The following is a 116,413-nucleotide window of genomic DNA, read 5'->3' as shown; positions in this document are numbered from 1 at the left end:
GTGCTACAGTAGGTGCTAAAATGAAACTGCCTCTTAGTTTTTACTGGAAATATTTGCAAAAAAAAGCTGAATAAGTCCTTTTCCAAGGTGTTACATAATTTTGATGGTTTGGAATTCATATATGTGAGAATATCAGTAACTGTTCTCATTATTGAAAGTTTTCTAAAAAGCTTCCAGCAGACTTCTGAGGCTTTGACATATATCTGCAGAGCAATTACATGTATAACGAAAAACAAAAAAATCAAGAGAAACCTAAACCCTAAGTTAAAGATGGTTTCTTCGATATGATTTTCTAAGCTCAAATTTTGTTGCTTACACAAAGCACATTTTCATCTCTAGAGAGTGCAGAAAGCCTTTTAGTAACATCTTAGATTTGTAGAATATGAAATTATTTGGGTTGAAAGGGACCACTGAAGAAAAAAGTGGAAATAAAGATTTGAGGACTGAACAGAACTTTGAGGGCTGTCCTGCTGCCCCAAGGTCAGCTTCATACCTTGATGGGATAATTTTTATATGTTGTGAGATGCAATAAATAGTTTGTGTCTTTCCATGCAGTAGATTCAGATAGATCTGTGCTCCGATACACAGACTCGTAGGATCATTTGGGTTGGAAAAGTCCTCTAAGGTCATCAAGTCCAACCACTAACCTAGCACAGCTGGGTCTATCACTAAATCATGTCCCAAAGTGCCACATCTACATGTCTTGAAGTACTTCCAGGGACCAACAGTGTGCGCATGGCATTGCCAGGTTTGTTTTGGGTTAGAACAAGATCTTGTTGGTGGAAAGGTCTTTTTTAAAAACATATTTTTATTCAAAAAGGAGTGTTAGTCTTGCTGGGAGTGCTAGGGGGGTGGCCTCTTGCAGAGCTGGGGAGCACCATAGGTGCTGCCAGCCCTCCTCTTATTGGGGCACTGGAGTCCCCCAGAGCAGCACAGGAGGATCACCTCTGACAGGCTGCTGGTCACACTTATTTTGATGCAGCTGGCTTTCTGGGCTGCAAGTGCACATTGCCATCTTGATTTTCTAATCCCATGTCTGGGTGACTTTAATAAACTTGATGGGTAAATTTTATCAAACTTGGAAGAACTGAGAGCACACAGGGGGACAAGTTGCCAGTCAGAGAACTCTCAGGTTTGGAGGAATAGGCTGTCAGGAACTTCACGAAATTCAACAAAGAAAAATGCAATGTAATGCTGTTCATCCACTAGGGATGGAGTAACTCAGTTCAACAGTGGAACAGTTTTTCACACAGAGGGTGTTGAAGAACTGGAACAGGCTGCCCAAGGAGGTTGTGGCTGCTCTGTCCCTAGATGCATTCAATGCCAGGCTGGATGTGGCTCTGGACAGCCTGGTCTAGTGGTTGGCAACCCTGCACATAGCAGGGGAGTTGAAACCACATGATCATTGTGGTCCAGTTTCTCAAGGTCAGCCAGTTCCTTACTTTCCAGATCTCCAGCCTGTCCATTTCTGGCTGGAGACCTGTACAGCCCCCAGGGGTGTCTGCCAGTCTTGTCAACTTCGTATCTTCATCAAACTTGATGAGGGTAGTGACCATCCCCTCAGCAAGTTTGCTGATGAAGAAGTTGGGCAGGATTGGAGCCAGCAGTGTGCCCTCGTGGCCACCAATGGTTACTGGGGTGCAGCCACAAGATGGTGAAGGGCATGGAGCATTTCTCCTGTGAAGAAAGGCTCAGTGAACTGGGTCTGTTTAGCCTTGAGAAAAGACGACTGAGAGGGGACCTGATCCAAGTTTATAAATATCTGAGGTGTGGCGGCCATAGTGGTGAGGCCAGTCTCTTTTCAGTGGTACGTGGAGACAGGACGAGGGGAAACGGACATAAGCTGCAGCATAGGAAGTTTCGCACGAATGTGCGTAAGAACTTCTTCACGGTGAGGGTGACGGAGCACTGGAACAGGCTGCCCAGGGAGGTTGTGGAGTCTCCTTCTCTGGAGATATTCAAGTCTCGCCTGGACGCCTGCCTGTGCGACCTGGTGTAGGGAACCTGCTTTGGCAGGGGGGTTGGTCTCGATGATCTCTAGAGGTCCCTTCCAACCCCTACAATTCTGTGATTCTGTGATTCTGTGATCTTTGTGGCCCTCCACTGGTCTCTTTCCAAGAGATCCCTGTCTTTTTTGAACTGGGGAGCCCAGAACTGGACACAGTACTCCAGATGAGGCCTTACCAGGGCAGAGTAGAGGGGGAGGATCACCTCCCTCGACCTGCTGGACACGCTCTTCTTAATGCACCCCAGAATGCCATTGGCCTTTTTGGCCACGAGGGCACACTGCTGGCTCATGGCCAACCTGTCGTCCACCAGGACGCCCAGGTCCCTCCCTTTCAACCCAGACCAGTCTATGATTCTGACAGGAGGCCAACTGACTAGGAACAATTTTATAGAAAAAGACCTAAGGTCTGAAGGAGAGAAAAGCAGACCAAACACGAGTCAGTAAAGATGTCCAATGTGGTAAGGAGTATCTACTTGCTTTTATCACACGTCTAATAAAAATTTATAGAGAAAATAAAACCAGTCTCTTCTCAGAAGTACACAGACAAGTGAATGCACAACAAATTACAGTAAGAGAAATTCTGACCAGATATAATTAAAAAAAAAAAATTGCAACTATAGCCAAAAGTGCTGAAAAATAAATGTGATCTTGACTTCATCTGCAGTTAGAGAACTGACTAAATTAACCCAATATGAGGTGGAAAATAAGGAAGCAGAGATGAAACTTGTTATGCAACTGTTTTTACACTTTTGAAAACACATTCGGTGCAGGAGACCAGAGGTTGATAGAAACCCCTGGGACAATCAGTAATTGCCTTAGATATGCAGAAAGTCAAAGAGATTGGCCTGGGGCTGTATGATTAGCAAGGTCATTAGCAGCTTGTGTTGACAATCTAATTTAGGAAGCAATGAACAGTTAAGGCAATAGCCCCTAGCATCTAGGAAGAGAGGGAAACACCAGGAATTGATGTCCAGACATGTAAAAGGCAGAGCTTCAGACAGAATGGTTGTGAGCAAATGCCAAGGAAAGTCAGAATTTCATGGACTGAGGGGTCACAGTGAGTGTCCTGTTCCCTCAGGCTTATGGTGCAGATCTGTACTGACTGGCCAAGAGCTGATTTGCAAGTGTGTGATGTGAATGCTTGTAGAAAGTTTGTGCTTTTTTGGAACAGAATTCATTGGATATGAATTCCTGGGGTCCAGGAAAGCTAATTGCTCCTCAAGAAGGAAGTCTTAAAGGCAGAGGACCAGGCTGTTCCCTGTGTCATAAGATGACAAAGATGGCAAAAGTCCAGCTTGAAATCGGCTTGGTAATTATTTTACTCCACTAGGCTAAAAGAGGGAAAGTTTACCCACTAGGGTAAAAGAGTTCAAAATACTTTTTTACAAATAGATTAACAGTAAGAGGAGAGCTAAAGGCAATCTCTATCCTCTACTGGATGGAGCAGGGAATGTGACCACTAAAGATACAGAAAAGACTGAGGTTCTCAATGCCTTCTTCACATCTATCTTTAAATGTCAGAACAATTATCTTTGGAGTATACTCTCCCCTCAGCTGGAGGTATGGGAGAAGGAGCAGAATAAACCCCCCAGGATTCAAGTGGAAACAGTTAGAGACCTATTACTCCACCTGAATTTTCACAAGTCCATGAAGCTAAATGGGATCCACTTGAGGGTACTGAGGGAATTGGTGGAGATGATTACTAACCTACTTTTCATCATCTATCAGCATTCCTGGTCAATTGGACAGCTTCCAGAGGATTGGAGGCTTGCCAAAGTGACTCCCATCTAAAAGAAGAGTCATAAGGAGGATTTGGGGAACTACAGGCTTGTCAACATGACCTCCTTGCCAGGAAAGGTTATGGAGGGAGATCACACAGCATGTGTGGGACAACCAGGGTATCAGACCCAACCAGGATGGGTCCTGTTTATGAAAGGTCCTGTTGACCACCTTACCTCCTTCTATGATTGAGTGACCCACCTGGTGGATGAGGGAAAGACTGTTGATGTAGTCTACCTAGATTTCAACAAAATCTTTCGACGCTATCTCCCACAGTATTCTCTTGGAGAAGTTGGCAGCCCAACTGTCTGAAGGTCTGTGCCCAGAGTGGAGGTGAATGGAGTTAAATCTAGCTGGCAACAGTCACAAGCGGTGTTCTCCAGGGATCGATATGGGGCCTATCCTGTTCAATATATTTATTGATGACCTGGATGAAGGGATTGAGTTCATCCTCGGTAAGTCTGCAGATGACACCAAGTTGGCTGGAAGGCTGCTCTGCCTAGGAAGCAGAGCAATCTGGGCAGGCTGGATTACTGGGCTGAGGCCAATGGGATAAAGTCCAGCAAGACCAAATGCCAGGTCCTGCTCTTTTGCCACAACAACCCTAGGTAATGCTACATTTCACGTTTGTCAGGCTTAGTGCTTATATACAACTGACTCATGTTCAATGAATCCAGCAAAATCTGGACATGAGATGGGGAGTAGAAACAGGTATATGAATAGCTATTCTTGTAGGATTTCTGGTGATGCTGAGGCACCAAATGCTGTAGTTTGAAGAATCTGGCTATTTCCAACAGTAGAAATCCTCTTCTTTTCTGTTCAGACAAAATTTCCAGATGGAAATGCAGAATTTTGACAAGGACCTTGGATGAAGACTTGTACATCTGTAACAAAATATTTGAAGTTCATTATTTAGGACCACAAAAATGATTCAAGGGATGGAATGCCTCTCCTACAAAGACAGGCTGAGAGAACTAGGGCTGTTCAGCTTGGAGAAGAGAAGGCTGGGAGGTGACTGAATAGTGGCATTTCAATATCCTAAAGGCACAACAAGAAGGAAAGGCACAGACTCTTTAGCAAAGTCTGTGGTGATAGGACAAGGGCAAATGGTTTCAAACTAAAAGAAGGTAGATAAATACTGGACAGAAGGAAAAGGTCTTTTACTTGAGGGTAGTGAGGCACTAAAATAGATTGCCTGGAGAATGATGGAAGGCCTGTACTTGGAGACATACAAGGCCAGGCTGGGCCAGGCTCTGAGCAACCTAATCTAGCTGTAGGTGTCTCTGTTCGTTATAGGAAAGCTAGACTATATGAACTTTAAAGGCTCCTTCCAGCTCTAAGGATTCTATGATTCTATGACTGCAGACAAATCTGATCAGTATTAGACACATTTTTACTCTGTCATCTACAGTGACTTCCCCAGAAGAAGGAGCTCTAAAGCAATGATATAATTTTAACAGTGATGTAGTTAATTTTTGTGATTTTTTTTTCACCTAAACTGGCTACCATGCTTCACACCTTATTTTAGAACATAACACATAACTCTCTTTATTTTACCTACATTTAATAATGATTGATTGACAATAAGCATCTGGCAAGAAGGGACCTAGGAAAGGAAAAATAGGTAATTTCTGTTCTGTCTTGGTTATAGCTGATCAGAAAATAAGGGAAGAAATGAAAACTAGAAAATAGGAGCAATATGGATGATATTCTTTTCTTGTTAGATCAATCCCTCTGCATTTGAGGAGATCAAAAAACTCTTTAGGAGGTGATGTCTAGGATATTTCATGAATGATAATGAAAGGATGTGGAAGATTATCTGTTCAGGACAGAGTTGAACTCAACAGTAACCTTACATTCTTTCAGTGTTATAGTTTCCTTGGTCCCATGAAGCTATGAGTGACGGTTTGCCACATTGCATATCTTGAAATGACATTAACATACAGAAAAAAAAGTCATATAACAATATGTGCCATAAAAACATTTCTGAGTAGCCTGTAAATTTCTAACCTTATTATAAATTCTTACACAGCTGTATTCTAATTGACTTAGAGCTCAGAACATCTGTCACCTTTAATCTGCTCTTTCTATGTCCTGGGCAAATCACTTTGTGCTTTGAAGTATTCACTAACAGAAGTGAAGAAAGCTTGTGTGACTGAAATATCTTGATGAAGAAAGTGAGTTTAAGGAAAATTTAAGGTGATTTATATCTAATGAGTTTTGATATGAATGAAGTTTTTATGAAAGAAGCTAGAGACCTGGGATGATAAAACATCACAACTGGTAAAAGAAATGTAAAGATTTCATAGAAAAACAGTTTGTATTTGTGGGGTAGATTGTACAGCAGGCATGCATTTTAGAGGGAAATGCTGACAGTGCATTTGAAGTTTCTTAATTTCAAATATTAATTCTAACTTGCACTTTCCTATCATTTAATGTATTCTGCTTCTTTTCTTTCTTTCACATTCCTATGGGCTTTTTATATCTGTCAGTTAATTCATTACAAATGTTATCCTCCCCTACAGTTTAGGTTAAGATGGAGTTTATTTTGCATTAAAGATGCCATTAGGTGTCTATGTTTTCCAAAATCCTAGAAGATAAATTTGCTTCCTCTATCGGTGATTTACAAGGACAGGAACAGCTACAGCTCTGGAATTCAAAAGGGAAGTGGCTGGACTAGAAAACAAGAATTACCTTAAACTCTATGCACATTAATATTCAGCAAAGCAAAATGCCATACGTGGAAGTTTCCAAATAAGTAATCTGAATCTAATATTAAAGATTTTAACTGCAGTCTATTTTAAAAAGTCTCTATTGTTCAGTCAGTTGCTTTACAGAAAAATCACCAATTGCTAGTCCTAATTAAGTCCAAGTACTGAAACACTGCTGCCTGTGAGATAAAAGTGTCTTGTTATTAGAAAATCTACCCACTGTGAATGATTTGATTTTATGCTCCTGAAACCATCTTAAATTATGTTGTTCATATGAAAGTGACAGCAGACAGAGGGTTATTATTTGGACAAGCCTCTATGAATGAAAATTCAATGGCCAGACTCATTTGTCTGCCTAAAGATGCCGTTATATTTTAGGTTCACTTGATTTTTGGAAAGTTTGATGATTATGCAGGAAGACAGCCTGAGCTGCTGTTTGCCTGGTGTATGGAGATCCGGCTTCCATCTCTCTCAGCTAGTGAGTGCCTAACAGAAAAAAAATGCTAAATACTGCTGAACAATGGCAATTCAAGGCTTCCTTGTAGAGAAACCTTAAGTCAGTCTTCACAAAATTTTAATGGAAATGTCTTATGCCTGACTGGTATTCAACTGCTACTCAGGCTGCTGGCATGGACCTGATTTTGATTCCTGCATCTTCCTTTCCTACTGTGGCAAGGAAACCCTTCAAAAAGACTTAGGGGAAGTGTTTCTAAAAAGAGTTAGGTAGGTTGTACGTGGAGAATCAAACACCACTGATTATGAAAAACACGGCCCTGAAAATTCATTGGATTGAGAAAACACAGCTGTGCAGACACCAGTTCCTCAGGCTGCACTGGAGATTATCAAGAAACATTCTAATGGCAAACAGCCATGTGAAGCACTCATCGTGGAATATGAAGTTTTGAGCAGTTGTTACAGATAGAAACTGATAATTGGAGACTAGTTTTCTCCAGATCAATAGTATGTGTTGACTGAGATATGCTGGCCGTGTTGGGATGCCATTTGTCTTTTGAGTGAAAAGAAAAAAAATACGCATGCTCCTTAAATTTTAGATATGATTTATTAGAGAACATTAAGAAATCGAGAAATTACAACTTCTTTCTATGTCTTCTACAAAAAAGATAATTTGGAGCACTTGGATGAAAGTAATAATTATGATTTAAACATTATGTGGCAGTGCATAGTTCAGCATGAGTAATATGATGTAAAAATAATGAGTAATATGTGTAGAAAAGCAATAACATTTGGTTTTCTGAGATGCACTGAATCAGTTAAACCTCTAGAGATGGTTATAACTAACAATTCAGCCTGGACAACTCTAAACAGTGGATGACTTCTTCTGGCCTGCTAGATTGCCTCAAAAGGGCAGATTGCTGCCAGAACCAGAACAGTGGGAAATGGGTACTAGCAGTGCTAGGTTGCTGCTGAAAGCAGAAGTAGTTGATGACACTGACAATTCGCCATCAGCTTGGCTTTGTCTTAAAACACCATGAGTGAGAGTGCAGTAATATTTCGCAAATATGAAATAAGAATATTTCACTGAAGAATCAATGTTCTTCCTGACTAATTCTGTTAGCAGATTTATGTTGTCTGACGTTATGCTACTGCATATTAAAAATTGCATTGTTATGGTTTTTCAGTATCTGGGATAGTCAAAGTAAACCTAACATTATAATTCCTATATTCCATATATTCCATATATTCTCTTTCAACAAGAACACTGAGCATTCTGGTCTTCTGTATTTCTGTGTATTAAATATTACATCATCATTTGTCTTCTTTTTTCTTCCCAGAACAGAAGCCTACAAACCAATCATAAGTAGTTTTAAACAGAAAAGAAGACCATTTATTCTTGATGTGGCCTAATTTAAGAAATTTCATCAAAATTCCTTCATTCACCTCTCCTGGCTCTTCAAAGCAAATCCTAATTGGAATGTACGTGACATTCATCACACAGTGATGCAGATGCAGTATCTGGGTCTCTGGAACATGTGACTCCTGTGAACATGGTACGGGTCAGTTGCCATTTAATTTCTGTTCCACTAATAATCATAAAGAATGCCATAGGGGCTTTTAACAGGCAGTAACAAAACAGTGGCTTTCGAAACACCACTCTCAAGTCTGAATGAAAGTGTCAGATAATTGTATTTAGCTATGTCAAATCTTGGCTTGGGTTTCCTGTGTTTTCATAGTGGCATTCCTCCATGCTTCCAGCAACATGGCAATTTCTATAGAGAGTGTTTGTGTGTGTAGGCAGGCAGCTCCCTGACAACACTTCTCTTTTGTCCCTGCAGTACAAAGCAGGATATATTACTCTGTCGAATACAAAGGACTAATTCTACTAAATCAGCTTCTGTGCTCATTAGTGGGCAGCAGTTTGCAAAACTTAATTAGCAAAGATTCACAATCACATTGCTAAATTTTAAGACTTATTAGTTTTCTTTATTGCATAAGCCATTTTACATAATCAGAATAATTGCTACAGATGGCTGTATATATAGAGCATGTTTTTCATTGCGATGACTTTCTTGTGCAGGACATGATGTTGGTAGAACATGCTAGTAATTTTTCAAAATCATTTCCTTGCATGTAAATTCACAAGAGTTGAATTCACCATTCACTGAGATTTTTTTTACAAGCACATTGCAAACATAGACACAGAAATGTTACTTACACATTTTAATCCGTTATCCTTATATAAGATTATGAATAGCTAATATTAAGTAGCTCATTACAAATGTGTGAAAGAAAACGTGATAATGAAATACTTCTGGTATCTCTAGTGCAGCTAGTGCATTGATAAACTATTTCAGATCCATGATATACCAACCCTAGTTACTGCCTGGTATTTCCAAATACTGGTGTACACACTGAATCCTAAAAAAGTGATATCAGAAGTGAGATAAATGCTACTAAGCATGCTGCTATGCAGCATACCGGAGGTCCTAGCTCTGTACAAAATAAAGTGCTTTAAATATTTTGAATATTTGAAAAAAACCTGTTTGCAAGTGCTTAGAAACTGCACAAGAGCTTGGAATAGGCAAGACACAGCATCAGTTTGAGGTAGAGAAATTTTAAACATCGACATACTTGCAATATATCTAGAGTTTTTTTTTAATGTACAAAAACTACAGAGTTTTCAAAGTGTGCTCACACTTTGCACATCCAATTTTGGAAACACCTGGGCTACTTGAATCAGAAATGGAGCTCCTAAATAGATTTCTGACTAGAAGCTCAGATGCACTGCAGAGTAGGAGCTCCTCAACAAAACTTTTGCACTATTTTCCTGCCTATAGCATTGTTTTCTCTCAATGTCTGGCTCTGCAAAGTGAGATCTATGGATATTTTTAATGAACCTTTTTCTTATTTATGTTGTCTAGAGTAAACACTTCTGAAACTGTGCTGACCAAGGATAAAATTTGTGAATGACTTTCAATTTTTGAATTATATTGAATATATCCTGTTAGATCTGTTAGCCTTTTTTATTTATCATTTAATCCTCTATATTAATTCTTATCTTTTAAAATGCTTTTCTATTAGGGTAACTACATGCTTGCCTGATTATGAAGTTCAAAGCACAAACAGCATTTTCATTTGAATAAGGCCTCACAAAAACGTGCAGAAGCACACTGAAGTCTGCACCTGGATATCATCAATACCCAAATGTACATGGAAGCCGAGATCCAGATTGTTTTCTGGAGGGTGGCAGAGAGTAAAAATAATTTTATCAAAATTCTTTTATCTCCTACATTATAATTGCATAAGTATGATAAATGTTCTTCATCACAGAGTAGGCTTTAGGGCATATTCTTGCTACCGCTGCCAAACAGTTTGGCATAGTCCCAGCTCCAGTTTCTTGATAACGATATTTCTGCTCTGAACATTGCCGGTTATTTTTTTTTCCTTTATGGAAGCACTACCAGAACATAAAAGTTTTCCTCAGCAAACATTCTCTGTTAATAATTTCATATTAAATATAAGGCATTGTCAATGTCAATTTGTTAATAGGAAGTGCATATTTTTTGCTGCTACAAAAAGAGCTGTTTTAGTTGGTTTTGTGTGTGTGTGTATGTGTGGATTTCTTTGGTTTTGTTTTTAGGGTTTTGCTGGGATTTATTTTTATTTTTTGTTTTGCTTGTTTGTTTTCTCTAAGGGTTATTCTTTGTTTTCCTAATATATTTTTACATTTTCAATATTATTATATTAAAATTGTATTTCATATTAAGAGATTACATGTGCATATATATTCCGTTTACTTCTTTCTCAAGTCAAGGACAACAATTAAACAAGAATTAGAAATGGAATAAAATAAAGTCACTACTGAAAATACTTAAAATACTTAAAAACCCCAGCTCTTCCTCTGCTATGAGGACAGACTGAGAGAGTTGGGGCTCTTCAGCCTGGAGAAGAGAAGGCTGTGGGGTGACCTTATAGCAGCCTTCCAGTATCTGAAGGGGGCCTACAGGAAAGCTGGGGAGGGACTTTTATAAGGGCAGGTAGTGACAGGATGAGGGGTAATGGTTTTAAACTGGAAGAGTGTAGATTTAGACTAGATATTAGGAAGAAATTCTTTACTGAGAGGGTGGTGAGACACTGGCACAGGTTGCCCAGCTAGGCTGTGGATGCCCCTTCCCTGGAAGCATTCAAGGCTGGGCTGGATGGGGCTGTGAGCAACCTGGTCTAGAGAGAGGTGTTCTTGCCTGTAGCAAAGGGTTGGACCTAAGTGATCCTAGTTAAATGTCCCTTCCGACCCAAACCACTCTATGATTCTATGAGTCTATGACTATGATTTAATAATTTTCTTTCAAATTTGGGTTATAAGAGCAACTGACAGTGTGAGAGAGGTGTCAAAGGACAGTATTTTTTAAGCATAAACTCTTTCTCATTTCGTCTGTTCAGATCCAAACTAACTATATAAGTCATTTTGTACAAGTGAGGTTTGTCCGCATTTGATATTAGTAAATAGGGATTCCTTTTCTCTGCCTGCCTCTTAGCCGCCTTAGAAACTTAGCTTATAGCTCTTGATGCTGTGAAAAGAACAGCAGGATGGTCTCGGGGAGTACTTTTATAAAAAAAAAATCATTTTCTGTGTTAAAAATACAAAATACGTGGGGAGGGAAGACAAAGATTAAGAACTTGCAAGTCTGAACCTCCTCTCCTAGAGAAGTACAGCCAAGTGTTCATAGTGTGAAATCACTGTATACAGTACCTCATCTCTTTTTTTGCAATTGGAAGTGTCACACAGGTTGAAATGCATTGCATTTAACCTTATTAACATATATATTACAAATAAGTTAGTTCTGACTCCATCTTCTTAGGCAAAAAAGAACATTGAAAGGACCCAGTAAATCAGAAAGATGGAAGAATGTCAGCTTATCCTTTCATTGTTGTTTTTGTGTTTTTAAATGGTGATTTGTTAGCAAGTAATTAAAAATCTAGCATACTGCACTAATATTTTCACAGAACCGTAGAATGGTTGGGGTTAGAAAGGACCTTTCAGATCATCTAGTTCCCAACACCTGTTTATAGGCAGGGATAGCTCCCAGCCAGATCAGGTTGCTCAAAGCCCCATCCAGCCTGGTCTTGAATGCTTCCAGGGAGGTAATTTCCATTAATTATAAAATGTTCAGTAATATCACACATTAAGCATGTATTCTTGTGAAATATCTTTTACATACTTTTTACATACATGGTATGAAAAGAATATGGTGAACAAAGTTTGTTGACAATCAGGAAATGTTTATTTGCATAATACTGATTTTTTGATATGCTATATCACGGACTATTCTTTCAGCCATGAAGTTTATTGAAAAGTACTACCCAAGCTATCATGGAGAAAAATTCATGAAAAAAAATTGTATTCCCTCAGTGCCAAGTCTTCCTGAGCCAAGAAGAAAGCCTGCAGAGGAAAACACAAAATAGGGGTAAACACCCACAAATCCTCCTCCACAGGTGGCTTGCTGAAAAGGCAGCCAGTCTGTGCTCCTGTTTGTAAGAAGTTGTACAGACAGCACTGTTGGGAGTAGTAGAAAGTTGCTCGTGCCTGGAAGGGATTGAAACCAACTCTCATGAGCATGACTCACTGCTTCTCATTGCTCACACTCAAGTAAAATGCTCTTGCTTTACATGGGTATTGTTTTGCATCCACCCACTCCACTTGAAGTACAAATGACTGTATAAAAGGTTATTCCTATAAGTTTGTGTATAGACTATTTCACAAGCTGTGTGCTTGTGAAAAAGTCTTGAAACATAATTAAAAATATGTCATTATATTTATATAATGATATTTATATTTATATTATATTTTCATATATACTATATTTATATTATATTTATATAATTTATATAATATAATAATTTTTATATATATATATAATATATATTATATAATAACTCTATATCCAGGGTTTTTTCTTGTTGTTCAAAAGAAATAATTCATCTATGCCAAAGTTTTAATTCTGACCACTGTCTTTGACTAGCAGTACACCATTTCACTGTGAGTGAGAGTTATTATTATAATGATATTAAGATGAAATAATAAAAAGCTTGGAGAAAAATATGTGAGCATCAGTCATGATGGCAGTAGGTGGGATGAGATAAACTGCAGAACATGCAGGATGCGAAGAAGTTCTGTCTGTGCTTCTTCTGTGTAACAACTGCAGTGGTGGCATTGGTGGCAAAACTGTTTTGTTAGTTTTGTGATTTTTATACTGCTCTTCTTTCTCTGGCAATGGGAAAAGACATCAACCCTGTTGCATGCTATTCCAGTACTATATTCATGCCGCACCAATGGAACAGTGTGTTGTATGTACCTTGTTGTTTCTACTTGGGTGCAAGATCATGAACAAATACAGGGAAACACTGGACTTCAGTACAAGGTGATCAAATACTTGAATTCTGCCTCTGATAGAAACAGTGGCTGCTCAGGTCAGTCACAGTAACCCTCTTGTGCAGTAAAATTCTCTCGTACTGTATTTGGATTTTAAATCAATAACTGCCCTGTAGCCAAGGTTACAATGACGCATCACCAAAGCTGGGGGAGAAACAACAGCAGAGCTGAAGTTGGTTAGAAAGTGGATAGATTTGCGACTCATTGGCTACCATAAGATATAATCAAGAACATGATTATTTTCTTGGATATGTGTCTATAAAATAAATAGGGATGAAAATATGATACTGTAGATGCAGATATATATAGGAACGGATAGGACTGTTTTTTACTTTCAGAATTTTTTATTTCTTTCTCCTTACATTTGCTTCCTGCAGTGCTCATCTTCTGTTTTATGTCCCTTCTTCCTTGCCAATTCACAAGACTACCTTAGATTTTACTGCTTTCAGTGTTTCATAGTTGAACCTCTCAAGACTGCATTCTCTGATGCTTTTTGGCAACAGAAACAAGAGCTGCTGTTCAGATTACCCTCTAGCTCTTGGTAGTACCACAACCATTTTTGTTGCCAGAGTTCCAGAGTGGACCCCTAAGTATTTCTGATTCTCTCCCACTCTTGCATTTAAGCGAGCCAGTGGTGGCATTCTTGTTCAAACAGTTTATCAGCCTTAAATGCTTGAAAATCTTCTTGCATTTCTTCCTCCTCGGGAGAAAGAGATGGAGATTTTTCTGTGTCCACTGAGATATTCTTTTCACAGACTTCATTTCATACAGAATTGAGAAAAACTGTGCTGGTTTTCAGATTGGGATATTTAAAACAGCTCTCAGTAACTTTTCAATGTGACATTTCTGTTCAGTACTTATATTTTTTGGAAAGCAGAAGCAGATTTCTCTGGGGGTAGTGTGTTATGTGTTAGAAGAGTTTGGAAGAGGTTTTTTTTTCTAAAAAAGAGGAACATGTGGTGCAAAACTATTCAACAGATTTTAGAAATATGATGAAGATAGTTTTGCTTCTTCTTTTCCTTCAGAGTTATTGGAAGAACATCTTATTTTCTATGAAACAACTTCTACATGCTACCTGGACCTAATTTACAGTATTTCCTATATTGTTGTGTTGTCTTAAAGATACACTTAGAACATGTTTTTCACCTGATTCTTGGAGAGTGCGGGGGGAAGGATAATGCAAAAAGACCAGTGCATCGGATGCCTCCATATTGCATGAGGTAGAAAGAGGTAATACATGTCTTTGGGCTTGACTGAATAGAGGCTGTCACCCAAAAGAACTGCTTCAGTGCCAAATGTAGACAGTAGAAATAACCAGCCTTCAATTATATCTGAATTTGAGATCTATCTTCAGCTGTAGTAATTTCTACCTGAATTCTTTCAGCAGATGTCAATAGATGATACTAACAATGATTATCTGTTGTTTTTTTTTTTTTTTTAATTTAATTCTCATTTTCTATAGCTGTTGAAAAGTAGAGAGACCCTGTACCCAAGATACTGTAAAAGCAGCAGGGGTTTTTTTTGGGAGGGAGGGTTTGTTCTCTTTTTTTTAGTTTATTTTCTTCATTTTACCAAAGACACACAAAAAGAATATGTCTGTATCCAAACCAAAAAGAGCTCTTCATTATTTCCATAATCCTGAAAGGCTGCAGGATTCGAATAATCTGTAAAGGCTTTATGATACCAGGAGAAAAAACCTGGTAAAAGGCAGAATGCATCTGACTGTAGCAATGTGGCTGATGTTGCTTCAGTTTATTTCCAGAGGATGTTTTTTAGAAATTCTGATTTACAGTTGCCCCAATTTTTCAAAGCCATCACTATCATGGGGTATGTTGTCCGTATCTGTTAGTAGGTAACATGTGAAGGTGCATTTTGGAGCAGACCAATGTGAATGAATTTCTCTCTGTTATTTCCCCCTTTGAACAGAAGGGAATATTTAGCTTTTCATAGATTAGTTTTAATTTTATACAAGAGTGTCATTCAGACAGGTAGATATTAAGTATACTATTCTACAAGATAAAGCAACAAATTTATTTGTTTTGTCTGCTGTGACACAGATGTTCCCAGACCTGGAATTGTGTGACTCCAAAACAAGCCATGCAGCGGTGTGGAAAGCACAATGACTATTCCTTCCCCAACCACTGAGGAAGGGCAAAAAAAAAAAAAAAAAAAGTGAATTCAGCTTTTCCTTGATATTTCTAAGGGCTTCTTTGCAAATCTCTCCCAGACACCAAGACAGTAATGACCTATTTCCTATTCCCATCAGCAAATTAGGAAATTTTATTCAGAGACCTATGGAGATAAGTAATTTGGCTTAACAGGTAACGCTTCATCGATGGTGTTGTTCATATCATGAATTCAGTGACATTTAATTTTTATCAATTAAAATCTTTTTTTTTCTTTTGTCACAAAAAAACACACAAATCAGTCAGCTGAGCTGATTCAAATTTCAATTCCTTGATCCAAGTTAAAATATCTCCAACTTTAAGATTGAATTGTATACGTAAAAATTTAAGGGCTTTTTATCTGTATTTTTTTTTGTGATTTTTTTTCTCATGTTATAAATCTGAATTGCATTCAATATCTTTTTCAAGTTAGGCTATTGAGAGAAATGCTGAGTACATATATAAAAATGTATGAGGAAACAAGGTAGTGGTGATGACAGTTCTTCTTGTCAAGAGGTCATACACTGAATTTTGTATGCAATATGTTCTCTGAAAGTAATGATTTCTATGCTATTATGTTGGCCCACAATGTCAGAGGCAGATGTTGGTGGTATTGCAGCAGAGCAAATTCCCACCAATATTCTGTTACATTTCGTTGCCATGTGACAGATGGCAACAGAAGGGGCACTCTGACAATGAGGGTCTGCTGTGAAAGCGCAGACGAAGCAAAGATGTGTCACTGAATTCCTCCATGCAGAAAACATGGCACCCAGTGACATTCATCAACACTTACTGAATGTTTATGAAGACCGAACAGTGGATGTGAGCACACTGAGAGGTTTCGACTGTGGTGACAGCAATGTGGAAGACAAGCCATGTTCTGGATGGCCATGAACAGCTGTCAACCACAAAATGAAGAAAGTCAATGAAGAATTATCAAATCTCATCTGTGCAAATCAGCTAAGGATGGTGAATGTGTTGAAAAATAGCATCTTGTAGCTGAGAATTTGCTCTATCAAATAGTGCTATTCTGCTCTGTATATGTTGTTGTTTCCATGGAAATAAATAGGAGGCATTACTTTTAGAGAGACCTGAATATATAATAAGACACTCAGAAATAGGTATCAGAGAAAAGAAAGATGCTGTACCTCTGTAGTTCAAATGTAGCCATCACCTAACCTTTGAAAGTTTTCTCTCATAGGAGTTATCTATCTGTGCTGTTCCATTCAGTTATAAGTGTAATTATTTTAAACTAGACGAATTATTTTCTGTACTGTTGTCTTCTCAGATGGAAGTTCAGTGAGTAAATACTGAAATTCAACTACAAAGCAGAAAATGACTGAGCACCCCCTTCTGTTGCAAAACAGTTCATATCAGGTTCACTTTAACTACTGTGGGAGCAGGAAACTCAGCTGGCCGACAGAGATGTCTCAAGTCCCCTTGTTATGACAAGAAGCATTTGTCACATCATATACAGTATATGCAGCTTTATCTTTTACAGGATGTGAACTCCAAATTAAATTCAGTTGGGATGAACAAAACCGTCACATCTAATATGGAGAACATCATTATTTTAGTTTTGATTTGGCATATTTTCAAGAAAGCATGTGAAGTATATAAAATGCATAAAAGTGAAGTACATAAATAGCATATGGTGGGATACAGGAAAAAAAAAAAAAGGTTTATTTTTTTTGGAACCACATAACCCACATATTCAAATCTGTAGATTTTTATTATGTGGGCCATTCCATGCTCTTGTAAAGTATACATACGCACTTGAAAGAAAAAGAAAAGTAATTCAATACTTTTGAACATCACCAAATTTTGGTGCAAGATTGATAATTCTCTTCATATATGAGCCAAAATTTCTCTTTGAGTTATTCTATACAGTCAGCCCTCTTCAGACACCCATGATAAATATGTTCATGTTAGCAATTGCTTGTCAGCCATATCTCTGTAAATTCAGACTTAATATACATGTAATAAACCACTGACAAAACACAAGTAGATTTGGTAGATGAAAGTCTGATTCAAGACCTTCATATTTAACTCGGAATCTTCAGGCTCCTTCATTAGCTCTTCAGTGATGCTGTTCCGAGAAACCTTTCTTCTGTTTATTATTTTGCATTCCCCTGCTCTCATTATTATCCTCAGGAACTAGAAAGTCTTCCAGCTTTCAAGGAGCTAGGAAACACAGTTATAACTGAAGTGGTTCAGTGTGCTGCCACCCCCATTTCACAAAACCTGCTTGCAATAAATCTATTTTAGGAGATACCAGTTCCTAATGGAATAAGAAGGATTCTCCTCTCCTCTCCTCTCCTCTCCTCTCCTCTCCTCTCCCCTCCTCTCCTCTCCTCTCCTCTCCTCTCCTCTCCTCTCCTCTCCTCTCCTCTCCTCTCCTCTCCTCTCCTCTCCTCTCCTCTCCTCTCCTCTCCTCTCCTCTCCTCTCCTCTCCTCTCCTCTCCTCTCTCCCTCCTCTCCTCTTTTTCCTTTTCTCCTGACTTAGGATGACACAACACTAACAGGAATGGAAGAAAAAAACAACTACATCTACATTACAATGTGAGTGAACCGGGATGGCCATATCAGGAATAACTCAGCTGAAGGAGAAGGGAATACAAGCCAGGGCTTTTCTGTCTCATATAAAATATTGTGTAGAAATGGAGTTCAAGAACAAAAAGAACAAAGAAATAGATATAGAAACCAGTTTTACAGCAATAATTTTAGTGTCATCGACCACTAACTGGTCAATATTCAATATTCAACTGTGCTGCTAGGAAGTGCACGTAGAATTATTTACAGAGTGCCAAGTCCAAAAAAGTAACATGATGGGTGATATGTTGATACACACACACACATATGTATACAGCAATATGTAAGTATGTACGTAGATAAAAAACAGAGCTAACTGTATGCACAAGTAACTGTTAAAACCATAAACATGATCTGCTTAGTGATGCATTCTATGAAAGATCAGTGCTTTTGAAGTGACTTTCTATAACTGGAAATTTCCTTGCGGCTACAAATGAAAACCCATGAATCTGATACAGCTCAAAAAATTAAGGTGCTGTTTTCTCCTATCCACTTCCTAATCTTTCCTGATGTAGCCTGAAAAGGACTGTACCAGAACCGCTTTTGCTTTTAAGACTGCATAATGGTGCCATCATCCAGCTTGAGATACTCACTGCAAAGCCACTAGATGGCAATTTTCAGCCACTTTACTTGGCTACTTCTCCGTGCAGAAATGGTGTACGAAAGATATGTTGATTAGTGAAAAGAGGTGCTAACATATCAATGAAAATATTTTAAAAAGTTTTTTTTTTTTTTTTTTTATCTTTTGCACTTAACGTTCTAATTGGACCCATCATGGAATGCTGAGGTCTGAAAACAGGATTTTTTATCCTCACATGAAAAATTTCCTTCAGTTTCTACACAAATGGAAATGCAAAAAGCCTCCTAAAGTGCATATAAATATCTAAATATCGTTTTCTTTCCACTTTGTTAAACAGATTGCATCATCATTTATACCTTACCAGTGTTCTTCTATTTGGTGTATGACAGTTTTTCCATACAAGAAATCTGCTGATGATTTACAACCAACGCTCTCAGCTGGAAAAATCACTTTGAAGTACAGAATAGCAAAGCAATTATTTCTGCACTGTAAACAATTATAGTGACATGTTCTTATGTATTTGAAAATAGTTTAATGCAACGTATTTTCAGAGGCAAAGGTACATTTTGTTCCTAGTTCTAATTAGAACTGTGTGCATGAGATGTTGAATCTATAACAATCTCCTCTGTGGAAAAGTGTTGGGGGTTGTTAAATGTCAATTTTTATTTTTAGAAAGTCAGGAATACTATGTTTTCACATTGATTCAAATGTTCAAAGTTGGAGTCCTGTAACAAAATAGATTCTCTTTTATGTTGTTTGTTAAAAAAAAAAAAAAAGAGCTTATTAAAATATAATCCTAGTGAAGCTAATATTAAGAAGCACTGGTTTCTAAATCCTTGTCGTTATACTTGCATAAATATTCTCTATTACATGCAAATTACTTAGATAATTTCCAAATAATATGCTGCCAAGTACTGATTGTTTCTATGTAGCCCACTAGAAGCATTCTCTAAACTGCAATATTTTGTAAAGGTTAAACCCAAGATGAAGTTAAACAGACTCAGTGTTCACCCCATTTCTTCCAAGTTCATCCTGCTTCCACAGGATATCTTCACTACAGGATATCCGGCACTGTGTTGGAAAACTAATTTTATATTTAAGAATGATGATTTTTCATCTTAGAGAGTTGGGATTTCCTGAATGAAAGCACCAAAACTATTGAGAAAGGTACCACTCCATCCTTCCTACAGAGTAAAATTGGTATTGTAATATCATGACTTTCCTATGATTCAAGAACCAATAGCTAAATATGACTCCCATCCTTTTATCATACTGCTTGACGGGAAGTAATGTGACCCCTCAAGCAGGGACCACGTACCAGATGTTGGAAGTATTGACTTCTCAGTGCTATCACTCTCCTGCAGGGTTAATAGGACTTCACAGGATATTTTCGGAAATCGGGTTCTATATTAAAATTGCTTCAAGAAGGAAAAAACACAAATCTACAATAGGCTAGGAAATGCTTCATAGGTCTTACTGGAAAGTATGAGTGAGTTAAGTATGGTGACTTCAGCTTGATACCGCAGTACCTATGCTAGATTCTAATCAGCAGTGCTGGGTACCTGTATGAGTTCTGCAGCAGTAGTTATACCCGTTAGTGAGTTCCATGTAAACTTGTCACTGAGATATTATGAGGTAACCTCCCAGTTGGAATACAGAAAATAATTTGCATTAGCATCTGAACCCGCAAAGTCACTCAGTTTCAGTTTGCCTTTGTTATTTCACTCACTTCAGTATATTTTAACAAATAGAACATTTATCACTGAATTTTCTTTCATTTTAATTTCATTTCATCAAATTCTTATTCAGTAGGTAAAATTGAGATCTTGGAATGAATCATAGAATCATAGAATGGTTTGGGTCAGAAGGGAACTTTAAGATCATCTATTTCCAAGCCCTGCTATAGGAAGGGACACCTCCCTCCAGACCAGGTTGTTCAAAGCCCCTCCCAGCCTTGTCTTGAATACTTACAGGGATAGGGCATCCACAACATCACTGGGCAACCTGTTCCAGTGTCAAGATAACTGAACTTTTATAAATAGTATGATTTAAAATCTTAAAGAATAAGCATTCTTCACAGAAGGAACATAGCACCTCTGAGCTGCTTCTCGTTCTGAGGGAAGACATGAAGCACCTTCAGGGGATGAATCTAGAAATAAAAAGTTTTAATTCTGATGGGCTTTAAAATCAGGGAGCAGAGTTATTGTATTATTGTAACTCTTAGTCTTACCACCTTCATCTGCCAACAAACTCCTCGAGGTTCTGTTGTTCTTTATTTTTTCTCTCCCTGACTCATCCAGGCCTTCCCTTCTTAAACTCTCCTGTTCTCTACAGATATCAATATCTTTTAGAATGTCTACATCACTAATATAATCCAGAATTAAACTCACTGCTATTTTTTTTCAATCTGTGCTACATGTAAGTTTATAGCATCATACAAATATTCTGCATTTACCATCATCTTTCCCTGTTTTTCAGGTTTTCTGTCATACCTGAGAAAGTATCTCATGTCCATTCTTTGTTTGTCAGATAAGAGAAACTTGTCTTAACCCTCTTGGACATCTTTCATTTCACTCCTCAGAGCATTTGCAGAGAGGGAGAAGGGCAAAGACAAATACGTAAACGTGTAAGTACGACTTGGCACAAGAAGTGTGTTGTAAATGCCACCCTTTGCCGAAGTTCATAGTTGTGAAACAGGGTGTGTAAACTTTTATGGGAGCTATGTCTTTTCTGCTCTTAACGCACCACTCTCCCACATCTTTAGTACACATGGGCCTAAAGCATGGATTTTACAGCAAGAACTGAGACTCTCTCATTGCACTCATCTTCTGTGAGCAATGAGCTCAAATATTTGCAGACTTCTACGAATAAAATATGCATATGCCAAAAGAGTTTCTCTTTTTTTTTTTTTTCCATTACTAAAATCAGTCAGCAGTCAGCTAATGGATACATTTGAACCAACTGTATCATGCTTGATGTGAGGATATTTTTTAATAAAATTTTCTTTTGTGGAAATATTTTTAATCCTCCTTAATGATTTGCCAACAGGAAGGCTAAACTCAGAAATTATTCTATTCTGATCTACTGTGCGCTCCTTCCTTCCTTTCTCCCTCTGATTCTTTTGACTATCTTTATTTTTAACAGCAGGAACCCGATATTGAGCTGTACTACCTTCTGATTTTTCATAAGTACAACAAAAATTGTCAGTGGGCTTTAAGCTCTGTATGTACAGCAGGTTTTCAGCATGATTCATACCTGTCTGCCAACTAAATGTATAAAAGATATCTAAAATGTGGTAAGATACTGCTTAATATCTTCTAGACTGCAGTTTTCAAGACTATCTCTTCTACAATAGAGGTGAAGCATGGAAGACAATCTCAATTTTAATCTTCCAAGGCTACTGTGAGTATTAATGTTCTCAATGACAAAATTAATTTTTACTGAACACAAACTACCGAAACAGTTGACAATTTCTTCAAAGACTTCATGTCTTAGACTGATATCCACTTCTCCCAGTGAAACTACACGTGCATCAATTGAACTGCTTTAAACTGAACTGTAACGACTCTCTTGCAATATTGCAATCCTCCAGGCAGTTAATTTCATGGGATGCTTGAGAATGATGTAGGCTAGGTATTGTTCAAAGGATTTAGTGTTAAAAATTAGTGTTTACAGCGCTCTGCTCTATGACGAGGGGTCACTGTAGGCATATTGTGTCCAGAAGGCAAGAACATACTATTTAACTGGTATCTGTATCTAATAACCCCGGAGATTAGAGCATAATTATATTAAATAAGAAAAAAAAAAGTAATCATTTCTATGAGATCGTCTGGTATGCTCTCATTAGGCTGAAAGAAGAAAGAAAAAAAAGAGGGTGCAGGGAATCTCTTTGCATGTATTTATTCTCTGGCACTATCAGGTTGACTGGGCACTGCTGCCTGCTTTCAGGAGAAGGCACACCAGGGAACCAGGAAGCAAGCACAATCTTGTCCAGCTCTGCTGCTAGGGCAGCACACAAGTAATAAGGTTCTTGAACTATGAATTAAGGAAACAAAGCCAGTGTTTCAAGTGTCTTTCAGGCTGCACCTGCAGGAGTGCACATGGTTAATAGTAAGCATGTATTGCCTGTTAATATTTTCTTTAAAATCTTGTTGTCTGGTTACAGCCACCATTAAGAAGATCTGTGTGAGTTTGTTGCTGTAATCCCTAGGCCTAAAGCAAGCCTTTCTGAGAGTTATCTTACATGTTTGCTGTTTAAATGATGACAGTTTTTACTAATTACAACAAAATGAGATTAATATTCCATTAGGGAGAAAACTACACAACTTAGACAAGTGATAGGAAGGTTAGAAGGTGACCCACTCTTGCAGTAATGTAGTCAAACTAGCTATGTTTGTTTTCCCTAAGTTATCATTTGTATTTGGGCTTGTGTTTTAACCCAAACCCTTGTTCTGACTGGCTTTTCACTCCTTATCATGTACTCTCAAGTCTCCTCCCTTTCCCTGGCTGACACTGATTGGTTCAGTTCTCTCTAAGGCTGGAGTGTTTACACTTGAAATTACTTTGTTTACTAATCATATCCAAAGTGCATGCAATTTAGTGCGAAGAGTGATAGAGCAAGGAATTAGTAAGTTAATTCAGACAATTGCATTGTCCAGTCTGGAGAAAAGGAGCCTAAGTGACCTCATTGCTCTCTGCAGCCTTATGAGGAGGAGAAGCATAGAGGATGGTGCCAGGCTCTGCTTCTGGGAAATGACGGTAGGAGATGTGGGAACAGTACAGAAGTATACCAGGGGAGGTTCAGACTGGACGTTGGGTAAAATTTTCAGTATGGATAGTCAAACCTTGGAATAGGCTTCCTAGACAAGTGGTTGATGCCCCAAGGTTAAGTGTTCAAGCCACTTGGACAATGCCCTGGTTAATATGCTTTTACTTCTGTTAACCCTGAAGGGGTCAGGCAATTGGAGTAGATGATCTTTGTAGGTCTCTTCCAACTGAACTATTCTAGTCTAGTCTAGTCTAAATAATATCTTAGTCTACTATAACTCTGTAGCATATAGAAATTCGCAGCTTAATGAGAGAAGAATGCAACCATAGCAAAGACTCTATTAAATTGCTCTATAAAATAGTCTCCTGGTAAAAATTGTTGTTTTGCTTATTGAAACTTAATGAAGACAGACTTCTTAGAGGAGATCTGCTGGAATCTCACTGAAGATCACCAAACTCAGAGTGAAAATGCAAAACCACCTTTGGAAATGACAAAGAAAATGCATCAGTTGTGGCTGGATGTGCTAATTTGTATTTTACCAAACCCTGAAAATGCATGTTTCACAATCCAGCTTCCTTCTTTTGGACGCTAGCTATGGGAAAAGCCATGCCTGTCTCCTGCAGTGCTAGTTTCTAGGCAGTATAGCCTAAAACATCTTAGGTCTATATTTTTGATGATAAAGAGGTTGGAGCTCTTTTCATGATGAAAATGAAAATTCATGATGAATCAGAGAAGCAGATTTTGATAATTGAAAAGTGGCAACTTTCACAAGCCATAAATCTGTCCCCTTCTTTCCTGTAGATCCCCTTTAGACATTGAAATGCCACTATGAGGTCACCTCACACCCTTCTATTCTCCAGGATGAAAAGCCCCATCTCTCTCAGTTTGTTCTCGTAGGGGAGGTGTTCCATCCCCTGGATCATTTTTGTGGCTTTCCTCTGGATGTACTCCAACAGGTCTGTATTTCCTGTACTAAGGACTTCACATCTGGATGCAGTAGTCCAGGCGAGGCCTCACCAGTGCAGAGTAGAGGGGCAGGATCATCTCCCTTGACCAGCTGGCCAAACTTATTGTGATGCAAGCCAGGAAACAGTGGGCTTTCTGAGCTGCAAAGGCACACTGCTGACTCATGTCCAGCTTCTTATCCACCAGTACCCCCCCAAATCCTTTTCAGCAGGGCTTTCATCCTCCAGCTTGTACTGGTAGTGAGGGTTGCCTTGACCCAGGTACAAAATCTTTTGTATTTGGATTTGTTGAACCTCATGAATTTCACCTGGGACCTCTGCTCAAGCTGTCTAGGTCCTTCTGAATGGCATTTCATTCCTCTGATATGTCAACTGCATCTCACAGCTTGTTGTCATCAGCAAACTTGCTGAGGGTGCAACTCGACCCACTGCCAGTGTCACTGATGAAGGTATTAAAGAGTATCAATCCCAGCACTGACCCCTAGTGAACACCACTCATCACCTATCTCCATCCAGACATCAAGCCATTAACTTCCACTCTCTGAACTCAATCCTGCAGCCAGCTCTTTGTCCATTGAACAGTCCACACATCAAATCCATACCTTTCCAATTTGGAGAGAAGAATGTTGTGGCGTACTACGTCAAAGGCCTTATTGAAGTTCAGATAATGTAAAAGGGGTCAAAGAGGTTCTATGGAGACCTCTCTTCTCCAGCCTTTAGAGACAAATGAATGAAAGACCACTGAATAGTCATTACAAGTCTTTTCTAATACCAAAGGGAGTCTGGACTCCGTCTCTGATTTTCTGATGCTTTGGAACAAAATGTAGCACATTAAGATTCAGTTGCATTTAAGAAATTTACACTTTGCAAAATAAATTGCACTAATAAACGTTGCAAATGCAAGTGCAAACCTGAGGGAGTGTAACACTGGAGCTTCCTTTTGGAGCTCCCTTTCCTAACTGAAGATTTTGGGATTGCAAATGGGCTCCAGAAGAAAGGAAGATTGAGTTTTGAAGAAAAGAAGTAAAAAGTGATGGGACAGACATCATCCTGTGTTGCTTATAATTCATTAACACAGATATTTGAACAGTAATAAGATCCTTGCTTAGTAATGTTCATGATGAAAATCTGATAGGATATAACGCTATCAAAGTTGAGCTCTTTTAAAGATCACAGTTCAGTGAGCAACATAAAAGCTTCAGTAAAACAAAGCACATGAAACCCTCTATGCTAGTGTTCTGTACATGATAAACTTCAAATAGCCTCTGTAGAAATAATGGGTTATTATAACATTTATTCACATCTAGTTGCTGTACAATATTGTAGCTAAGGTAAAACATGAATATTTATTTGTGGAGAGAAATTTTAAGATCAGGTTTGTCACGTCACCTGATTCAGGGTCTCATTAAAAGAAAATCTGTCCGATGAAATTTTCATCTCCCACACTTAGATACTGAGAAAACATATGTTTGTCCTGACAGCAAACTGAATACCTGAGTATGGGAAACACGTGAATCCTGGCATAGCATTGCTTTTGATTAGGTAAGTGAAAATACAAACTAAAAATACATGATTTCCAGAACTTCCAGAACAGAGTAGATGTTTGAATTCGGAGCACAATGTGATACCTGCAGACTGTAATTAATTAGCAAATATTTAATGGCTCAATTTAATACCTCCTAGAAATGTGTATTTTTCTGGTACATGGCTAAACAATGCAATGTAGGTTAATATATGTATTAAAAAGTGTTGTCTATATATGACACATGAGAAGCCCCTTGAGCAACTTCAACAGCTGGGGTCGAGGCTCACCGCTGTAGGGATTTTATCAAGGTTAAACAGAGATAATCAGTTCACAACCTGGATTTTAAAAGGGCATTTGGCCAAAATGATGCTTGATACTTTGTGCCTTTCAAACATATAGAACAAAACATGGTGAAAAATTAGATGAGAATGGTTGAACAGATGTGGGTGCAAAGGTGAATTGTGTGTGCAGATGTTCAGGTAGGAGGGCACTATCAGTTTTAGGAGGAGGATACATTAGCTTGAGAATCAACAGAAGACATAAATAAGCACTACAGTACAGATGTGGTTGGAAGCATTTTGTGCTTTCTTGGAATACAAAAACTATTGTAACTATTCTGTAATTAATTTAATTTTGTGCTATTCTGTTATAGTTTTGTGTGGCTTTGGACAAAAGCACGAATTCAAAGTATTTGCAACTGCTGTGACAAGTGTAATCCTATCTTTGTCTGTGTGGAAAGATCAAATGTTGTGCCCTGGTAGCCAGAAAGGAATAACCCATGTCTGAATGGAGAGTAATATTAGAAGTAGGGTGGAGAAACAAAAGATTTTTCAGTGATCTACACAATTCTTTTCAAGCAGTTTTGTTGCATTATTATTTGATTCCATGTTCAATTTAAAATCCAAAATCATGCAGATGCCTTTTGATTGCATACACTCAGAGTGGGCAGTAATGTCCTCATATTTTTGTCATCACTTCAACAGATGTTTTAACATCAAAAATAGTTCATTATCCTCTTGCACCATATCTTCAGTTACAATTCATTGCTTCTCACTCCAAAACAGATTATTTTAATATTGTTTTATCAAAGAAAATACAAGTATAATATACAGAAAAGTCACTCAATTGCTAGCGGACTCCAAAATTTCTGGTAATGCTCCTGAAAGTCTGAGAAGACAAGATTAGATCAAAAGGGCTGCAAGACCAAATTTCCCCTTGCCCCCTTCTGTAGGCTGAGCTAATCTCTACAGGTCAAGGTTCAGCACAGGGGTACAGCAGGAAGGAGCTGGTGCTGGAGTGATAAGCAGGCAGTCAGACTCGTAGCTTTGAACACACTAAGAAATGTGTGGCCAGTAATTGCAAGCATATAGCTAAAGAAAAGAGAAATTGTACATACTCTCTTCAACACAAACAATGAAAACCAGTATCAAAAGAGATTTTCCTGCTCTTCTCCCTTATCCAGTTTTGCTTCTGCATTGTTATTATTTTTTAATGCACCTAGGACAACTAGCCATTTATAATGCTTTCACTACTTTGGACGAAGCTCAGCTTCTGTGGAAATTGTTGAGCAAATTACATTTTTCAATGAAAAGCAGAGCATGCTCTTCACTGAAATATATTTGTACTTCAACAGCAGTATCAATATTAATAGAGATTATTACTTAAATATTAATAAAGATAAAACATTAAAAGAAGAATTTTAAGTGCAGGTCACCAAGCCAGAGAATGTCTGTAGCTGAAGGAAGATAGCTAGCCCATAAAATTCTGGGTATTGTCAGTTAAACTAAAACATAGCAGAGTGGAAAATACAGAATAGGTTTTACAATTTATACTCAAAAATATATATAGAGGCAATATTCTCCATTAAAATGAGACCTCTCATAAAAATCCATACAGTGTGAACATGAGCTTTCATTTAGAAAGCAATGGCTGCTGCAATGTGATATATTTAAAACATTACAGGAGTTCAGGTAGTGTGCACTGATTTTATCTAATCAACAACCTTGCCTGCTGCCTTCCTGCCTCCTCAACTTCCTTAAGCTCTTAAAGGTGCCTGAGCAATTCTGGAACAGTGCCAAGGATGAAACAGAGGACACTGCAAGGTGACATGATGAACCAAATGCACAATCCCTGGTCACATAGGGAGAGAGGCAAGGGTATTTATAACTAGGAAAAGAATGCAAAGAATTACAATCTTTACCTTGCTGCCTTTTGAATTCCTTGCAAAAACATGAGAATATGTCAGAAAGATTGTGTAATATTTTAATATGAGAAGAAAAATCTGGAAGTCAAATAAAGAAGTCAATCTCCATCTAAGAAGTGTAGATGTGACATTTGAATGATGTTTTATGAAAAAGATAAACAGGAATTAGGTGGAGACAAAAAGAAGATTAAGACTGAATCCCCCCTTCAGAGAAGAAGTGGAAACGGTGGAAGATTTTGGGTAGTAGATGAACATGTCATGAAAGCTAAGGGAAGACTTGATGCCATAAACCCACCTTTGTTACTGTAGCTGTCATATTACTATGGATGATGTTGAGCTCTGGTCTTGTGGAAGAAGAATTTTTGTAGTTTTTGATCGGAGTGGTTTTGATGGACTGCTGAAGGACAGATTTCTTCAGGAACTCTTCAAAACACAGTGATGGAAGAAATATTCACCAATCACACCCAACCACTGCAGTAAATCCAAAAACATAATGTGCTTATGCTTTCAGTTCACAGATGTTCAAAGAGCAATTCTCAAATTTCTACAAATACAGGAGCCTGAAGTTAATTTTCACTCCTTCAGTTCTACACAGGCAAAGCACCACTTCCCCACCATGACCTTAGTCAAGTTCTGTTGTCATACAGCTACTATTTGCCAGGGAGCTAACTCATTTCTAACACCTTTTATTTATGCCCAGTCCAGAACAAACAGTACTGGCAGGTCAGAACAGAAGTCTCATAGAGCAGTACCAAGATTTGAATGACATTGTTGGATGTTGGATATGTTGCAATAGCAATCATATGAAAAAACAGAAATTTGCAAAAGGAAGTCTGTGTTTTGTGGACAGCCATTGCTTTTGGAGGATTAGATTAGTATAAAACAGATGGCAGAGTAGATATGGACTTGTAGCTTTAGGATAGTTCAGTGGACCTGTTAGCTTTAGGATAAGACTAAGGATAATTGTGACTGACATGGAAGAGGCAATGATCAGATCTCAGTTGTTCTGAGCCTGGGTTTGAGAACAGAGAGAGGCATGGGGTGAGTTGAGGGTCTAGTTACAAGCATAAACAGCAAGAGAACAAGCATGAATCTCAAAATCAAGACCTCGTGTTTGCTGACTTGTATGTTCTCCTGTCTCACTCCACCTTGCTGAATTATAATACTCATCTTGGAACTCACCAGCAATCTATCCTTCAGTTTGATGTTTCAGAAGTCTGATGAATTTATCTTGTTACTACAGAAAAGCAAGCTGTGGCAATTTTCACATTAGACTTTCTAGACTTAAAACTAGCATTGGAGAGGAACATCTGTAGACAATTTAGGATGATCCTTGTCATTAACTGCAAAACGATTTATGTCTTTGAGTTTTATTCCTAACAGTTGAAAGGAGAGAAAATATAATGGGAAATAAAGACATAGAAGATAACAGAAAAATTGAAAAGAATTATCATCATTTGTTATTTCTAGATGCTAAGCTCTCTTTCTACTCAGAATCTCTAGAGTTACCTTACGTATCATGATTTCTGTGGCTAAGGTATCTGCATACCTAGAGAACTTGTCTCTACAAGTTTACTAGTGAAGAAACATCTGCAGACTGATGAAATATTTGTTTCCTTGACAAAAACAGGCACTACTTGGTACTTGTATGACTAGGGAATCAGTCATACATCCAAGCTGTGAAGCAGTTGCTCTGTCAGCAAACAGTAAATTACACTGTATACCTGGCACATATGATTCTGTAATATTATCTCCCAGCAGAATTTCTGAGGTCTTAGGGCATATGAGTTGCTGGATGAGCTGGGGGAACTATGTATGCCAACAGGAATACCAATAGGGACTTACTCTGCAGAATGTCAGCTTCAGCATTTATCTGCTCCTGGGGCTATTCTTTCAGCTGCAAAATTCAGTGATCTAAAATCAGACCACTAAGGCATCAGTGACTGATTTCGTGGCAGCCCTCTGTACCTCACAGTTTCTGTATTCTGTGCTTTTCAAAGGCTAACACAGCTGGCCAACTACTGTTAGTGAGCCAAAGTTTATCCAAGATTTCCATCGTTTTCTTACAGTGAAAGTCTTCAACAGGTTTCAAGAAAGTTGTACCAACTGTAGTGCTTAGACAACCCTGCCAGTTTCACAACCTGAGAAACCATGAACCATGTATATTTGTCATTGTCTCATTGTCAGAAGTTTTATCGATGTGTTTGTTTTTTTCCATACATTTTTGCAGCCCTTCACAAAAAAAATACAAAACCAAATACAAAATGATCTTCAGTGGCACTAATTCTGTATGTGTGATTAACCATGAGAAAGACTTCAGTTATTTGACTTTGACTATGTGTGTTCTTCTTCAAAATCAGGACTGGAAGCCTGAAAGCCTAAACAAAGAAAATACATCAAAAGGGGGATATGAAGAGAGGAAAGCTTTAAGAGAAAGGTAGACTCATATCCTTACAGACGCTGTGAAATCTAGTCTGCATTGAATTACCTGTTCCTTTTATGTAACCTATCTTCAACTTCACTGAAATGCGTCATTGTACCACAACAAGACCACCTACAAATGGCAGTGAGATGGAGGTAGAGCTTTATCTGGCCTCGGAGGGTATGAAGTAAGGAACCATGAGAACCACCCACTAAGGCAGCCAGTCTCTCTTCTGGTTTCAATGATTTGAAATTTAAATGACTTGGATATTGCTTCAAGAAAATTTTTGCTTGGATGGGTTCCTCAAGTCTGAGGTGCAGTGCAGATGGCAAAGCAGCTGTGCTTTCTGGAGACCTCATTTATATTTTCTGATGGCTTGGACGGCTGTCATACAGAAAATATATCAGAAAACACTAGGACACTGCAAACTGTTTCTTTTATAGCGTAAACCATTCCACGAATGTAGTAAAAATGTGATGATATCCAAAGTAAGCAGTTAATAGATTTGGGAGTCACAAAACAGAATGAAAGAAGGAAGTTGAATAAAACAACAAAGTTGGCAGGTTTTGTTTAGTGAGTAGCTGTCTCGGCTTTCTACTAAAGCTGTTATTTCTGTCTCTCTGCAGACTTAGGTGACAAACACCGTGTATAGTTTATGCCACCCTGACTAGACTTCAGGGCAGGCCCTGTGCTGATTCATATCTAGGAAGTTTTATGAGAGATTAAGTTTTATGAGAGGGTCTATTTTTATTTCCTGATAAGACATAGGAAAATTGATGTGCTTGTGAGTGCTGTAGAGATCATAGAGCAATAACATTAATTGACATGGTTATTAGGGGTTTTTGCTTGTTTCTTTGCTTTATCAAAATGTATGTCTTAACAGAATGTGCATACCTTGCACAAAAATATCACAGAGTTAATGGAAACTTAATAGGAAATGCTCCCACCAAAGACTGGCTGTATCCATTAACTGAACCTAAAGGAGTCTGTGCAGTTTTAAAAGTTGCACTCAAGTTGCAGCTGAATCCTTCCTCAGGGTGAATCAGCATGAACTGAGCAGCTGGAAGGTTCCTCGAGAGAGTGCATCAGCTATGCTAAAATTAAAATAAAATGTTCTTTCTCTGTCTGCACCAACACCGGTTCATCCCATACCATGTGGCATACAGTGCTATGGATAAGGTCTGTATCTTAAGCTTAAGCTTAACAGAATGATGCAGCCAAAATCACCAAAACACATGGAAGGAGGGTAAGTATGAGCAGGTGAACAAGCTGTGCTGTTGATCCTGCTGTACAGTAGAGGTTTTATGGAGGTAAAGCACAAAGCCAGTGTTGGACTTGAGCTATTCAGTGGCTATTTCCGACGTCAAAATCCTCGCTTTCTTATTTTTAGGCAATAGGAAAAGTAGAAGAATTTGTGAAGTCATGATGAAGCCCAATAAAAGCTTTGATATGATCTACTGTACAACTGAGCTTGAATGTTAATATCTGGTGGCCTCACTCAAGAGGTCTTTGATTCCAGTGCTTGTTCCAGCAAGCATTCAATATGCAAATTCTGCAAATTATGTGGAAAATATAAATTATGTATAATGTGTAAAATATGTAAACTAAACAACGCTTTTGCTGGAGAAAGGGCTTGTCATCAAGATTCCCTTGCCAATTCAATTGATCTGATCATTAAGAACCATTCTCTTTCAGGGTCAAAATTATTCAACTCAAATCATGACAGCTGCAGACTGGAAGCTTAACTTCCATTTCCTCCAGCAGGCTTGAGGTTACCAAGCTCACCCCAGTGTGGCCTGGTTCAGCTATAAGATAGAAAGGACTAGAGGCCTGAAGCCATGGTCAGATAGAGCTGACTACTCTTCCCCCAGAGGGCAAATTAACCCCTCCTGCTCCATGCTCTATGTGTCAGAATCAGGAGAAAGGTATGTGTACACCAGTTGAGTGCAACTGGTCCATCAGCCTGTGTCTCTGTTACATACAACCTGCCCAGCTGCACTCGTAAGAGCTCTGCTACAAGCACATCACCAAGGCAGTCAGACTGAATTCCACAGCATGACTCAAGACCTGCTGGTTCCTTTTGCTTCCCTGTCAAGCTCACAGGATCTGTTTCAAATACCAGATGAAAATACCAGATGAAAACTTTAGAGGTCTGCCATTAATATTTTTTTCATAATACTTTATTCAGGACACAGGATTCTTTCTAGATTTTCAAGGATGCAAAACCTCTGACTACAGGCATGCTAGTTCTCTCCATGTCTTTTATAAAAGAGACAAGTACAGTGTGAGGGCTTTTATTCTTCTAGAAATACACGGAGCTGACTGTTTACAGAAATGAGCAGTAGAACAGAAGAATAATTTGACAGATTAAAAGACATTGTACACCGTGAGAATTATTATTTTTTTAAGAATAAACAATGTGATTAGGTGGAAAGAGAATGATGTGTTACTTGATTTGATGACGAAGAACAGAAAGATATTATTGGCTCTTTGAGGCAGAATTATTAGAGAGAGAAATAAAAATGAAGAATAAAAGATTAGAGTCACATCTTGTTTATACAAAAATCCCTCACAGTTTTTTCCATAAACAAATATTGTACAAGTGGCAGATTTATAAAAATAAATGAAGTTTAATTAAGAGAATGCATTAATTAGGTTGTCCAAAAAGTGTCAAATAGCTCAGTTAGCAATATTAAAATCTCGTGAACAAACATATGTGCACTTAACTTTATTTGGCCATACAAAGAGTGAAGAAATTGCCAATTAATAGAGTAGTATTTCCAAGGGGAAAATAAACTGTGAAGTATAAAATGAAGCAACAGTTGATAGAAGATCAAATGGAAACTACTTTTCAATTATCTTCTGTATGAATTCAAAGTAGTATATTTTTCAATTGTAGAAACAGCTGAAACATTCATAACATGTTTCTTCAAGCTGTCAGAATCATGGCCTGGGTGACATTTAGTTTATAATTGTTGTTTAGCATTTGTCTGTCACACAGTAAATGGCGAGTTAATTCTTTTACCCTCTAAGTACAAAGGACAACCTGGAGCAATGTCCAGAGCCCTTGTGCGTTTGTTTTGTTTTTCATTTTGTTATGCAGTCTAACAAAAAGGCTTAAAAAAAGAAAAAAAAAAAAAAAGGAAAAAGAGAAAAAGGTTTATTTTGACAGTTCTTATCTGGGGACAAATGCATTCCCAAGGAAACAGATGTTTCTTTTCACTTCTGTGGGATGGTAATGGAGGTGACTATGCAACCCGCTCAATTTGCTTGGGTTAAAGGCCAGCAGCAGGCAGCTGTCTTCCCTTCTGCAAGGGGACAGGAAGGGACATCGCAAGTAAAGAAGCACCAGCACCACACATGCAGTATGGCACCACACAGTGCTCTCAGCTCAAACAGCAGAGCTACAGGCACTACCTGGTTGAGAGGGTAAAGCCCAGGATTCCATTGTTCAGCAGCTAAATGTAACTTTTTCCTTAGCATCATTAGTGTATTCTTCGTATCATTTGCATAGACGCTGTTAACACTGCAGAGGTAACTATACTAAAATATGTTATTGGCCTGGTTCTGTTTTTTTTTCTGCAAGCAATCAGCACTGGAAACCTTGAAAGAAATACTTCAGGGAAGCTCTAAGAGGAACAGCAATAGACACTTCAATCTCTCTTTAACTAACATGGCATGGCTTCATCGCTGCTTGATGAAGATGTAAAGAAAGAAAAAGCCAATGATTTTTATTTTCTAATTGAATAAATTATCTTTTCTAATTTAATAGAGTGGTCTTGTTAGCTACAAAAATGCCTAACGCTTTAGAGTTTGCTGGCTTTCATGTCTTTTTCCATTTGTTTTAACCTAGTTATCATAAGCAGACATGAAATTTAACACCCCCTCATTAAAATAAATGTAATGTTGTGACATAAACTGACAGAAGCAAGTAAGTCCCAAGACAATGTTCTTCTCAACCTCCTCTCAATACTGCCAAGATACGATATAAAACACAAATTTTCACTCACAGTATTTAGAAGCAGCAGGGTTAACACAAAAAGAGGTCTAAAACTGTTATTATCCTGTTTTTAACCTGGAACTCCATGGATGACTAGCACATGCTTCAGGATACCTGCAGGGACAGCAGTGATTGTGACTGGGGTGGCAGAGTGGCTCCCTTCATTCCTCTGGGACAAAGGTCTCTGGCAGAGGTGGCATTTTAAAATGGCAGCAAATTAACCTGACAACAAACAGACACCAAAACCAGAAGGAAAGCAGAAACAAATTTACTTATGAATTTTTAATCTCTTCGGTTACATTTTACCTTGTTGATATTATTACATGGCTCTTTGATATACTTAAAATGTACTATACTTTTAATAGTCAAATGGAAAACTCTGCAAGATTTTATTTTCTGTTGTCTCATTCCATTGTGCCTCCCTTTACAAGATAAATGCACAGATGAATAGTGGAAATAAATTATTATTCTTTGACAAGAAGCCTCGTTAAACATCCATAAACACTGTTTCCAAAAGAATGCTCAATCTCAAGCATGTAACTGAAGGAAAAAAAAAGTACATTTGTGTAGAGATTATGCTCTAATATTTACCCATGACATTTCCCAGTAAATTGGATTGGAATATATTTTCCAAAGTAAGGTAACATTCCAGTTTTATTTTATGTGTAAACATACTGACATAAACCACATCCACTTACATTCTCAGAAAGTTTCACTCTCTAGAGTGTGGCTCAATTTGTGGGAAATAATCTGTACAGAAATCTGTGGCTTCAAAATAGAGTGCATATGTGGAGTTTAGGGGTAAATGGGCATATCACAAGTGTTAGTGATTAGAAAAAGAAAGGAAGGACAGATTGTAACGTCTTTGGCTCAAAAATAAATCTATATCTGCATAAGCAACAAACTGGAGGGAAAAACCTAGGCATTTTAGTAACCAAGAGGTGCTAGGACTTTATAGTTTATTTTTCTCATACAGAAAATTACAGTATGTCATTGAATAGAGAAGGTGTGTCTGGGAGGATTTAGGGTGGGATATCCAGCAAATCTGTGGTCGTAATTGCAAAAAACTTCTTGCCTCAACTTTGCAGATTTTCATCACAACTTTAAAGCCTTATAAAAATACAAGAAATGAAATCAAGACTTTGCATTGGCTGCCAGAACAGGCAATTAAATCCCTAAAAAATGCTTGCTGCAGTAGCTTTCCTCAAATTCATCCTCCTTGAAGACATTGCTAAAGAGTGACGATGTTTCACACTCATTTAAGACCAGTTTATAATGCACATAATTACACCACAGACATAAATGGTTTGAAATTTGCCAAGTTCAGTTCAGTCCAGATGACATCAAATCTTAACTTTTGTTCTTTTTCCTGAAATGTTCAATATTTCATGGATTTGTAGTGGGAGTCTGAGTAGTTTGACTTGCCCTGCCTGGTGCAAGAATTCAATGCAGAGCTACAAGCCAAGTAGGAATAAGCTTCATGCATTTTGATGTACTCAGAACTCTTCACTCAGCTTCACTTTAGAAAGCTTAGTCAGACCCTGGATGGCAAGAAGTTCTACTCCTCAAAGGTTAAAACTCGTGTGTGTCCACCACTCACTCACCTTGGTCATTCCCACCCAAATGTCCCAGTGATGTTATTCAATGCTTGGCTATCCCAGGCTAGCAGGAGATAGTATGCTATACTGCATTTTCAGCCAGACATTGAAGATTCATGGAGTTTGAGTGGGGACTAAAAGAAAACTATGGCTCAATAATGTTAACTTTGTTTAAGAAGAGTGTAGGAGGTGGATGTTCTGGTTTCATGTCCTCTTTTCTTGTATTGCTGCTTTGTTGTAATGCATTGGCAGGACTAGGACAAGGAGGAATGGTTTTAAACCAAAAGAGGAGAGATTTATATTAGATATTAGGATAAAACTTTTCCCTTGGAGGATGGTAAGGCACTGGAACAGGTTGCCTAGAGAAGCTGTGAATGCCCCATCCCTTGAGGTATTCGAGGCAAGGTTGGATTGAGCCCTGTGCAGCCTAAACTAGTGATTGACTACTCTGCCCACAGCAGGGGAGCTGGAACTAGATGAAGGTTCTTTCCAGCCTAAGCCATTCTATGATTCTATGACTTTGCAAGATGATATCCTACACTTCAGTCCCAAGGAATCTGGTTATTCACCTAAACTCAGTCTCTACTTACAAATTCATTTCCACAATTCTGTGTTTGTGGTATTAAAACAATGGGCTGCTTGTTCTGTATCACTGAACAAATACAAGGTAGCTGTGGCATGATACCTTGTTGGAGTGGCCCCTCTCTCGAGGAGGAAGCCAAGAGGCAGCACTGCAGCGGGAATTTCCCAGAGGGAGCAGAAAAGCTGCAGACAAATGGAGCCAAAGCCCTCCAATTTCTTCCTCCTGCACTATGTGCAGGGAAGCTTTATGCTATGATATTTTAATGATTCTTCACTGGAAATACAAATGAAGTAAATACATAAACCATGGAGCATTTGAAGTTTGGCTTTTAGTGATTTTTTTTTTTTTTTAATGTTCACAAATCTGTATGCTTGTATCTGTCAGATGGAATCCCAAGAGGTCCTGAGAAAAGTTGCTTTAGAATTCTTAATGCTAAGCAGTGGCCAGAAACTTCACAATCGACTTCGAGTGCACTTGTGCCTATGCAGTCCCAACCCAAATCCCACATCAGACACGTTCAGTTTTGAAAATCTTTGTGACTCATCTGCACTTTCTGCACTTAACAGGATAGAAATTCAGATCCTTCAGATGTTTTCTTGACAAGCTTTACATAAAGCTTTAACTCAGAGCTGCAAATATTTAGGAAAAAAACAGAACAACAACCTCCCTCTGTGCTAGATTTGTTGAAGGACATTGTTCATCTCTTACTGACTAGAGCTTGATTTAAACCTCATTAATGAACTAAATACACATTTTGCATTAATCAGTGGCTTTTGACAATACATGCCTTCATGTTAAAATTTCTAATTTTAAACAAACAAGGGTAAATTCTCCATGGTGAATTTTCAAGACTTTCAAGACTTTTCACTTTTAAGTGAAAAGTCAGTGAAGACACATTTTGTAAGGAGTAGACAGAATAGCAGTCCTCACGAACTAAACTAACCACATTTTTTCAATTGTAGGATACAATATAAATTTGAACAACAGACAACAGCTCACATTAATTCTAAGAAATACAGAATCATGGAATTGTTGAGGTGGGAAGGAATCTCTGGAGGCCAACTGGACCAACCTCCTGCTCAAGCAGGGTCACCCAGAGCAGTTTGTCCAGGACCATCTCCAGGAGGCTTTGAATAATGTAGCATAAGGATTGCCCACATCTGAAGCCTGAGAAACCATACACATAACCTCTGTATAAATTTTGCTTCCAGCAGCCTGAATAAGGTGCATTGCTCACTGAACCCCACAGCAGTAATAAATCTCACAGACTGCCACTCCTTTCCTTCAAAGCACAGAGATTACCCTAAGCAACTTTCTTCAGCATCAGCTTGTGAGCGATTCAGCTTGCAGTGAGCCTTCCTTCCTCCTTGTCTTCTGCTTCTCTTCCACCCTTCCTTCTTTCCCTCCTTCCCTCCCTTCCTCTCTTCTTCCCTTCCTTTCTCCCTTTTTCCTTCCCTTCCCTTCCCTTCCCTTCCCTTCCCTTCCCTTCCCTTCCCTTCCCTTCCCTTCCCTTCCCTTCCCTTCCCTTCCTTCCCTTCCCTTCCCTTCCCTTCCCTTCCCTTCCCTTCCCTTCCCTTCCCTCCTTTCTTCCTTCCCTTTCCTCCTTTCTTCTTTCCTCTCTCCCTCACTTGCCCTCTTTTTCTCTGACAGGTCTGCATGAGGTGTGAAGAAGCCCTCACTACTTTGAGAGTAAAGAGGCTGACAGGAAGAGTAGCAATGCCTTTGTGCAAAGTTGGCTTTAATCTCAGCTGGGTTTTAGCTTGCAAAGCTGTAGGATTTTTTATTTTTATTTTTAAAGGAAAGGTTGCCTCCCAGCTGACATTGATATTTCTGTATATAACACATGCTAGAAACTAGGTCTTTCTTTCTACACATTTTCTCCATTTTTAAGAAAAGTTAGTAAGTCTGTCAGTCCTGGAACAAGGAAGTAAAGAGAATTGTGTGGACTGATATGGCCTGTGAAATGTGTTGATTAGCAATACTGTGAATTCTGTCTGGAACAGGGGCAGCAACACGGCCCAACCTTGACACAGCAGGATAGCAGGCAGGGAGTTCAGTCACCTGCCATTTCAGCCCTAAGTACAGATGGTGAGACTTTAATCATTACTGCTAATTATGGCTCTGCTGGGCTTTGAAATTTGATTATCAATCCATGATAAGTGGTACGAGCAGGCCACATCTTCTTTTGTGAGTCACTACAGAGCTATCAGATGTGAGCAACTTTCTTCTTCTCAGCTACTGACCTGAGAAGTTCAAAGCAAAGACCCAGAGCAAAAGGGAGATAAGTCCTGTGATTCTCTACTCAACCCAGTCTTTGATATGGCTTTCAAACTCCCATTGCCACTGCACTTTCTCATCAGGCCTAATTGGCTATTTATTCAAGAGCAGACCAGCCAATCGTGCCAACAGTCAGTCCTGATTTAGATCAGCAGAGAAAAAAGACTTTTATGAATATAAATACTTTAAGTTCAGTGATGATCTTAAAACAGCTGTGAAGGCCGGAGAAAGAAGTGCAGAGATTCTGAAAGAGAGGATCAGAAGTCTTCAGATCTTTGAAAGTGTATCTGACTTGCTCTGAGAAAAGTTGCATGCTGATACAGGTTGATTTGTTTAGAGCAGAACTTCTCAGCCTCTTTAGTGCTTGGAGACTCTTTAATCTCTTCAAGTCCTACGTCAAGGAGAGCAGTATTGTGTGATGATCATAGAATCACAGAACGGCCTGGGTTGAAACCCTCCTGCTATGTGCAGGGTTACCAACCACCAGACCAGGCTGCCCAGAGCCTCATCCAGCACGGCCTTGAATGCCTCCAGAAATGGGGCATCCACAACCTCCTTGGGCAACCTGTTCCAGTGTGTCACCACCCTCTGTGTGAAAAATGATAACCAAATTGAGGATTTTTACTCTGAACCTTTTTTCCTTATTATTCCAATTTCTTTGTGTGTTGTGTGTCCCATGCAACCTTGTCAATGTGAATAACTTGTTATATAGGAAAACTTTGTTACAAGGAAGTTGTCTTCTGAAGAGCCAAAATATGGAGAAAAGACAAGTACAATTGTCAGTTTACTACTCATGAGATTTCTGTGGATTCTTGTCCGAAACTTTTCCTCGTTTTCTTATATTTCACGGGTCAGACTCCTGAGAATTAAACAAGTAAGCTGCAAGTGAGGAAATAATCACTGATAGCAAGTAGATCCTCAGTGATTCTTGCCAAGAACAGTTCTGTACTTCAGCTGCTGCTGTACTGGCAACAGTAAATAATGTCAATCTTAGTTTACTGGAACATGATTATAGGCCTAAATCGTGCAAGAACATGTTGTGAAAATAACAGAGCTGGCAGATGCTGACTCCTCTCACATGAAATGTAATCTAGGAGTATATGAACATCAAGAAGAAAGGTCTACAGAAAGCCAAGTGTAGGCACTGAGGTCAAATTTGTCCCCTGAGAGCTAAGAGGCTATATTACAAATTCGCTGAGCTGAGGAACTGAAAGAGATGGGAGAAGAAAAGCTGAGTGAGAGCTGGTGGAGCAGGACTCTGCTGTTAAGAGTATACAGTATAAGAAAACACAAAGAAATTCAGTGTTGACTCCTTGATTTGCCCTGGAAATGGCACAAATGGAATAACAAAGTCCTGAGTTTTCCAGAACTCCTGGACTATAGGAGCTAATGCTGAGCTGATAAACACTGTCCCTTTGGACAAATGTGCTAAGGAGAATCATGGAATCACGAAATACCTTGGGTAGAAGGAACCTTCATCTAGTTCCAACCCCCCTGCTGTGGGAAGGTTTGCTGCCTACCAGATCAGGCTGCCCAGTGCTCCATCCAACCTGGTCTTGAACACCTCCAGGGATGGGGCATCTACAACTTCTCTGAGCAGCTTGTGCCAGTGCCTCACTGCCCTCTGAGTAAAGAATTTCTCCTTAATATCAAATATAAATCTCCCCTCTCTTAGTTTAAAACTATTCTCCCTTTTCCTGTCACTGTCTGTCCATGTAAAAAGTCTGTCTCCCTCCTATCACCTACATCATAACCAAAAGCACTGTTACAAGGTACTGTGGCATCCATAGGGCTCAGTGATGAGCAAGTTGCTGCAGTGGTAGATACCAGTGCAGGATGGGTTGATGTGACAGCACACACAGGTTACGAAGGCACTGCTATGGATGTTAGTGGAATATTCTTTGTTTCCTGGACATTACTGTCATTATCTCACCAAAATCACATTTAGTATGCGCTCTTACTTGGCTTTTTCTATAAGTGTTTTAAATGAAAATGTTCAGCATTGCAACTTAATGTAAATAGCAAAGCTTTGATTCCAGCATTCACATGTATTTGCATAGTTTAGGCACTGAAATAAATAATTAGCATACTTAAATACTATAAGTTTGTGTTAAAAGAAGAATGTAGGTGCCTAGTAGTAAACTAAGAATCTATATTAGACACAAGTCAATTTATGTGGTTATGAAAATGGGACATAATTAAAATCCATTCTGAATACTTTGTGCTTTTGTTTGTTTGGGGAATTGATTTCTTTAATACATTGTCATCTCTCTGAGGTTTTACTGCAGTACTTACATTAAGTATCTGATCTCTGTTATTTCTGGAAAATGTAATTGATGACATGGAAATTCTATATTACTAGCTGCCTTTAAAGTTATCTCCCTTCCCCCTCAATCTTCCTCTTCCCCTCTTCCCCCAAAAAAGAAGGAAAAATAATGTAAACCACAGCAAAAAATCAAGTTTTGTCAACTCAAATTGCAATATCTGGTGTAACACACCCAACACTTTTAGCTTGTTTTGGAAAGAAATGCATCTGTGTAGAACCACTGCACTGCAGTTATCTGTCTCTAGAGGTAAGAAATAGATAGCAAGTTTTATTTTAGGCAAATACAGAAAAATAAAGGAGAAGCCTCATTACTTAAGACTATAAATGAGAGCTTGACAGTGCTCACAGGAGAAACAGCTTAAAACCCTTTGCCCTTGTATGCCTTATGAGTGACTGTATTCCTACAGACTGATCAGTGGTGTCTCATATTTTGATAGATGATCAATAAAAGATTGACTTTTCCTGTGTCATCTGAGATGCCTTAGAGCATTTGAAATATCTGTGTGGGTTTGATAGGTGTGTCACACAACCTTCAGAAGGCATATGCCTTTCCAGAACAGCAGTTGGAGAGCAGGTGAGAAACCCTAGTAATCTTTATGGTAACGAACTATCTTCAGGCAACTGTGACCCATGGTTTCCTTACTGACAGCGTTGTATATTTTAACATACAGCTACTTCTGAACAGATGTTGAAATCTAAAGATGACAACTCTATTATCTCTGCTAGTTTTTCTCTTTGGATACAGTAAAGCCCAATGTCTTTTTGATCAGCTTTTCAATGTCATCACACTGAATTCAGGCAGACTACAGCGAACAGGTCTGCAGGTCCCTACGTGCTGCTCCCCCTGTGCTGACTTTTACAAGTGTGACAGGGCTCCAAGGCTGCTCCCTGGCAGAACAGGTGCTGTGCTATCTTAGTTGTTTTAACTGCTGTAAAAGCATTCATATGAAAGTGTAAACACAATGAAAATTCATAGTCTAGTTTACCTACTGGTTAACTTGTTCACAGGCCATGTTAGGGACCACTTACCTACTGTTTGACCATCTCCTAGACATAAAATCTTCTATTTACTCCGAGAGTAATGGTAGCCAGATTGCTATAACATTTGTAGGAATTTTGCTAGAATAGAGGCTCCCAAAATGTTCACCATAAGTGCAGATATCACAGTGCATCTAGCTGAACACATATAGAAAACACAAGATAAAAACCATTAAGGCCAAATAAAACATTTGCAGTGGCTGCTTTTACAATCATTTTCTTCTTTATTTCTAAGGAAAAAATAGTGGCAGAAGGTGAGTTTGAGATGAGTCACTTTGTCCTATCCTACATGACATCCAAAATTTGTAATTGCACATTTCACCAATAAAATAAGTGCTGTCTTTTTTGGGATATGAGGTCACCAGAGCAAGATCATAAGTTTTGCAGCTATTTTTTGCTATTCACAGCAGGGCCCATATAATATCTTGTAGGTTATTTGGAGATATTCAGTCATATTCTCCATAATCACCCGGTTAAGCTTATTTGAGATTGTCTAAAGTGATCTGGAACACACACAAAGTGCCTACAGCCAAAACTGGTACTATGTCTTCCATCAAAGACATAAAGTAATAGTGAGGGGAAAGCAAGTATTGCCTGCAGTCTGCATACTTAATTACAAAATAATCATCTGCCTTCATTCTTAATCAATAAGAGGCAGAGATTTCAGCACATAACAAACACATTCATCCCGGTCTCCGGAAAATCCGTCATATTTGATGACTTTGTATCAAAATATCTGTACAAAGACAATAAATGTTCAGATTTAAAAAGTACTCCTATAATTAATTGTATCAGCATTCTCAGTCCATAAAACACCACTAAACATTTTGAAAATATTTTGAAATGCATTGAAACATTTCAGTACTCAAGAGTTTTGTTGCTAACAATATTTATTAAATACTTAAATTTATCCAGGCTTTGCTGACTTGGTTAGCAAATGTTCATTTCCATAAATAAAGAGAATATAAGGATTATTATAGGAGAAAATTATGATAAATAATTTCCAACATTAACAGATCACTTAGAAATTTGTGTTTGATTGTTAAAACTGGTGGCAAGAAGTAGTAATTTTTCAATATATCATTAATAAAGGACACTAGTTAGCCATGCAAGTGGTAACTGGACCAACAATATACGGTAGACTTCTGCTTGTACACCTGGAAGATGTGAGTCTTACAGATGTGGTGTCTGCCCATACATTTTTCCCATGCATTCAAGAAACCTATTCCCAAGGTAAATACTGCTGACACTGTAAGTAACCTTAATGATTTCTAGAGACTCTGTGTAGGAAACGGAATTACATTTCCTTTAAAATAAACACACGGATATTTGTCTTGCCATTATGCAACTAAATAATTACTGTCCTATACTCATGCAAAAGATAAGGTTTCCTTATTTTGAAATATTTCTTTGTAACTATGAACAACTCAAATGAGTAATCAGGAAATATATATTGTGCTAGCTAAAAGTACATTTTCTGCCACACAAAGGCATACATCTTTCTTGCGCAAATAAAAATAAAAAGTGTAACATTTTCTATAGTCAGTGCAAAATGAGAAGAGACCTTCTGAATGATTTGCATTATGGTTCTAGCGGGTCTGTGGATGACCCTTGTGTCACCGCTCTAATCCTATATACAAAATGAAGATAGAAAGAATTATCCTTTGAGATATATTAGTGTATCAGAACTAGGCACTGCAGCTACTATATAAATTAAGAAACTCATATTTTATTTCCAAACATGTCTAAGGGGTATGCTTTTTGATCTATCTTGAGGTCTTAAGTGCTCTTTGGCCATTGTTTGTCTGGATGCCAGCCCAGTTCAACAGGAATTGTATTTGAGTCTAAAGGTGTATTTGATAATTTGAGTAATTCAGAAGGAAGCCCAGATGGCCAAATGCTGCCCATATTTATTTCTGAAGGAGTATGTGGACTGAGGATAGACTAGGAGCAGTGACAGATGTGTAAGTAAGTCATTCTTTGGCAGGAACTACCTTAACCACAATTTGTTTCCCATATTTTTTTTCTTGTTCTTTCCTTCTTGTCTGAACTTCTGTTCAGACTGGACTGAAACGTAATGTGTGGTGAGATGATCTATGATTATGATAACAATGATTATGAAACAAATCAGACACAAGAAAAGATCAGCAATGTCTTAAATTGCCTTAAGTCTACAAGTGCCACCAGCTTAAAAGATGTAAACTGTTGTTTTAACACTTTGGATGTTTATTCAAACCAAACGTTCTGATACTGTTTGCTTATTGAGGAGTGATTTCATATTAACTCTAGTTGTCTGTAATATTTACATCACATGGTACTCTTTGGCTAAGTGCTTTCTATGTAATTATCTTTATTACTCTTATAAGTAGAAGAGCTATTGTCAGACAGTAATATCCAAGTTTATAAGAATACAGTTGGTAGAAATCAAGATATTGAAAAAATATTTAATTCTTTTCCTTTTTTTTTTTTTTTTTAAATCTTGTTCATCAGATGAAATATTATAATAATAGAGACCAATTCTAGACAACAGGAAACTCTTAATTTTTTTCCCTAATATTAGGGTTTATGTGGCTTTTCAGAATGAAACCAACTATTTAAAAACATTTCAAACTATATGTGTTCCTTGCCAAGAAAGGAGAAAGTAAACTTTTTTTGTGTCTATGAAATAAATTATTAAATGCGGCCCTAAATAAGCTGCTAGAATTAAAGGTAGTGTTTGAGCATAAAGAGATTGTTCAGAGTTGGTAGTCATAATGTTTGGTCTCTGTTGTTAAGGGAAACTAATATTTTAGTCAGTAGGATGAATGACTTTTTTTGCCTTTATGGGGTATAAATTCATAGAAGTTATGGGGTAAAAATTCATAGAAGTTACAGTGATTTCTATAGAGGAAGAATGGCAAAATAATTTGGTGCAATCTGTTATTAGGATTTGAAACTGTCCTTTAAACACCTCTTGTTGATCACTAAAACTATTTCTGTACTGATTGCTTCGTGTGTTAGAAGAATTAAATCTTATTTGGAAGAACCAATATAATTTATTATTTATTTTCTAAGGATTGTTGGTCATGATTTAATTTGACAGTAATCTACATCATAATAAGATTTTACTGTAAGATTAGTTCTATTGAACCCACTCAATATGATGGATCCTTAAGTTAAATGCCAGGAAATCTGTTCTGGAAAAATTATCGTATTGCAACAAAGCCCTATTGCTATTGGTTCTATTAATTACAGAGTCTCTTAGATTTTAATATTTCATTACAGATAAATAAAAATCCATATAAATTGTAAAGGAGATGGTAGTTCTGCTATTGCATTTACTGAAAATATTTTGGTAGAATAACACAATAATAATCCAATGGTTTGTGTATTACTATAGCATATTAAGTCATTCTTCTCTTTTCAGAAGAAAAGATTTGTAGGTAAAGGAGAGTTAACTCTGCAGACCTTAAAATGTGGGTTCTTGATATGCTTTTTTTTTTTTTAAGGTTTCCTACTTCTGATTTTGCCAGTCTATGATTTTCCCATTTCAGGACATTTTAGCAGAGTTCAGAAACTTTTCCCCTACTGACAGCACAGTGATCATGGATTGTATTACCTACAATTTTCCTTTCTAAGTAGCACCCTCTGATATCTTTATACATTCTGATGTAAGTATTTTTATTGGTTTTATTCTTAGAAAGTAGAGATTACAAGAGCAAACAACCAGTTTCCATTGCATTCTCTCAATGCAATTTAACTGTAAGACTTCCCTGCAATCATGTTGATTTTGATTTTGATAGAGGAGACTGATCATGAGAGCCTTATGAAATATCAGTTATGGTCCTTTGGAAGACCTCAGATACTCTTAAGTATGTTATAATAAATGTCATTTTGGTGGTTTTGATGAGAAATCACCCAGGCTTTACTTTCTTTTGTGCTTTAGACTGAAGAGGAATGATAGATTCTCACCAGTAATGATTGAAGTAGGATGCCTACAGGCATCCCAAAAAAGTCTTTGTAAAACCTGAAAACAATCACTTCTTTCAGTACTGTTCCATATCAAAGCTTACATTTGATCAGTAGTCTTTGCAGACAGAAAGAAGAAATAGGGAATTGTTCACCCATGACTTAGACAACCTACTTTGTAAAATCAATGCATGTTTTTGTTTGACTCAGACTCTTTTCTGATTCACTAATGTACTGTAAATTTTGCTTGGATTTCAGAAGCAAATGCAAACTATACCATTGAGCCTATAATCAGATTAGTAAGGCCTGACTATTACACAAAGATGGAATCTCATATACTTTAATTAAATTCTGAATGTATTCTACTTTCAAATATACTAGAATAAATGCTGGACTGACCATACTTTGAAATGCAAATAACAGATAAACAATCTAAAGCTGGAATTGCGCGTCCCACTAGAAATGCTATCCTTCAATTCAAAGAGCCTAACTATGCTTTTAGGTAATGTTTTCCTCTAATTGTTTGAGATCAAGTGTTGGAGGCCTCCATGCTGTCTCAGTGAGCAACCAGCCCCGCTTGTGTATGTTGGGTGTTTGTCTGCCTCACTGCTAGCCAGGAAGTTGATGTTGACTTCTTTTGAAGTGAAAATTCACAGTGCACAGAACTCCTAGGACACCAGTGACACTTAAAATACCTCCTATATTTACAACTCCTCAGATGATGGCAAACAGGGGAAGTTTGGAAACACACCAGAGAAATAACATTTGAACAGTAATTATCCTTTAACTGTACTGTGAAAAAAACTTAGATGTTTTTGTTTGGTTTGCTTTGTTTTTTTTTTTTGTTTTGTTTTGTTTTGTTTTGCTTTTTTTATGGAATTAAGGTACTAGCAGATTGCACTAGAACTGTCAGTGGAGACAGAGCTCCCATAGTTTGAAACTCTGTGTAGTTACTCAGAAATACAAGAAAAAACATTGGAATATACTTGGTGGACTGTGGAACTTTTCTTTCGCAGGTTTTTCAGGGGTGTTGCAAATGTTGCCATCTGAGTTTTGGTACTCCTTCTTGTAATTTTTAATAAAACCAGATAGAACGTGGTTACCTGAAAAAAAGTTAAGAGAATGTGAAACCTGAAAGAATGTGGATTTGGAATACCATTTACAAATTCCATGTGAATTAGAATATGGCTTAGAATATGGCTACTATATCAAAGTGATGTTGTTTTTCAAATGACAGATTAGTCAATTTCTGAATCAAAAAGCTTTCCCTAACCTACACAAAAAATATCACCATGGAAGATGTGTTCTTTTTTGCAATGTCTATGGAGAGAGACAGACTAAACTGCCCTTTAAGGGTGCCTGTCTCTTTCTGAAAAGAGATTCCTGATGACAAATTAAGACTAGGTGTTCATTTTCTACACAGCTAAGTTGGGCTAGTTTAATTTAAAAATGCTACTTTATGGAGGAATGTAGAGGAAGGTACTGTAGGGACTGAAAATACCTTTGTCATCATCCATGTCTGACCCTGCAAGAACAGGAAATTCTTGAGTTATGCCCTATCTGAGCTACCACATATCTTTCAAAATCTATTATGCTATTTTAAAATAGCATGGAAATCTATCACATTGTTTCTTTGTGTTTAGTTGCTTCACTTCTGATTTCCTTTGTGATCTGAGTCTCCTGTTAGATCCATAACCTACTACCAGTAGCTTCCAGTATTATGAGCTGGCATTCAACTTTAAATTGAAGGCTTCATGATTACCAGCTATACCCCCCTATGAAAATAGTCAAAGTAAGAGCCTGACTGATGAAGCTCTGAAATGGTTGGTATTTTACTACTTCAGAAGTCTCCCTTCTCTTCATTTCAGGCATATGCAACTATGTTGGCCAAGATCTCCTTTTAAAAAAGAGACCTCATCACAGAGATCAATGTGCAAGAGTTTTATTACTCCACATTCATACTCCAGATTCATCTCCAGTCCAGCACAGTTCAGGTGCATTTTCCTTAAAGAGTAATCTACTGGAGTCTTCTATTTACACAACATCATGCAGAGAAGACTCTGTAAGAGGTCTTCGTATGTGAGAAAAGTGGTATTTGATATGCTGCAGTATATTTAAGCATATTTCAAACACTTATTGTAGAGATCCTAGAAACTTAAACTCTGAGTGGACTTATGTGTGGGTGTGTAACTCTTTTATAAATAATAGCCTTCTCTAATAAGAATGAAGGCATCAAAGGGGAATACTTTTTGTACCCTTTTCTCAAGGAGAACTCTCTATACACGAACAATGAATTTCTTTTTATCAAGGTAAAGAATCCATCTTCAGATACCAAATTCATGATTTACAAATTTTTTTGTATTTCTAATTATTTTAGAACAGAGCTTGATCATGACAAAAAAAGACAAAGAATAAAACAAAACAAAACAAAAACAATAATAATAATAAATAAAAAAAAAAAACAATAAACCTAGCAAATTTAAGTAGAAGTTCGGAGATATTTAAAACCAGGTCTTGATTTCTTGGTATAACATAGATACATCTACTGTGATAAATTGGGAATTTGATTGTTCTTTTGTACTGGCACAGAACAGATATAGCCACATTCATAGACAACATCTTGCCAACCAAGAGTTGGCTTATACACATCCATGAACCATGGCCAGAATTACTCTTGGAGGCTACAAACTGGCCTATGTGAAGCATACCAAGATCATGGGATCATGAAATCATGGAATCATAGAATCAAAGAATCATATTATTTTTTTTGTTGGAAGGGACCCTAAAGATCATCTAGTTCTAGAACCCTGCCATGGTCAGAGTTGACACCCATCAGGCTGCCCAGGACCCCATACAACCTTACCTTGAATGACTCCAGGAATAGGGTATCCACAGCTTCTCTGGGCAATCTGTTCCCATGTCTCATCACCACCTTTAGTAAATAATTTCTTCCCAGTATCTACCTTCCTAATCTAAATCTACCCTCTGAGTTTAAAACCATTGTTCCATGTCCTGTCACTAAACTCTCTGATAGAGTCCTTCTGCAGCCTTCTTCTAGAATCCCTTTAATATTGGAAATCTGCTTAAAGTTCTCCCCAGAGTCTTCTCTTCTCTAGACTAAATAATGCCAACTCTTTAAAGCCTTTCCTCATGGAAAAGGTGCTCCAGCCCTATTATTAGACACTGTTAACAAAATCAAGTGCCCAGAATCATTCCTCCGCAGTGCTTAACCTTCTACAGGCATAGCTAAAGAATATTAAAAATTTACCTATTGATTTGAATACCCTAATTGTTATTATTTAAACAGTTCTATCTCCCTCTCTTTCTTTCTACATAGTGTTTACATCCCTGTGATCAACTTGGTCTCACTGCTACACAGTAAGCCCCAAATTTAGGAGAAACTTTTGAAAATGGCGAAGATATTATCCAATATTTTACATAAAATGGCCAAAACTGTTTCTATCACTTTAGAGTGAGAAAGTTTCAAATAATGGGAATAAAAAATTTCTTTGTTTTCAGCTCCAGCTGGCTTCCTAAAAATCATTCCTGTTATACCAAGGTAAACACAACTAAGTAATAGCTAGTTCCCTTCAGGAACTAGTCACCACAATGTCTGTATCACCAGCAATGAAGTGTAACTTAACGGAAAGTGAAGGACAAATACACTGCCTATTTTTTTTTAAGAAGAAAAAAAGTACTCCGGGGATAAATATAAAATGAATTACTAAGCGAAAATCTTGTAAGGTCTCGGGGAACAGTACAATGCTAAGCATCAAGCAGTATGGATGTTAAGAACAAAATGTATCAGACTGTTCCTCGAATTGAAATTGAGCCAAAAATATTATGCCTTTTTCAAGGCAAACAAACAACAAAGGTTAATTTTAACTCTTAGTTAATTAATAAGTGTTGTGTGTTCTATCTAGGGAAAAAAGTGAACTCTGAAAGACATTGGTGAGGCCTAGTTCCTAACTTCAAAATCATATAGGCTTTTATCTACTTCACTGTGAAAGTGTGTGAGGGGAACGTATGTATAAGAAAGAATGCATAAAATGTGAAGAAAATTGGAAAACATGCTTGCTTAGCTTAGGAAGTAAAAAGTATACAGTGGGAAGGTTCTCTCATGTGTGTAAAGAGCTGTTTATAGAATGGATGGAATCAATGGTTCCAAACGTTAACTATGGAGTAATTGAATAAAATAATTTCATATTTGGATGTTTTAAAATAATAATAAGATTTTTAAATATAAGAACTTTGAAGTGCTGGAACTGGGATCTTAAAAAGGTTTTAAAGAACAGTTGAGATAAACATCTGTCTGGGATGGTTTAAACATGTTTGATTTGGCATCCAAGGAGTGGCACCACCTTAATGAGCTCTCAGGCTACATCTGCACTGCTGTACTAAATAAGGGGCCAATACCTGACTCCAAGGCAAATTATCACCAAGTGATGATGTTTGTCTTCTCTTGGACTAGCCCCTTCTCTAATCTGTCTTGGAGAGACTAGTTGATGCAATGCAAAGAGAGCCTGGGAGTAACAAAAAAATAGAAGGAAGTTCAACTTTTGATGTTCAGCTGTCCTCCTAACAATACAAATAGAGTCTTCAGAATCTGTATGTAGCCTGAAATATGTGTGTGGTTCTTTTCTTAGTCAGTGGACCATATTGTGTGCTCATAAAAGGAAATTGTTATTCAACTAATAAAGATATGTAAAGATAGAACATATTTTCTGTTAAATTGATTTTTTGAAGACTAGAAATTTGTTGCATTTTCTAATTACTACACTATTAATATTATGATATGTCACCTCTTGAATTTATCTTAATGAATAGACTTGGTGAAAAACTATGCAGAAAATTACTTTCCTCATCTGCAGTTCTCTGCTTCCCTGTCATTACATTTAATTTCCAATATGTTTCCACTTCAGTGTATTTCACTTCTCCTGGACAGTCACTGAGTAGCAGAAACATCTCATCAGAAAGTAAATCAGTGCAAACTGCTTTGTGCTGTCAGAACTAAGATAAAATTGATCAATAGCTAACTCAAAAAACTCAAAATGGTAAAAATATATCAGCATATATAGACAGAGAAATCACTATACATTAGCTAAGAGCAGTTCTGCCTTCTGAAAGTTGTTTGAGGTGATATTTAAACCATATATTGCACAGCCATTAGAGATGACTTTCTAGGGAACTGTACAAAGAAGGTAAAAATAAGGAAGCAATGTTCTTTCTAAGAACAGGTTTGACTGCTAATTTGGTTTTGTAAACTTGCTCCTACTTCCAGCTATGTAAAAAGAAAAAAAAGTAGTAATGAAAATTTGCAAATACTGGATCATCCTAAACGTTATTTTTAAATGTAATTATACAACTCAAATACACAACTCAAATATACAACTCAAAGTTTAAATACACGTGCCATCCCAATCTGTGCAGTTACTGAATATGAAATTGTACACCCCGCTTACGTGTAAAACTGCTGAGTCCCCATTGAAGTAATCACTCGAATTACACGGGTCTGAAATGAATGAATATCTGTGTGAGAACTATTTATGTGGGAGGGCAGCCAGGTTCTCCACACAATACTTCAGATGTGCTTCCTTGACCATTGTTTCTACTTCTTTATGATGTCCTTCTGTTGTAACTGATGCATTCACCATCATAGAAATGAAAACATCCCACATAGTGATCATGCCATCGGTCAGCTAAGCTGTTACAGACACCGCTTTGTTTCCTTACCACCACCCACATGTCAGAGAACTGCTCTGGTTAGGCCTGCTGTGTAGAATTCACTACACTGGTTTTGGATTTTTACTTGAATTATTTTGATGGCTCTGTTCATTTTGTCATATGTAGAAGCATGAAATGAGTGAGGTACAAAATATTCCTCACAGTTCCTTCTCTGATCTTTACTAACTAAACCTAGCTTAGTTAGTAAAATTCAATTGCATTTCGTCTGGTGCAATAGTCCCTTGGATGACCAATGGAGTGAAAAAAGGCATGGGCACATAGGTAAACAATGGAACTAGAACAAACTCATTATCTTGGTTCAATAATAATGATAGCAGCAACTTAATTTTAATCTATGAGACTTTATGCATGATTAGTTTTATTTATCTATTTGCAGCCAACAAAAATGTGACAAAACACCATGTTGTGTGCTCTGAGTAGCCGGATAGAAATGTGATTATGTGTTTATGTCTGATCTAGACTAAATCTATACTGGCAGGTGGTCTGCTAATTCACAAATCTAATATTAATGAATGTAGAAGTAAGGCTGCAGAGTTCATGACTACCTGCCTTCTTCTTTATCGGCTATTCCCTGAAATGTGGGGGTTAGCCTGATTGGATTACCAGTTAATGTAAGCAGGTGACTTTGGAAGAATCAGTTCATTAACTGTTAAGCATGCATTCCAGTCACATAATTAAACTGAGTGTTAAGGAGAACAGCATGTGAGCTTGCTTGTTAAATAATAACTGTGTTTACTCTCAAGTTTAATGCCAGTTTATTTTTTTCATTGAAGTCGTTAATTGGCATGCTGTGATGGTGTATTTTGTTTCATAGACAAATTTTCAACTATTAATAGCAAATGAAAATACATTCAGGACAACAGAATTACTGAATACAGAATTCCGATGGCTGGTAAAAGTTTGACTCCATCTAGACATTATTTTGCTTTCTTAAATTAGTTTGATTGACATTTTTTGAAATCAGTTGTGATCGAAGCAAATAAATAGCCCTGGTGAGACCACATCTGGAGCCCTTTGTCCCGTTCTGGGCTCCTCACTACTAGAGAAACATGGAACTAATGGAGACAATCTGATGAAGGGCTACAAAGAAAATCAGGGTATGGGATCATCTCTCTGAGTAGAAAAGACTGAGGGAGCTGGGTCTGTTCAGGGAGAAGAAAAAGGATCAGGGGAAATTTTATCAGTGTTCCTCTGGGCTGTTTTAAAGCCAGTAGCATCTAGGGTAAAGGAAGAAAACTTGACAGAAAGTGAAGTTCTTGCAGGCATGCAAGTAATGTTTCTTTTTGGACAAGGATGAACTTTACCAACTCTGACCATGAGAACTACCCTCCTGCCTTTCTGCCTGTTTGGAGCCAGCATGGACATAACCTGCCAACTCTGAATTCTTTCTGTCTTTGCAGTGCTCATGGATAAATTTTTTTTCACCAAGGAAAAGCAACAAATTACAAAAAGAGGACAAAAGACATATGGGAAACATGAAGATGGGAACTTTACTGGAAAACAAAACAAAACAAAACAATGAGTTAATTGTTTATATTGCTCTTGTCATGAGAAGACTGCTCAGAATTACAAGGCTGACCTAGTTTAGAGTTTGACATTCTTATTAAATGCTCCAGGGTAGGTACATTTTTTAAGCAAGATGCTTTTATTCTGCCAGGGTCCATCTATAACATACTGGCTGCCAGTACTAATATTTCTTTTAAAGAAGATGGATCATATGTAGCATTAGAACAGAAAATGTTCTAATGCAAGAAAATGTCTGCAGGGTTAAGGTACAAGAGTTGCATACCCACTCTACAAAAGTAGTGCACGTTCTTAATGTTGCAATATTTGAATGCTTATTGGTATAACTTTTATGTACCAACAGCCTTCTATTCACTGGGAGTAATTGAAATTAGCTAAAAAGAAATTGAAGAGCTTTCTCAAATAAATGTCTTCAGAAAACATTGATTTCCAGCTAACTCCATTAAAATCAACGTTGATAAAACTCTGTCTGAATTTCAGCAATAGTTCTTACTATCTGGGTTTAAACATAAAGTAATACTTGTTTGCAATTCAATTATTTGTGTATTGAAAGTGCATTTTAAAAGACAGATGCATTTCCCCTTATCTGTATCATCCTCATTAGGAAAGGCCTAGAATTCTTAATAAACAGCTGTGTGTCTTGTGAACTCTATGTATTTATTTGTTTCATTTTGTTTCTTTGGAAGATAATAGAATACACAAGAGTAACTCTGGAGAAACACAGATTGGGTAATATTAAACCAAGTTTTGTTCTGTAGTTTTTTAATTTACTTGTATGTTTGTATAGTTTTCGACTGAAGAGGAAGCTGAAACATCACGCTAGGCTAAATGAGATAAAACTCAGTTTAATTTAGAAGAACTTCATGTTGTGCGAAGCACTGCGAGAGCTGAATCAGACCTTCTTGGACACTTCATTTAAACCCTATGATCTGTTTGATTGCACTTGTCGCATGGTGCTGATGAGTTGAGCAGCTCTAGCTAAAGGGTAAAGTTTTCCCTACAGTATTTCTTTACACAGTTTTGTTAGGGCTGTAATACCGATTGGTTTTGTGTAAAGGGAAGGAGGGAAAAGCATAAAAGGTAGAGGTTATAGTTCATTCATATTATGAAGTAAACAAAAAAGGCATGACATTTCAGATATAAGGTCATGTTTTGACCTTGAGAACTCAAATACTGTCATCTTACTCTGTACTTTTGAAAACAATTTCAGCAGGGGTTCATTTGTTTCACACTTCTGATCTTATTTTAAGTGTAAATATTTTGCTCATAATTTTGATGACTGATTTCATAAATCTGTGTCTGCAGTATGTTCCCAGTAGGTTATTGCTCCATGTCACACCCAGGCAGAGCTGAGATACATCCTGGTAAGCAGAGTATGCTCTGAGGAACCATGTCACACTGCCCCATATGTTTCTTCCTCCTGAGGAAGTCACGATGCCCTATCAGAAGTTTAAAAACCTATCAGAAACTAAATTTGAGTAGTTTTGGTTGACAGATGCTGTGTTACATGAAGAAAAATGGCATTGCATAAAGTAAAAGGACATAGTGCACCAGCATTCACATGCTTAGTACTGTGCAGAGTATTTTCACTATATTAGTCATCTTTTGGCCCTTACTTTTTTTTCTGTATTGGTTTACAAAATCCTATTTTCTCTCTGCAGTCTCCTTTCAGAACTGCTGTTTGCTGAACAAATACAAATTTGCCATGTTAAGCTCTTGCTATTACCTGGAACTGGTAGAATAAATAGAAAGAGAGTAGTGAAAAGAAATTTTGAATAAGATTTGAGTTTTCATCTCCAATTTATCTACATGACCTGTGCTATCCATACAAGAAAAAAGTAACTGAAGCCAATGTAGAAAGCTGAGCTGATTAAATGGTATGATATCTGGTTCTGTCAAAGTAGATTATTTCAAACCAGAACACCAAAACCCATTTCAGAGCTCTGTAGACCTTCCCCATTATCTCTGTTCCCACTGGTGATAATCAAAACTATTGTTCCTTTTGCAAGGCACTTAAATACCAATTTGATTACCATTCACTTTCTTTAGTCCTTGCCACCTGTTTTATTTAATGGTTCACTCATAGTCATATGAGATAATGTCTCAAATGTTATTTGTACAGCATCCATTTAGATACACATGTGTAGTAATATTTTATGTACATGTATTTTTTTTAATGTATAACATATTAGTATGCAATTAAATTGTAAGGGGATATATTAGAGATAATAAATGTTAGGACCAGACAAAAAGGGAATAAAAAGACAGCCGGATTTCAGCTCTATGGTCAGTTTAGAAGATTGAACCCATCCACCTCAAAATTTAGTTCCCAGTAGAATTCAAGGAAAATCCTCTTTAGCTATAAAGAAAATCATCAAGTTAAAAGTAGAAATGTGTAATACAGAATCTTGGAAAGAAAAAAATTGTAAATAATTTATAACTTTAACAGTGCTGGGATCAATTAATTGACAAGTTACTACATCTGGTAATGCTAAGCACTGATATTCACTTAAATGCTCATTATAATTCTATGACAGACATGACTGAGTAGAAATCTCTACCTATCTATTCAAATTATTGCTGCAGAAGTTCGCCATTCTGTTACAGATTTCCAAGCAGTTGATTTAATAGAGAGATGACATAGAGGTGAAAGTAGCACACTTTAAGGATAGATATAGAGCAGAGATGCAGAAAATGTGAACACTGAATTGAACTTTTAATTGAAGCTTTTCCACAAAGGCCTCAGCTGTAGAAAGGAGGTAATAGAAAAAAAAATATTTGCAGTACAAGTAACGAACTTTGAATACCTTAAATTTTCTACAGCAGAAATAATGTTAATTAAAAGCCTTATTGTTCAATGTATTGAAATCATTGCTGAAATCTGCAAATAAAGTAAGTCAAAAGCTCAGAGATGGGGTTAGTTAAATAAGTGTCAGCATTGAGCTCTGGGATATTTAGTTCTCAAAAGAGTTCTGTTGCTTTCTAGTGAGCCTCCTCAATACCAGACCAGTATTTATAAAATACAAAATTTATCTTAGTGCTTTGCTGAGCTCAGCAAAATTTTCAACAAATCCCACAGTGCATGAAAAAAAAATTCCAAATCACAGCTTTATGAAATGCCTGGGAAAATTCTTAATGGAAAAACATTACTACTCTGAAGAGCGAGCTCTATTATAAGAAAAGAAAAAAAGAGCAAATACATTACTTGTATGTCTGACACGACATTACAGGATGTTCTTCAGAGCCAACTAAAGGCAAACAGCAAAATAAGCAGTCATTTGTGCCATTGGTTTATATCATGAGGCATTACTGCTCTACCTTCTGTAGAAACATGCTTGAAAGACCAGTGGGGTCCATGTTGCTCTCTGTAGTTAGGTCTGTTTTGTTTTATTTCTTTTAATTTTGCTTTCTATTTAGCTGCTGCTTCCACTGGCTCAAACCCAGACCAGAGTGGGCTTACTCTCCTCTCCCACATATATGAGTAAAAACTGTGAAATTAGTTCTTTCCTCCTGGGAAGTGTAATCATCAGAGCATTGCCATAATGGGAAAATGCAAAGCTAAGAATTCTGTAGCTCACAAAACAAATATTTCAATTATGAAAATACCCATTGTTTGGCTTCAATTCCAAAAGCTGATGCAACATGTAATTCCATTGAACCTATCTGATTCTAGGAGCAGAGTTCATAAGCCATGCTTCATAAAAGATTTTGTTCCTGTAAAATGAGTTCTGCCAACAAGCTCATGTAGCCTCATCTTCGCAGGTACCAAACTTTGTTTCAACAAATCTCTGCACCTCCCACTTATTTCTCATAATTCCCAAACAAACCCCGTAGCTGAACTGGCTTCTGCTCCCACCCAAGCCTCAGCCAAATGACCTTTCCCTCCCAGTTATTCCAAGTAGTGACTTGTTAAGCTTCCTTCATTAGTGCTCTGATATTATCTGAGAAATGAGGAAAGAGACATCATTGCTTTTGAAAATGGCTTACCACATAATTAAAAATAAGCAAAATTTGCCAGGTTTGCTAATGATGGTTATTTCAAAGCTATCTCATACTCCTTACAACACAATAGAGAGTGTCTTCGTGAAGTGCTCGTGATGTGCATGACTCTCATGCTGAAGTGCGTGACAGTGGTCACTCTAAGGTGGTGTGTTGTTTGAGAGAAGACTCTGGGGAGTCATTTTCCATCACATGTCACTGAAATGTATCCCAGTGTTTGGGAAGGAAGATATTGTTCTCATTCTTCTACTACCCTAAGGGAGAATAAATTCCCTAAAAAATTAAAGATAACAGAGTTAAGCAACAAAAGAAGATTCTGCATCTGTGATCAGAAGGAGGATGTGCTGCTCTCAGGATATAATACAGAATACATTCCTTTCTAATGCCGAACCTTGGAAAAAGAACAGCAGAAAACTGTTTGCAAATATGCTGGATATCGAAAGCTGCAAAATTGGTGTTAGAGTGTCAGCTTTAGTGCACTGGCCACATTACAGTCTGGATAATTACATGCTGTATACTCAAAAAACCCTGTAGTTTCACTTGCACATGATATTCCTCTCTTCCTATCCTGAAATATACTACAGAACTGCTGTGAGTTCATTAACAATAGACTACTTCAAGAGTAGGTAATCCTCCATTCTGTCATACTGTTTGCAAATTCTTTCAGAGCAATGTAGGTGTATATAAAATGAACAGCCTGGCACAGTTAGACCCTGGCATCAATGAACTATTTCAGTGCCAATGACTTTAAATGAGATTACTGTGGCTCCTTGTTCTTTTCAGAAGGTCACTAATTTTACTTATGATCTGAATTCCCATTTTAATCCTGTTTAGAGGGAATATATTAGGGTTGTTTTTTTTTTAATGTTTGTGGAATTTACTAATGTAATTTCGGGAGTTTTTCATTTGTTCTGTCACGTATTCTGAGAATTAGAGAACAAGAAGTTCAATTTGAGACTAAAGCATCTATTCATTCATATTTATGTTATCCAGTAGGAATCTAAATTTTCATAGTAGCCAAAGACAACACATTCATTATAATACTTCAATTTTCAGTCAACCATCTATCAGTTGTTGACCTTTTGGTGCTTTCATGATTGTTTTCTGGACTGCACTTTGATTGTGATGGCTTGGGCTGTTAATTGCATAGATGTTACAAGCTGTGTGGACAATACAGAACTTCCACTGACAAACCCATGTGTCTCCCCTCTGTCCAGAAAGCATTCAGTTAAGTTCTGCCACCACTATCAACACTCAACACCTCTGTTGATACATTGGTTTGATATATGTGCATGAAGAATTGAAAATGAGAGTAGAAATTAGAAAAGTTGGAAGTAAATTGAAGAAAAGTGTAAAGTAGGAAGGAAATAGAGAAATGGTGGTGAGGATGATTATTATTCTAGATACCACAAATGTGAAGTAGGAATGGGGACAGCACAGGCAGAGTATGGTAGGAAGAGGACTGTTACATAAAAAGCAAGCCACGCTGATCTAGGACATGATATAAGGAGATCATTTTTCTGTTAAAGTCATCCTTGCTGCATGTACTCATTATGTCAGTGAGTTTTTCAACCCTGGAGGCCAGGAAGAGCAGCAATTCTACTAACTCCCCACTTCTGCCTCTGCCAGTGGAAATCATGATTCTGCCCTTTGTATTGTCTTGCATTTTGGATGGTGCCAAATCTCACATTTTTCCTTTCCACTGGTGATTTCTACAAACTAAAATCTGACTGAATCCATTAGAATGATTTTATCTCAAGGTGAGAAAAATTATTTCCATATTTATATATTTTATGCAGGTTTTTAACATAAAATGAGGTTAGGGCTAAATAACTCTCCTATACTGATAGGCTTGCAATGTTCCTTTTCCATTAAATATCAGTTGCATAAACACTTATGTGTTTATCCAAATGAAGACAAACAAGTTCCTCTTGAGAAAAGCTTAGGGTTATAGAATCAATTTATTGTACTGATTAATGTCTTCTGACTTGGATTTATGCCTGGATTTATGATGATTTATGTTCATCAGATTCTGGGCATATATAAAAGTTTGTATCACTGAAAGTCCATTCAGAAGACAACACAATTTATCTGACTCAGAGGCAAACTCAGAATTCTGTTTGATTTCTTCCTAAGAGAACTGGCTATTACTATAGGTTCCCAAATGGAGAAGTCAAAAATCAAAATTGCTAATTCAGTCTCTGGCCTCCAAGGGGAGGGCATGTGACTCCCTGAAGGATGATTGGCATCTGGTATAGTTAGAGCTTTGGTTGTTCTTTTTTATCCTGGAAATTGTAAGTAAAGGGGGAAGGCATCTGTTCAAATGCTAGATTTTCATAAGTAAAACTACAATTGTCCAAACTCCTTTTTTGCATGTCAGTCTGGACTTAGATATAGTCTGGAATGGGTCAGAAGTCAGCAGTTCAGATCAATTTTTTGGGTAGAATAAAGGCTAATCTGTAGCAGAAATTCTGAGACATTGCCTGTTGTTTTTAGAGAACTAGGCAATCAGAAGGTAAATATTTTCTTTCTGTGACCAAAACCACACATGACTGAATCAGGAGTATTACAGGCTACTGGGATTACTGTACTACTTCTCACGAACTGGGTGAGTTATAGGATGTTTGAAAACACAGGAGTCAACCAAGACTTTCCATGGGGTAGCTTTTTGCTCCTCACTGCCCTATTTCACCCTCTGTAAATTGCCTTTGAACTACATTATCGTTTACTTCTGCAAATGGAAGACATAGGGAGATAAAGCTATCTCTTGGCTTCTTACCACACAGATAAGTGTATGTGACATTCTCTAAGAAGCATAATCTCTGTACCATTAGAAATAACCACTAAAAGTGTGAAGAAACTCAGTTGTTTGTGTTAGAAGTTACTGCTGTCCTCTCCCCGTGATCTGTTTGATGGAAAATGTTTCATGAACATATATAGCAGAGAAAAAAAGAGAGATTTATTTTAATGCATCAAAAAGAGGGGGAAAAAATCAATCTGCTGCTTATTAATGTTTTCCAGCTAATACTTCTGGCTTTAGTTCAGCAAAGCCTTTTATTTTAAGTTAAATTCTGCCCCGAGAGTTTCCGCAACTGCCTGTGATTCACAGACCTTATGGGTGAGCACTGATGCCAGAACAAGTCTAGCAGCACACATTCTGAGTACATTCGCCATCTTGTCACTCAGATTTGACATCAGCAAAACCAGAATTTGTGAATATTCACTCCATTGCTTTAGATCTGAGAAGCAATTTAACCTTCCTAATCTGAAAAATTCTGAAATCACTGTGGCAGCCACATTTTCACCACAGTCTACAGAGGAACAGACATCTCTAAATGTCAGGACTATTTCCTTCCTTGTAAGAATGCCCTGTATCAGCATTGTTAGTGATCCGTCATACCTCTCAGAACAGAATGTGTTTCAGTTGAAAATATATCCACTTGTACCTGTAAAGGAAAATGACAGCAGCTTCCTTAATGGAAATAGTGGAAGTCATGGCCTAAGGAGTAGTAGCAAGCATGAGTCTCAACAGACTGTAATTATAAAGGAAAAGAAAAACAAAACCAATAACAACAAAAAAATGAACTAAAGCTTAGTTAAAAAAACAAACAAACAAAAACACAGGACAAAATTTCATGCAAACTTCTAGTCTGTGGAGATACCAATTTGCAGTGTTTTCCAGCAGCCAAGGCAATGCATATACGTGAGTTATTTTTTGTTCCTCTGAGGTGCACGTTTGCCAGGGAAAGCTTCCTCTTTTCTTAATCATCTTGATGATGGAGTTTACATTTCTAAGGCTCAAATTTACACTCATCCAGAAGTCAACCTATACCATCCAGATTCTTCTCCCTTTCCAGTGACATTCCTGGGACTCACTCTTTGGTGAGCTGCACAACACTGATCTTGTATTGCCTCTACATGTACAAACCTGGACTTTATTATTAAAGTGGAGGATGCTGCAGATCCTCATGGTAAATATCCATCCCAGAGTAATCTGGGCTAGCAGAGGACAGTTTTCTGCTGCAGTGGTAATACTGTGATTATTTCAGTTACCTGTAGCTATTGTCTGATCTCCAGACACCAGCACTGAATCCCAAATTAAAGTTCTATTGAAAGCAATTGAAACATTTGTTATTTTTGAGGACAGATTGGTTCTCATACAAGTCAGGAACTCCTGAAATTCCTGAAAAATAAAATAAAACAAAATAAAAAGGAAAGAGAATTTAGAAGAGAATTTAGATACTGTTATTGCACTTCGCACTAACACTATAGTGAAAAACTCTGTATGTTGTGATGTTTTAGACCATCTTTGTTGTATGCTTTGAGAAATAACAATGCATTTTCATTCATTTTTAACCTCTCATAGCATCTTGGTGAAATTCTTTCATAGCATTGATAGCTGTAAGTATATCCCCTTCTCTTTGGCTCATGATGGAAGTTTCCTGTGGATAGATGAGAAATTATGTCAGGGCCAACAACACAGATAAAGCACACCATGCCTAGCCACACGATAGATGTTTAGCCAGATATAATTTTTCTAGACAGAAACTGGTCTTTATTCATAAGCAAAAATAAGTACACCAGTCCTGTAATTAAAAAAAAAAAAAAAAAAAAAAAAACACAAAAAAATTGATGGCAGAATAAAGGGTAGTCAAGAACTGTAAACTGTGTGGGACTAAAGATCCAGTTATAGCAGTACAGAGACCAGAAAGTAAGGTTAAACTGTGTGGGACTAAAGATCCAGTTATAGCAGTACAGAGACCAGAAAGTAAGGTTAACCTTAATTATAGATACTTCTTGAAAACTAGCTATTTTTCTTGGATTTTTTTTCTAAACTAGAATGTAGTGTATTTTATATTTATGTTTATCACTATCATTCACAATCAAGATTTACCACCTTAAAAGACAGTTTTGACATTTAAACTTCTCTTTACTTAAAAAGTTAAATAAAGCTATATGACTAAGATGATGAAAAGAAATCTATTGAACTTCCAAAAACTAAGAATTTTTACAGTTCATGCCATCTAAGACAATGTTTCTCTTATCTAAGCAACTCCAAACATCTCTGTAGCCCCCATCAGGTCATAGGTCTCTTTGTCTGCTCAATACAAAATATTTTGGAGGGTTTTTTTGCATATGAAATTGATACACCAGATTTTTATTCAAGATGAAATTAATATTCATTCTGATGCTGCTACATATAAATCAACTGCTGTAATTGAAAAAAAATAAAAAGCATAGTAAAAGATATACAACTCTAATCGTGCAAATAAAGAAACTGATCTAGCTGAGTTAACAACTCATGAAAGGATTTCATACCCAGAACAGTTTCTCAAAGAGTGAAATGCCAATAGGTAGACTTACCTTTCCCAGCATGTTTAGAGCAATATTTCTTAAGTTTTGTCGTACCAATGTCTTTGCCTTTTAATTGGCCTTCCTGGAAAATAAGTCACATTTTTAGTTAGAAGCATAGAGGATGATTGAGTCTGGCATATAGATATATATATATCATGAGACTGGGCTCTCTGACAAACACAGAAATATTCAATTTAGTGCTTTAAAAGAGCAAACAGTCTAGTTAATGTCAGTATTTAGAGCTCAAGTGCATTTCCCTAAGAGATACAGAGAAGCCAGACATACATACTTTTTACATTTCTACCAAAATGAAAGCAGCTATGAATTTAATCTGCATGAGCACTGCATTTCTTTATGGACAAAAGATCGTAGCTAACTGCATGTTAGTTGGTAAAAGTAGAACAGTGTTTTTACTACCACACACTTGAGGCAAGTGTATGTATATAAACTCTTTACATGCTCAACTTTGAAAATTGAATATCTGTCATAAATATTTGCTTCCTGGATGTGCTCAACTTCAAATTTGATACGTGTGGGAAAAAAAAAACAACACCAAACCATACTAAAAACAAACACATATATTTAGTGATGATTTAAACCTCCTGCCTTGATTCAGTCCCTCTAATTTTAGACGCCTCGCAAAAAGCTGAGTGCAGATTCCAGCTGGCCCAGGCTCTCTCCTCAGCACAGACTGGACACTCTTATTCATCTAGCATGACATGACCTCTCCAAACTTAATGGCAAGACTGCAGTACTTCTTCTCCATATTTAAAAACAAGGTACAAGTATCCTGACTGTCAAAATCGCTGGGAATTTTGGTGCTGACTTAGATGATGTTAGAATATACCATTCTCAGGTCACTCCAGAGCTTTCTCTTCCCAGTCTGTCCTCTTAGGGAAGGTGTTCCATATGTTCCATACCTTGGATCATTTTTGAGGCCCTTCTCTGGATGTTCTCCAGCAGATCCACATCTTATGTACCAAGGACTCCACATCTGGCACAGTACTCCAGGTGAGGCCTCACCAGCACAGAGTAGAGGAGCAGGATCACCTCTCTCACTCAGCTGGCCTTACTTCTTTTGGTGCAGCCAAGGACATGGTTGGCTTTCTGGGCTGCAAGGGCACATTGCTGACTCATGTCCAGCTCACCATCCACCATTACCCTCAAGTCCTTTTCAGCAGGGCTGCACTCTATCTTTTCATCTCCCAAGTTGTACTTGACAGTGGGGTTTCCACAACCCAGGTGCAATACCTTCCATTTGGATTTGTTCAACCTCATGAGGTTCACCTGTGCTCACTACTTGAGCCTGTCTAGGTTCCTCGGGATGGCATCCCATCTCTTTGGTATGTTGATTGCACTCCACAGATTAGCGTCATCAGCAAACTTGGTGTCATCAGCTGAGGGGGCAACCAATCCCTCTGTCAATGTCATTGACAAAGATATTAAAGAGCACTGGTCACAGTACTGACCCAGTACGATTGATTAATGCATGTTCTAAATAACTTCTTGAATTTTGAATTTATCTTGTCAAAAATATTTTAAATTTATCACAGACTCACAGTATGCACTTCACACGCACTCTAGCATTGCATCATAACAATCTATTGCTGTATTTTCAAACAGTTAGCATTTTCCTGCATGAATACTGCAAAGTCAAACAGTAGACTCTATAGAGATGCCTTAGTAGATTATATAAATATTAAATAGCGATTTACAAATAAACTGTCCATGCTTTGAATTTTGAAGAATATAAATACTGCTGTTTAGAGAAATCCAAAAATTTTACACATTTGTGATCTTTAATTTGAATTTTATTGTTCCATTGCAAAGACAGCAAAAATGAAACTTGGTATTTCACTGATTATATATTTAAAATAAATGAAACTAATTCTTAGTATAAATCAGAATTTCATTAATAAAATGATGTTGGAAATTGACTTTTAAAGACTTTTCTAATGAAATAAACAGAATTGTGAACTAACAAATCCTGTCCTGTCCTGGATCTATGAAAGCAGTTTTCTTTTTACTTCTTATCATTTCATTTGGGTTAGTCTTCCCAAAGAAAAAATCCAGTTCATTGCTTATAGTTTAAATATGAAGTGGCAAACTAGTTAAAGTTGATGAAGAAGTGTGAACATTTTGTCATGGTCTGCCCACTCATATTCAACATCGTTTGAAGATTTGTAAATTCTTTTTTGCTAGGAGTGCCTCTTGTCTATTCATCGCTTTGTGTTTACCCTGCAAGGCAGAAATAATCTCAGGAATAGTAGATTAAAGTGCAGTAGGGTTTTTTACGTTTACATTTCTACTTCTCTACATGACAAAAATGATATTACCAGCATAACATTAATCACAGAATCACAGAATTGCAGGAGTTGGAAGGGACCTCAAGAAATCATCAAGTCTAAGCCCCTTGCTAAAGCATGTACCCTACTATAGGCCACACAGGTAGGCGTCCAGACTAATCTTGAATATCTCCATAGAAGGAAACTCCATGAGCTCTCTGGGCAACCTGTTCCAGTGCTCCATCACCCTTACCATAAAGAAATTCTTCTGCATGTTAGTACTGAACTTCCTACGTTCAAGTTTTAGGCCATTATTCCTTGCTCTACCACTACACACCACCGAGAAGAGCCTGGCCTCATCTATTTGCCTCCTACCTCCCTACAGATATTTATAAATATTTATCAGATCCCCTCTCAGTCTTCTTTTTTTCAGGCTGAGCAGACCCAGGTTACTCACCCTTTCCTCATATAGGAGATTCTCCAGGCCCTTAAGCATCTCTGTAGTCCTCCGCTGGACTCCTACTAGGAGACCCCTCTCTTTTTTGAACAGAGGAGCCCAGAGGAGGAACAGTATTCTAAATGTGTTCTCACCCCTCAACCTGTTGGTCACACTCTTTTAATGAGCAGATCTGATTATGCTCTGGTAAGCAGATGGCATTTTTTTCATCTGTCCATTTAAATGTACTGCTCAGCCTGATATATATATATATATATATTTCTTCATTGAAAGGAGACAGTAGTAAGAACTAGATTAAGAAATCAGAAGACAAAAATCCACTCTGCACAGAGTATGAAATGGACACTAGTAGCTGTCTCTTCTTGACTGTGTTGCATAGGCCCCCTGAACAGAGAAAATTCTTGGTAATTCACTCTTTTCCTTCATTCCTGAAGTCTCTAAAAAATCTCCTGCTGACTTTTGACCATTACTAACCTCAGATACAGGAAGAGCAGTACAGATGCTGAACTGTGAAGCAAAAGTCCCATCTAGTCAGGACTGAGTTGGATCAAGCTGGTGGAAATGGAAAGCTGTTTCTGTCCATCTACTGAAAAAGTTTTCTTGGTCTCCAGATAGATGTAATCAGTACTGGACTTTAGTATTAGCTGTCTTTCTGAATTAGTGTCATGACTGGTGCAATGTAAACGTATGTGAATCGACTGTGAAAGCCACAGTTTTTCCTAAAGACAGCAAATAGACAGCAGGTTTGAAAGGCCTCCAAGGTTGGTAGGCACAGGACAAAAGTAGATCAGAGGACTGGCAAAGACAGTCTTCCAGTACCAAAAGATTTGAAATGTACGTGATTCATTCAGATCTTATATGTGCCCAAACAATTATTTTACATCACTGATTTTTTATTTGCAAGAACTACAGATTACTTTTAAAATAAATCTGATTCGACAGCCAAATGGTCACAGTCTGTGTTGTTAAAATTAAGTTTACAGTTTGCATAACTCTTTCTTCTTTCCGTACCGCATATGGAAGCATATACCATGTCTTAGTTCAGATTCTCCTTCTTTTTCTACTCCTGATTTTGGAAGGTTCTCAAAGCTCATTTTTTAATATAAATATCTGTAAAGGTGAGTGTGTCTCCTAATGCACAGATAGACGTGTCAATTTAATAAGTGTAATAGAAGCAAGGAAAAAGCAAGGTGCAAAAAATAACTTTTACATCTAGCATCAATTTTCCATGGGAAGTTGTGGAATTTACAGTCATTATTCAAATACATGCACAAAATACAAAAGAGGAAAAGGTTGTTTCTACAGCTTAATATTTCTCAAGCTTGTGATTTTCTATCTGCACATCATATGATACAAGCCTGATCTTACTGTTCAGCTTATTGAAAACTTGTTCTGAATTCCTCAATAAAAATGAGGTCTAGAGTGAGATGTAAATTCCTATAGTAAAAAAATCATTGGAATACATTACTCTGAAATCTCCAATACTCCCAACTGTACATTTTAGTGCAATTCTCAGTTTTCATCTGCATTCCTCCTGTAAATGGAGTTCAATCTTCCACACAAAGCTTTAAAAAATTCCTAAAAATACCAATGATTCTTCCTGATTCACAGGAACTTTTCATTAACTTGAGTAATTAGTGGAGCACAATCAGAGTTGTTGCCAGTGACTGTGACATCACCTGGTATCCCAGAAATTTTTCTGATGGGACAGGTGTAATTATGCAAAAATGCAAAACTGTTAGCATTCACATAGAGAGAAGCATTTAGAAACTTAACAGGTACGTTTGAGTGCTGTAAGAATCTCTGCCAAATTTTGATTGCTTAAGAAAATAAAGTTCAAAGCCATGAAAAACAATATGGCTCTATTGTTAAATTCACTTCTCATTTGTCGTCCACATCACCAGTTCTTCAGTCTGTCATCTCTGAAATGTCACCTATATTGTGCTTTGCCAAAACTGTGTTATAATCATGTCTTCACTTCCTCTCAGGTTTCTTGCTGTAGCCTCATCATTTGTTAATTTAATGAATTCATTTATTTGAGTTGAAAACATATATTGCAGCCTCAGGTACTAGTGGTTTCCTCTGAATCACAAAACTGCATAAAGCATGTATGTCACTAGCTGTCCACATACCAATTAGTTCACCGAAATCAGACATATTCCAAATTCAGAAGTATGCTGCTTACCTCATCATTTCCTAAAAATAAGTTATGTCCTCAATCAATCATTATATCTGTTTCCTTTCACATTTTCCTAGTTTAGTTTCTGTCTTAGAAGTCAAATCAGCCTGAGGAACCACTTCATTCTCACTGTTTCTCAACCAAAAGAGCATTGCGCTAGCACAGATCTTTCTATTCAGCCCTACTCCTTACAATAGCTGAGAGACAGCATTGCCTAGTTTTTAAGCTTTACCACTAAGATCATAGGTTGCCTATCTGACAGGTTTCTATGCCGTTTTTTATTCTGGAGTAGCATTTATGCTATTCCAGAAACAGGGAAAGTCTCACCTCTCACCCAGCAAAATCATGGAGGAGATCCTCCTGGAATCTTTGCTAAGTCATACAGAGAACTAAGAGGTTATTGGTGACAGTCAGCATGGCTTCATGAAGGAGAAATCATATCTGACAAATTTATTAGGGGCTACAGCCCTGGTGAAAAAGGGAAGAGAAACTGATGCCATTTACATGGATTTCACAAAGCATTTGATACTGTCCTGCACAAGATGCTTGTCTCTAAATTGGAGAGATGTGAATTTGACAGGTGGATCACTCTGTGGATACGGAATTGGTCAAAGAACTGCAGTCAACAGCTCAATGCACAAGACTAGCAACTAGTGTTGTCCCTCAGGAGTCAGTAATGGGATCACTACTATTTAATATATTTGCTGGTGACATGAATTGTGGAATTGAGTGCACCACTGGTGAGTCTGCAGTTGACACCAAGCTGCATAGTGCTGTCACTTAAGCTGAAGGGAGGGATATCATACTGAGGGACCTCTTCAGGCTTGACAGAGATCCGTGCAAACTTCTTGAGGTTTGACAAGGCCAAGAACAAGGCCTGCACATGGAGTAGAAATACTGGCTAGGGCATTGAAAGTTGCTCTGCTGAAAAGGATTTGGAGGAATTGGTGGGTGAAAAACTGGATATAAGGAGGAATATGAAGGTGATCAAAGTGCTGGAGCACTTCTGCTACAAAGATTGGCTGAGATATCTGGGGTTGTTTAGCCTAGAAGAGAAGGCTCTGAGCAGACCATAAAGTAGCCTTCCAGTACCTTTATCAAAGGAGTAGCAAAAGGGCTTGGAGTAACAGTTTTAAACTAAAACAGAGTAGATTTAGATTAGATATAAGGAAGAAATTCTCTAATATGAGGCTGCTGAAACACTGAAACAAGCTGCCCGGAGAAGTTGTGGATGCTCCATCCCTGAAAGTGTTCAAGTCCAACAGTCAACTAACCATCACTATGCCATTTAACTATGTTCCTCAGTGCCACACATACAAACTCCTTGAACACCTCCAGGGATGGTGACTCCACCACTTTCCTGGGCAGCCTGTTCCAATACTTGACCACACTTTCAGAGAATACATTTTTCACTAATGTCCAACCTGGACGTCTCCTGTCCCAATTTAAGGCCTACATACAGTCCTTTTTTGCATTTGCTATTTGTTTTCAGATACGAAGGTATTCAGGTCTATTTTTATCTATGGTGCAAAGATTCCTGGTCCACAGACCATGAACAGCTCACTCACCACAGGCAGAATTTCAGTGTTCTGTAGGAAACTGCCTGGTGAGTTGCCTTGTTTTAGGTATTGTATCCTGCTTTTAACTTATTCACATAAAAAGATATTAAAACTTTCAAAAGTTTGTTATTTGTCTGCAAGATTGAATATGGCATTTGCAATTTCAAAGCAGCTCTTCCATTTGGATGTGGTACACATTATGGAAAAGAAAAAAACCCATGTTATGCAAAGCTGACTTGGATGTGTTATATATATCTACCTCCAAGTTCAACTGCTGAAATATACCATCAAACTGAATTCTATGAGAAAAGATCATACACTTTATTTGCAAATGCAGCGTACCAAAACATTTCTGATTTCTTGAATATGCATAAGAGGGTCCTTATGCTGCGGAAGTGTTAACAGATGTAAGGGCAATGCAAGTAATTGTCCAAAAAGCTTTCCCAAACTGCATTACCATCCCAACAATAGTCTTGATGTAGTCACAGACTGAACAATTTTACAGAGCCTATTTGAGGACAGAGTTCCTTCCTTTGTAGCTTGTTATAAAGTAAAAACCACAGGAAACTTCTTCACTTGCAGCCTCCTACTTTCTTCCTTTGTGGGCTGGCAAATTCAGATATTCAAATTCAAATCCCTCATAAATTTCAAATGAGATTTCCAGATCTATTGCATTTTTTTTTCCTGGTCTGTTTTGGTCTTCAGATAGAACACTTCCCTACTCTGCTTCTGGAATATTCAGTAATAAACATGCAGAGAAATGTAGAGGATTTAATACAAAAATAATTCACAATGCATGTTAACAGACAGAACCTGGATAAATACAGATTGATTCTTAGATTACTCATTAACCAGTGTTTGATCTAGTTTGCAAAACATTTACTTTCTCTGCCAAGGATTTATTGATGTGGGTAGAAGTAAATGCATTTGCCCATCTACAAAAAACAGGACCTGAACAGGCTTGTCCTTTATCAGATTTTTTTCTGAATACTTGCAAAACACAAGAGACTTATAATTGATTCTCCTTATCTATTTGAGCATGCAAAATTAAAGGCATATTTTGACAACCATGGTGTTTTTTATCTCACATCATGAATATTCCCAATGTAGACACTAGAATTTCTTGCAGAGTATACTATTAAACGTTCATACATGTTCACTAGTGTGAACCTTCTGAATCTAAATCCATTAAATTCACCTTTCATTGCTTTTTTTTTTTTTTCCTTAGCAGAACACTTCTGTTGGAAAAACATGTAAAGGATGCAAACAGGCAACAGATGCCACTTGATGGGATGCACCTTTCTCAGGATGGAAAAGTATTTTTATGCAGAAGTTAGCAGATCTTTAAACAGAGGTTTAAACTAGACATTTGGTTCCAAGCAAGAGGAGTTAGAAACCTTGGCTCACTCCCAGAGTTAAAGCTCATGAGAAGAGCCCTGTGACTGTGTGTCACAATAGATGTTTCTGGGCTCTACAACACGGACAGGAAGGGCAGGCAAGGTTGGGAAATGCTGTCTGTGACAGCGGGAAGTTGTACGGAAGGAAGCTTGAGGTTGGCAGTGATACAGTTGAGATCCTCTTGATAAGGATTAAGGTATGAGCAAATAAAGTGAATGTCATGGCAGGAGTTAACTATAGGCCACCCAACCAGGATGACAGCAGTGAATTGTTCTTTAAGCAACTAAAGTGATACCTCCAGATCAGCCACCCTTGTACTTGTGGGTTATTTCAGCTTGCAAGACATTAACTGGGAATACTACACAGCTAATACAGATCCAGAAGATTCACAGAACACCTTGATGATAACTTCTTGGTTCTTGCTAAGGTATCTAGAAAAGGTGATGTCTTAGATTTATTGAATATAAACAGGTGGGTGAAGTGCCAATTGGAGGCTGATTTGGGCATAGTTGTGAGAAGTAGTTGAATTTAAAATCTTTGGTAATTTCAGATTAAAACTACTACCAAAACTTCAGCTCTGGATATGGGGAAAACAGACGTCAGGATCCTCAGGGAAACTAGGCAAGATACCCTGAGCAACTGCTTTTGAAGGCATTGGCTGGTACCACCTCTTAAGAGAACAGGAATGGACAATTCCAAAAAGTAAGAAGACATGCAGCTGGAATGGAAGTTTGGCTTGAATTAGCAGGAATTTTTCTATAGTTTAATCAGAATAAAAAAGCGTATGACCAGAGGAAGTGAGATTGGACAACATAGAAGGACTACAGAGATAATGTTTGCCATTGTTAGGGAGAAAATTCATAAAATCAAAGGTCAATTATAGTTGAGTATAGCTAGTATCGTGGGAGACAACAAAAAGGGCTTTTTAAAATATATTAGCAGCAAAAGATGGACTAGAGATAATACTGACCCATTACTTGATGAGGACGATCAGCTCTCTCACAGGGACACAGATGAAGCAGAGATGTTTAATGCCTTTTCACCTCTGTCTTCAACACAGATGAGCTGGAGGATTGTGACTGCAGTAACGATAAACTCTTGACACTAAATTAATAAGGTTACCATTCCATCTGGATACATGTAAGTTTATGAGTCCTGAATAGATTCATTCCATGGTACTCAAGGAACTAGCTAATGTCGTCAAGAGACCACTCTCAATTATTTTTCAATGGTTTTGGGAATCTGGAGAGGTCCCAGTTGACTGGAAACTGACAGATGATGTCCCAGTTTTCAAGAAGGGTATGAAAGAAGACTCCAGTAATTACAGGCTGTTTTAGTCTCACTTCAGTGCCTTAGCAAAATTACGGAAAAGATTTTATTGGGAGTAATTGAAAAGCATAAGAATGATAATGCAGTTATTGATCACAGCCAAATCAAGCTCGTGAGAAGAAAATCGTGTTTAAAGAACTTAATCTCTTTTATGACAAGTTTAGCTACCTAGCTGACCAAGAGAATCCAGCTGCTATAATCTTGTTGGGCTTCAGCTAGGCTTTCAATATTGTTTATCCTTCTGAACAAAATGTCCAGCATATCATTAGGCAAAAACATAATGCAGTGGACTGACAGGTCAGGCTCAAAGTGCTATAGTAAATGGGGTTACATCAGGCTGATGGCCAGTTACTAGCAGGGTTCTGCAGGACTCCATTTTAGGTCCAATGCTGTTTTTTTATTTTTTTTTAATAAATTACTTGGATTCAGAACTTGAAGGTATAATAAATAAGTTTGTGGGTGACACTAAAATGGTTAACTCCCTTCAACGTAGAGAGGTCATGCAGAGAGCTCTTGAAAGATTGGAGGGCAAAGCAATCACTAACTGCATGAAGTTCAGAAAGAGCAAATGCTCAGTTCTGCACCTTGGACAAGACAACCCTAGATAGACACCCAGACTTAGTAATGAGAGTCTGGAGAGTAGCACTGTAGAAGGAATCCGGGGATTATGGTCAGTGTCAAGTTGAATCTGAGTTAACAGTGTGCTTTGGTAGGCTATGAAAATGATGAATGGTCTAGAGCGCAAGACATATAATGACTGACTGAAATCCCTTGCTTTGTCCAGCTCAGAGCAGAAGAGGCCGAAGAGAGGCCTTGTGGCAGCCTACAGCTCCTCACAGGGAGCAGAGGAGCAGAGGACAGGTTCTGTGTTAGAATTTCATATAATACAAATAGGCCTAGTACCATTACATACCAATAATATAGTAATGTATATTCTTACTGATTAGTGTACGTACATGCATAGTCATGCATAAATAACCACCATTTTTTCCAAATCAGTTATAACATATATAAAAGAATCATTCAATAGAACAAAGTGAGGACAAAAATGTTAGGAAAAAAAACAAACAAACACACCTTTAAATAAATTAGAAGTCATTCATTTTCAATCATCATACAAATGCTAGTTTTATTTTACTTCTCTCGTCAAGACTTTGTCATTTCCATTCTTACGTCTATGTGTTCTTAAATTAATGAACCTCGCAAGTCTCACAGCTGCTACAATCCAATGTTGCTACAACAAAAACCTAGCAAGTAACTCAGAAGAGTTCCCCAATGTTTTACCTTCACACAAACAGTACATCAACTTTGAAGAGCAGCTGCTTACAGAGAAGGTACCTGGCAACATCCAGCAATATAAAAAGATTTAAGAAGGAACACTGAAGAATGAAGAAACTTGCTTCTGAAAAGATTATTCTTATATAAAGAGTAATGGTGTTTTTAACATCTTCAAGTTTTTGAGAGGATCAGAATTAGATCAGTAAGCAAATGCATGTATTTTGGTGCTAACTTAAGCAAGATGCCACCATGTGATCACTCACTCCGTTTCCTACCACATCCTGAGAAGTTCTTGATCTAAGTATTGCTTAGCTGATGAAATCTTACTTAAGGTATCACATAAAGCTACTTCGGGGCTATATATTGAAGACCAAATGCTGAATTTAGTTTCTTATTCTTGTCAGAGTAATCTATCTGGAGGGGAAAAAAGGAAATAAATGTTTTTTCTTCCTAATCTCTGGTTTACAGTAGAACTTTCACTCTGTTATCAGAACATTTCTTCAGGACAACATTCTCTAAACTTTTTTTGAGAGCTTCTGAGAACAAAAATCCATAGTCTATTGGGACTAGTCTCCCACTCCCTACAGTGGGAGACAGAAGTCACTGAAACTGAATTAATATGAAAAGATTATTTTAAAAATCAATCAGATGGAAACAACTGTGGAAAGAACCTAACTGGACATCTGTCTACATCACTGTGACATGAGTCAGTTTTTGAGCTCTGGAAAATGTAGAGCATTCCAACAGCCTGATAGTCATTTTATATTTCTCAGCTGCCCATTGAGGACAGAAACATACAATTGTATTGTTATTTAAAATTTCTAGATGGGGAAATCAAGCTTATATGACAAGCTATGTGCAGAAGTGGAAGATGGGGTAATATGTGTGCACTCCAATGTGTGTACATTTTTTTTCCAAACTGTCCAATGTCATCCAGTTATGAGCAGAGTAGCTGTTTCTTTAAAAAAAAAAAAAAGTGTATATACCTTAATGCTTCACGAAAAGCAAAGAGACTGCTAATGGAGAACTCTTCCTGTAGGAAAGAGATCTGCAGTTGATTGAGAAGTTGTTTTTCATGATGGGCATCCAGGGCAAAATGTGATTCAGAGACAACTCACAAGAACTGACTATGATTTATGAAAAATGCACACAGTGAGAGAATAAGGAAATTAAGATGGTACATCTTTTCAATGAGAAGATCACTATGACCATTAACTAGTGTTGTTGTTCAACTCATGTGATTTTAGCAATCTAAAAACAGGCCTCCAGTGCAAATGTCTAAATTTTCTCTACTATTAACAGAGTGGGAAAGAATGTGCTGACCTCTTTCTCCAGTCCTAGTTTATGTGTCTAAGATCGACCAAATAAACTGTCTATGTTTCTTCACACACTAGAAAAGGAACCTAGTCGAGTAATTTAAATTAGAAGTCCAACTTTTAAAGAATAAAGATTGGAAGAGAGTGGATGAATTCCATACTTGGTGTTTAGAGAAGGATATCTCTCATCTTTGATCACTGTTTCACCTAACAAGGCAACATTCACTGGCCTCAGAAGCTAAAAAATAGTGCAATGCATTGCAATGCCATTGTTTAAGTTAAAACCAGGGAAAGACTCATGAGGCTCATGGTGAGTTTCCCATTACCTAGAAAAGCCAGTATACTTTTTCTGAAAGGTATGTTTTATTTCAGTTGGAAGCCTTAGTTCAGTTTCAAGTTATTTGACTCAGGGAGGAAATTATGATGTAGAATCTATTGCTACATAGTACAATTAGTCAATTGGACTATATGACACTTTGGGCAAATCATTAGTCATTACTGTGATTATTTCTAAAGAAATAGCAACGCATTTCTGAACCTACATATTTTGAAAAGAATTTTCTCAGATTTATTAGAGTCTCAATATAAAAGAACCATAGACTGAAATGGTAGGTCAACATTTTTCCTTTCATGACATCATAATTCATCTAGTTTGAAGACTGCTACTATTTATACAGTTTTTCCTGCTGCTCCCCTTTTCAGAAGAACTCCAAGTGCTGACAAACCACATCAAGTAGCAAAACACAAGAAATGCCCTGAAAAGTGCATCCCTGTCTCGTATGTGTAATATGCTGGGGGTGGGGAAGATGTTGAGCAATGACTGCAAGGTCAAATCCAGAAGGACAAAAAAAAAAAAAAAAAAGTGCTGTTTGGATTTAGATATTATCAAAATTTGTTTTGTAGACTAAGGTGGCAAAAGTAAACACATGCTTGTGTACCCAGACAGAGCTTTAGTTCATTCAGTAGCAGCTCTGTAACAGTTGTTCTATATGAGAAATATTACATATTTTGCTTCTACTAATTTCTCAATGACAGTCAAGTAGAGAAATTGAAAAATAAAAAAGTATCGCATCAACACATGTGCAGCCATCTCAGGATCCCACTTTAAAGTTGTTGAACTACAATACAGATGGTTTAGACAGCTGTTAGAAATTAGTAAGGAAAAATGCACAGTAAATTAATGTACAAATATTCCTGCAAAGACAGTTACTGTTCGTATATTACATAATGGCTCACATTAGATATGATTCATACAAACCAGGATTTATGTAGCTTCTCCATTAAAGGTTTTTTTGTACTGATTGTAAAATTCTGTCTTTATTGGAAGGTAGATTTTCACTAACCTATCAGATATTTTAGGCAAATATTTCTTTTTTTTTTTTTTTTTTTACTGATTTTTATCCTTCATCCTTAGCAGAAATTCAAATATATTTCTTTATTTAATTCCTACTGTTCCTCTTTCTTAGATTTATATGCATTACTAAGGCATTGCTTCAGAATGCTGCTGGCCTTGGAAAGCTTTAGTTTCATTGTAGGCTTATGAAAACCCTAAGAATATGAATGAAATTCTCTTCAGAGTTCCCTTTCTTACTTATTTCTGTATAAAATACAGCTTTTATTTATGAAGCAGTAGTAGTCACAAAGAGCTATTTTACCTTCACATTCAAGCAGCAGAACGCTGAAAGGTGTGGAGTTGGCAAATATTGCATGAGTCACTATCACGCTCCTAAGTAACAATAGATTAACCTTAAGGAAATGACATTACAGAGAATAGTGAAAATCAACTAGAACAATAGAAGGGAAAGAAGGAGAGGGGGAACAGAAAATCCTTTGAAACAGAGAACGCTCTCAGCCCCCCTTCCAATTTGGTTTTGATTATTTGGAGGACTGTGCAAGTGATGAACTTTCCCTGTGAACCTAACATGAAAAATGTACAAAACCCAAATTAAGTGTATACTGAACTACACATCTCAAAATTTGTCACGTCTTTGAGGGCCAAGGACTGTGCCACTTCAGAATCGAAATACAGGTCTGATCAAACCTCTCTGCTATTATAACCAACCCAAAGATTTGACAACTTTTCACTTCTGATTTCAGAGTAAGAGTGGGGAGAGAGGGTTCTAGTTGGTTCAGAGAAACAAGATGTTCTCTAAAAAAATCCTATCCACTAGAAACGTCTTGTAAAAGACAGGTAGATGTGCAGCTGTTCTCCATGCAAGACTTGCCTTATCCTTGTTTCTCCAGGACGGCCTGTAGTTACAAAAGAGCCTGCAGGACCTGCCCAGGTGTTGAAGCTGAGTTTCATGAGATTGTGAGAGGCTGCAAATATTGATTCAGAGGGAGACTATATGCTATGATTTTCTTGCTAAATACTGAAAGGTGTTGCCTTTGTTCATATAGTCAAATAATTTTTTTGAGCACTATGTACTTTCTTTCTCCTCACCAACATCCTGGTACCTCTGGAGAAGGAGGAGTAGAAAGCTGCAGTGATATGATAGTACCTGTTGTGTCTCTATGGGCTGAAGCATGAAAAGGACCTCCTTAGATTTTCTGTCTTCAAAGTCCCCTAGAACAGCTCAACTCCATTCTAGCCTGTTGAAATTGTACCAGTTACAATGAAAAATCAAGTCTGTTTAATTTCAGTCTCAATAGCATTAATGCAAATGACCAAATTTGCTATTTAAAATATGGCTGGAGGTTATATGGCTGGTATTGATGCATGGCTTTTCACAAGGTTTGCAAGGTTTGGAACCTTCTGAGGACAGGATCTTATTCAGATTTTGATGAAAGTTGCACCTTCTGATCATGCAAATAAGATTGCAATAAGATGACACTTAAAATTCACACTTGCATGTGACTGGTTGTGTAGCTTTTCAAGTTTGGAATGAACCATTCGATTCTGTAGTAGCATAATATCATTCACAGAATCATAGAATCATAGAATGGCTTTGGTTGGAAAGGACCTCAAAGATCATAAGGTTCCAACCTCCTTCCTTGAATAGTCCTTGAATAGTGTTGCCAACTATCAAAACAGGCACTAGATCGAATCATTCCAGGGCCACATTCTACTTGGCCTGGAATACCAGATGGATTATTTACAGATTTCTCTTCCCAGCAGAAAGTACTCTGAACTCTATTATTACTTGACTGAAGCAACTACTACCTTTAAGAAAAATATTAAGTCTTGAAATAGATGGTATAGTTTCTCTTGCTTTTCAGCAAGAAATACTCTAAATTCTGCATATTTCTTTAGTAATGGACACTCATGGATCTTTCTAACCAAAAAGCTGGCAGAAGTTTAGAGTAACAAAATGCAAAAAAACAAATTTAATATAAATGCATAGTAAAAATAAGGCAGTATCACAACAGCAATTCCAATCAGCTGTACTGGGGTAATTTAAATAAATAAATACATACACATTTTTAGCCATTCATAACTTGAAGGAGATTTACCTTGCTTTTCACAGTGGCTTGGCTTGGCTGTTCAAATGGAAGGAAATGTCAGCTCAGTTCTACAGATAGGTACTAACCATCATGACTTTTATATCTTTAAATCAACAGTTGGACTAAAATAGGACTGAGAGTAAGATATTCTCATTTTATGTGAGACTCTGTTAATATAATTTGCTCAACCTATTCTTTTGTGTACCTTTCTGTTTGCAGAGTGAGCAATAATAATTCACTCCGCTTTCACTTTGAAACAAACGGTGAGGAAAGGAGAACGTACAACTGAGAGCAGGAAAGCTGAACTGAAAACCTGTGGGGATGTGGAAAATTCCAAAAGATACTTTTATCGTGTAGATTAATTGTTCTAATTAATCTTAAGTTTCCTTTGTAAAATGAAAAAAGGGGATCTACCCTTTCCTTCATAGGAAACAGCTGTTCCTTATATTAGCCCAAAGAAAAACATAATTTAAGTACTGTTCCAGAAATGAAACTAATTTCATTTTTTGACACCCCCACCTCTGACAGCAAGTAATTTAATGTTTTTTCTATAAAGCTGAATGAATTAAGGTAGATCAATGTTTGTGATAAAAATATAAGGTTGCACACATATACATACAACTCTCTGCAGATAGCTTACAAACCATGTTAGGAAAAAACAGCTTAACCGAAAAATATTCTGGGTACCAAGATTACATACTTGAAGACAGTGAATCATTTTATAAAGAGGGCAAACTGTACTTAGCCTCATAGCCCTCAGTCCGCTTCACTACCTTAGGCTACGGAAACAAAAGTCATTGCTATGGTAATATCTGAACTTAAGAAAATTAGAAATGCTCACACGTTTTTATCTCCAATGTAAATGAATAAAATCTTGGACTATGATCTATGTGAATGTGTAGAGAAATGCTTTCTTTAGCAACATGTACAGCCCTGCTGGTGATAACCATAGTTTTCATTGACCTAAGTGCTTTATTGGACTGAAGTCAAGGGTAATCACTGCTTTCCTTAATCCCTGTGTGATCACTAATTGTGTTACAAGCCAGTTACTCACAAACTGGCTCATATTTCTGTGAATACTGGACATAATGTGACAAATATTACAATGATTTTTGTAATAAAATTACATTTAAGTGATACCAAGCTGACGACGCAACAGATTTTACGTGCAAAAAAATTCTTCTGTTGAGCACAGAGTAAAGCAACTCTAAAATAAGTTTGCTGAAGTTCATATTGGTAGATGTCATGGTGAAACTATAATAAAAATAAATATTTGATTCACTTTTCACTGAGAATTATTGTAGAAGTTGAGCTGCTTTGAACTTAACAGAGCCAGTTCTTAAATCAGTTTTGAAATCTTGCTGTCATGGAAAGAAAAAGAAAGGAAGACACTTTCTCTAGGAACTTTCTCATTCTGCACAGCAGAGATTTGATAGATATAAGGAAGATAAAATGTAAAAAAAATCTCTCCATCTCAAATTTTGAGCTTTTAAATGTAGGATATTTCTGCCATTCACTGATATTCACCCTCATCTACATTATGCACAGGTGAAACTTATGTACATAAGAAGCTCTGTTGAACACAGAGGAGGAACTGACATGCATAGAAGCAGTGAATTCCTATATGATTGGTACTGAAAGCTTGCAAAATTTTGTAGTAACAAAATAATTACATCTTGAAAGGCTTTCCCAAGGTACAGCTTCAGAATCGACATTCAGAACTATTATTAAATCCAGGCAGAGTGAACTTGTGTAATACCTTCCCAATTTCAAATTTACAATTAAAGTGAGATGATTTTATGAACATTATAATTTCATTTTTACACAAAAATGATTGTTTGCATGTAAAATGAGCTATAGAGAAGTTTATCCAAAACCTAAACAATGCCACCTTGAGCAAAGACCATTTAGAAAGGACTGACAAGTGTTTGCATTATTCACATTTTCTCTGGAGACTTCTTGACCTTAAATTAAATGTCAGCAGTGAATTTGAACCTTTCTAAAAGTTTTGAATTTTTCCACCTAATTGATTCTGAAATGCCCAACTAGTTTTAAAATCAACTACAAAAGCACATTAACAGGAGTTACACAACAGTGTAGATTCATTATGGCTCGTAAGATATATTTCCAAACACTCATTTGGATGCAAATCTTGTGTTTGTGTGGTCAAGTATATTGATGTAGGGCAATTGGGGTCACTATACCTATGGTCTATTATGGATCAGTGAACTCCAAGTGACTACTATATATACCATCTGTGAGCTGTAAGTAGAACATTAAGTTTTATGACCAAAAAAAAAAAAAAAAAAATCTGATAGAGGGAATAAAGTACCATTGTTTCTTCGGAAATATGTTGTATCATTCCAGAGGGAGTCTGACACTAGCAAGTAGAAATTCAGTTCAATACCTCAGAAGAGTTACTATCCCTTATGGTCTTGGAAAATATCTATCTTTTGACTTATAAATGATTTGAAAACATTTCCATCAACAGCTTTACAAGGAAATACAGTGCAGTCAGCATTCTGGGGTCTTTAATGAAATGCTGGATGATGACAAAGTTGAACACTGTCATTGTCAACTACATTGGTATTGAACAGAGAGAAGGCAGCTGAGGTGAGGAGATATCCTAATACCCTGCAACTTTATCTGCCCAACCTTGGCAAACAGACTCCCAAAAACTGCCTGTATACCCTCGGCAGACCAAGGAGCTCTTCTAAATAGGATCAGCCTCAGGAACTTAGTTTACACAGCTTGCATCACCCACTGGGGGACTCTTCCTGCTGCTTACAGTGCTTACGGAGACCTTCTGGTTAACTTATTTTGTTAAATTAAGTTTCCTTTCAACATCAGCACCACCCTCCTGATACAAACACTCTTGCATCTATTTCCCTACACTGCAATTTAAGAGCAGCTTTCAAGTTGGTTTGCAGAATGCTAATCCAAACTTTGGTTTAGTGTGCTTTTTCCCTACAATAAGTACTGGTAGTTATTTACATGATGGAAAGCACTGTTTGTAAGTGGCTAGCTTTAATTGTATTGGTTTATAAATAAACTGTCTCATTCCCTCTCCTAAATGTCTCCCCACATTTATTATTTATTTTTTCAATTAATAAATAAATAGAAATAATATTCTGATTTGGGATCAAAAGCAATTATTATGAGTATTGCTTCAACAAAGCGCATTGTCACTGTACTTCTGTGGTAGTTCATATGAGCATAAGTAATGCACAGGATTGGGAAGAGTTATAAGGATTGCACCAGAAAATTAGCATCATATAAAATGGAATATAAATTAATCTAGATATCAGACAGGGTAGGAATTTGTGAAACAATAACAGTGGTAAAAATATAGCAGATATTGATGCTTGACAACTCTTACCTAATCTTGTGAGCACTCAGTACAGTAGAAATCTGAGATTCTTTGAAAAAAGCTATGGTCATTCATCCAAGACCTCAAAAAGATTCCTTTAGTATTACAATAGTCCCTAAATGGCATGTAAGTAGATACAGAGACAGTCATGGGAATCAAGAGTCCTTAGCAGTCTAGACATAGGAGAGGAAATGAGCATCAAAGCTGAAAGGTTGAAATAGTCACAGTCATACTAGTGACCAAAAATTAGATGTACGACAAATAATGTCACAGAAAGGGAGCTTTCATGGCTATGTTTATAATAATTGCTATTGTAATAACTCAAAAGCAGCTTGTTTTTGCTTTAGTTGAATTTTTGACTGGATGTTGACATCTACATGCAGCACTGGATAAGAATCATAGGAAGTCAGATTAGGCATTGTTAATGCAGAGACAGTAGAGGAAATAACTTGGGATGCAGCTATATAAATGGCTCATCAGGTAGCAACTTACACACAAACATGAACAAGCTTGGAGGCAAAGACAACAGGATCTTTGTCATACTCCTTGTTGAACTTGCTGAAGAAAAACACTCTGTAGATAAACTTCTGAGATTTAGGAAAACATCTAGATCTTCTTGGAAACAAATGAATCCTGCAGATTTCTGTGACTATTGTTAGAGCTCTATCTGATTTCAGCTTCCATTTGGGAAGTGACTCCTCTACTTAACTGATGATATCAGCTCTCAGAGGGGGCTTTTACTTCCTCTCTGTATGCATAGGCCTTCATCTCTGCTTTGCTGCTGGTGCTCACTGTCTCCAGTATTTCTTTTATGACTGATGAACTGAATTAGCTGTGCCATAGTTTTAGAGTCCCTTAAAAACTTTTATAAACCTAAATTAATATACAGTGAAGCCAAAATAGTTTACTGGTCATTTCAGTTTGACATCTGCATGGTCAGATCAGATTGTAACATCTTTCTACACTTCTTGGAAAAGACTAGCAAGATGATATGAGATGGTACTTCCCTGTATCACTTATTCCACTTGTCACATTTACTTCTTTACCATTTTATGAAAAGAGATCAGAACCTCTATCTTTTAAGAAACTGCAAAGGTAAACAGCAGCTGTGGCCAGCCATAGGTCATTATCTAGGAACGTGACAAAATGGATCCATGCTTGCATTTGCCTTCAGAAACTTTGTTTATTTTCATGTACTTAGTTATACATTCCACTTACGGCCAGTTTCTGTATCTGCATATTATTAAACAAGAACTGTGACGTCGTTAAGTATGTTTTATATTGCTCTGCAGTAGCTCCTCTCAGACTACCAAAGTTAGAAGAAATTTTTTGAAAGGAACACAGTTTCTCATTAGCTGAGGTCTTAAAAGAAGCACACCTGGAATCAGTTCCTTTTTTATCAAAATTCTACTTGTGAACTTGTCTTAGAGGTATGCTACTGTTGCAAAATTGAGTGCTTCTTTTCCTACTGTGATTTTAGTTGTGCCAGTAATTAGCTGCAGTGACAGCAGACAAGGACGTAATCTTATCTGTAGCCCAACCTACTCTCTGGAAATCCCTGAGTTCTGTGAACTGTCTTTTAGATGGTCTTTAAGAAGCAAGAAAAGCAAGTTTCCATTTCCCTATAAACACTTCTGATAGTGACACTGTTGTGGAGATCCGTATCTGTCAGAAAGATGTAGAAATTCACTGATAAAATGTAATGGCAGAAGTTGCTAAAATATGGCTCCTGCTAGGGTTCAATCAGGTTTTCTGCCCTAATAAATAAACTCCAAGGGGAAAACTTCTTAAATAATTTGCTGGATAATGTAAAACAGATACTATATGTCTCAGAATATGCTGGTATCATGGTCCACACATACAAAATATCACAAATCAGATACGTATGAATCATTACTACTTATGATTTTTGCCATTTTGTCATGATCACCATCAATGTGTTTATTCCTGCATCATTTTGGAACTGCATAATATTCACTTGCTTAATACTCACCACTCAATATTTAACATTTGCTAGAAACCTTTAGCAGATGTTTATAACAGTGACAGTTTATTCAAAGTAAAGAAAGGAGCACCAACCATCATACTGCTTTCGTAAATGAAGGGGAATAGGGAAAAGAAAAACACATCTGATATTCTGCTATGAAATCAGTGATATCAAAACAGGTGCCAGCTGCTCAAAGTACAATTATTTCTCCAAATGTGTCACTGTTCAAGTACAACAAATTTTTAAACGTCCTGAGTTACTATATTTTTTATTCCATTCCTCTTGAAAAAGCTGCTTTTAGAAATGATGTCTGGATTTAGGATTGAATTAGGATGTCTGGATTGAATCAAAAGGATTTCCTTTTTATGTTGCTTCTACCTTAACTAGAATATGCATTTCTTTCTGTGAAATTCATCAATTAAAAAAAAATCTGAACATATTCTGTAGCAAAAGCTCTAAAAATAATCAAGAACCCAGTAATTCAGGAAAAAACAAACAAACAAAAAAAAAACCAACAACTAAGCAACTGTGCGGAATTAAAGAAGAAAGATAAGAGAGGTTGTGTTCAAGTGTGGAGAGGGTCAGATGGGTCTGACACCAACATGAAGATGTTTCCCATAAAGTAGAAAAGCTTCTCTATGACTTTGCAATAAAGGCGGCAGATCTCGTTTCCATGGCTCATTAACTCTGCAGCACAGCAGAGCTGTTAGGTCTGAGAAGATCAAATGGACCCAGGCATGGGTCAAAGGCTTAGAGACACAAAGCACGTGGGAAAGGAAGCAGGAGACAGAGAAGGAAAAGGCAGGGGGTCAGTGTTTACTTTGCTAAGAGACTGAAAACACTCAGCATAAACCACTGAGATTATTATTCTATTTTATGTAAGAGAATATTTGTTTAGGTGAAGATTAAACTAAGAAATTTTGTCTATGGGAACAAGGTCTTGTGCTGCATTATTATGCTCCGTGGAGGACTATTTCTCTGTACTGGAGGTCTGAAAAAGTAACAGGAAGGACAGTTACATAAATATTGTATTTTTAATTCAGTTTAAAAATTCCATGTGGTCATGTACTTCCAATCCCTCATTCAAAAAATCTCAGTCAGGTAGCTGTGAACACTTTATTTTCTGATTTCAAGATCCCCTGCTGTTTCTTCAAAGCTGTTTAAAGTTGTTTAAAGAAGCATTTGTGAGCTCCACTGAGCTGCTTGGAAAAGCATCCAGAATGAGTGCCTCAGGCTTTATCACCACTTTCCACACACAGCTTCTCCATTTATAGAGAAAAATCCTTTTTCTGCAAGTGCAGAAACCACTGATGGAATCTAATGAGGATCAAGGGACAAATTTGTTCGTTCCCATGTATTTTCTCAATGCTGGTAGAAAAGATTGTTTCATTTGTGGTTTTTATTAAGAACACATAAATATGTATTTTTAGAATAGCTACTTTCTGCTTTCTTCTGACCCATTCCACTGTTTAGGCAAACACGTGTGTCCACTCCACCATTCTGGACAGAACATTGGAGAAAGTCATGTGTCTGTCATGAGCACCAATTATTTCAGTCAATAAAGAAAGAAAGAAAGAAACATCAGAAAAAACACATTTTTGTTAAATTTCTTTAATTTGTATAGCATGCTGGTAAGTGAAGGCCTGCAATTTCTTTACTACAAGGTGCATTAACTGAATACAGCTATAGAGAGAAGACACTTCGAGATCATTTCTGATATTTTAATTGTGATCTATGGTTTTCTTTTTTCTCTTTTAAATACTAGCAAAGTAAGGCAGGACTGAGCATGAGTCATAAAAGGAAAAGCAAAAAGAGCAAGCCAAGTTTTCAAAAGCAATTCTTGATGATAAATGCTTGGGTTCTGATTACTGTTTACTGTTTTTCAGGACTCGAAATGGAGCATCCCTAAATCGCTGTAGCTTCCACATTTCTGGATACTGTTTCCTGCTTTATCTGCATTACCACGAGAAATTACACAGGACAAGACCCAGAGAGAAACCCTAGCCCAGGCAGGCTATTTCCAGGAGTCAGCAGAAAGCTCATTATTTGCCCTTGCAGCAGTGAATGAGGAGAGCTGACACTGCGAGAACCATACAAGCCAGAAGATTAATTCTGATGAATTTATGCATGTTGAGAGTTGTACACAATCTTTCTGAATCCCATGTTATCCTTTAGGCACATAACTCTAGTTAAACACCCTTTCACAGCTCAAAGGAGGCCTTCTAAGACTCAGCTGGGCCGAGTCCCTGAACTCACATTTCAGTTGAATGTGATGCTTCTAACCTGGTCGTTGGTTCCCTGTCTTTTCCAGTATACAAGATGATGCATATCTTGGCAGAGCCCACTTTATCACTGACAGCATGTAATAGGGAAAGGAGTGAGTTGTGTCCTACCTGCTCTGCCTTCAAGCACATCTGTACCAAGCAGGGGGCTGGGGCTGTTACTTAAAGTATTCATACATGAAGACAAAGTCTAGCTGATTGTGCATATTAATGAGCTGTGTAATGTGTTCAGGTGTCTCACGCAAAGTATTTATTATGATTTATTATGCTTTTTCTGATCTTTTATGAGACATCTTAACAACTTGGGCTGCTAACGTCTGAGAGAAACACTTCTTGTGAGATATCTTGGCATTTTCTTGTAATTTTCTTCTTTTCCATTGCTGAAAACAATTACAAAAAGTAGTTTTGCTTCTCAATAGTGCATGTTGTTTATATTTGAAACCATGATCCCTGGCTTTTGACTGAGGTCCGTAAAGATCAAAATCCTGTTTTATTAATGCTGATCCTTGGAATACAGACTCTAACTCTTGTTATTGCTATTGCAAAAGCCAATAAACTGCTGGAAATCAAGTACTGTACCTTGCTATACATAATTATGCTGTTGTGATATTTTATATGTGCTATATTTCTGAGTTTCTAGGACCAATAGTTTATAATTGCATTCAAATTTGTCTTGACATATTTAGAAAACGCAAACTGTTGAGTTGTCCATACTAGGCTTAAAGCTCACCTTGTATAGCCTGAGATACCTCTGGTATCAGGCTTCCTGCAAGCATGTTCATCCCAAGGAAGGTGCTCTTGTGCTCATCTTGAGCACCTGCAAGCCCAGGTCTTATAAGCCGGTTGGCCGGTCTAAGAGTCCACCTTGCTGAGCTGTAAGCAGTAATATCTCTGTTTATATTTAACGCTGTGAATTTTTGGATGATACACTGTGATTCTCAGTGCATCCCAAGCAAGAGCTGCTGTATGTATTGGTGCACAGCAGAACAAACCAGTCAGGTTTGAGTTTTGTAGAAAAGTTCAGTAATACACAGCCAGACACATTCCTGACTTTCAAAGGTTTTGTCATCTCCATCTCTTCCTGCCAGAAAGAAACCAGTTCATGGATCTGTGGGGTATACTGCTCCAATCTGCTACTGGTTTATTTAGGGAGCCCTTAGGCTGATATTTCAATGCCTTTGATCACATTTTACTTGTAGCAAGAACATCTCGCTGTGCAGAACACCCTCGCTTGGCCCCTGTCATGGAGATTTTCTGTTTTGTTCATTGCTGCATTCTGTAATGCAGTCTGAAAAGAAATGACTCATTTGTATTTTTGGGTAATAAGCTACTGAAGAACAAATAAAAGAAAAAATTGATTGCATTTTTGATAAAGTCAGAAAATACTCTAATTAAAATACTGTACAATGTTACATGAGTTCAACAAGCTACTTGGACCTGTACCTAAAATATGAATCCAATGAAATATAAATTTTTAAACTCTGAATTAGAATCTTTTATTTCACAGAGTCATTTGTTTGCCTTGGTAGCAACAGTAAATGGTATGGATCATCACTTTCCAGGATTTCATTCCACAGAGTACTTACCATTACTGGCAAGTGTATGGGCAGCAGTTTTCCTCCTTCCTACAAGTGTTCTGTTCTTCTGTAGGGATGCCCTATGGGCCCTTTATCTGCTGTCACCATTTGCACATGAATTGGAGCTAATCACTTACACCAGTGACTGGCATTGTTTGTTTGCTAAAATACATTTTTGGCACTGTTCCACCACTGTACTTAAAAGACTTCCAGGAGGAGAATACCTTTGAGGCAATATCTCCAGTGTGGAAGTCTTCTGCTGAGGCAGGAGATCCCAAACAGCAAAGATCAAGCATTAACTAGACATCTGAAAGCATTTCCCTATATGCATAGCTAGCTCAGTGCTAGCCAGCAGCTGATGCTGCCAGTACACCGTGTAGCTCTGCACAACGGTGTGTGACCTGATAGCCTGAGGTGACCCTACAGCTCCAGACCTGAGGAAGGATGCAGATTCTCTGTGAATGCCATGCTACCTCAGAGCCAGAGGGCATTCACAAATATCCCCAGTAAAATATGGGAGAGCAAAACTCTAGCTGAACTCACAGTGATAGCTTACAAAGGATGCCTTTGGATATCCACTAAACTTGAGTGCAAAAACACAGGTGAAAGAAACCGCTTTGTCCTTGGCAATGTCAAGTATGCTTTTGATATATTAAAAAAAAAATAAATCACAGCATAAAAAAATGAGCACTCTAAAATACTGAACCTTCAAAACTTTCCTTTTATCTTTCATTTCTGAAGTCCTGAGACAAGCTGTTCAATCCTCTAGAAATATAACTGCTGAATTTCTGTGAATCACACACGATGGCTGCACATGGAGACAGAACATTGATTCAGGCAATAATAATACACCTTCCAAAAAACAAGGCTATAAGACTTTAAAAAATGTAGAGTTTTTTTTTGTTTGTTTGTTTGTTTCATATCGGCAGGCAACAGCATGATTAAGATAATATGCTGACATGGATGCTTTATCCCAACCAAAAACTATGCTCTGTCATGTTAAAACTGGCAGGAATGAATGTGCCAGGTTTTAATTACAGCTTTACTTGCTCCTGGGTTTTGTATTTGATACAAGAGATCTGGCATTGTGTTTGGCTTTTTATTATTATTTCTAGGATATAATTTTGTGTCAAGTACATTGGAGCAGAACCTGTGTGAGGACTCTGCTCCCCACTCAACACTGCACTGGTGTGGCCTCACCTTGAGAACTGTGTACAGTTTTGGGTACCACAGTGTTAGAAGGACATAAAACGATTAGAAAGTGTCCAAAGGAGGACAGTGAAGATGGTGAAAGGCCTAGAAGGCAATACACATGAGGACTGCCTGAAGTCTGTTGGTTTGTGCAACCCAGAGCGGAGGAGCTGCGGGGAGGCCTGATGGCGGCTGCGGCTCCTCATGGGGAGTGGAGGGGCAGCGCTGAGCTCTGCTCTCTGTGACAGCAACAGGGCCTGAGAGGATGGTGGGCATGGAACAGGCTGCCCAGGGCAGTGGGCATGGCCCCAAGTTCAGAGGGTGTTTGGACAACACTGTCAGACAAACGGTTTGAACTTTGTGTGGTGCTGTGTGATCTGGGAGTTGGACTCAATGATCCCTGTGGGTCCTTTCCAACTTGGGATATCCTATGATTCTATACCCCAAGATGATCCTGGTGCCTGTAGGACAAGGATGCAAGTTATAGCACGGCACGAGCTGGAGGCACCAACCAATATTTCACATGCAGACTTCTGTACAAGTGCTACAAAATATACCAGGGAGCAGTTCAACTGGTAAAACAACTTAGCAGTCCTCCAGATTTTTATTGTGGGCTGTCCATGGAAGGATTTTAGTAAAAATCAAGTCAATCAAGCTTTGCATTTTATTTTTTTTTTTACATGAAGTAGAACAGCATTGTAATTAGGATAACTTCTTCACCTGCTGTCCTTAAAAGGTGCTCCATTTGGAGATGGTATGGAGGCAGCTCCAGGCTTTCTATTCAGATAGGTATGAGGAACACTGTGGGACCATACCTTCATGGTGGCACCAGCTCTCTGCTGTTCCCACTGACCCAGTATGAAAAGTGAGGAAAGGTTACAATTGAGCGAATGCTTTCTGAAGCACAACCAGTAGGTTAGGAGGTTTTGTACAAAACTAATATGAATATCTGGCTAATTGGCTCAGCAACATTTGCTGCTTAGATGAAGTAAATAAAAGCCATGTGAAAATAGTAAGCCTGACATTTTTCCTCATGATAAGGTTACCCCTGATTTTTGTAGGAATGTACAAAACCCTGCATGTTTCAGGTCATTGGTACTGCACATTCCTACATGCTGAATTAGCAGTAACCAAAGCGATAACCTACTCTGCCACAAGAGACTGAAGCTTCAGAGCTGTTAGTTCGAGTTTGTTCCACTCATAAAGACTCACACTGTTTATCTCTGCTGTTTTTGTATTCAAGCAGTTGTACCACAGGAGCTGGAATTGACCTCATTTTGTCCACTACCTGATATCAGAGTATGTGGAGTGTTATAAAAGATAAATTATGGGAAGGTTTCTGTCCTACTGGCCTATAAATAAAATGTGTGTTAGGGCAGGATAATTTTTTTGCCACAGTATGATAAAATTGTATAAACTAGCCCCAGTACGCCCTGTTATCATGTATGTGCAGTAACACAGAGATAGCTTAATGCATGAGGAAGAACAGAAGAGCAATAGTCTTCCATAAAATGTGAAGTCTGTGAAATAAGATATCAAAGATATTGTATATTTCTACAGCACACCGTAGCTACAGTTTATACACACACAGGTACACATGCACACATTCCACTCAGAGGTTCAAATCAGATCATTTCCTCTGACAGAATCATTAAATACAGTATCTTAAATACCTCCATAATTTTATTTTCTCCTGGCATTTTCAAAAACAATGCTTTTTAACTTAATTCTGATGTAAAAATAGTTGCAAATTCAGAACACTCTTAACAGCTCTTTCCCTGATCTTTTACCCAAGATATTTTGTTATTTTTGACTGGATTCACTTATACAGCAGCATAATGGAGGAAGGACACTTCTACACTTATACATTATATGTAACATACATTTTGTTACAATAAAATAATTCTGATCTAATCTGCTACACCAGCGCCTGCAAAGGAATATTCTTTAACATACATACAGCAATAATAACGCAGCTAACAAAATTAACAAAATTTTTCAATTATACAACAGTTAGAGAAGCCATGACCTTGAGCCTACTGAGCAGCATGTTTGAAGCTAGTATGTAAGTGATCTCCTTAGGGCTGCCTGACTGTTAAAGTGTATTAGCTTTCTCCCAGCCAAGAATCTTCTGCAAGGAATTGAAGGTTTCTATTAATGGGAAAGGATACAAGGAAATTGGTCATTTCCTATTGAATGTTTTTCAAATGCTTGCCAAACCAAATGCACTGACCAAAAGAAGGAATAAACACATAGGAGAACACCCGCTGTTCAGAGTCATTGATCCAGGAGAGTGGATAATATGCAGTTATCTAATGTACCACCTCGTGCGCTCAGAGTTAAGAACTCATTCACATAAAGTAATTTATTTGGTTACAGAAAATGTCTGTAGAACTAGCAAATTGCTCCCTCTTTCTTTTCTCTGTTCAATACTACCAGCACTGCCCTTTGTGCACAGATAAGTGCTACTTGACTTAAAAAGCAAAGAAATGCCATTTCACAGCTGCCTGTACCCAGGCAATTTGCCATTAAACGAAGTGTGCCAAGCAAAGGTTTCAGAAAAAGGCAGTAGTAACTTGTTACAATGAGAGTACGAAACATGTACAAGCCCTGAAAAACATCATTATATTCAGTACTAAAATTAGTGTAAAGGTACTACGTGCGCCTTTGCTTAAAGGTACACAAGATGTTATGCAATTCGCAGTAAAAACTTTGAATAGTCAATTTCAGAAAATTTGTAATGAGTTAAACCTGCATAACAATTACTTAGCCACAGGCCTTGAAGGAATTTTTAGAAGGCATATTCTTTCCTCTAGTTACCAGGGTTTAATTATTAAACCTGAGTTTCATTAACATGACAATTCCAATCACTTCTACTGTGCCTCTAAGTGCAGTAGCAAAATTTGTTAACTACCAGAATAAAATCTGATACCATAATAAGAGCTAACGGCAAACATAAGAGAATAAAACATTGATTTTTTACAAGAAAAAAATGCACAGTTATAAAGAGATGGGGCAGTGTCAGACTTTATTGATGGCAGTTAACAAAAGCCACATTGGATTTACGCAAATAAATCTTGCATTTACCATAACCTGTAACCAAAAATGTGTACACAATTGCCCTTTTAACACTGAAGATTGTAATACTAACCTGGGAATAACAAAGTATCCCATCCAAATTATATTTTCTTTTTTTTTCTTTTTTTTTAGTAAATACTAAGGTATCTGGTTAAGAGGATACCTTTCCCTCAGATAATACAGTCTCTAAGTATTTGTCTGTCTCTAAAAAAACCTACAGTATCAAACAGCATAGAAGATTCATTTCTGTTAAATACTATATTCTTTAAAAGTTTTGTAACAGTAAATCCTTTCCCAAAACATTGGAGTTTTCGGTAATGTTATATACACCATCATTTGCTCAGAGACAGGATTTAGCAGGGCGTTGTTACTTAGGGTAGCATGGTTAGGTCATGGTTGGACTCAATGATCTCCAAGGTCTTTTCCAACTTGAGTGATTCTTTGATTGTATGATTTTTCTCAGTAACCAAACACTGAACTTATCCCACTTGATTCTTCCAACTGTAGATCTTTCAGTGTCATGAGGTATTTTTTAATATGTGGTTGAGCTATATAATAGTATGTACAGTATTGCTTCTAATGAAAGTAATGCTTTCACCTGCCAGGCTGCTGGTTTTATGAAAGCCATTAAGAAACATAAAATGTCACTTTATTCTTTTTTTCACTTCATAAAATACCCCACTTCTAATATCTAAAGTAATTTTAAGCAGTAAAACATTCAGAAAGCTTTGGAAATTCTGTCTATCTCACTTGAAAGCATAGTATTATGTTCTGTCATGTATTGTAAAACTCTGTTGCAGTCCTTAACATAAAAATTAGACTTTAATTTTTCCCATTCAGCTGAAGTTTCACTGATTTCAATGTATGTGTTCTGAACAACATGTTTTAATGCAAATCTAGATTCATAAACTTTTCTAATAGTTTCTAACTGTCCTGCTATTTTATGTAAGCAAAGGGTTCATGAGCATAAACACTTAATAATTAACATGAAATAAAAGCATAACCACATAATTATTTTTCTTGCATTCATTATCCACCAAAAGAAAATTGATTATCCTATTAATTTTATTATTCAGTTGATAAGAAAGGTCACAAATACCAGGCACAAGTGAGAGAGGTATACACAAACATGCCGGTTTCTATTTGCCCTTGCAGTTAAAACTTTGCTCCACAAACACCCCATCAGAATCAGTCCACCAGCAATGAATGTTGCTGGCTAACAGGCTGTCACCTGTGAGGGTCAGGCAATAATAGATTTGAGCTGTTCTTCACTGTGAGTCCCAGGTGTCCTTTGAAAATGATGTGTCTGTGCATGAATTCACCATGTGGTCATGTATGTTGGAGCAGGAAAGAGGAGATCATTCCAGAAGGATTTTGACTCTACAAAGAGAGCCATCTTCACATCATGTTTCTTACAGGTCTTGTGTTCCTCACAAACTTTTTCCTCTTGCCATTTTGTGTCTGTGTGTATTTGGTTGACATAAATCTAAGTCTTCTGAGGCAGACTGTTCTCTGTCTGTGTGAAATGCCTGCCATGATATAAGCTACTCATTACCTGGGTTGCTAGACGTGGCAGAAGCAATAAGAGCAGCAATTTGTTTCTGGACACATAGCATTGACTGATACAGGAAACATCCTGCACCATCTGCACGTGTACTGAGAAAGATGCAGCAGCTGCAGTATATTTCTTACTGCTGAAGTAGGACTCATGCTCCTTGTTGATATTCTGCTCTGATATTAGGGACTGTACTTTCATTAGCATTCAGGTCTTCTGCTTGTAGAAAATAGCAGAAGGAATATACGTGCTTCTTCTCTTTTTTATCTTTTTTTTTTCTTGTTAACGTGCAGAAGTTGGGGTTTTCATTTACGTATTTTGCATGGCAGAAGAGATAAGAACCAGCAGATAAAGTCCAAAATGTCAGTGCAACGAGGTTCAACATGTCATCCATTTGAGTAAGGGACTTATCAATAACAGGGAGGAGTAGAAGTAAAGGACACAGCTGGCTTTCCAGATAACGTTCTTAATCTTATAGAACCTATCAAAATAAATAGCAAATATGCTGAGGATTATGTATCTCTCATACTTATATGTAATGAATTTTTTATTGGACGGAGAGGGGAAAATAACATAGGTCTAGAATCAGTGCTGTTCTTCTCTTAGGACAATTACAAAAATGAAGAGGTTAGAAGGGTCCGGCTATGGCTGACCTCTGTCCTTCAGGAGTTGTTCTCATTGCAGGGCAGTCATAATGGTGTCTGCCTATCTTTCTGATTGCAGACTACTCCATTTCCTGTGACAATAATCTTCTGGAACAGGGCAGAAAAAGACAAACCTCAAAGAGATGCTGTCATCCTATCCCTTTTCTTTCTACCTTGCATTGGCCTCTTCTCTCTGGGGAGTATACAGATCACAGCTGTGCTCCTGAGAATAGTTGTGCTAGAAAGCAGGAAGTTCCTTGCTCCCATTCGCTTTACTGGTTATTATTCACTTGGCCTGACTCTCAGGGTACACTACCTCACAAATACAATTTCATGAGGGAGGAATTCAGTTTTCTATTGATGCAGCACTCCAAAATATTCCAAAGCAACATTGTGGAATATGTACATGTTCAAATGCAAGCTTAGTGGCAACAGATTCCTATCTAATAGTCAAATCAGAATCAATAGCAGCACTGTCTTAGTGAGAACAGGATTAACAGAGGAATGCTGAGTTGATGTTAAAATAACTTTTAATTAAGTAGTTGACTTGTTGTTTTGAATTAATGGGTAAATGTATGTATGTAAAATGTATTTGTGTATTGACATTTGTGGCTGTACATTTGAGACAAGAATGAATACTTGAAAAGGTAAAACTTCATAGCAACTGTATTTTAGGTCAACTGACCATGTGCTTATCAAGGGTAAGTGGGCTTGCGTATTTCCATGTCATAATAGTACCTGTTATGCTAGTGACTGAAAGATTAGAAATATATCAGAAAGGTTTACAACATGAAATTAGTCATGCATTAATAATTGCCTAAAGAATTACACCAAAAAAAAAACAAGCATTACTCATAAGATTTTAGTTCCTCTCTCAAAATCTTCTACATGTCCCCTACGCACCTTTTGCAAATACCACAGAATTATCTAAACTTCAAAAAGAGAATCATAATTGCAAGCAAGACTGAAAAAAAAAAAAAAAACAACAACCAAATCTGTCACAGACTTTTCCTTTTAGTGACTTCTGGATCCTTTTTCCAATCAAGTTGACATTTCAATTTTAAGTAGTACTTTGTTCAAAATCACCAAGGTATGAAATTGTTGTCTCACAAAGAACAAAAATAGCTTAGTACGCAGAGACAAAAAAGAAACAAGAGTTTCTGTTATAATATTCACTTTCATATTATTTGGATGCTGATCTCTCTCAGACTTCTTTCTTAAATAGATTCTCAGAAAACTATCATGCTGATCCATTACAAGAAACTGTTAACAGTTCTTACACCTTCATCCCAGTTTAGGATTTACATGGCAATTGTCAGTGCCATTCTATCATCTCTGTGGTTAAATAAATTTTAGCATTTCAGCACTAATAAGGTGATGTTGGGAATACTGTATGGAGTTTGGGGTTCCTCAGTATAGCACAGATACGGACAGACTGCAAACAGTTCAACAGATATGCACTAAGGATAGGGGTCTGGTGAAAATGCATACAAGGAGAAATGAAGAGATCTGGATTTGTTTAAAGTGGAGAAGGGGAAGGGGAGATCTAAATATCTTGAACTATTAACGGAGAATTATAGAAAAGATAATCAAATTTTTCTCAGAGGTACAAAGGAAAGGAGGACAGATAGGGTTCTCAGGCCACAGCAAGGAAAATTATGATTTAATGCAAGAAAATAAATTCCTCATAGTGTTGTGAGGCACCGAAACACGTGACTGTGGATTATAACCAGACACAACTCTAAACCACCTGATCTAACTTCAGATTTAGTCCCACTTAGAGCAAGAGGTTGCTTTCAATGACTTCCAGAGCTCTCTGCCAACCTGAATAATACTTTGATTCTAATAACTATGTGGGTGAAACTCTACAGCTTCCTACAGACACCACAATAGACTTTCAGTTTTTTGTTGACAATGATGACTCTTCAAGGCCATGTATTGTAGAGTATCTTTCTTTACCCTAATCTAGCCCAGAAAGCATTCAAAACAGGGCCTATATCTCCACACTATTTTCCATCAGATAGCAACTAAATTACTCATGCCATATCTCTGTCAAACAAAGCCACTGGAGGTGTAATGCTATGTCAACTAGAAATCTGATCCAGACCTAGTACAAGAAAAGAATTAAAAATAGTTCTTGCTTTCCAAGTCCTAGCATGTGACTCACATAGTGAATGCTTTTGCCTTTAGCTTGCATAACACCATCTCCACAACTTTTCTATGGCTTCGGAAACATCTTTCAGCCTTACTTAAAGCATGCAAACTTACATATATGCATGTATACACACATATCTGCATATATTTGCATTTACATGTATGTCCATACATGAAACTCATAGAGATATAGTGTAAGAATAAATTCTGTGGTGCTAAGCTTTAAAGAATGTTTGAAAATGGCAAGCTTAGTTCTGTCTTATTTTACATGATCAAAACTCTCTTTATCCAGGAAATTATGAAGAAATTTCATTGCCTTTATGAAGACAATCCATAGACTCAGAAATATAGATTGGAAGGGGCATCTGGAGGTCAACTAGCCCAATCACCAATGGAAAGAAGGACTACTGCTAGCCCTAGATTAGGTTGGCTGTGGGTTTTTCCTAGACGAGTCCCAAACATCTCCAAGCAGGGCAACTGCAGACTTCATGGGCAACCTCTACCAGAACTGTACCAGCCTCTCAGAAAAAAAAGTTTCCTCAAGTCCAGTCTCAAAATTCTTAAGGCTCAACTTAAGGTTGTTGTCCCTTGTTATTGAAAAGAAAATACTTCCTACATTGCTAAAATATTGCCTATATACTGCTAATGGAGAAAAAAACAAGAGCCAATGTTGTTTCCAGACCTATGTTCCTGAAAGTCTACACAAATATCTCATCATAGTGTTCTGGCAGTAAAAACGAACCTTATCAGTGATTGCCTAATGTGTTCTCATAGCACAAGCCAAATGTGGGCACTGGCCTTGCATATCACTCTTTCTGTTAGTGTTAGAATATGCAAATCTTTAGTCTCTGTGTAAAAACTGCATGTGAAATATGTCCCACGTATGAAAAAGCTTAGTCACATTGCTCTTCCCTTGAAAGATGTTTAATTTACCCCTACAGTGAATTCACTGTCTTCCCATCACTGACTAAGCTTTGGGCATTTTTGCGCTCTGAACAGTAAGAATGCTTAGCCTCATTAGTTTCATTATTAGACCTACTGGTTTTATGCATTTAAAATCCCTAAGTGTGTGCCAGATGACAGCTTTCGAGGAGTCTGTGCAGCTTTCCACCATTGCAGAACTAAAGGTCTGTCTGATCTTCCAGAGAAGCCTGCTATTTTTCTTTCATTGCGATCTGTGCAGCACAGTAGTTATTCAGAAGAAACTATTCAAGATGATCAAAAATGAAAGTCCACTCTTTAGAAATGCTTTGGCTTCTTCTTAATTGAACTGCCTACAGTTTCTGTATGTTTCTTCTTCACTGGGGAGATACTGATATCTTCCCTGTCCTTTTTCAGGGAATGAAGCTAATGTTTGGTACATTACATTTTTTCCATACACATACATTTTGAATCAGTGGATTATTTTTTTTTATTTTGCTTGCATTTTTTAAGTTTACTTACAGCACATAACTGCTGATTCTCAATTTCTTGCCTACATTTCAGCAAAACAATCCAATTATCATTTCCTAGTGTCAGCCTACGCTGGAATGTAGAGTAACAGTCATAGCTAATACTGCAGTCATATCTCCAGTACATATTTAGGTTATGTAACTTTCAAGCTAATGCTCTGAAACATGCATGTGCTGTTGTGACACTAGCTCCTCTTGGAATGGCATCAGGGCCAAGGGATAAAAATGCCTCCTGTAGCTCCAGGCACACAGAAGTGCCACATGGGATGCTGAGCTGCATCATTACACTCTGTACAGCTAGACAGCCTGCAGCTCAATGCTGAGAAAACCTTTCTCCTTCTTCTACCACCTCTTTCCACATCAGAGAGCAGAGTCTGGATCCAGTTCAGCAGAGAAATTAGTATACACTCAGTCAATATTCAGTGGGGGGAAAAATTATTTTACCTAAATGCAAAGACAATATAACCCTTGGTGTTCTGTGTAAAACTGGCTTCTATTCAGATTTATTCATAGCTGCTGGGTTGTTTCCCTGCTTGGTAGGATATGAGTGGGAAGGACAGGAATACTTCATTTCCTTTTTAAAAATGTGGTATCTCAATCTCAAAGGGTAGCTGTCAGCAGCAATGCTGCCAAAATCCAACCCAGTTCCACAAAATCCATGAGTCTCTTGGGTGTCCTGCAAAAGGCTAAGCAGAGATGAAGGGGAGCAGAAAGTGTCAGGCTATGAAAAATCTTAGGTAAGTGTGATCTCTGGAAAGTTTAGCAGAAACCTTACTGAGAATTGCACAAGACTGGTAGGGCTCCTGCAGCAAGAACTCCTGTATTAGGTACAGTAGATGGCTTTGACATAGGACAGCTGCAGAGGAAAACGACAGCTTCAATTTCCTTTCGTCTGGGCCCAAGAACCTGTGATTACTGTTTGCTTGTGTTCTGGAAAAAAAAAAAAAGAAAAAAGAAAAAAGAAAAAGAAAAAAAGAAAGAAGGAAAAAAAAAAAAGATAAACACTTGGATGATAGTGAAATTCCACTTTTCTCCAGTATCGGGAAAAAGTCTTCAGCTGAAGAAACATATATCATTTTCCATCACCAGTAATGAAAGAGTCGATTAATTTCCAGCCCTTAAGAGTCTGACTGATTGCCTAGCACAGATAACAGGTGCTGATTCTCTTTTTCCCTGAGCCAGAATTTGAGATCAGAAAAAGCCCAGAAGGAGCTGCAGGCCACTAATCTTGCCCCAGCATGGGATGAAGAAGTCACTTGAGATTTTGGATGAAGTGGCTGCACCACTTCAGATAGATATTGCATTTGTTCAAGCAAAGAAATATCTAAAACTACTCCAAAGCTTGTGAACATTCATGACATTGAGGTGAACTTCCGAGTCTAGCTGTTTTGCTGGTGGGTAACAGAATCTTAAAGGATGAGAAATACTCATGTACAGAATGTAAGAATGGTAACTTATATCTTGTGCTATGAAGCTATTGGAAAATAGTCCTTAGTTATGCAGCTTGCCTTTAGTATGTCAACAAAACACAGATATGGATCTTGGCAAGAGGCTGTGGTGACTGAATCCTGTTTTCTCAGTTCTGCTACTACAGTCAGTACAACAAATGGTGCAGTTCAGGCTATTACAAGAAAAGAAAAATAATAGACTTTACTTTTTTGCTTACTAAATTCCAGTTATGAAATTAAGTTGAAATTTTTTGTATAGGAATTCCAAATTGAGACAAATCATTACTGAATAATGTAATGAATAATGAATTATGACCCTGCACATGGCAGGGCGGTTGAAACTAGATGATCATCGTGGTCCTTTTCAACCCAGGCCATTCTATGATTCTATAATTCTATGAATAGACTCATAGATTATTAGCTTGAATAAATAATACAGACTGGAATAATAATCACAGAAACAACTTTCCCAGGAATTATTCTCAGCTGGATTACACTAGCATGAGAAAGGTTGTGCTAGAGTACTGACCAGCCAAGAAAGGTTCCCAGGATACTTTAATAGCAAATCTTGCCACATTGCTAAAGATGACCCTGAAATATTCTTTTTTAGCCATGAGACTGGCTTATCAGTTGGTGATGAAATATTTTAAACATTAGTTTCAGCTCAATTTAAAATGTTCCTAAGACTTTTCTGAGATCTCGGTTTTGCTTTGGTTAGGTCAGCTATGTGTATTAATCATTCTAATTTTAATATAGTCCAACTCATTAAAACACTGACATTACCCAGTTAGCAAGTTCTGACTCCTTGTAAATTGAGCAAATCTTACGTAGTTCAATACCACAGTTAACTCTCCATCTGCACAGCCGCCAGAAGAGCATAGAAGTCTCTTGGTAGGCACCATTAACCTGTTTTGCAAGTACGTGTGTTTCACTTCTTGTGCTGTCTGTGAGTCTCACTCCTGCATAGCTAAGTCAGCAACAACACTTCAGTAATACAGACGTAACCCAAAATATATACCAGGGCAGATGAGGATCAACTTTCATATTTGTTTACTTTGAATGGAGAATTCAGCTTGTAGGGCTGTAATGTTGTCTGCTGGTATTCGCAGTCTGATTTCCTAAAGAGCGTCCATAATGAAGAGTACAGGGCTAGAAAACTTATTTTGCATTAGAAGTATGTAGGCTTCATGCCACTGGGATTGTTATCACTACAAAACTTTGAGGCAACTCCCAGCAGCTTTGATGAGTGATCCAACACATACCCAGAGGAAATGAAACTTTTCTGATGGGTGGTTCTTCTACTCAGAGCCTTCATCTTAATCTTCAAAGTCTTTAATTAGTCCAATCTCAATGCCATAAAAAGCAACCCTCACCCCTCTTCAAGAGTTTTATTTATAACAGCTCTGCTCCTTAGAAGTGCCAAACCCACCTGACCTTAAGCACATAACATATGAAAGCAGGAAACAAAATTTTCTCATCTCCTTTCGCATAGCTTTCTAGCAGAAAGAAACAGAAATGGCCGCAAACGTGTCCACCTGAGACCAAGATGTCAAATGCATTTTTGCAATTGGTTACATACACAAGAACAAAAACAGTGGTAGAAAACATACAGGAAATGTGTGCAGGGTGGTGGAAATAGAAAGTATTAGTAGAGAAAGGGAGGGCTGGGGGAAGAGGGTCAGAACTGCTGTGAAAGAAAACCATCAGTCTCACATGTACTTCTGAGTGCTCCCATGGCCACTGAGAAAACCCTAACAATGAGGAAAAAATTGCAGAAAGTGGATGAAGCTTGGAGAAAAAAACACAGTAAGTTAATGAGGAAAAGAACACAAATAATAGGACTTGGACCCTAACCCAAAGCATGGACCCCACAGCCTCTTATAATATTTATTCAAAAGTGTTTGAATACTGGGTGGTGACGGTAACATAAGAGTGCAGAACAAAAAAATCAGCTTTTTTTTTTGAGATTGTATGAAAAATGACTATTCAGAATGCTTCCTCTAACCAGAGGTGAAAGGTCATACGTTCTGTCTCTAAACTCTTTCTAACTTTTTAAGTCATTAAAAATAGAGCCTAATAATCCATAGTTGACATTCATAGGTGTCAAATTCAGGTGCTGCATGCAGAAACTGAGAAACCAGGTAGGTATTTGAATATGCAGTTTTCATGTTATACACTTTTGCCTATCTCTGTGTACTCAGTGTGTTCATATATTTTTTAGGCTGCCAAAATATGTCATGGGTCAGGTACAGACAGTCAAAGGCAAGACCTTTCAATTTGTAGAACATGAAATGGAAAAAAAAGAGTTGCAAAAGTCAACATTTAGGAAACACTTGTGGAAGAGAATACGATGACAGATACTGGATACTTACAGTTCATTTGCTTTATGCATGAGTAGTTATAGCAACATCACTGCCATAAGAGTATCATTTGCACAGCTAATACAGTAAACCCAAAGTATTTGTATACTGATTTTTTATTTTTTATAAATTTCCAGTGTTGTAGCACAGACTATGCTGAAAATTCCTGATTTTTTAAAATGTTATTTCACTTTTCTGTCTTCTTACAGCTTAAATGTCTTTCACCTGTATCAGCCTACACACTAATCACTTTTGTCTGGCAGGTGTGTAAGTACATCTCTTGTGTCACTGGATAAAATGCTAATGTCACTGCATTATCAACTTGAAATAAGAAACCAAGAGAAGACTTGAGAAAAAGATGCTACTTCTAGGAAGGGAAAAAAATCAAACACTGTATTATTTAAAATGAAACCTAATGTAAGATAATAATCCCACACTGGGCTGTTGACAGAGCCCACCCTGCAGCAGGGAAGGTGCACAGAGGCAGGGTTCTTCCTTCCCTCTGCTCTGCACATGATGCTGGCTTTGCTTTTTGAACAAGAGAGGTGCTTTTTTTCCAAGAGGTGTTGCTCCAGTAGCCCAATATCCAGCTCTCCAGTAAAGATCATTTAAAAGTGGTTTGTTGGTTTTTTTCTTCAACCAACGCTGAGTGTGTGTTCACTGTTTTCTGCTCTGTATTTTTATGGGTTTCTGCACAATTTTTAGCAGGTTTTCTGAAAACTGCATTTCTGAATGCTTGCTTTGCTTGCTGCATGATGTTCTAGGCCTTGCATTCTGGCAAGCCCAGCTGATTTCTTTATTCCAGTCAGAGAATGATCACATCAAAAGGAAGTGACAATTTGATTTCATTTCTAAATACTGGACAAGGTAAAGTAATATAGAGGTGTTTTATCTAAATTTGAAATTTTCTTGAGAAAAATGCACAAGTATAAAGACTGGGCTGTTGCATGATATTCAGATTTTGACAGGCAACACAACATCATGCTTTAGACAGAAAATCAGTACTTACATTTCATACTGTTCTAAAAGTATCCTGTTTATCACTATAGTGATAACATATTTAGTATTTGGAAAATTAGCTTAATACCTAATATTAAATTTTAATAAAATTCAGTTTTTTTCCCATATTTTGTTCTTTGCTGTTCAAACAGTTGAAAGACACCACACTTCATAGCTTAAAAACACCTATTTATTTTTCTCTGGCAAAGGAGAGTATTTCATACAAGAACTAAATCTAAAAGCTTTTTAAAGAGTGTTTTTTAGCTTAGAATAAAACAGACAGAGTACAAAAAATACGTTGAGTGAAACCTTAGCCCCATTGAATTCCGTGGCAAAATCCCCACTGACTTCACAGCCAAGACCTCACCCAGCAGTCACAGAATGAAGACAGCTGACACTGCACTACCATTAAAGACGGACAAAAGATAAAAAATCTCAATGTTCAAGATACGGTCAAGTTTACACAGACAAGATTCAGCTGAACTAAGAGCTGAGATCTAGCAAGTGATTCAAGTCAGCAGAGGAAAATGATAGCTGTGATAGAATTAAAGTGTGCTAGGAACAGTCAAAATATAGCTTCTTTTTAAACCAAAATGCCAGGCTCCCCCTGTAATTTAATGCATCAAAAACACTCCATAGCCTTCACAGGCTATAACAGTTCAAGGATGACCTTCTAGCCTGGTCAACTGTAAAGCAATCTTCTGAAATACTTACCATGACATAAGAATAACAACAATGGGAATGAGAGGGCACTGATGGGAAAGAATGGGACAAAGCCAGTCTGCACATCCTGGCATAAAGCAGCAGAGAAGGACAGAGTTCATTTTGGACGCTCACGGTGAATCTTTATGCATTTGCTTCCATAATGCTGCAGTAACACACCAGACATAATAGGAAAATATCTGTCCCATGTGCTTTCGAAAATGCTATAACAGATCAAAGAAGAAATAGATTCTTTTGATGAAAAAGAGTCTATTTTAAGAGAAATAGTATGTAGCATAAAGAATAGGGAAGAATGTAAATCCATCCGAGAAGTATGTTTTACAATCCCAGCTAATATGAATGACAAAGGCTTACTGACTTCAGTATTGTGGCCTGCAATCTTGAATAAGTATTTCATTGTCTTTTCAAGGGAATTGGATGGCATCTGGAGCAGCAGTACTTCCCTCTTGGCTCTGTAGACCACTGATTTTTTACAGCCTCTTGACAGTGAGATGTACACAGATAAATGTTCTGCAGAAAATAATGGTCTTAGATTAAAAGTGGCATCCCAATAAAAATAAGTATCGTACAAAAATTGCAGTGTGTTTAATGTATTTTTTTATTTATGGCTTTAATATCATAACAAAATTACTGGACTTACGCATTTCTAGGGAGAATATTAACAAATAAGATGCAAAAATGAATTGATGGCATAAGTTGATGGATTTTCTATAAATATACTACAAAAAGAAGGAAAGTAGGTTTCTCTAGAACTGTTCAGAACAGAAATTACACTGAAGTTTCAAAAGGATTTTCAATTACCTGCAAGTGTAACATTGCATGCCAGTGAGGGCATGCTTGCTAAGGTATGATCCTCATGGAAATTAATTATACATCTATTAACTCTAAGCACACAGCTAATTGCACTGCAGATGCAGTTAAAATTAAGCCTCTACCTTGCTGTTTGGCTGAAATAGGGCCAAAGGTGAACTAAATCTTCAGCAGGGTTTGCCATATTCCTGGGCTTGCTCTAGGAATCAGTGTGCAGCTAGGAGCCAGTAAGGGCAGTAGCTCAGGTTGCAACCTTGTCTGACATTCAGGTTCCTGCAAACACAGCAAGGTCTTTTGGGAGAGAGGAAAAGGCAGGCAGGCTACCAGCAGGAAGGAAAAGTCTAGAAAGGGTCCACAGCAGTTGTTTGAGAGCTGGGGACAGTGGGAATTGGATAGATTTGCACAGCGAGCAAGAAAGAGCACAGAGAATTATTTAGAATACTGGAATCACTTTGCAATTAAGGAAAGTCCGAATTCTTCAAATCCTTAATATGAGCAAGCACTTATGCCAAACTTAGTTCACACTGAATAATAGCGCTAGTACAACTTACATGCTTTACATGTATATAACATCATATAACTGATATGTATATAGCATCAGAAACAGGTTTCTGTTCTCACTGCTGTCTTCTTGTTGCTTAAATTGTGCACTGGAAACACAGCAATCAGCATTGGTCTAAAGCAAATTAAAAGCAATCTGCAATAATTCTCTCACCAAAGCCTTTTGTCTGAAGATTTTGGAAAGATACAAAACTCATTAGGTTTCTCAGGCCATTTGCATTTTTGAAGCTCCAAAAATTAAACCAGAAAAGAAGAAATATTCTCCTGCCAGAACACAGATCAGAGATGCTGCCTGCAGCAGTGAAATATTCAGTAGATTCATGAATGGTCATGAAGAGGGAGGGATAAACATTCTACAGTTTCCCCAGAGTAACTGATTAATCCTCCGGGGAAGCAACGCCTCAGTAATCTTTGATGTGTGAGTCAGCATTATGTGTGGGAGAACTGTTCACTTTTTTACAGCACATGATTTGAATTGGGCAATTTGCAAAAGAAAACCCAAAAAAACAACAAAAAAAAACCAACAAATTTTGTCAGATTTAGAAGTGCAAACTTCTGTAGAACTTTTATAAGCTTTCCATCAGCACTAGTGGCCCTTTTGCAGTAAGCTGTACACTTAAACAGAAGCACATACTGTAAACATTCTGCTACTCAGTGAGAGTGAGCAAAGGAAATATAATTTACTGATCTGCTCTGTACTGATGCTGCAGAAAAAAAATGAGTTTTAAGGCTTTATTTCAGTCTACTTCATTTCCAGAGCTTTCTTCAAATGTGTGTTATAAACATTATCTCTGAGAGCACTCCTGTATAAAGGGAAAAGGAGCACAAATGTGAGAGTCCCTCCAATCCCTAATCTTCTCTGGTGCTCTGGGAGAGCACATCTATGGGTCATTGAGCCTTAGTTGTCCAACAGGGTGTTTTATCTACAGAGTCCTTTCTCATAAAATTGAAGGTAAAATAGATACTTGAACATAAAATAAGTAACTGATAGATAATTTGTGATATTTCAATGTTAAGCTCTCGTCTTCCGAATCCAAAACTGCTACTCTTTCTGTCTGCCACTTCTTGTCGTCATTTACACAACTCAATTATGTAAAACACTTGAGGCTTACAGTGCCTTCACACTACATGGATTAGCTTGCACTCTCTTCCCATTTTTTTAAAGTTTAAAACCAATTTAAAAAATTGACTTTAATATAACCTGCAAAACTGTAAAAGACGTCTTTTGGATTCTATGAAGGAATAACTGGCAAAACTCGACGATCCAGTAGCACTAGTGACTAATAAAATTTTTTCAAGAGTTTTTCTTTATAGCTTTATACAAGCTTTTGCTTCATTCATGCTATGTTTGCAAGATTTAACCTGTTCCACAGGAATACAGCATTCACAGGCCAAGTATTGGTGTTACTAAGAATGAAAGCTTGCAAAGATACTGTTCTCATAATGCTATTTAAGTAGCATTGGATTTCCTATATGATTACAGTTCTTGGCTAATAACATTTTGGAAAATAGCACTCTGCTGAAAATGAAAAATTCACTACAAATTTGTGCCCTTATCTGCAATCAGAAATTTTCTATAGGAAATTCTGAAATGGAACAACTGTTAAATGAGCTATTACTGTTAGTTTTAAAAATATTTCCCTACTTTCCCTCTGAATCTATCCAGAAAGTGAAACAAAAAGGCCTTTTTTTATTATTTCATCATTAGGCATCTTATGGGTCCAGAGTCTGTTTTAGGGTAAAACAAGTAGTAGACTGAAATGAATGAATTTGCTTTGTTCTAGAGTGGCTAACTCCGCAGACACCATTCTTAAGGAAATGCACTGTAGACACTGCTACCACCTAATTTTTTTTGTTCAATTCTTAATAAATAAGATATTACTTCATCTTCCAGACTTGCATCTTACTGTGATGCTCCTTTTACTTGTGTAACATGTCAGGACAGAGCATTGCAATGGGAACTGTGCTGGCAGGCCTATGTACTGTATGGCAGAAGAAAAAGTCTTGCAAAACTACAATGAGCCAAGATGTAAGGCTTACAGCACTCATATTCAGAAGAAGCTGTCTCTCCACTCAGACCTGGGAGAACATTGAGAAGATTAAAAAATGATGATCTATAGCCAGGCTGGACCAAGTGCTCACCTGAGGATGGGCCACAGCCAGTAGAGGAAGGAGTAAAGCCTTTAGAAATAGTTGAGACAATATCTCACAGCTTGTGTGTCATTACGACAAGTCAGAATGAGAGTACTGTGCACCCAGCTTGCCACCAGGCTCTGAAGACCTTGTCTAAACATCGACTTGCCAGCCACCACTGTCCTCTCTCAGGTCAAGCCACCACCTCAGCCAAGGCCTTGAAGTGTCCTGCATGGACTCTTCTGGACAGACTGGAATATCTAAACTGCTGGCCACTGGGGAAGTACTGAAAAGTGGAAGGGAAAGCAAGGTGCGCACACTCTCAAAATGCCAGGTATGGACAGTAGTAACAGTGGTATATGCTGCACTGGGTACAGTGAACCGAGCCTCTAATATGCTGCTTGGAATTTATACAAGAAGAGTATTTGTCTTATGGAGAATTTTGTACAGTCAGTGATGGACAGACAGTGTTGGGATTGAATCTTGATGTATTACCCAGCACTCAGAAAGTTCACTGTCCATTTGCCGCCTTAGAGACAAGGCCAAGTACATATCAGCCTCTTTCCAGCCCATGTAGTTCCCCTTGTTGCGAGCACCAGAGCAGAAAAGGACCAGCCTACTTCTGGACAAAACCCAGCAAAGTCACTCCAGTTTTCTTCCAGGCCAACCACTGTGTATGTCAACAGCTGCAGGGTCTCTCTGAAGATAAGAGATGGGGGGAAGGAGGAGGAGCCCAGATTGAGTTCATGAAGAGTTAGTGAGAAAAGGAGGAGATATGACATGCAAAGAGGCAAATCCTCATGAACAGCAGCTTACATCATTTGAAAAAAGCTTTCTTTTTTATCTTTTATTTTACATCCTGTATCATGCTTAGCAGCAGCTGATTTTTCTTTAATTATTTTTAGTCTGATAAACTAAAGATGATGAGTCAGTGTTCAGCTCCATGTGTTATGCAGAGCTGCAGCGGAGGACAGCCTGTTTTTCACACAACAGCAACAATTTTTTCTGATCCTCCAAAGCTTTATTTTAAATTCTGTGTTTTCCTTGCCTTGAAAATATATCACTACAGCAGCAGACTATATTGCAGTGGGTAGTGCAGCAGGGTTAAATTATGATGATGTTTTATCAATTGGAGACATGTATATAGATTCATAAAGCAAAATTACACCAGAAGATAAATCCCATTCTTAAAGTCGACTGCCCATTATTAGATGCGCAGTACATGTGAGCTAGGGAAGACCTGCTAAACCATACTAAAGTTTCTAACAAGACTTTTGAGAGTGAGAAGATGTTTGTGGATGAGTTTTAACTGAATAACAGGCTTAATTTTAAAGGATGTTACATTCACTGATTAGCTGTAGAATGACCTCATAAACGCCACGGCAAGACTATTAATAATGCTGGGGTATATGACTATGTAGGCTTCTAGACAAGAATTTCTGTACTAAACTTTTAACTTCCTAAGGTTCCTCCTATTTATAGATAGATATTACTTATTGCATTAATAGCAAAATGGCTAAGGAGGCGCAAAGATACACAAACATAGTCAACATGGAGCTTTTTTTTTCAGAGTGTTTTTAATTACTTTGTTCACATCTCTCTGCTTCTGTTTTCCCCCTGCCAGAAAATGTAGTGATTCAGGCAATTTTCCAGCTAAACGGTTTCAGTCTTCATCTTCGTTTATGTAGCTTATTTAGATTAACTTAGAGCCATTCTCAACCTGTTATTTTGTTTTCTACAAAAAAAAAACAAAACACCAAAACAAACAAACAAACAACAACAACAACAAAACCACAACCAACCAAACAAAAAAGAAACACTTGAATTTATTAAATTTCTTCTGTAGTTTTTAATAATACAATTCTTCAATTGAGAAAAGTGGGAGAATGTAGAATATAATGATCTATAAAATATCAACTTTTCAACGACTGAATATTTGCTGTAATAGAGAAAGAAAGATGATGATGAAGAAATATTATTTACATTTTAAGGGAATGTGAATTTCATTCTGCTTCTCTTTACTCATGTTACCTAATATATAGTTCTTTATGAGAACTCCAGCACCGATAGAGTTGTTTGAAGACTACTAGCTCTCGTAATGTAACATACATTCTGCCACTGTTTTTTTCTCTTCATGGTCTTAATTCATACCTATTAGATATTCTTCCATACACTGAGAATATTATTGGAGTTGGAATAGAATACTTTTTAATCTCAAAATATAAATAGTGCAGCACTCTCAGACATTACTGTATTCTTGTTTTAAATGTATTTAATGTTTTTAAACATACTGATTTTACTGGTTATACTGTGTTCTCTTTGTAAATCAGAGTGTATACAGGTTCGTGGTGACTAATTCTAGAATCACACTTTAGCTATTTCTGAAACTTTCCAATAAGTGAAGGCCTAAACTTTCTTTCTCAAACAAGCTTCCATTTGAGGAAGATTCTAATGCAAGATTCTATATAAGAACAATTTCCTTAAGTTTACCCAAAGCAAGAGGGCAAAATTTGATGCCTCTCATATCAATTAATTAATTTTTCTTTATGCATTTGTAAGTTCCAATATCCAAGTATTCATTCAGCTTTAATAAAGGTTTTGTGATCATACAGTTTACCCTTTGGCTTTCATAAATCAAAGTATTACTTTATGCTCAGCAATTTCCATCACAGTGGGGAGTTTCGCTCTTAAAAAGGAACAAGTCTGTTCTAGAAAGAAAAATTAGGGACGTATTTATTCTGCATGCTTACAGTGGTTTCTGTTTTTTTCCTTAAACTACAATGTTGAATGGTTAATGATTTAATTTACTGGTTAGCTAACCAACAATGTAACAAGATTTTGATGTTTTCCTTTAGGTATAGAATTACAAAAAAAAAAAAAAAAGAAAAAAAAAGAAAAAAGATGCAGATCACTGAGTAAAAATTATGGCATTCTAAATAAGCAGGGTTGCATTCACAAGAGCTGAAACTGGTGTATGTGGTAAATATCCTTTCTGCTTGATGTCAGTAGGGCTGGAAATACTTTTCTCCATTCCGTTGCTATAAATTATTATTGTAAAGAAGATGATTGCAAATCTTTCTTCAGTACCATTAGGTAAGAACAAGCACAAATTAAGTTAAATTTCACCAAGTGTGAGCTCACTGAGTACACGAGAAGGATCTGTTCAGTTCAGTTGTTAAGGTACTGAAGGTGCTCTCCTGTAAGATCTGTGAAGTGTACTACATTAGAAATATTTAAGAATAGTGTAGACAAATGGTCTGTGTAGACAACTTACAATGCTCAATTCAAAGAACTGGTCTAAATGGTCTTCTGAGGTCTTCTGAGGATCTATTCTTGTTATACTTGTTGTGTAAACTCCTTTCTCGATGTACAAACTTCATTTTATAATAACGTGCGTATAGAGGAATTCAATCCGTTTCCTGTAGTTCAAATAATCTCACCACTGCAGTTCTGGGGGCAAATGTTTAGTGCTTCTCTATATTTGTATCTACTCAGTCAGTAGCTAAGCTGTCTGTAAACACACAACTTACAGATTTGCGTGCAAAACGTAAGGATGAAAGGTGTGACTAATGATCTTTTCACTGACCTAACCTCCTGGAAAAATGGACCTCTTGGAAATGCAATGGTTGCAGACAGAAGACTGACGTGGAAACCAAGATCTTTCACTGTCTCCAGTCTGTGTTGCAATAAAGTGAAGGTAATCAGTAACTTCAAGCCCTGAAGTCCAATCCAAGTGCTCACTCTTGCCTCTCTGCTGACTGTGCTCCTACTTCTACAACCAGCAGCTTTCCGCTGTCAGATATCCCATTTCTTCCTTTGGCAGTAGGATCAAAGCAATGTGCTATTTTCAGAGTTTCTCCTGTAATACAATCATGACACAGAGTGCAAAACTGGTAGGCAAGCTCCTCAAGGCATTTGGGGAAAGGTTCTTGGAAGTGTCAGTGTTTCTATAGACGTGTTACTGCGATATATTCTGTGTGGTGCCCATAGGCCATCTGGGTGAGGCTGCCTCCCACTGCATGGAAGGGGCAGCCCACACGTCTGCCCTGCCGCACAGCACGTCTTACGTTGGAGGTGCAGTTGATGACAGCTTGAAGTGATCTATGATAATTCTATAGATGGGTGATATCTCGGATCTTCATCCTTACTGTGTGCACTCCCAGGTACACCACTGCAATGCTGATGCAGAAGTTATAGTCAGCAGTTATGCTCTTTTCTCTGTATAGGAATTTAAGCCACTCAATCTGGAAAATACACAAGAAATCAACTGAGACTCTGCTACATTAGTCATCAAAATGTAATATTTCATTCTGCCTTATTTTAGAGTTGTCCAAATTCACAGTTGCTCCTGTATTCAGTAGCTAAGTCCCTGAGGTTTTACCCTTGAGCATGCTGGAAATGCATTCCTTTTCAACAATTCCCAATTCTCAGAAACCTATTTCTAGAATCATAGAATCACTGAATAGCTGGGGTTGGAAGGGACCTCAAGTTCCATCAAGTTCCTCATCAAGTTCCAACCCTCCCCTTTCAGGCAGGGCTGTCAACCTTCCTATTTAATAACAGACTAGGCTGACCAGGGCCCCATCCAACCAGACCTTGAACACGTCCAGGGACGGGGCATCCACAACCTCTCTGGGCAGCCTGTTCCAGCACTTATAACTCCTGCAAAATTTTCACATGAAATCTTCTCCATCTCTCTTACTCAATTTACAAATTCAATGCACACCTACTAGGGAAGGCCTTGCATAAAAAATATAGAGGTTGGCAGCTGTTGCAGCACCTCAGACCTCTTTTGACCTTCAGCAGCCTGAGCACTCACTGAAGGAGGAACAAAGCCCAGAACAAATTTACTAAGACAGTATCTTACAATAGCCTGGAGTGGAGTTCTCTTAACTTCTGCTTTTCAGCGAATCATTAAACTTTCACTAGGACAGAGGCAGGAATGAAGAAGATGAGATTAACTCTAGGTGGCTAAGGCTCTTGGGTAAGAAAAGAAAGCCTTGCTTTTCCCATGAAGCAGAGTGCTCCTTTTCAAAAATTTAAATTTTGAGTTGGAGGAGAGAGTGGAAAAGGATTCTTCTCTTCTCCCTGATGACAATCATAAGAAAGCAGTGAATTACAGTGACGGTTCCTTCTTGTCTTTTTTTCTAGGGCCCAATAAATGTTTAATAAGTCTGGGAGGGTGAATACAGCTTCAGCAAGATACACTGAGAACAACTGTCTCTTTTCCATCACAGGATATCATCTGATCCAGTGGTCTGGAAGTGGAAAATGTAGGTTCAAGCACCTATCCGTATATAGAACCAGAATTATTTTATTTTAGTTGCATTTTTTTTGCATAAATATACATCCAGCTATGGAAGAGAGACTCTACTGAGACTTTTCTACTTAAGAAGGACTGGCAGAAGAGTCTAACACCCAGGGGAATTTGGGTGGTTGAAGATCCATGTGGGAGTAAGGGATTCCCCTCAGTCTAGAGGGATTATATAAATTTCATCATTTTCAATTGGCTAATATGTGACAACTGATACATTTCCTGCAGATAGCTGCATTTCAGGAAGAAAAGCCAGAAGAAATGTTGCTATTTTATATTGTTGCTAAGATGTCAAGGCATCCGGACGTCTTCCAGAGGTGACTGTTAGTTTAGTGGGTCAGTTGCAGAGAAAATTCTGCTGCTCGTATATACAGGTTTTACACTTGTGATTCATGTCATCATTACTTCAGTGCATACAGCAGTCATGAGATATTATGTCCAGACTTACACTGACCTTCAGGTAACACGAATCCAGGCAGCTGAGAACTTGAATGGGAGCTGGTATTTGTAATCTAGCCAAATCAGACTTCAGCTCGAATAACTGAATAACAGGTCTGAAGCTATTAAAGTAGGTGGGTTTAGGGTTATGTACAGAAGATTTCTCTCAACAGCACCACAGTTATGTGGCCACAAATGGGGTCAAGTCCATATTTATATAGTAATGTATATGAAAGGAAGATTTTCCAGCCATGACTCTGAGTATTCAGACAAAGATAGACACTGTTGGTATTTATTCAGCTCTTCAGAGGAAGAGGAAACAAACAGGTCCTTGTCAAAAATGAAAAAAAAAAAAGTATTGAAAGAAAGGAAAATAGTTATTTAAATAGAAGATTGTCTTTCATTTATAAAATGAGCTTGAAAAAAGTGTTTCAGCAATTCAGAACTATCTGAAAATGAGTGATTCAAAATTTTGTATCAAAAAGAAGAATATTATCTTTAATAACTCTTCCACTATACCACTTCTGGCTCAGAGTTTGAGAAACAGCCACCATCAGCAGGGTGAATCATCTGTGCTGTGTACAGCCCTGTTTGGCATCCTGCAAACAGCCATCTCCTGGGACTGTGTTCCATTTTGCTCATTTATCCCTACTGGAAGCCTTAGCTAAAATAAGGAACACCATGTCTGCAACGTGCATTTACTCTGCAGCCTGACAAAATAATAGTAGATGAATACAAAAATATTTGGGGGCAGGATGTTTGGGGAATGAGGATATCTGAAAAAAAATCTTCGAAGTTTTCTGAAGGCTGGTAAAGAATGCGATGCAGAAGTGTGGTCAGCAGGGGAATCTTTGTGGAAACTTGCTAGAGTTGCTGGAAACACAGAAGGTTTTACATATTAGGAGTCAAAGGTTAAATCAGGACCGAACAAAGGCTAGCAGAGGTTATTCCTCGGTTTTCATTTCAGTAGTTTACTCACTTTTCAGATATGCCAAATAACTATTTTCCATCTGTTTGCAGAGTTAGATAACTTTCATTGTTTTTTTTTCTTAAAAGCTTTGTATTTACCCCATAATTAGAAAATGACATTCTAGGAAATGTGTAGTATGAAATTAGCTATCTACTAAAGCAAAAGAACTGTTGTGGAACAAAAAGTTATGTTTTCTAAGAAACTGTTGAACAGTGCGTGGCTAAATCTGCAGAGGCACTGAATGCTATATTTTCCATTGATGTCAGCTATTAGGACATTACTTATAAATTAAAAACTCTCTGAAGTATTGCAGAGTAGTAGTGAGTGGGCAGGTTTAAAATAGGTTAAGAAATTAATGTCATAACAGTGCATTGCAAGAAAGGATGATGTTTTTGATGTCTTATTACTTTGTTATGTACTCAGTCACAATACAAAGCGTGATGAGTGTTTTTACAGTATTTATAGGCAAAATGCTCTGCTACATCAATCCTATGACTCAGAATTATGTTAATTGTTCTGATAGCCAGGTAATTTTGAGGTACTTTTTCCATTTAAAAGACGTAATAAATGAATAATCAGTGAGAGCATGTCTGATCCCTGTTGTGTGCCTGAGATTGCCTGAAATAGAAATGGAATTATTTCTGTCACTTCCAAAGGCATCTCAATGAAGTAGCTTGTTCCTTGCTTGACAAGCCTTTCCCTGTATTATTTTCTAAAACAGAGTACATTTGGCTTTGAACTGCCAACTCTATCTAAAATTATATGAAATCTATGTTGTCTGGAACCAGTTCCTTCATTAAGTGAAAATCACTTTGAAATGCTCTTGGTGTCCTTGATTTTTTAAAATATGCATTTGCTTCCTTCATTCAGTGATTATTGATTGCAAGTATATTGAGGAAAATATGCAAAAAGACTAAAAGTGTTAATAATGGCTCACAAGGAGAGACTTCCAGAAGCACTTTGATCAAAAGAATCCAAGTCAGCTCCAATTTAATATCAATAAATTGCTGAATTGTTTAGATATTTCAGCTTGTGACTCACTGTGAAAGATAGTGTTGGACCTGAGCTATCTTTCTGTTTCACCTAGCACAGGACTAGCTGAGAACTAAAGTGGTAGGTTTCAGGGAACTGTCAACTATGAAAAGTCTTAACAATCTATGGAATTTTTAAAAACAAAATGAAATAAAATGAAGCACAAAAATGAGCCAGATGATTCACTTTTTATTTTTCTCATTTTCTTAAAAAAAGAAGTTTCTGGTTTCCCTTATTTTCTGCTCCAAATAAAATTTAATGCAGAAAATCTACTCATTTTTCAGCTACTTATAGATTAACAAAAGGATGATTATTCATTGCTATGTCCTAATTGTCATTTTCTTTCATTCTGTATGAGGCTGAGATGTTTAGCTTCCAAAATAAGGATTCTGGATCAGCCAGGATGATTTATTCTTATGGAAATATACAAATAGGTGTTTTCTATGTGATATGTCCTTACTTGTTCTTTGGGCTTGCTGAGTTATGTCATGCCCTGTGGAAAAGCAAGCACAAAACCTTCCCTTCCTCCACTTCATAGGAGACTCCAGGAAGTTGGTTGAGATGTGCACAAAGGGTGTGGGCAATTTAGGTCAAATTCAGGCATGAGGTAAGAAGTTTTGTAATGTATGCATTTCTTTGTGGCTGTAAATTACACAGGATGAGTAGATCCTGTGATTTTCTGGTAGTCACTATCCTGAATAAAATTCAGCTACTGCATGGAAGTCTCCAGAAAAGTAGTCACAGCCTCCTGATCTCTTGCCTCCACGAAGGCATGTACTGGTTAAGTCTTTGAAAGAAAAAGGATTCCATTAATCTAGAAAGTCTCTGGATTTACATTAGAGCATAAGGAAGAAGAGGCTACTAGTGTGCATCTGCATGTGTGAGTATCTCTCTAGTCCACCTCTCCATAAGGAGAACTCTTCTAAAGTCTCACATTCTTGAAAATGCGTGGGTTTAATAAACCTTCAGCATCTTCTGTAAAAACAGAAAATGACTCTGGCTGTTTTTTGTTACTAAGAGGAATCCTCCACATCATTCTCCCCCCAAACTCAAACTTTCAAGATTCTTGGCCCTACAAGATACAGACCGTGATGTAACTTTTATTACAATGCGATATCAGCAAAACTCTTTATGCTCTTTATGTCTGTGCAGTTTAAAGGAGGAAGGAGGATGAATGCCCAAGTCATAAGGCTTTTTTTTTTCTTTTTTTTTTTTTAAGTTCCTCAAGAAGAGGTGTGTACAGTGAATACCGCATGAAGGTGAGGGCACAGTGTTGTCATTCTGGTGAGAGAATCATCTTGGGGTGCTATGTGGATGTCAGGAAAAAAAAACTGTCATTTTAAAAATCTCCTTTGCAATGGAAATCTTTTTCAATTTCAACTGCAAAAGAAATAATTTATCTCTGCTAAGGCTTGTTGAAATGTTGTTGCCATGAAACTGTACAGGCCGAGAAGAAAAATATATTTGTGGCTTGGCTTAGTTTACAGAGCTATGCAAGGAAGAATAATGTATGAGCCATGCTTTTATTCCTCTGCATTGCCAGTGTGTTTCAGAGATTTCAGTCCACATCTGAAAGGGACTTCTTGGAAATGTTATATCCTGTCCTGCTAAAAAGGACCAAGTGGTTAGACTCTTGACTGCAACTGTCCCTATTTTCCTAGATTCAGGCTGAGTAGCTATTACCATACATTCCCAGGAACAGGCCTAGAGAAAAGCTCTCTTCACAAACAATTCTCCTAAGTGTATGTGCATCTCTCAGGGACACTATGCCCCTTCCCCCTATCAGAATGTGAACTTTCTTTAACCCAGCCCTTCCTATTCACAAAAACACCTCTTTGACCTGAACTGTAAAGCAATTGACCTTTCTACTTCCATATCCTTCATTCACATGCAGTTCTTCCAAGATATCTTTGTGACACAGGCCATCTTCATCGGTGAATGCAAAGAGAAGTTGGTGTTAACAACTTAATGATAATTCCTGTGTTGTAAAACCCCTCAACACCTAAAGTGTATTTTAGAATGTATGAAATATGACATGGCTGTTGTTAGCTGATTGAGCATGCAGGGAACTGGGAAGGCAGGACTGTGACA

At 37.5% G+C, this 116,413-nt stretch overlaps 3 long non-coding RNA genes across 4 annotated transcripts; 1 reads left to right on the top strand and 2 right to left on the bottom strand.

The window, feature by feature from the left end:
• Positions 1 to 23,310: 23,310 nt before the first annotated feature.
• On the top strand, positions 23,311 to 85,909 carry LOC104910389 (uncharacterized). Of its 2 annotated transcripts, none has more exons than XR_014882607.1 (3): positions 23,311 to 23,482; positions 25,939 to 25,999; positions 85,489 to 85,909. It is a non-coding gene; the product is annotated as an uncharacterized LOC104910389 (long non-coding RNA). The 2 variants fall into 2 exon arrangements; XR_793025.3 differs by lacking the exon at positions 85,489 to 85,909 and adding an exon at positions 30,546 to 35,179.
• On the bottom strand, positions 59,888 to 72,760 carry LOC146544760 (uncharacterized). The gene is made up of 3 exons (XR_014882606.1): positions 71,849 to 72,760; positions 63,010 to 63,082; positions 59,888 to 62,087 (listed from the first exon to the last, which is right to left on the bottom strand). It is a non-coding gene; the product is annotated as an uncharacterized LOC146544760 (long non-coding RNA).
• A 15,672-nt stretch (positions 85,910 to 101,581) lies between the features above and the next one.
• On the bottom strand, positions 101,582 to 105,067 carry LOC104910390 (uncharacterized). Its single transcript, XR_793027.4, has 3 exons — positions 104,590 to 105,067; positions 104,000 to 104,147; positions 101,582 to 103,574 (listed from the first exon to the last, which is right to left on the bottom strand). It is a non-coding gene; the product is annotated as an uncharacterized LOC104910390 (long non-coding RNA).
• Between the last annotated feature and the right edge of the window lie 11,346 nt (positions 105,068 to 116,413).

The sequence above is a fragment of the Meleagris gallopavo genome, chromosome 3 (assembly GCF_905368555.1).
Source record: "Meleagris gallopavo chromosome 3, MGAL_WU_HG_1.1, whole genome shotgun sequence".
NCBI lineage: Eukaryota > Metazoa > Chordata > Aves > Galliformes > Phasianidae > Meleagris > Meleagris gallopavo.
This window is presented reverse-complemented; position numbering and strand designations above follow the sequence as displayed.